The 133167-nt window shown below is 27.8% G+C and overlaps 4 protein-coding genes across 4 annotated transcripts; 2 read left to right on the top strand and 2 right to left on the bottom strand.

Moving 5' to 3' along the window:
- The first annotated feature begins 20208 nt into the window (after nt 1–20208).
- Nucleotides 20209–25356, top strand: LOC129969190 (DNA polymerase epsilon subunit 4-like). Its single transcript, XM_056083629.1, has 4 exons — nt 20209–20657; nt 21047–21131; nt 22883–22924; nt 25179–25356. Exons 1-4 carry the CDS (start codon nt 20355–20357, stop codon nt 25196–25198), a joined length of 450 nt encoding a protein of 149 aa, XP_055939604.1. The 5' UTR covers nt 20209–20354; the 3' UTR covers nt 25199–25356.
- Nucleotides 25357–27069: 1713 nt separating this feature from the next.
- On the bottom strand, nt 27070–50911 carry LOC129968867 (cell division cycle protein 16 homolog). The gene is made up of 17 exons (XM_056083176.1): nt 50775–50911; nt 48281–48335; nt 46617–46714; nt 46260–46298; nt 44558–44674; nt 43192–43348; nt 41020–41114; nt 40381–40514; nt 39619–39698; nt 38436–38485; nt 37079–37149; nt 33159–33284; nt 32530–32682; nt 31168–31293; nt 29833–29968; nt 28062–28152; nt 27070–27334 (listed from the first exon to the last, which is right to left on the bottom strand). The coding sequence occupies exons 1-17, from the start codon at nt 50898–50900 to the stop codon at nt 27156–27158; spliced, it is 1833 nt and encodes a 610-aa protein (XP_055939151.1). The 5' UTR covers nt 50901–50911; the 3' UTR covers nt 27070–27155.
- Nucleotides 50912–67417: 16506 nt separating this feature from the next.
- On the top strand, nt 67418–129736 carry LOC129968993 (uncharacterized). The gene is made up of 7 exons (XM_056083385.1): nt 67418–67705; nt 106247–106313; nt 115540–115577; nt 117589–117857; nt 118887–119126; nt 123613–124222; nt 128017–129736. Exons 2-7 carry the CDS (start codon nt 106265–106267, stop codon nt 128383–128385), a joined length of 1575 nt encoding a protein of 524 aa, XP_055939360.1. The 5' UTR covers nt 67418–67705; nt 106247–106264; the 3' UTR covers nt 128386–129736.
- LOC129968302 (TD and POZ domain-containing protein 4-like) lies at nt 103427–104014 on the bottom strand. Its single transcript, XM_056082156.1, has one exon. The coding sequence runs from the start codon at nt 104012–104014 to the stop codon at nt 103427–103429; it is 588 nt and encodes a 195-aa protein (XP_055938131.1).
- Nucleotides 129737–133167: the final 3431 nt, after the last annotated feature.

Here is a 133167-nt window from a genome sequence, read left to right as displayed (position 1 = left end):
CTAGTTTTCGAACATTATAGCATGCCCAATTTCTTCCTAGGATGTCATGACTCCATCCTGGCAACACAGCATTACATTAAGGTTTTTACACATCATAATAAAACGTTGCCACCAGATGTGTTCCTCTGAGCCTACCGGATATGAACCAAAATTCAACAGCATGACATGAGTCATTATTGACGTCATACTAGTCATTTAGGACAGGCTTTAATCTAGCATTATTTAATTACTAATCATTTTTCTCTTTGCTCTGCTTGTATGTGAAGCCTGTGTATTGAACTCTCATGCACCTTTTATTTGCTTGTAGAAATAAGAAATTTTTTGTTCTTTCTTGTATTATTAATCTATATTGTTTATTTATAGTTTATTATTTATTCACATTATTTAGTTTTTTTTATTATTATTATTTATCTTGATATTTAGAATTAGTGTTATGAACATGCCAGTTAAGGTTAACTAGGAAACAAAAAAGTATATTTGTACTTGTAGTTTATGTTTAATGTGACTATTTGTTTTTGCTTAGATTAATTAGATCTTATTACTATCTGTAAAATTAAAAATTTTCAGATTAATGCTAATTTGTGATTTTTTTTCTTCTGAATTTTGTTTGTATATTATTTTAATTTTCTTAATTTGCTCATTATTTAGTGGTATATTGACCTTGATAGTTTTTAATTTATTTATGGTATCTAATAAAAGTCTTGGAAAATTTTCTGTGCATTGAATCTTATATATATATATGTATATTTTCTGTTTTGCTTTGTGCTCTTTTGGTGCATATACTGAATTTTGGTACTATTAATAGCTTTGGAAAGAATTCCAGTTTATCTCACTATTTTACAATGAGGGCTCTCTTTATTGGTGATTCCGTGATCAAATACTTGAATAAGTATATATCTGTTGAATCATTTGACTTTCATTTAGACATTGTTTCCCATCCTGTTGCAACTATTGTAACAGGATGTATCTGCTAGTAGTATTTTTATACACAAAAATTTTGACTGAGTTTTAGTTTCTGTTGGCACAAATGATACATCTTTGGATAGTATTAAGGTAACACTTCAAAAATATAGAGCTTTGAGTTATCACTTCATAACACAGGTGCAAGGATAATTTTCTTGAATATTGTTCCAAGAGACTTTGATTACCACAAAAAGGAGTAAAAGGAAACAGAGTATCATTTTCAGGTACTAAACAACAATATCTGAGTTATAAACTGTGCATTCAGAGAACTGTGTTATTATCAAACGTTATTCTTTTGCAGTTCTTACCAGTCATCGTGGAAGAATTATCTTGCAAGAGATGGCTTGCATTTAAATAAATGGGGTGATAAGCTCCTCGTGAATTGCTTTCTTGGATATTTAACAGGATGCATTTCAGCTGATATAGCATCTATAAAGGTATGTGTGAATACATTAGACTGTGTGTCATTAGCTTTTTCTTTTTTTCCCCCCACAATGAGTATAAAAATTCATGCAAGTCAATAAATTTTAATTGCTTTTGTTTTATTTTCAGAAATTGAATGAGTCAGTGTTCCAGTACTGGTTTTTGTTTTGATGATTCTGATTTTTCTCCATTGTCATCTATCCCTGCAGACTTCTGCTTAGCTAAAGCAAGAGTCTTCAAGGCCTGTTCCTTGAGCGAAGCAAGAATCTACAAGGTCAGTTTCCATGCCAACGCAAGAATCTTCAAGGACAGTTGCTCAGCCAAAGCAAGAGTCTGCAAGGGCAGTTTCTTGGTCAAAGCAAGAATCTGTAAGGACAGTTTCCTCCGCCAAAGCAAGAGTCAGCTACTCTGCTCAAAGAAGATATTCATATTCTAAAAACTGTGTTTACTGGGGGAAAACATATTCTACACAATTCTCATTTTCAAATCACCTGAAGAAATTTAAATGCCCGCAACCTGTTAAAGACTATAATTCTAAACTTTGTGATGTATGTTTGAAGTCCTATTCTCTCTAAATCCTCTTTTTCAAATCATTTAAAACAATGCAGCAAATCTAAAACTCGTATTCTCTTATCCCCATCTGGAAAAAATTACAGTAGTTTTTTTAAAACAAGTAATGGATGTCTGAGAGAATCAATGGCAAAACCTGCAAATTGAGATATTAATATAATATCTTCAGTTTCAGATGATTGTAAAAAAATGTAAAAGTCCTTCCCAAGTTAAAAGTACATATCCTAGAGTTTGTAAATTATGTTTGAAGTCCTATTCTTCTAAATTCTCTTTTTGCAGTCATTTAAAGTGTTGCCGTAAATCAGAGATTCAGACTGTACCATGTTTACCAGTTAAAAATAACTATATTGTATTGGGCATTGTTAACTCTCACAAAGAATCAATAATAAACCCCATTCTATATATAGGAACAAATCAAGATATGTATAGTTCTCAATTTATGAGTAATAAATATGAAAAATCATCGATAAAATGTTTAAAATGTGTTAGCTTTTACAACAATAACTCTGGCTTGCAATTCTATATAATGTTACAAACTTGTAATTTGCTTCCCATCACGGCTAGTATCACCGTAAGAAAAACCCTTTGTAAGATCTGTCCTGTGCGTCAATGACCTGTGAGCTTGGCGACCATTTGGCGACTAAATGGATACTACTGGAAAGTTCGAGAACTTTCACGATCCATCCACTAAGACCCGAGATACAGCCAGGTACGCCCTGATTGGTCTGAAGACTCTAGCCCCGCCTCCCGGAACTATAAAAGACGGGCACTCAGAAGCTGCGAAGAAGTGGCCGTGAAGAGTAAGTCGTGTAGTCAGTTCAATTTGCTGTGTATTCACTTGTGTGCATAAAAGCAGGGTGTGATTTTCACTTGATTTTGTTTGAAGTCATTCTCGTGTTAGCTTCCGTCATGAACGGTAGCGTTTGCGAAGAAGGTGGAAAGCGCAGATGCGCGGAGACGAATGAAGAAATGATCATTGATGGCAATCATAGTGATCTGCCTCAAACTAAAGAGAAATACACTTGCATCCATTGCAAAGAAAGATTGATGATCCGCGATGCGGTAAAAGTCCTAAGACTTGAAATTGAAGGTATCAACCAAGCCACAAGGCATGCCAAGAGGGAGCAGATTGATTATGCTCACCCGCATCTTGCAGCCATGGAGTCTAGAAGAAAACAAGCGATTCAGGAGATGGAGACCCTTCTGGGTAAGATGAACCTTGTTAGTTCTTGTCAGGACTCGAAATGTGAACACTCTAAGGAACCCTCCCTGAACCTGAGTAATGATAATTTCGTCTCTCCAACAAAGAGGAAACTTGCCAGAAATAAACAGGAACCCCCTAAAAATGTAATTAACATAAGCAATAAATTTCAAGTCCTCAATAATATTCCAGTTGAAAATGAAACTCACAACACTGCAGAACACAAAATACCACCAATAATGTTGAAATATGCAGATAACTTTAATGAAATTTTATCCCAAATTGCCAAAACCTGCGGCAAAACTGTCAACAAACTCAATAAAGGGTTCATAAAAATATTCCCAAAATCGGCTGATCAACACAAAGCCATTCAAAATTTCTGCAGGCAGCAGGGTTATGATTATTATATCATAACCCCCCAAAACAAAAGACCATTAAAAGCAGTCATCAAAGGGCTCCCCCATGAATACGACACAAAAATAATAGTTCAAAACCTAGTTGATAGTGGTTTCCCAGTGACTAGGGTTGTTCAACTTACCCAGCTAAGAGCTAAGAGACCTCTTCCATTTTATATGGTTAAACTTAATAAAACTGAAAAAGCCGAGGAAATCTTTAAAATAGAACATCTGGATTACCTTAGTATCACAGTAGAGCCCTACAGAGGTCGCAACCTAGTCTCGCAATGTTATCGTTGCAACTTTTTTCACCATGCAGCGAATAACTGCAACATAAAGCCCAGATGTCTGAAGTGTGGCGAAAGCCACGAAACTAATGCTTGCGCGATAAAAGAAAAAATTGAAACGCCAACTTGCATCAATTGCGGCAAACAAGGGCACATAGCATCTTACCGCGGCTGCGAGGCCTTCCCAAAAATTCAGTCTGCGAGAAAAAATAGGGATAACTATTTTCACAAAAACCAAGCTCTGATCAGGCCAAATGTCAGTTTTGCAGGTCTTTTTAAAAACACAAGCCATCATGAGATAGCGCCTCCATTACACTCTTACCACACAAGCCCACCAGAGCTGGCGCCACAAACCTATGGTCACAAACAAGCCAACAACACCGTTTTATAAGGCAATGATTTCGCTGACATTATAGAAGCAATGAAAGAACTGAAAAAGCTAACGACCGAGTACCCTTTACTCTTTTCACAGCTTAAAAAACTAAAAACCGCAAACACTGTTATGGAAAAACTGGATATACTCATGAAGGCATTCGATAACCCAAGTCTACCTGTCACTATCTAGTTTTCTCCTGCAATAGCCTTCGCATAGTCTATTGGAACGCAAATGGCATTAACAATAAAATAATTGACCTTCGTTATTTTGTAAATAAGTATAACCCCGATGTAATCCTACTGCAAGAAACCCACCTTAGACCACAAAGAAAAATTTTCCTGGCAAACTATTTCTCATATTACAGTTACAGAGCTAACCAGGCTGGCGGCGGTACTGCAATTTTAATTAAAAATGGTTTACCTCACAGTGAGGTCCCCCCACCTTTACTACAACATGTAGAAGCTAGCGTGGTAAAATTAAATTTTAAAAATCAAGATCCAATAACCTTAATCTCTATTTATATCCCCCCTAGTGCAGATAATTCCAATTTTATTTTCGACATCAAAAACCTGATGCAAACAGGACCTAATCAAATAATTTGCGGAGACTTTAACGCTCACCACGTTAGCTGGGATTGTAAGCGTAACTGCACAAAAGGTAATTCCCTAAAATCATTCGCCCTTCAGGCCGGATTAGACATTATAGCACCGTCCACCCCCACTAGATTTGGGCCTCAGTCAGCCAATACAATAGACCTCACCTTAATTAAAGACTTCCTGTACCCATATGAAATTCACTCCTTACCTGAACTTAGCTCTGACCATAATCCCATCTTATTAAATTTTTTCTTTAAATATTCCCTGCCCAATAATCTTAATAAATTTAAAACAAACTGGAATAATTTTAAATTAACCTTCAGTCAATCAGAAACCCCAAACATTGATGAATTTACAAACCCAGATAAACTTGACCATTTTGTAAACATCTTCAAATCGCAAATTATTAATGCAAAAAATCTAGCCTCCACCCCCATTATAAATAGTCAAAATTTTATTGACCCTAAAATTAGAGACCTAATCAGGGACAGGAACTTTGCCAGGAAAATTTTTCAAAAAACCAGAGACCCAGTCTTCAAGAGACTAATGAACCAAATTAATAAGGAAATTGAAAAACTTAACAATAAAATCCAAAGCAATGAATTTATACACAAATTAATTAGTGTTAACACAGAAGACGGATCAATCTGGAAACTTGTCAAAACTTTTAAAAGTAAAAAACAAAAAATTCCGGCCCTTAAAGGCCCTGCTAGTATTGCAATAACTGATAAAGAAAAAGCAAACTGCCTGGCGGCTAGCCTTGAGAAACAATTTCAACTTAATGAATTGAGCAATTTCACCACAGAACATAATGTAAATAATACAGTCAAAGGCTTTCTCGACTCATTGCCACAAAAATTTATTGATATTCCCCCTCCCTCAACTGATGAATTAAAGGATCATATTAAAAAACTTAATATCAAAAAAGCCCCTGGCCTTGACAGTATTAACAACAAAATGTTAAAAACACTTCCGGACAATTACCTAAAATTTTTAATTAATATAATTCATAGCATTCTCAAATTAGGATATTTTCCCATGTCATGGAAAACAGCTGCAGTTATCCCCATATTAAAACCAGGAAAAGACCCAACTGATCCCTGCAGTTATAGACCCATATCCCTACTCTCTTCTGTCAGCAAAATTGCTGAACAGATAATTCTCAATAGATTAAATAATTACCTAGAAGAACATAATATACTAACACCTGAACAATTTGGATTTCGCCGTAACCTATCTACAACCCACCAATTAATAAGAGCAATAGAATTCATTGAGGAAGGTTTTGAAAATAAACAAAAAACTGCAGCGGTTTTCCTTGACATTCAGAAAGCTTTTGACAGAGTTTGGCAAGATGGTCTTATATACAAGCTAATTAATTACAACATACCCCCACACCTTATCAAAATTATAATTTCTTACCTCAGTTACAGATCCTTTAAAATCAAGATAAACAATGAATTTTCGGAAGTAAAACCTATTCTTGCAGGTGTACCTCAAGGATCTAAACTAGGGCCAATTTTATTTTCCTTGTTTATTAATGATATCCCCAAGCAATTTAACACTATGTTGTGCATGTACGCTGATGACACTGCAATACTAGCTAGAAACAAAAATCAAAATTTCATTACCATAGCTTTAAACCGACATATTAAATCTCTTGAGGACTGGTTCGTCGAATGGAAAATTGAAATAAATGCTAGTAAAACTGAAGCTATAGTTTTTAATAAAAATAACTGTAAAAAGAATTTCTCCCCAGTTAAAATTAAAAATCAAACTGTCCCGTGGTCTAAGGAATGCAAATATTTAGGCGTTATTCTAGATAGTAAATTAACTTGGAAACCCCACTTTATTTACACAGCTAAAAAGTTTCGAGACCTAACTCGTAAATTTTATCCCTTAATTTCTCGAAACTCCAAAATGAGTAGACAAAATAAAATGCTTATTTACTCTGCCTACTTGCGTCCAGTATTAACTTATGCCTGCCCTGTGTGGGGATATGCTGCCAAGACTAATCTTAGACTTATTGAACGCCAGCAAAATAACTTAATTAGAAATTTCTGCAATATGAAATACTACATGCCCAATACAAATATGTACTTATGCCTAGACTATCCCCCTCTTAAAAAATTCATTAAAAATCTAGCCACTAACTTCTTTAAAAACATGGATAAGAATGAAAATGAAGCAATGGCTAAAATCCCTAAATATAAACCATCTACAAACTCTAGAAGACCCCGTAATATACTACTTTAATTTATCTCAGCCCCTTAGTTTTTCTTCCTAACTTTTATTTTTTCAAACTCAAATTATACTGTATCTCAATAGCCAATTCTAGCTCACAAGCAGTAAAAACTTACTAAGCCCAACGGCAGCGTACCCCCCCCCCCCCCCAACCCTAATATCAGACAATCACAATGAGTCCTGACACTCGTCATCTCCAAATTTCGTCGAAGACGGCCACGGCAAAGTATAGACAGCAAAGCACTGTGAAGTCTCTCCTTACCGGGGATAAGCCCCTGCCGGGGCTAGGCGCCCCGTCAACCCAACCATCAAGCTGCGAAGAAGTCGTGTCGTATGTATCGGAAGAAGTTGTGTGGATCGTCAGAAATGGTGTGTGTGAGAGGAGTCGGAGTCGCCGACAAATAAGAGAAATTAGAGGATGAGACAGCAAGAAAGCTACTGAACTAATGAACTATTAGAGATTAAATGCGCTGCGTCATTACGATTTATTGGCGGTAGTTATTGAAGGAGGAAAATTTTTGTAACAATATGTATTTAAAAAAAAATGAGCTTTTTTTTGTATGCATGTAGAATCTGATTGCAATCAAATCTTTGATTATCTATGGCATTTAAATAAACATCTTGGTGCTGTGCATTACATTTAGAATGTTAAAACATTTTCTTTTGATTCTTTTAAGATTTGGCTAGATGCTGAAAGTTCTGTTACTTATACTTTTTTCGAGTAATCAACAGGTGAAAAAGTTTTTGGCAATAAAACATTTCATTATTCAGTCTGCCAATTTTTTTTTGTCCCTCATATCTATCAAGGATTAAATCAAGAGTAGATCGACATGCTGGTTGTAAAAATAGAAAAGGAGTAATGCCTTTCCATCTAAATTGCCCTGTTAGAATTTGTGTGTGTGAATGTAAAAATTTAGCTACTGTAACTTATTATCCAGTTCATAATCATTATATTGGGTTTGAGAATACAAGATACCACCCACTTAAAGAAAGTGCGCATGATTTAATTAAATTCTATTTATTTCTAACATTTCCTGTTTCAAAAATAGTTAGCTTTAATTCATGGTGATACAGGTTGTCGTGATAAAAGAAAACTCTGCCCAACAAACGATTTTTTATTTCTTGGAAGATACTATACAGGTTGTTCAAGGCATCTACATAATTCAGTAAAGCCAATTAATGATGCCATGTCTGTTTTCTGTACTGTAGAGAAATTAAAAAATGAAAAATATAATCACATAATTTTCAAATTACAAAAGTCAGATACTATGTTTGGACCTTCTTATTTAGAAAGCTTACCAAATCATGAAAATTCTTTTGCGTTAGGTTTCCAAACTGAAGCTCAAAACGACATGCTTATTAAACATTCCCATAAAATCCTTTGCGTTGATGATACCCATGATATAACCGTTATGATTTTTTTCTTCTTTCATTGCTTGTGCAAGATGAGAAGTGTTAAGGATTTCCTGTTGCACATTTTATTACGAATGATTTTGGTTTTCGTACATTTATGGCTTTATTTTTCTATTTTACATTGTCGAATTCCCAATTTGAAAGTGAATACAGTCATGACTGATGATGATGGGTTTTTTTTTTATATGATCCCGATATCAAACATCTTTTGTGTCAGTGGTATGTATCCTGGGCTTGGAAAAGGCAATTAACTGTTCTAGTCCATGATTAATGTCTCTGTATGAAAAATGCCTTATGATTTATTAAATATAATGAATGAAAAGTCTCTAGAAGATTTTGATAATAAAGTCTCAACATTCATTAGTAAATATTTAAATGAATGCCAAAATTTTATTGATTATAAAAAATTATTCCACTGGAAAAGCACTATGGCCTACCTGCTATAGACAGTTTCCACACAATAACATCAATGCAAATAATTATTGTGAATTGTTTCATAATCACTTAATAAAACAGCATATTTTGAACACAAATTCAATAGGCTCATAGATGAGCTAATTTCAACTCTTTTAAAGTATTCTTCTAATGTTACAAATAATGTTCCATTAAATTTCAATAAAATTATTAAAGAAAAGCAGGAAATGGGAATAAAAATTCCAATTAATGATATAGTTAAAAATGATGATTGGTAGTAAATTCACTGACAGGGGAATAGAGTACACATTTAAAAAAAATTACAGATATTTGTCTTTTATTAGATCATTGCTGTTTTAAATGTGCAGTATTGTGTAGCCATTTGTATATGTTCTTATGAAGATAATACTAACCTTTGCAAGCATATTCATAAAGTACATTTATTGTATTCTGAAATTAAAGCATGCATAACAGATTATTCTTATGAACTAGAACAGATTATTCTATGAATTTAAAATTAATGAACGAAGAATTGACCTTTAAATCTTAAATTTGGAATTGAAAAATAATGTTTCTTCTGAATGTTTTAATACAAAAGAAGCTGAATACAAAAAGCTATACTCCAAGATTTTGGAATTAATTAAAATTCTTCGTATTCAAGAAACTATGCTAACTGATGTAGTAAGTTGTTTAAATACTTAAGTATCTGGTATATGTGAATTGTCAGTCATAAAAATGCTCCTGCTCCTTAGGTATATGCTGCTCCTAATTAAAAAAATCCCCCACAGATTAAATTTTTAAAAACTTCTCAAAGACATAAGAGTCAAAAGTAGGAAACAGCAAAGATTAAATGAAATATATATATATATATATATATATATATATATATATATATATATATATATATATATATATATATATATATATATATATATATATATTAATGAATCAGATAATATTATAGAGCAGATTGTACCTTTACAATCTTATCCTGGGGAGAAATTTCCAAATGTTTTAGTCATAGTAAAAAAAAAGTAATGATGATCCTAGTGGTCATATAAAGGAAATTACTCCTTTAAAAACTTATTAGAAATTATTATTATTTTTCTTGAGAAAACTCCATATGTGTTAGCTTTAATATATTCAGCAAATTTAATAAAATGAATGTAGATAATTCTACTGCAAAAATAGTAACTATAAATAATATTCTTTTATATATATATATATATATATATATATATATATATATATATATATATATATATATATATATATATATATATATATATATATATGTATGTATGTATGTATGTATTGAAACCTTTAGATCCTTTTATTATTCTGAAAGAAGAGATTCATCTAAAGTTTGTGTTGTCAAACTTTAAAAAGGGTTGGCTGTATGATTCTGTTATTGATGCATTTCTTTTCCTGTTAATTCAGAAATTGTAAAGCAATAAAATCCTTGCAGTCAGTTTTAATTTTAAACCAGAAGGATATTAAATTTTCTTGGATCAAGAGTTACCAAATTTAAATTTATTAACTATCCCTGTCAATTTAAATTGTCATTGGACTTTGATTATTGTTCATATAAAATATTTTGATCCACTTGATGACAAACTAGATAATAATGCTGCAATTTTGATTAGGCAGTGGTCTAGGATTTTAAATAAATGACTTAATTCAGAAAGCCTTTGGCAGATAGTTTTTCCACCTTGTATAAAACAAACTTGTGATTTAATTTAAGTTTTTATGCACATCAAAAATTGAATAAATTTTCTTCAACTCAGAATTTCGACATACTTTCATTTAGAGCCCTAATGTTGAACAGATCTAAGAATTTACATTTTTAAGTGTTTTATTGTGAAAATTTTATTTAACATTTTGATATTAATTTAAAAATAACAAATTTGATTTTTTGTTTATCTTACTTAATGGGAATTATTCCTTTTAAATTTAAGCACCATAAACAAATAATTCTGAATGATTAATTTTTTGTGACTGTCTAGGGATTTCCATCTTTCTCTTAAGCTTAACTTTTAGGAAATTCTTTTATGATTAGTTTCACAGAAGATTCAATGCAAGTTACGATTGCTAATTTTATTGAAAATAGATAATTTTAAAAAGGGAGTGCTTTGAAGGTGTCGTGAAAAGGTAAATGTTTAAATTCAAAAACTTAAGCTAATCACATATTCAAAACAGGAAGAAACAAGCTTATGATATAAGCAATATATTAAAGACGACTTTTTATATAAATATATGAATGTGTTAATTTAAATTGATCTTGTCTCATTTTAATAAGTTTATTAAATGTAGTTTAGTGGATGTAATTTGAATTAGTATATCAATAAAAATTCATTCAGACGGAAATTGTACATATTTTTATAAGAAAAAAAATTGTTTAAACTTTTACTCTGCAGTTTATATTATATGTATTTGAATTTATTTATTTTCTCCTGTCTTAAAATAAAGGAACAAATTCCCAATGGTTTAGTAAAAAGTTTGTCCAGAAATTTCTGGTTTTCTTTTTAAGCTTATAACTTTTAGAAAGTTCCTTTATAAAAAAAAAAAAATTAGCATCAGGATAAATTTATTCAAGAATCATCAATACAACAAAGCTGTAAATGACAGTTAAGAAAGAGAACATTTTCCATGCAATAACTGCGTTGTACAGTGGTGGTCAAAATTGTAAACACTTTTGAAATCGTTATGTTTTTTAACTTTGTATGCCTATAGAAAATATTCTGACCTCAAAATTATTGAAAACTTATGTCACTGTTTGAAAACTCTTGCACATATGAAGGGTTCATCAAATAAAAGAGAATTAATTTTGGCTATAACTGTTTTCTGGCAGCATGCAATAACAAAGGAAAAGCTTAAAACTATCTTCAGCACAATGAAACATCAGTATGAAGCTGTAGTTGAAAATAAAGGCTACCCTACTAAGTACTGATAACTCACTGCAGTCATCAGCATCTAATGTATCTCGATAATTATTGCTGCTTAACTTTTTTTGTATTGTAAATATTTGAATTTTGCTTTTTGTATTGAAATCAGTATTAAATTCTCTTTAAAATAATATGTAAAAATTTACATTTTGTAAAATGTTACATTCTCTATAGGTATACAAAGTTAGAAGATATAAAATGTTTCAAAAGTGTCCACAATTTTGACCACCACTGTATATAAAAGTGAAAATGGATCACTTGGATAATATGAAAAGAATTGCATTTCATTTGTTTAGAGTACATTCTTATAGGGGGAAATTGTTTAGATGCAGATAGTTGAAATACATTATAGAAATTTATAATGTTGTTACATTATCTATTCATTGTCTACATATTTCATCAGTTTTTCATGCTTGTTAAAAAAGCTGTTAAACTTAATGCTGAGCTTGATTTTTTTCTTTCAGCTCATATAAAGATGTGTAGTTTTCTCACCCCTTTAAGTGAAGCAAAACCATAAAAACATGTTGCATTGTTACTTTTCACAGATTACAGGGTTTTAATGATCCTCTGTTATTTAATTTTTCCATTTATGCTTATTACTTCATGATCTCTCTTTGCATAGTTAATAAATATCTTAATTTTATGGTAATCAATCAATTTTATAAATGGCTTCCAGCTGTAGTTTTCTTTTCTTAATTTTGGAAATGTAACAAATTTAGTTTTTTAGTGCTTGGAGTAGTATACAAAATCAGTAAATTTCATAAAATTCATCTATTTTATGGCAAATTTATATTTAACAAAGTTATTTATAATTTTAAAGATTTGTATTTTTTTAAAAATGAATAGTGCAGTGGTACTTGAACTATCTAGCAATGTGAAAAAATACCATTTCCTGTTTTTATGCTTCATATAATTTACTGCACAGCACATTTTTGCAGTGTGTTACTTGGACTCAGTTGACAAAATATTTTTTTGGAAAATGTGACTATTTTTTGCCAGTATCCAACATAAGAGGCCAAGTCCATAAAGTTAAAAATAAATTTAAAAAAAAAAAACTTAACTTTTTGCAATCTTTTTTTCATAATATAATGAAGCTATTTGTTAAATGCTATAAAATTTCAAATTGTGAATTAATACATTTTATAAGCAAAAAAAAAAAAAAAAAAAGTAAGAGAGAGTGAAATTGTGATAAATCTCAATCTTAAAATATAGCAACAAATGGACCATTAAGAAATCAGCTCATTCTGTGTTAAAACCTTTCCTGCCAAATGCTGACATTGATTGATTATGCCTATAGGATGTGAGTGGGAAATCTCAATGGAAGAAAGAAGGGTAGAATGTGAACACTATATTTTATAATCATATTTCCTGCTTTTAAACTTCAATGTGAGAAAATAGGTTTTTCCCTGCCACGGGAAAGAGCTGATCTTTTTTTTTTTTTTCTTTTTTTTCTGTGAACTTTAGAAAGAAAAGTACCATTTTTGGAAAAAGATTAATTAAATTGTGTTAAAATTCTGAAAAAAAGAGAATTTTCTCATAATATATGAACACTATTTTTGGACTAGTTTTTCCTTACTAAATTTAATTTGGAAGCTATATTATTATATACAATTTTTTTTTGGTGAATTAAATATATTGGATTTGAAAAACTCCATAACATTAAGGTCATTCTCATTTTTTATTTAAGAAATGAGGTTACATTATAGTGTTTAAATTTTTTTAACAAATAATGAGTTGGAAGAATTAAGAATTTTATAAATTTTTTTATATAATAAATTTATATTTTCCTAATATTGAAGACAATCTATTTCTTTTTATGTAAATAATGAATGAAGCAGCTTGATCACGAAATATTAAGCAACTTCTATTTTTAAAAATTGAATCTTGTGGTTATATTTTTAAATAATTTTTCCCTTCTGATAGCTTAGCAACTTACGTTCCTTGCATTGTTTTTATTCGTGTAAAAAAAAAGTTAATTTTAATGAAAAATATCTTTAACAGAGTCGGTTAGTCTGAATACAATTCTGTAGTGCCTAAGTATGACCGGTTTATTAAATAGACAACTGCTTAGGTCTCAAGATTTTTTTTTCGATATTTCCATAATAGTTCAATTTTATACTGTTGTTTTGTTTACCAAGGCCATGCAAACTTAATTTTTTTTATAATTATTATTAGCACTTCATTATTTATATTTAGAGCATTATTTTAGCGAAAGTTTTATATGTTGTTGTTTCATAGTTTAAAAAAAACCCTGCTTCATAATTTAAAAAATATATCCAGGGGTGTTTGTGCTCCGGGGAAACCCCGGAATTCCGGGGATTTTGAACTTCGATACCCGGAAATTCCGGGGATCGTCGTTCAAAAGGAAGTAGGAATAATAATGAATTATTTATTTTGATCTGGGTAATTTTGTTTGCTTTGAAAGCAGACAACGCAAGGTCAGTGTGTGTGGTGAAAACTTTTCCTTTCTTTCTCCAAAGGCAGTGATAATGCGTGAAAAGGGGGAAAAAACTTCTTTTTTGTTCTTTCCTTATTGCGAGTTATGACTCATTCCCCCGGTTCTCGGACATTCTCTTCTGGATTCTTTCCGGCAAGTAGGCGCGGCAGAAAAAAAAGGGAGAGACTTCGTTCGACCAGATGTGCGATCACGTGACCTGGGTTCAAAGGTCTTAATTTTGCAAAAAAAGTAATTCATTGAACTTTTATAATTAGGTCATTCAATACTTCATAATCGTAATTTTTCATTTCTCCCCCCCCCCCTTCTCGAAACTCCAAAATGTCGGTAGTAAGTCCGTAAAAGTTTCAGGGGATTTTTTGGGGTCCCACAAACACCCCTGATATCAAACCTATAATTAAATATTATTTAGATTGTCTTAAAAAAGTTTCACTATTAAAACATTTTGTGTCGAATTCCTCGAAATTTTAATTTCGCAATGCGATATACCGAACTCTAGAAAGTGATCCACAATAAAAATTTGCTACTTCAGTTTGATTAGATTTGCTTCTTAAAATTACTTATATAGATATTGTTGAGGAGAGGAAAAGAGAGACGACCCCTTGAGGGTTTAATTGACATCTGAAGGCTTCGTTTTAATACGGTTCAGTATCTGACTTAGGATCTTCAATTTCTTGGAAATGTTCTTTATAAGAATTTTTATGAGGATAAATGAGTTTATGAGTTTATTTATTCATATCACTTCTTTAAAAACTGATTTTTTTCCCCCCGAGCCGGCAATATTTGAAGAGATAATCATATGTAATATTTTATTCTGCTCATAGGTGATATATAGATAAAGATGATTACAGTATTCTCAACAACAAATAAAAATCTATACAAAAAGTTCTATTTATCATTGGATGAATATGAATCATTTACTAATAAATGTTTTAAATTTCTAAAAAAATATCAACATCTTTTTTTTTTTTTTTTTTTTTTGAGTAAATGGAAGTAAAACCGTTTTTGTATCAACGCCTAAACTACAAGCATGCGCAGTCACGCAGATTTGGCTATTTTTGGCAGAAGCGGATAGCGAGAGAACGATCATGTAATGTTAACGGACTTAGAAATTTTTTTCGGGAGAAATATCCACCAGGCAGCTCTAATCAATAATATTTCGCTGAGGTGCTTAATTTTTGCATCCATTTCACACCCTGGATCAAATATAATATTATTTAAAGTTCATTATTGTATGCAAATACTTTTAGATTGTTTGTTTTATTAATTCTGTAATTTTTTTGCTTTGATTTAGATTTTTATTTAACACTTTAAATGTGTCATTATCTAGAATTATGCATATATATGTATAGATAGGCATATAAATAATTTTATTGAATTATTCTATGCAGTGATTTAAATTAAAATGTTAATCATTTGAATGATTAATTTTATCAAATTTTTGAAACTGCAATTATTAAAAATAAAAATTTACACTATTTTATTTATTATCATTTTCTCCTATTGAATCATATATATATATATATATATATATATATATATATATATATATATATATATATAAATTACGTGTCACGTTGTTTGTCCGCGATGGACTCCTAAACTACTTAACCGATTTTAATCAAATTTGCACACCGTGTGCAGTTTGATCTAACTTAAAGATAGAATAGAATATTTTTGAATTTTTAATTAGAATTTTAATTATTAATTAAAAACTAACTTTCCCGCCAAAAAAATCTTTTTATTTTCCCCACCGCCAAATGTGCACGGCTTCAGTTTTTTTCCCCAACAGTCATGAGGCTAGGCTTAAGATTTTTAGGCTGATTATTTCAAACGATTCTATTTATTTTCTTAGTGTTTGATGCATTTAAAATTAAACATTGTTAATGAATCGATCTTTCAGATTCATTCTTAAGTACTTTTGAATTAAAATAAAACAGAATAAAGGAAATTAAAAATTTCTAATCTGCATAGTGTTACCCCAACTGGCGTAGAAAAACTCATGCATTTGCGTTACCGTAACTGGCGATGAAAATTCACGCATGCGCATTGTGTTCAGATTGTTGACATGACAACCATTATCAACGGATGATTTAAATTATTTTTAGGTTAGTTGCATGTTTTTGTTATTAAATTGTATTTATGTTAGTTATATATTTTTTTGTATACACTTATAGTTTTAAGTACATCGTTTTTTAAGTAGTTTTTTTTAACCTGTTTTCAACCAATTATTTTAAACGATTCGTTTTATTTTCTTAGTGTTTGATGCATTTAAAATAAAACATTGTTCATTAATCGTTCTGTTCATGATGAATCTGAGAATATTTTGTTGACAAATTCTTGAAATATTACATAAATTAGGAAACATATTCTTTAGTGCCCATAAAGTTTAAACTCTCAGTGACTCTATTATCAGTAATCATATTATTAAAAAAAAATGCTTTGTTTCAGTAAAAAATATTATTATATTAATTGCAGATTAATCCTTTCCACTTTAATTTATAGTGTAAATTCTACGGGAACTAACAGAAAATTAGAGAGATACATATTACGTTATGACTGAAGGCGTTTATAATATTATGAGTGAATTATATGACTATCAAAATTTGAAGTTTTAAAATATTTTGATGAAGAAGCTATTAAAGTAGGAATTGCATAAAATATTTAATTATTAAAATTTTAACGAACATTAAGATTGGCGAACCGGCTGGTCGCCAAAGGCGGCTAGTATATATATATATATATATATATATATATATATATATATATATATATATATATATATATATATATATATAAAGCTTTATATTAAAACTGTTTATGTTGCTTCAGCCATATAAAATTCTTTATGGTTTTGTACTATTTATCAATATGTGCTTTATTAATCACATACTTTCACAATTACATATATCACTTTCATTGTTATTTAATTTTTGTATATTTCTGATTAGTGCATATCCAAAAGCAATATTTTTTTTTTTTTTTTTCAATTATAACACTAGGAATATGATGATAAGGTTTCATAAGGAATATAATAATCTTACATATCTGATTTTAAATTCATTTATAAATTTTACATTATTTTAGATTCTCTATCAAGTCACTCATGTATTGCTTTAACCCTCTATATTTTGCAATTATTTCAAACGTATATAACTTTAAATTTTCATTATATTGTTGTTTGAATTTTTGTATTACTGATTACTTCATGAAAAATAGCATTATTTTTCAATAATGTCACAATGTATGTTATATTTTATGTATATTTGGTTGTAAACTTTATTTTGAACTTTTTATCTTGTCAATCTAAAGTTCTATTACTATTCTGCAATTTTTTTCCTCAAAATCTCTTCAATTATATTGTTTGAGTTTTTGTATTATTAATTAGTCCAGAAGATTCAGAATTTGTTATGCTTTTTAATTTTTATAATTTGTATACAATGTCAATTATATTTATGTTGCGTGATTTTCAGATATTTTAGAGAATTAATCTTTTTTTTTTCGTTGATTTTTATCTTTTCTATCTATACATTGTAAAACTTTTGTAAATTCTCCATTAAATTATACTCATAATAATTTACTTTATAATTTCAAAATTTGTTTTGTGATTTTGATATTTTAAAAATGTTTATAACTTAGTGCAGTATTCATCTTATATTTTGTAAAGAGTAATCAGATGCATTTTTTAGTTCTGATGTCTGTAATAAAAATTTCAAAATTGTTTATAATTCTTCTAATTTATTATTCTGATTCAGTTTTACATTTCAGTACATTTTTTCTTTCATTTAGCTTAGAAAAATGTCAAGTAAAAATATCAAAATATTTATTTCTTAAAATAAATAAAATGAATATGATGATATAAGAAATCTCTTATAATTTTTCTCTAAAAACACTAACATTTTGGTATGGCAACATAATATATCTTATCAGATTTTTATAAAAATATAAAATTATTAATATTTATAATTCATAATTTCAAACAAAAATATTGACACTTTTATTTAAATTAAAATGTTCAGAAATCAAATTTTTAAAAACATATTTGTATTATTTAAATATATATGAGAGAATGAGATAGTAAATTAAATTCTCTGAATTAAAAGAAAAATGCTGAAAAATCTTGGCAGCTACACCAGTAGTCTTGGATGGACAAAAGTTGGAATCATATGAGTTATTAAGGTCTTTTTTAAAAGAAGAAATGGTTAATAGTTATTCTTGGATTATTGATTAATTTTGTTTCTGATAAATGCATATCAATCATGACAGTGAAAACATGTAGATTTTCTATTTTATCTTACTTGCCTAGCTACAGAAAACTATTTCAGCAAGACATGACCAAGATAGTTATTCCATGATTGACTCCCTTTTGAGTATACAGTCATGTTAAATTTTATCTAAATATTGTTTATTTTTAAGAATCCAAAGAATTTGGGGAGGCGATCTTATTAAATTTATTTTTGTCTCTTTTGATAAACATTTTATTATTCATTTAAACTGATGATTTTTTTTCAGGTTATCTTTCTCTGATGCTACCATAATAAAAACTTAAGTACTCATCAAACTTAAAGTATATGCAGTAACAAAAAATGTATATGTTTTAAAAGAAAGTCCTTGCGACTGAAGGGGGGGGGAAATGCAGCTGCAAAATACTTTACGTTCATCACAGTTAATTGACAAATAGCTTTTTTTCTTTGCCAGAACTGAATTTCAAAACTATAATTCATTATTATTATTTTTTCAATTATTTATTAGACTGAAATAAAATTTAAGGAATGATTGAAATCAATACAAGTATATCCCCTTAAATTCCTTGCTCCAAAAAAGGTTTTAGATCAAATTTTTGTTCCATTAATAGAATGTAGATGCTTATTATATTTGAAATTATTATGAACAAAAAGTACTTTTATTGTAAAAATAGTTAAAGTGATTATTTTCTTAAAAAATACATTGATTAAATGGAATTTGGATTGATTACATGGAATCTTTAAGTGGAAGATTTATTAAATTCTTAGAAAAATTAGGAAACATGATGTAAATAATCCTGTTTTTTATGAATTAGGATTACTATGATAGGGAATCTTTAGTATTACATATAATTATTGTGTTTTTTATTCTCACTTCAAATTACTACAAAAATAAGATCTAGAATTTGTAATTTTTTATCAGCTCATCTTTCAATTAAAAAAAAAAGAAGAAATTTTTTTAACTAAAATACTTAACAAAAGAAGATATGAAGAAAAACAGAAGCTTCAATTAATATACTGGTTGATACTTCCTTGTTGCTCAAAAGCCATTTTTAAAATGATTTCAAATGTTATTCTCAGAAATTCCTCAAAGGAAGATAAATTTCTTTAAATGTTCTAAATTATTATATTAAATTCATATATGTGGGTATTTTATTACTAACATTTTTAAATAAAGCATTTAAAAATTAAAAAAAATAAGGTTAACCTTTATTTTACTCTAAATATAAGGAAAAAAAAAAAAAACATACTTTCCTAACTTACATCCTCAATATAGTACAGAAGACACATTAATTTTACTGTGAATTTTCAGGAAGTTTTCAGGAAGTTAAGAAATCAAAAATCAACCCTATTTTTAAAGTTTGAATTATAAAACATTTTTATTTATAAAATACTTTTTTAATTAACTGTCGAAATACGTTGAAAAAAAAAACGTTACTACTTTTTTTTAATAGTTGTAAATGATAAAATATTTTTAACATTTTTGATTTTCTAAACACGAAAATATTCTTCATCTTGATGATGCTCCTGATGTAAGCGGATAGCGAGAGAACGATCATGAACCATAGTGAATATTAGTTATTTTCTCCAGTAAAATCGGAGCATGCGCAGAGACACTCATTCCTGTTCAGAAAATTTCTAAGTCCGTTAACATTGTATGATTGTTCTTTCGCTATCCACTTCTATCTTTGGCGGTTAATGTTTTGTGTACAAATTACAAATTTAATAATCGCGCTGTTTTGTGTGTACATTCATTATTCGCTTTTTGATATAGCTGTTTCTTTAATTTATTAAGTTTCAATTCAATTTTATTTAAAATTTATTTTTAATGGATGGAATTATGGATGATTTAAATGAGAACGATACATCTGAAACAATAGTTGTTGATGATATGCCTTTGGATGATTTAAATTTAGATGATAAATCTTACCTGAATGATACAGAAACTGTTGAGACAAGCATTGTACCTCATACCGATTCTTTTGATACAATTGTAGAATCTAAATGTCCAGAAAAAAAGATGGAAAAAGTTATTCAGCTTCCATTAACTCGTATAAAGAATCTAATGAAATTAGATCCCGATGTAAATATAGCTAGTCAAGATGCTGCAATAGCTATTACAAAAGCTGCTGTAAGTTTTGTAATTATGTTTTACGCATATAGATTGTGACTCAAATATTGCAAAACTAAAACATTAATGTTTTTTCATTATTATGTTTCATATCATTTAAAAATAATAACTGCATCATTAAAAAATATATGTATACTTGAGCTTTTGTTTTGTAAAATTTTTAATATTCTTTATACTTTTCTGTAAGTAATAACATTAAAGCTTTATATTAGGTTTTAGAAAATGTAAAGTTTTATATCTTTTAGATAAATTTTATAATTTCTAGATTTGTATTTTTCCCAAGCTTTCATATTCATTTTATTTTTTCCAAATGTAAACAGAGTTGTGTACTGATGATTAAAAAACTCATTACAATTATCACCTTTTTTTATTAAAATTTTTAAAAATAGGAACTCTTTATTCATATGCTTGGAAAGGAAGCTTATAAATTTACTAAACAGAACAAAAAGAAAACAATACAAAAGAAGGATATAAGTAAGCTTTTCAACATCTTATTTTATTTTGATATTATATTTGTAATGGATTATCAGGTGAATCTATAATTTTACTTTAATATGAAATCTAGAAATTTATCTTTTAACCATTTAAAACCTGATGAGCCCAGAACAACTTTTAAATATATAATACCAATTTTATTTCATTTGCATAATATGCAATGTGTTTTGATTAGATTAGGAATTTTAATAATTGTAAATAATACAAAAATTTTGCCTTTTTAACCAATGATTTTATCTATTTTTCTAACTTACTGTCTTTCTTGGAAACTGTCCTATCTTTAATTTGATGCGTAAATAATAATTTATTATGCAATTAAGTTTCATTATTAGGTATTTCATATGAATTGATATTGCCTGTTAATGAATTAAAAATAAATATTCTGTTGCCATTTTTGTCTTTAAACAGGTAATTGTTTCCCTATTTGTAGTGTATCAAAGTTAGATTATGTAATGCTGTGCCTGTTAATGTTATTAGAGACTCCCAAGTTATTAAATAGAATAATTTAGTTTTATGAAAGTGAAAATTCTTGTTAATTTTTTATTGTTTTAATTTATACTTTTGCCTCATTTATGCTTTTCTGTGTGACTTTTATTTTGGTGATTAGAAGGGGAGGGAAGTAATTGTTTCAATGGATGGATCTGAAGTGAAATCTATTTTGTTTTAATAATTCATATGGTTTATTTAATTTCTGTTTTTGCTTTGAAATGTTACATAAATTAAAAGACATTTAACATATGATGCAGAGTATTTTCTTAAAATTTGCTTCCTGTTTCTCCTCTTTCTTTCTTATTTGTCATTTGCACTTATTTTAAAAGTTTTATTAGGGGTATCAGGTATCATATTTATTATTTGATCATGATTCAAAATTAGGAAGTCAGTTCAAAGTTTGACCTTGTGTTTTATAAATCCTGTTGTATAGAAATATTATTTAGATATAATAATTGTTTTCATAATCTTGTTATTCAGTAACAAAATATGGTATTTTGTATTGTATTAACAGTAATTATCATCAAGCATATATTTTATTGCAATTTATTGATTTGAGTAAATTTTATTTACTCATTTTGCTTAACACTAATTTTTTAAACTACTTCTAAATGCAGTATCTATTCACCTTGAAAGTAAAATTTTTTCCATTTACAGTTGCTATCTTTGAAGGAATTTAATTGCTATCGATCTAACTGAAAATGATTAATTATATTTGTAATATTCTTTTTAGTTAGAATTCATAAAACATTAAAATTTTTATTTAAACAATAGATATTTTACCTAAACTAATTAGGTTTTTATTAGTAAAGTAATTGCTTGTATGGTTGTAGATTTTCTTTCCTTGCATGTTATTCATATATTCACATATTTAAAAAAATAATAAAATATATGTATTAACAGCCTAAACTACAGCATGAATTATAGTTACTATAAATCTCATTTAAAAATATCAAATATGTTTTAATAACTTTGCAAGATTTTATTAAATGAACGAATTTTGATGTAATAAATATTTATTTGTTGTTGATAGATGTATGTGTATAGATATTCCTTTAACATTAGTTTTATCCTAAACAGTAGTTTATCATACTTATGTGTAAAACTATATATCGCTGTAATTGAATTAACTTTTTAAACCTAAACTTTAGAGATTAATAATGCAAATCAAAATATATCGATGCCTATGATAGTGACTGTTGCATGAAATTGTATGTTCTAATTACATTTTGACATTTTAGACGACTGTATTGCATCATGTGAAGCTTTGGCATTTCTGGAAGGTATGCATATTAATGTATTCTTTTATTAATAGAACAAATTATTTTATATACTTAATACTTTAGATGTGAAAGATCTTTATTGCATATTGGTAACATACCATTTTATGAAATTATAAAGAATGAATTTAAGAAATCATTTTGTTTTCCTTCTGATTTTTAAATATCGATGACATTTAAGTAATCATAGGCTATTTATTCAATAATACGTGAATCTTTTCTAATTATTTGAAAAACTTTATAAACATTTTATTTAAAAATTTAGATCTGTTAGAATTACTTTGTAATTCTGCATTATTGATTTAATATACAATTTATTATAAATGCTTTTTAATGGATTTAAGAACTTTTCATAGAACTGTTAATTTACAAATATTAAAATCAAGAGAAATGTGCTATTTTATTTAACATGTCTTCTTTAAATATATGTAAATCGAGTTTGTATAAGGATTCCATATTAATTTATATTATTATTATTATTAAGTCTTAATGTTCATGAGTACAGGCCTTCATATTTATTTTCTTGCCATTACATTTTTGTATAGCAACCTTAAATTAGTCTTTAATAATTTATCATATAGGGAACCCTCGGAATGTTATATTTTATGCAGTGTATTGCAAAACAGTGTAAAATATACAAAGGGGTAATAATCTAGGGGCTATCTTAATGTATGTAAATGTAGAAAATAGATTATTTTTATTGCCTTCCTTTACATTTCGTTAATTTTTTTACTCTTTTTTAAAAAATTAGAACAAAAAGAAATATTCCGAAATTTTTTTGAAATATAAATCCAAAATTAAATATTTTTATTTTCATCTCCATTTATGACCAAAAAAATTGAAGTAAAAAAAAACAACAGCTTTTTATTTTCATTTTCTTACCCATAAATAAATTTTGAATATGCTAATTTGAAATTTTTGTTAGGTAATATAATTTTAATATATAAAACCAAATTTATGAAGAATACATGTATGAATATTTCAGTATATCATTCTTTAAATTTTTTTAAAAAAATATCAAATTTGGAAAATATAAATTTTTGATATAAAATTTTAAAAATATTTCAACAGAATTTTAGAATAGAAAATAATGTAAAATATAATAACCAAATGATCATGTAAAATTTCTTTATTGGTGTTATATAATTTCCATGATGAAGCTTACATCAGATGAAAACCAATATCATTTATAAAACCTTCTATTGCAGTTGCTTTTTAGCTGAAAGAATCATAAATAAGAAAAATGATTTATGATTACGTTTTAAATTTATTTCAACCTTAAAGATGAAGCAGAAATATATTTCATTAAGTATCAAATTATCTTTCAAATTAAAATCTGACCGTAACCTTTGTTTCATTCATAGATATATTATTTTGCTTCATTCATTTTTAGCTTTATAACTATATTCATTCATAATTTATTAAATCAAATTTTCAAAAAATACTATTTATTATTTTATATCTTAAAATATATTTCTAAACTTTTTACAATTTAATCAGTTAATTTATTAATGTTGTCATAATTATGAATACATATGTATTGAATATATTATATTATTAAATATTTTTGTTTTATAATGAGTTTGAAAAGAAAACATCAAGAAGCATTATAAATACTTAAGTATAAATTTAATGTAACATTCCAAGTTTAAATTTTATTTTTTCATTCTAAATAATTTTTTTCCCGTCAGTTGTTACAAATTGTAAATTGTTATGATCACTTTGAAAAGAATGAAAATGGCAGTTTTTCAGCATGCTTTAGAATTTCATTGTTATCTTCCAAATTACAAAGGCTGAAATTTTGCACTGCAGTATTCAATCAATGTTTTCTCAGTTGGCAACAATTTTTTTTATATATTTCAGTGTGATAATTTTTAAGATGTAAGATAAAAAATAACTTAAAATTTTAAAATACTATTTTAGATTTGATAAAATGTACTATTTCTTGTTTGTAATTTAAATTGAACTTTCATTTACAGAAAGGTTTATTTTAATAGAGTCTTCTACAATTATATTTATTTTTTTAATAAACCATTTAGGGACTTTATTAAATTTGTCATTTATAGCAGTATTAAAATATGCATACAAAGTTGTGGTAATTTCATAGTTTGACTTATTATATAGAAATAAAAAAATACTTCAAAAGATATGATCTTTATTCAAATATCTAATTATCAGCATTTATATTATCTCTTTTTAACTGTCATTTAAGTCACTTTATATATTTGGATAGAATTTAAGAAATGTTTTATTGCAGGTACGCTAAAAGATGATTGATGTGACAACTCAATGTAGCTTTCTGTTGAAAACTCATCCTTTTTCAGAAACTGAAATTTAGTTGAACTGTGTAAATATGATTTATGTGTTTGTTTTTATATAACATTTTTAAAGAAATTGTGTAAATATCAATTGAAATAAAGAAAAAATTCACTCAATTTGTACAATTTTAGTGAAAAAAAAATGACATCTTTTTAAATCATGCAAAACATATAGATTCTGATTTTTTTTTTTATTGGTAACATGATTGCTAATTTCAAAGTATTGTATTAGAAATTGGTATTCATATATCTTATTTTTAATAGTTCATAAGTATGTTGTGAGTATCTCCTAGGTAAAGAATTGACATATTTAAATGTAACTATGAAAGACTGTTGTATTTTTATTCATAAAAATAATACTTTCTTCTGTAGTAAATAATATAATATTGTTAATTGCTTCTTCACTTTTTCAAACACTTTCCGATTTAAACATTATTTTTATTTTCTTCAGACAATTTGGACAAAGTCCCTGTGAATTTCTACCATGTAAATATCTAAATTCACATTTTACAAAAAAGATTTGGTCATGAAAGGTTTTAGGAGAAACAACCAGAAATTGGTGCAGTAGAAAATGATATGGATTCACACCTTTCACAAAAAGCTGATAATATTTTGGAACTTTTCTCAGTGGTTTTGTTTGATGTGAGCATTTTCTTAAAAGTATTGTATTCAGAAAGGTAGGAAGTTTTAAGAATACCCCCCCCCCCCATAATACTCATAATTTTCAATAAATTATATGAGACACAGAAATTCTGATAGTTGGGTAGTGAAGTACCATTTTAAATTTGAAGTAAATACTTCAATTATTCAAAGGAGTATGGGAAATGGTAGTAAATAACTTTGTTTTCTATGTACAACATATAGAGGATTAAATGGGCAGGACATTTAAAAAGATTGGATGACAATCAAGTCATTTAAAAGATACTTTTAATCAACTATTTTGGTACTCTTCAAAAAAGAAAATCAAAACTTTGTTGGATTAACTAGCAGGAAAAAGAATTAAAAAGTATTAAGGAGACAAATTCAGAAATCTTAGCCAAGAACAAGACTGCATGGAATGGAAATCTAGGAAGGCCAGTGCAGAAGATGGTGTAATAAATATAGCATTTCTTCTATAATTTTAAAGCCATATTATATATATATATATAAGGCAACTTTTATAAAATTCTAGTTGAATACTGTTAAAATTCAGGAATATGTGTAACAATATGGCTTTTATTTTCACTACAAAAAATGGTTAGTGCTTTTTTCTACAAATCTATTTTTAACTTGAATCTTCAAGTAGTATAATGAATTTCATAAAGTTTACACCCTCTACATATTTATAAATTAAAAGCATCATTTAAATTTTAATTGACATTTTAAATGTAACAATAAATCTTATTATATAAACACATTAGAATTGCAACATTTAGATTTTGCATTAATAATTGGCACATTAGCAAAATTACCAAAGTATAAAGATTTCCAATTGTTCTTAATTATGTAATATATATCCAAACTTCTTTCTGATATTTCTAATTTTTGGATTTCAAAATATATAATTTCAAGGCATATAGTAAATTGCATGTTTCGATCACATAAAAATATTACCAAATCTTCTAATTTAACTATAGACGGTAAAACTGGACTTGTGTATCATACATTACAGCCAATCAGATTGTAGGAAGGTAAAAGCATGATTAGAGTAGAATAGCTTCAACTGATGTACAACCGAAAATCAAATATTTTGAGGTATAACAAAATGAAATTCATTATTTTAAAAGATATCATTTAACAAATCTATAATAAATATTTTTTATTAATAAAAGCAGTCACAAAAAAGGCAGATTAAAAAATGAAAATATTTATTTTGGCAATGAGATAAAAATGGAAACAATGAGAACAATGACATGAAAAACACACAACTAAATTTGTCATTCGCCTTCCATTTCAATGTCCATAGATATGTTCGTATGATGAGTGTGATCACTTAATGACTGAATGTCATCTGTTATTATTTCAGTCATGATGTCACTAGTCTCTTCAGTAGGATTGCATACATCAGAGGACACATCTGAAGGAAATGGGTATTCAAGAAGCTCATCTGGTGTATCTGGTAAAAAGTTATAATAAACAATTTGTAAATGCTAGATGGAAGTTGCTATGATAATAGCAGTTGATATAGTTGCTGTGATAATATAAAATACAAAAGCTATAATGGAAATGAACTTTATTTTTCTGATAAAAATAGAATTGAAACACATTTAACAGTTTAATTTATATCTGTCATGTTTCTATGGCTTTTTTTTTTTTTTAAAGTTAGACTTGATAAACAAAATAAAATTAGATTAACATATTTTGAAGAATGTAATAATCAAAATAATTGAAAGAAAAAAAAACTATTTCTGGATTGTAAAGCTCCATAAGAAATAATATGTTATGAATAGTTGAAAACTGGCTTGTCTATGTTGGTGATTAGACTGCATTTAAACAATACAAATATAGCATACAAGGAACAGACAAGTTATGCAATTTGCATTAGGTAAAAGTTCAATTTTGTTTTGAGATTTAGTTTAATACTTTTTAATCTTCAAAAATAGAAATGTTGATCTAGAATTTATGTATTTAATTAAGTCATATCAAGATATTTTTTTTTTTCACATGGCACGTGCACACACAAACATAATTAAATTTAAAAGATGGTATAGTAATTTGATGCCAATATTCCTAAAATGCCAATTAGTATTTACTATCAAAGATTAATTAAAAAATTTCTTGAAAATCTTTAAATGCTGGGTTAGTTCATTATTACAAGCTAAAATTAATTTGAACTTTATTACCTATACAAGGTGATGTTTCTTTAACTAATTGCTCTATCACAGATGTCAACATAGTATTTGAAAAAACATCATCTCTCTGGAGACCTAAAGCCTATGAAAATGGAAAATTCACATTAATTTAGAACAATAAAACTGTAAAGTATTATAATTTTACCTAAATAAACATATTTGAAGCATTTCTAGAAGCATTATTTGGCTAAAATGACTGAAATCAAATGATTTCACTTAAATTATATTTTATTTTTGTTGTTCTTACTTTTCAATCAATGATCACTGAATAAATACATTTAGAAATAATAAAATTCATAAATGCAAAGAAATTTGAATAAATTATCAAAAAAAAAAAAAAAAAAAAAAAATTAAAGAATAAAAATAAATAATATTTAAATAAAAGGAAATTTGACATATAACTTTTCATTCTTTATTATTCATAGAATTTTACTGCTGATACATAATAATTACAGACCTTTCATGCAATTCTTCTAAAAAGAAATGCATGAAAATAATGCTCAACTAAATACTATGTCCCTCCCCCCCTCCATTTTTGGTTACTCAACAATAAAAAAACATTTCATTCAGCTTAATAAAAAATAAATTTATTAAAGATAAATATTTTTATTGGTATTAAATTTTTTTTAATACAATATATGTTTTAATTGAAAAATTATCAAGAAATTTATCCACATTGTTAAAGTTTGTTTAATAAAGAAAATAAAATCATTTTATTATAGGTATGTTCTATTACTCTTTAAAGTTTGTACTAAGAATTTTAAAGTTACTTATGTCAAGAAAGCATGCTAATTACATCATGAATTTTTTCAGTTTAGTTTTTGTTATGTTTAAAAAACAATATATAGATAAATCATTACTTTTTAACTTGCAATAATAGTCTCCCCTAAATTTTATTTATGGAATATAATGTATTATCTATTATGGAATATTATAATATATATTATTAATATGGCATGAATTTAACATTTTTATTGATTCTATTATGTTATCCTTCCTGATATTTTTGGCGATTAATCCCTGACATGCAGTTAATAGTATCCAAAAATCGAATTTGTGTTTTAGATGTATTGTTTCCAACTGATTGAAACAAAAATCTGGCACTGAACTAAACTTGTCACACAATCTCATATCAAATTTGATATATTTGTCAATATGTTTTTGAGTACTGTGTTTACAAGTTACCCCTTGTTGGATTTGACTCAAATTTTGATAGGTGTCAACATTATAGATTTTAGATCTGTGCATTGAATTTTATTCCTCTAGCTCTCTTTATTTTGTAATTATTATATTAACTGACATTCAAACAGTTGGACTGACAGACTCCTTCTGAACAGATTTTACATAAAATTTGATAGAAAGCTACATATTTAATGAATAGGCTGAATAAAAATTTTATCTAGCTCAAAGCATTTTTTTAAGTTAACTTTTTACTGAGGCAGGTCTAAAATATGGAGATTCATCAAAGCGTCAAATTTTTTACAATTACAATACTTTCTCTACACTTTGCATACATGAAAGTAAAAAGTAGTTATAAATTTTCAAATCAAACTTACATATTGGAAAAAGACCCCCCCCCCCAAAAAAACCCCCCCTTTTCTATAACAAATGCAGTTTTTTTTAATGAATTAGGTTTTGTCTCCACAAAATAATCCTACAAAGAAGTTCCCCATCCTTGTTGGGTGTTGTTGAAAAGTTTCACTGTGTATAATTTAGGTAGTTTTTAACAAAATAGATGGCAGAATCTGTTAATGAAACTTACCTTATGAAAATATTCAACTGCTTTGGCCCATTTTTCTGTTAAGCTATATACAAAACCTATTGCAGCATATGTTGATGGATTTTGAGGTATGAGCATAAGGGCATGTTCATGAAAACTCAAAGCTTCATCAAATAACCTTTAAAAAATCATCCATAGTACATGATACATGCATATAAGATAATATTTTATCATTATCATAAAGCATTAGAAATAGGTCAATGTGACAATAAAAACTTCTAAATCATTAAAAATTAGTTACTGTTCTGTTTTTAAAAAGATACAAGAAATATACAATCTAATAATCATGATGAATATAGTTTTCTTTCATTACAGTTACTATCTACTAATAAAAAAGATGAATGCACCAGTGTGTTGATGTTGTACAGAACTAACCATCAGAGCTACAGCTACCAAATTTAATATACATAGATAGTACATATACTTGAGTAGATGGGACTGTATAAATCACTTCAGAGTGATTTTTTTTTTTGAAATTTTAATATAATTAAAAAAAAGTTGTAATGTTTTTACATCATAGTTTCCAATAGTATTATAACAAAAATAACTTTTTCATCATCTTAAAATTTAAAAAATTATCTTCTAAAAGGTACCAATTTATCTACTTTTAATAATTTTTTTAAAGTATTTTTGTTATTTTACAAAAATGTATTTCATTATTGATATTAAAATCAAGTCATTTTCATTGTTGTTACAAATATTTCATCCTGGATTTTTCTTCCATTGTTATTAAAGGAGATATGAGGGAAAAGTTTATTTTCTCCTGTAAGATAGGTTTCTATTGAAGGCATGTTTTAATAGATAAGGTTTAACCTCAGAAATAGATGAAGTTCCAATCAAATTCAAATTTTAGTAAAGATGACAAATAATGTAAAAATAGTAATGTTTACAAATAAAAATAATGTTCTACCATTTATTTAGCACAATGAACAGAACAATGTAAGGCTACTTAAATAATATTTCTATGTCTTGAAATTTAAAAATACTTCATCAAGATAAATTAGATAAAATATTTAATTGAAATTTTTAGCAAGCATTAATTTTGGTGAACCAGCTAGTTACCAAAGGTAGTTAGTGTGTGCAAAAATATTAAACAATTATTACTTAATTTGAATTTACTCAATTAATATTTTAAATCTTTTCTTGAATATTTAATAACATAATTAAAAGAATATTTTTTAAACAATTTATTTTTTTGGAGTGCAGGCAAAGCTATGATCAAACTCATAAGTCTTAAACAACTTATCTTATGCATGGAAATAAAATAAATAGTAGAAGTAGAATAGTAGCAAAACAATAGAGAACCAGATAACTTACTTTAATTTTCTACAGGTATGACCTAAATTATTTAACAGTCCTTCCCATTTCTCAGGAAGCGCTGCCTGTTTATTAGTTTGTATCCTTTTCAAAGACTCTTGGAAGTAATTCAGGGCATTTCCGTAACTGGAAAAAAAATATTAATTATTAGTTATTACATAATTATCATATACTCTGAATTCAAGACAATATATCAGAAAAGCTCTATGAATAATTATTCTTTCTTTTACTTGATTCTATATCTTGCAAATTCCATTATAGTTGCTTACAATATAAATATCCTTACTAATCGAATGGATAACACTAATTCAACAAGTCATGTCTATGTTAAACATTTATTCTACAAAAGTTTTATGTGATTATAGTATACAATTCATATCTACTTGTCAGTTTTATGTAATGTACAAGGTGATTCAAAATGAATGTCTTGATTATAAATAGGAATTCATTCATTCTAAAGAATAATAAGAAAATAACATACACAAAATACAGTAGGTAATGAGAAGTTTTGAACACTGCATCTGACACAATAGCATCGATTGCCAATACTAAAACAAATATGTTTTGTGGACACAAATTTTTAAAAATATTCAGTTATGGCACTCTTTCTTTGCTTACAACTTTGAGTGAATTGTAACTATGGAATGGAAACAATGAATATGAATGCACTTCTCAGCACCAAGTAAAAAATACACAACCATTTGTTGGTGTGACTTGGAGAATTCACATAGATCATTAATAAATTATACAAAAATGAAAGAAAGAAAAAAAAAAATTTCTGAATTTATTTAGGATGATAATTTTGAATTTCACAGTATTTCCAATAAGTCATTCACACATTAGAAGAATAACAACATTTCCAGCTATTTGACCTGATCTATAACAATCATCTTCATTTTATTTTTTTAAGTTTAAGATATTTAATTATAAAACAAAAATGATTTAGGTTTTTGTGTAGAAAACTGCGACAGTCAGAAATGCAGAATAGATAAAAGATTCTGATGAAAAGCACATGATCAAAATAAGTTAAATACTAAATAATTGCATAATAGTTTTTCAAAACAATTTTAATAAACTTTTCATTAAAAACAAACAAATAAAAATCTACTTTTATTTGTAATTCTACATGAATACATTACTTAATCATAATATTGATATAAATAAAGCAGTTTACCCATATGTATATTGTTAAATTTAACCAAATGTTTCTTTTTTACTTTTCGTTAAGATAATAAAATAAACAGAATAATTACAATGCAATCAAATTTAAGTGCATTCAACTTCATCACAAGTAACATTTAGGTACTCATTAAAAACTATTTTTTTTAAAAAATTATAAATATATATATAAAAAAAACTAACTCTTGATTTTGATAGGCCACAACACCTAATTCATGAAGAACAAAGGGATCTTCCGGTGCTATGCTTCGAGCTTGAGCAAAAAATCGTTCTGCCAACTTTATATTGTTTGACAATCCATATTCTAAACCTATATACAACAAAGGCAAATGACACCTAAGAAGAAAAAAAAATTATACATTATCTTAAAGCATATTTTGGTTGAATTAACAGCATAGAAAAACACAGCACAAAATTTTTGCAAATATTGCAAAATGAAAAGAGATAAAGTGATTTCATGACTTTAAAACTGAACTTTTGTTCAAAGGAAATATAGAATAAATGCTCTAAATTGATATGTTAGAGAGTCAACAATACGGGGGAAAACAATAATATTCTTTAAATTTAAAGTTTTGTCCATGATATCTGTACAAAATCTATCTGTTTTTTTATATTCTTCTATTTAATGTATCAAACATATATTTTAATTTTGATACACAAAAATGTATACTGTTTGATAAGAGTAAGAGATTTAAATATTTAGTAATTACAAAAAAGTTTCTGCTCAATAACATATTAATTATTTTAACATGAATTAGCAGAAGTACAAATAAATAATTTCAACCTTTATAATGTGATAAACAAGCAAATACCCTTTCATTAACTGAGATGCCCGACAATAAGCTGCCATTGCCTGATCGTGTTCATTTTCTACAGCAAAGGAATGTCCATACATTAACCATGCAGGACCATATACTCGATCTAATGTTGTAGCTTTACTAAAACCAAAAATATGATAAGTTAATGAAATTATGACACACAGTTATTAACAATAAATAAATAAATATTTCATACTTTTAAACAATTTGCAAAACTACACAAATCATTTCATTATTTAAAAATACAAAACACATTGAAGTAAGGAAGCCTTTTCACTACAATAAAGCTTGGCAATAAAAATATATTATGCTATTAACAATAAATATGAATAACAAACAAATTTTTAGAGTTTCTAAAAATAGGTTAGTAATAATACAATTATAAAATTATTACATATTTTATTATCAGTGAAGGTAATTCCTTTATCATACTTCATTCATGTTTATGTATATATTGACATACTCCCCAAAATTAGCTACTTAGTCATCAATAGAATTTCTTCCCAATATATTAAATATAACATAATATCAATGAATTATTGAAGAATAAACATTTTCAAAGAATTATAACTAATTAAAACAAATATTCATTATTGACTAAATATACCAGTGAATAAATATACTTTTAAAAAATCATATACCACAATTCTGTTGATCAAATAAATTAACACGATTTGATAGATATTTACAATTTTGTTTAATTAAATAGAAGCATTTTTTGCTTTTCTTAAGACAACATTCCTCAGTTCAAAATCATAACAAACCCACATATGCATTTTTGTAAGGAGGAGCAATTCCAATGTGTTTTTGTATTCATGTTAGAGCATGATTCCATTTTTTTTTTTTTTTTTTTTTTTTTTTCTAACTGTGCTAAAAATTTAGTCACTACTAGCAATGCTGTGAGTGAAGATTTGGAAAGAGGGCATTTTTCATAGTTTTTCATTATATATCTATAATCATGTAGTTTTCACCTAATTTCTATAGCAACTACAAACATTTTGTAGCTATTCAAGGGTATGTATTAAACTTTTGATGCCAATGGGTGCCTATGTGTGTCCAGTGCAAGCCATCAGTTTGATTGCTAAACTGGCCACACAATTTTCAAGCAAAATATTTTAACTTAGAGCAGTTAGCTGTTAAAGGGTTAAATATAATGAAAACAATTATGCCATTAATTTTGTATACATTAAAGTATTTTTTCAGGGTGCATAAACAAATTTTATCATAAAAAATAAGAGCCGACCTTAATGTAGTATTTTTTTTTATTATAAAACAATTTAATGAAATAAATTGGGCATTAAGTAAGTGTCCAATTTTATACAAATTCAAACATAAAATACTATCAGGAATTACTGAATATTTTTTTACCAATATTAAACTAAGTTATTTAAAATGTTTTTTTTATGCAAGTTTTGTTTGAAAAATCTTATTTAAAAACCTTCATTACATACCTTAATTTATTTAATTACATTACAATAAGTAGAATAAAAAAGATTATACTGCTACTTTAAACATTCCCATTGCTCAAAAAAAGATTAAGAACTTAAGTAAACAAATCTTGAATATAAAAAGCATGCTAATTTTATTAAACACGTAACTAAAATATTTCTTTTTGGAATTTTTTCCAAATATTTTCAATTTGTTCAAATTCTTCACTAATAACTTTTCTAACTAATTAATTTAATAATAGTGAAACATTTTGGTTAATGAAATAAGTACATTAGTTTTATATTTAATTGCAATAATTTCCCTTTCTAAGAAAAATGTATTTTTCTGTAAAGAGATAAAGAAATCAGAATCTAATTCCCTTTTTATTATAAACAACTATTTCTTTCACTATCTGTTTCTCCCAAAATAGGTGATATTTCGAATGGGACAATGTTGCTAACATTCTCAATTCTTTAATAATGTGCACTGAGGGGATTCTGCCAGACTGACATATTGTGGAACGTACCATATTTTTCACTCACATGTGTGAAAAATATGATGTGAATACCCACATCAATATTTTAATTAATGCTGAATCTTTTTTCAACAAATGCTTGTTTATGAGAAAGAATAAAAATAATTTCCAATCTCTTCTCAGTTTTTTAAATTTATGGTATTCAAATAAGGGGTTGGGAAGCCTTATCCAATCTCATTTTCCTGACATGAAAACTATCGAGATCAAGTAAAGATGATTTGGAAATCTATAAGCTCTATAAAAATAGCATCTTCATAACTTTAAAAAAAAAATCCTTTTTGATGAAAGAACAAGACAGAACATCCCCCCCCCCTCAAAAAAATAGGACTTACTTGTTCTCTGCCAAAACATTTCTTACTAATGTAAAATTTACTAAATATTTATTCATTGTGCATTCCAACATTTTTAAAACAAATTATTGAAGATAATACTTAAAAAGCATATAATTTTACAGGATATGGCTTTTGTGGAATGTAAGTCTTTCAATAATTTGCCTCTTTTTACACCTGCACTCATTTTATCAAAAAAGGAAAAAAAGAAATTTTATTGACATTAATTTATTTTTGGAATCTTTTGGCAAGAGTAACAAATGAATAATGTAACTTTGAAACATCATTTTGTTTTATTTCTATGTTTGAAAGCCTTAAAACATTTAGTACATTCACTTATGGAAGTCCACAATGAATGAGACACACATTTTCCAGTATTTTATTAAAAAGAAATAAACTTTTGCACAAAAATCAACTAGAGTAAAAACATTTAAATAATTTACTAATGAAGAGTCACTAAATGTTGTTGAACTATAACTAACAAATGCTCTACAAACAAGAAATCATATGTAGAAAAACAATGATAAAAACTAAAACTTGGGGTGTTTTTTTTTATGAATAAATACAATCAAAAAGATTTTTCTCCTATTTAAATAAGTGAAAGGAGATGAAAGAACAGACATGTAAATAAAATAAAAAATAAAAACTTTTTCCTATTTATCAGTATTTCCTAAAAACTTTTCTGCTGATTTTTGGATTTATTAAATTTATTAAACATTGAAAAATACAGCATTGTAAAAAAAATGCAGCCTATTATCAAGCAGATCTAGCACAATGAAATGACTTTTGTTCATCAGAAAGAAAATATATAAATGTAGAAAAAAAATAATAATAATAAGGCTCTTATGTAAAGACCTTAAAAAATAAGCAGTCTTTAAGAACTTTTAATGATTCTACACACCCTGGTTTTAATTCTAAGAAGGGCAATAATTACACATTCTTCAAATAATATGTTTATTTTTTTTTACAATAAAAATATCAATTTCTTTAATCCATTTAAAATTAAAGGACAGCAAAATAAATAAAGAAAACAAATTTGCTAATCATAAGGAATTTGTGGTTTCTTCAAATTGAGTAATTTTGGTCATTTGTCAAAAAAAAAAAAAAAAAAAAAAAAAAAAATCTTGTGCTTTGAAAAACTAATTTCCAGTAAATGTAGCATTGTAATTGAAATTGTAGAGGAAACATATCATTAGGGGGGAATTATTGAGTATGAAATTTTTTTCCCATGAAATGAATATTGGTGATGGTAAAGCCTATTTCCCAAGTATAATATCATACAAATGCCATGCCTCCTGTCTGACTTCTTAAATGAATAAATATTTTAAAAAGATATAAAAATACATAACAAAAAAGTAACTAAATTTAAGTAACTAACTAAACTAATAAAGTAACTAAATTTAATTACCTGAAAAACAATACATATGCAAAAATATTGTTACACTACAGAATATATATACTATTGCTGAAACATTTTGCTTTCTTTTCAAAAGTTCTTTATATAAAATCAATTTCTTTTAATATTTTTATTAAAATTCACTCAAAATATTAAACAACCAGAAATATCAAAACATATATGGGGGGGGGAACACAAACATAATCATAGAAAAAAACTAACATACCTTAAATATCTTCTGGCAGCATCTGTTTTAGTAATTTGTAAATAGTAACACCCAACTGCATACCACGCAACCTACAATTATTTAAAATAAAATTTATTATTAAAAATTTTTGAGTTAAACTTTTTAGTTAAAATAACAAATCAATTCACATCAATTGATTAATATTCAATCTGATAAGTACGGAATCAAAGAATTTTATAAATACAACTCCATAAAGTTAATTTATTGCATTTTTTAAAATTCTAAATTCGTTACTTTTCAACTTATAAGAGATTACAGTGTCATTAAAATTACTGATGCAATCAAATTTTTTTATAAATGCTTGCATATATTATTTGAAAATTAAAAGCAACTATTATTTAATCTATGATGCATTGTAATTTTTTTCCTGATATTCCTCAAATATGTAAATATATATAAAAAAAAATGCACAGAGAACAAATTAATTCAATGTGAAATTAGTACAAGAAATCATCATTTAATAACACAGAGTCTCTCACAAATATTTCTTTTTGTTAACTTAATGAAGCTGTTACAAAAACTGAAATTTTTATATATTATTGGATTATGAAAAACTTATGGCTAGTTTGATTGTTTAGGCTAAATGAAAGATAATCCAACCAAATATGCTGTTTGGTTGGATTAGCACAACAACCAGATAGCACATAAAAATAATTTTGATTTGCTGCATTTAGTTTTCAAAGCAGGATTAAAAAATAAAACAAAAATATAAGACAATTAAAAAAAATTCTTTAAGTGAATGCAAAAAGACAGATTTAGTCATTGAACATATATAATTCAGTGACAAAAGGCATATTTTTAAAATACAAAATTTTGAATGGAATCTTACCAATTGAATATAACATTAAAATATTATTTCAAAAATCTATTATATAAAATTACAGTTCATTCAAATAAATTGTAAATCCTTTCACAACTACATAACGCACTTAATCATTGCAAATATGCTCTTATGATATATCCATATTCAATAAGCAGTTGTTATGCAATTTAGGAATTATTATTTGCAGTTTAGCAATAAAAGAATAGTAGATAAAGAAGCTCACCCACATAAAAATCTATGATTTAACAAGAAATTGTTAATGAAACTGAAAAGTCAAAACTTTTCATAGATTTTAAGCAATAACTGCTAAAAAATCATTACAAATCCAAACCTCAAATAATTAAAACACTTAAAAACAAGAAAGTGTTTGTGATGCATACAGATTATAAGCTTAAAGCAATTATATTTTAAATATTGAAATCTGCCCACAACCTACTTCCAAACTTTGATTTTGATATTATCACAATACAAGAGAAAAATTTCAATTTATGAATCATTTTAAATAATACTTACTGCACTCTCAGGATATAAATCCACCAGCTTATGAGCAAGGTAAAAAAGGGCTACAAAATAAATAAATGCCCTTATATATAACAAAACAAACAGTAAACACATCATACACACACACACAAAGGCAAAATAAAAATTTCCCCATCATTGTACAATCAGTTAATAACATACAAACAAATTTATATTAAATTAAAATAAACATTATACACTGTCTTTTTCACTGCAAACAAATACCACTTTGTAGTTGCTATATTTGGTGGCTACACCATTACTCTACTTATCTGCAAAACCCCATTCCCAAACTTCAATCTTTCAAGCCCTAGTTTTGCTATCACGTTGATTTAAGCATTCTAATTAGTTTATCATTTTAAAATATAATAAAATTTTGAAATGTCATTAGTTTTGTATTAAAAAATAAATTCTCAAAGGAATATAAAGTATTTAGTCCATTTCATAAAAAACATTTAATCCAGGTACTTTTTTTTTTTTTATCAAGGATAAATGTTTTTAGAAATTGTAATACAACTAGATAAAAATAACTAAATAAATAATATCATTAAAGGAAATTCATAACTATTACCTGAAAATAAAGTTGAACGATTGCAAAAGCTTTTCAATAATTGACCTAAGCAAAATCTTATTAAAAATTTGTCAATGCAATGAACAATATGTTGTAATTTAATAATTTATTATAAATATTTAGAACTGAATGTGGTTAAAAAAAGAAGTTGCGTAATTCATACTTTATTTTAATTTGGAAGAAAAAGTATACAATTTTAAGTAAGATTAAAGCCATACAATTACTAAATGGTTAAAATATAACAACTTATTTTCCATTGGATTAAAACAAAATGAAGTTATAAATTGCATCCATCAAAAGGATAAGGTAAGGCTCATATTTTTTTCAGAAAATCTTCATCACAGGACAGTATTTCAAATTTAAATACTCAATATTTTCATTTTAAATAGAAATATATCCTTAATTAAGAATGAAAATAATTATGATTTAAAAAAAACATTTTATATAATATAAACTTTCTTTTCTTTTTTAAATCTTAGAAGTGAACATTTAGATTTTAGAATTCAAACATCTATAGATATTGCAATGTAAATTTATTAAATAAAAATGGAGGAAAGTTTTGATAATGTGATATGAAAATTCCAGTGTAAATGAAAACATTTTTACCATTGGTTTTCTCAAGTTCCATTAAGCATGAAATATGGATAGGCAAACAATTCAGATGAAATGGATCTTTATTCAAAATACTAAAAATAAAAAAAAGTTACCAGTCATTACAACATATTTAAATATTTTTCTTCTTTGAATATATCATTCAAAATGTAAATTATAAAATAGAGTAAAGCAACAAAAAAGGTATAACAACAAAATAAGATACAAAAATTATGAAAGGTGATTTGAATGATTTCAAAAACCTTTTGATTTGTCAGGCACCTCAAACCAAATCAGTCTTATATGGAAGCAAGTAGCAGAAATATCATATTTATCAACTATGCAAACATAATAATAATAATAAAAATATTTGCAAATGTGATTTAAAAACAGGTTAGCTAAACAAAGTGTGTATAATATAACATAAGGAGTTTGAAAGATATGATTGTTCAACCATACTGAATATTAAATAAGATAAGACTTCATAGAATATTTATGGCAATGCAATACCATGACAAATGCAAACTAACTGTGAGGGCATAAACCTGATTAGAAATTTTTCATGATGTAAATTCTTAGCTGCTTAATCAAAAAATGCAATATGTGCATTAGTAACAGATGCTAAAAGGATATATTACGGTAGTGCACACATTAGCAATTACTAAAATTATCACAAAAATGCATAATGTAAGCAATTACTCAAATTATCACAATAATGCAAAATGTAAATAATTACCAAAATTATAATAACTTGCTTAACTTATTAAAATAACTTACGATGTTGTAATTTGGAAACACTCTTCATATTCACAATTATAGTAGCACCTTTCAGCCATAGCTGTTCCTACATCAAGATTTTCAGCTAACATTGATATTTCTGGAGGTATGGACAAATCACTGGGTTTATCATACTAAATAAAAAAAGAACAAATTAAAAATTTTTTATATTTATTCGATAAATCTTGATGGAAACAATAAATTGAACTAAGCCAAAATTAGTCTCAAAATGACAGATTTTTTTTTTTTTTTTTTTTTTTTTTTTTTAAATTTCAAATAATTATTCTAAAGCAATTAAGTCACATTCATCTTCTCACAACAATATGGATAAAATGAACTAAATAATAAATCAGTATGGATTCTATAGATTACAAAAATTAAATTACACACAAAAAATTATTTATTTTGAATAATCAATAAGAAAAACTGAAAATTATTAGTTTAAAATAAATGCCAGAGGGTTAAGAAATTCACATTAATTTTTGTACTAATTTTATTAAAATGAATCAACTAACATAATTACAATTATTATTATTGAAATGCCAAAATGCAACAAACAGAAACAGAACATAAATAAGAATTTAGTAGAAATAAAATTTTAATAGAAAATAACAAATTAGAAACATTGATCTTCCTTACTTTCTTTAATTGTGTTTCATATAAAAATTTGACTATGTTTGGCTCATCTTCAGAACATTGTGCATCAAAAGGTAAAGATTTCATAAGATTTATTTCTAGAAAAAAAGAAAAAGCAAAAACAGTTTTCTGAATGAGAGAAAATAGTTGCTATAACAATATATATGTATATATATATTAGACAGAAATAAATAAATTAAGATAACTGGATTATAGAAGCAGTTACATACTAAATTACCTTCAGATATACATATAATATCAAAAATGCAAAACTTTAAGCTGTTGAAAGCTTCAAATAATAAATTTCACAAAGAGATATTTTGTCTTCACATTTTTATTTATATCGTGACCTTCAAATGGATTATTTGGAATAGACACTTTCAAAATTTGGTTTAGTATTCTGCACTGAATTTACTGTAGTTCAATAATTTATCCACACAAAAAAATTATTTATGAAAGACTATATCAACCATTAAAAAGATATGCAAAATAAAAAAGTTAATTTAAAAATTTAAGAAATACAATCTTGTCTTTAAACTACATAAATTGCATTTTAAAAGTGTAAATCTTAAATTTTTTAAAAAAAAAAAGAGAATTTTAAAAAATGGCACATTTTTCTGGATTAAAATATATACATATGGAAATAATTAATAAACATTTTTTTTTTCTTCACATTTTTAAAAAATTTTATTTATTGATTTTTTTTTTGTATTGAAATTTGGATTATTTATGAAAGTTATGAATGCAATCGACAATAAAGAAATATAAATGTTATCTTGTTAATAAATTTAATATGCTTTATTTTAAAACAACAAACAGAAAATGACTAATGTTATTTTTTGTACCAACCAATATAAACTTTGTCATTCTTTAAAGACATACAAAATTGTTTCAAAAAATATTTTTAGAACTTAGAATAAATGTGTTTCTTTGTGACAACTCTTGATTTCTTCAGTGATGTTTTCTTTTCTTTCTTTCTTTTTTTTCACCATTTCATATATAAAATTAAAATAGATACTTCGATAAATGTTCATGTTATCTTTGCTACTACTATTGAAATAAAAAGTTTCACAATAATCTTATTAATTTTTGCATATAACCCTTAAATAAATTTACTTTTTAAAAAAAATGAACATAATGAATAACTGGAAGAGATGTTAGAACGTCATCAATTTTCAGAAAAACCTTTTTAAAATTTTCCCAGTTTAAATCAATAAAGAATTTTTATTCCAACTCATTTTGTTTTGTGACACAATATAATAATCCTAAAACATCTTTTTCTTTTTTTTTAAACCTTCCCATTGACCATTTTCTTATTTTCATAATACTAATTTTACACAGTTTATTTAGATAATTCAGTCTCTTTCCAAAACAAGTAAAACTTTAAACAAATGATTTTCTTTGTCTTTAAATTATAAAGCATCCCTGTACATAGCAAAATGATATCCAAAAATTGTTTCTCTTTTGAATTACTAAGCAAAGATTCCAATATCAAAAAATATAGATTAAAAATATTGTTTAATAATTACACAAACCAGATGTAATAACACACAAACATCCTTTTATAGAATTATATCTATTTATCTATAATAGAATACCCGGTACTTACGTATTAACGCAACCAGGCCAAAATTCACATAAATCGCCAAATTTGGCGAACCTACTTACGGCAATCCTACGTGTTATAGGTGGTCTTTCTATTCATACTTTCTTATTCAAACTTACAAATCGCGCCAACCTGGTTGTGATAATACGTAAGTACAGAATACCCATTTCACTGAATGCACAATTTAATTACATTTTGTTCAAGTTATGCTAGGCTTACATGAGCTTATTGGTTTCTAAATTCTCGATCAGCAAATCTAACTGGAAGTATTGCCATACAATTATACAAAATAAATAACCCAATGACTTATCAAAAGAATTTATATCATTTGATTGTTAACATTACATATTTCTATTGCATCATTTATCATGATTTTAGGAATAAGAAAGTCAAAATATCATAATATAAATAAATGTTCAGTTCAGAAAATTAAAATCAGTACTGATCTGTAGAATCAATGAAATTAATCCTTCATATATTAAAAATAACTAGTTCAATATCCAAAGGAAAGATAATTGCCTAATGGCATTGCTGCAGTTAAATTATAATATAAAACTAAAAATACAAACCTTCTTCTTTTGTTAGCATCTGATGCTGTACAATAGAATCAAAGGCATCATAACAATAGACATCATGCTGAAGAGCTTCTTTGAAACAGTCTGTTGCAAGACCCCTATTATCCATTGCTTCATAAATCTGACCTTTTAAAAGAAGAATAGCACTTGCCTGAAAAGTTTAATTAAAAGAATTAAATTGATGGAAAAAATAAAGAAAGATAAAATATACATTTAAAATATATTTCCATTAACATGACAGCAATTTGATAAGCATAAAAAGCGAGTGACTTGTAGTGACTTTAGAATTCATTGAAAACTTACAAATTTTTAGTATGCATAATAATCATAATATCATCCACATAAATTTTATAAATACAAATGAATAATAACATTGCACACTCCAATTTATAAACTGCATTCTACTTAAAAGAATATACTATTAGTTGTACCAGCACACACAAATTCAACTGAACCAACTGTAAAGGCAAACTGGAAAGACGAAACAAGAAACACTTACTCCTAACAAATATAGATTTTTTTTTAAAAAAAATGTTGTAATCCAGACAGAAATACTGAAAGGATAGATGATTAGAAGACCTGTTCACCCATAATCCTTTTCTTTTGATAACTCATTCATGCAATACAAGAATTCATATACAGCAACAAAGATAAAACATTGTATTTTATCTGATTTAAAAAAAAAAAAAGAAAATTAGAATAAACAAATAGACTGTTTGTTTATTCTAATTTGAGGAAACAAACTGGTAATTGAAATAATGCTTGGCTTGCACTCATACTATTGGAAAAAATGGATTTCTGTTATCAGTAATCAAAATCTGCACTATTTTTTAAGAATAAAAACCTTGCATCTCAATTTCATAACAGTAATTTCCACTTATGGGGAAAGTGGAACGTTTGGTACATATTTGGTTGCTATGATTCTAATGAAAAGTATTCATCACTGTTCAACTGTTAATAAATTTGAAGAGATAAAATGCCAAATATGTCCAATCTTTTTTAAGATAGTTATTTCCCTACATTCAAAACAAATATATTTAAAAAAAAAATTAAAATCAAATTAGAGAATTAAAATGAGTTGTTTAAATGAAAATGTAGGAAATATATTAATAGATGCAATGCATATTTTTTTTTAAATTTCATGCTACAAAGTTATTTTCTATATCATTAAAGTAAACTTCACATCATTTAAAATAAGTAACACATTTTCATCATTAAAATTTGAAAATTTCATTTTTATAACAAACTTATAAGTTTTAAAAAAATAAGTTTATGAAACATTACGAAAAAAGTAATCTAAAAAGAGAGAGACATTTGAACATTCGAATAAAATCTGATAGTATTTTAAACAATTACTTACAACATCATCATCTGCATCAATATCTAAGCCATCAGCAGGTTTATTTGAAATAACAGAAACATTTGATTCATTAACATTTAACACATCAAGAGCTTCTTTGTATTCTTTTCCTGCAAACTGAAAAAATAAATGCATTAGATAAGTTAGCAAACAAAGAATGTTTCTATGTAAAAAGAAATGAATAATGATTGTATTAAATACTTTTGATCTCATGTTAGATAGCTTGGACATTGAGTTTAAATTCACCATTCAGAGAAACATCAAACATTATATATAAAAACTTAAACAGTTTACTTAATTTCTAAATTATTTTAACAAACTTTATATATAGCAAAATTAATAGCATTTGTTATTCATAGTTTTTACTACAGTAGAAATCTGAGTGTTAATTAAAAGGATTCTGTTACTATTACTTTAAATTTCATATTAAAGAAGCTGATTTCTTTGACTATTTTATCTCAAACTCAATATTATGCTAGATCGTAAACTTATTACTGCTAAGTGCTTATTAGCAGTTATCATTAATTTTCTTCAGTATTCTCCTTTTACATTTCTTCAATTTTTTAAAGAAAATAGTTTGACAATTAACTACCACAGTTTTTTTCAATTTTAAATTATATATAAATTTAAATTATATATAAAAAAATAAACACACAGCATATCTAGAAACTTAAATTATAAGACATATTTTAGCATATTTTATAGATATCAAAAGAGAAAAAAAATCAAATGATACCTGAAGTAATATGGATGAGATTTTGAAAGTGTGATAAATATAACTAAGATCTAATTACAAACTGACTTCCTCTCAATAATGATATAACACTGCACACGACTGATGCAAAATGCATAATTCACTCCAAAGTAAAAAATTTTATAAGCTTCAAAGTGTATATTACATTTGGATAAAAATATTTTTTAAGGCAATGACAAAATAAATACTGAGTAACAGACTGAATAAATAGAATTTATAAATAGAATAAAATCATATCAGTGCTAGGTTAAGATGAATTGATTTACAAAAGTGCAAATAGTATATTCGAAATAAATTAAATTTAAGTTTTTATAGTATCCAGTTACAAGTAAACAGTGTGATCAATTAATATGATTAAAGCTACTGAGAGTGAAAATGATTTTAATTAGACAGTTTGTTGCTAAATGTAGCAAGATATCAGCATATAAAATGCATATAAATTAATACAATTAATTTAACATAATTCTTTTTAAAAACATTTTTTAAACAAAATTTATATGTTCTTCAATTTAAAGATTATAGCATTTCTACTTTAAGTCAATAAGTGGTAGAATTGTGAATTTATTCTAAAAGAGACATTTTAATAGCCCTAAAATATTGCTGACTAATCAGGAGATGCTGGATTTTCCCGTTTTGAAATATAAAAGCTGAGACTGTTTCATAATTCCCTCTATCTAATACTTCTCATTAACTTAAAGTGCAAAAAATTTAGAATGATTATAATTTGGCTATATTTAAAATAACTTCTGAAGATTTTAAAACTAATCTATTATCATAATTAAAGAAAATAATATTGGATTTAAATTATTGTAACATCTTTAAATAATCACTACATCTCTAAGCAATATATATTTTATACGCATATATATGAAGATGATTATTATAACTGTAAGAAAACAGTTGAAAAATAGGATAGTTAATTAAAAAAAATAAATCAAATAAACTTACATGGCATTTTGCAGCTAGGTACCTACATTCCAAATCAACCTGAAAAATTAAGATTAAAATGATTGAGACAAAATGCCAATGAAGATAAATGATCATAAATTGATTATTAAAATCTTATACAATAATTGCAACACATAAAACAAGAAATATGAGAAGCAAAATTTTTTCAAGAAAGAAAAAGTATAACATACTAGATCTTATAGTTATTTATGCCAGACTTACTCGTCTATATTACAATTTAAACTTAAATTATTGTAGAAATAATGTATACAATCATTAATTGTTGATGATTTTAAATTAATAAAAAAAATCACAAATATACACAATAAATGAAATATTTTTTTCAGAAAATATTACTTTATGTAAATTTCTTGATTTTATGCATATGGCAGCTCTGTGAAATTGTCCACAATAATACAGACTTTGGGCTAACCAAAAGATATCTTGAGCCTCTTCTGAAAAAAAAAAAAAAAAAAAAAAAGTTCAATAAATTAGAAAAAAATATTATTCAACATTTCAATATCATATTAAAGAAGGTTTTTCTATAACATAAAGAGTATAGCAGTAGCCACCAAGTAAAAGTAAAGATGAAATATCTTTTTGGGATCAGGATAGTAGTCTTCATTTTGAACTCTATTAAGTCCAAAGTAATAATTTCAATAGAAGAAAAATCCCTCTCCCTGGCTTCATATGATTATTATAGGCATATTAGGTTACGTTTCATTGCTATAAAATGAATGGAGCTATATTCAGTATAACATATTTAATACATAAACATTAATGTTTGCAGGCTGCTTGTAGTAGAATTTCATTTTTTAAAATTTTATAAAATCTTAAAATAATTCACTCTCATAACAGTTTTGAAAGTAATTAAAAAAAAAAAAGTCATTGCATTATCTTCTGTAACGATATAAAACTTTCTTTCAGGAAAAAGTAAAGTATATACTAAATGTGAAGTGCATTTTTCACAGTTCATTGTTGTAAAATGAATGCAGCAAACTCTTAATATAAAAAGTTGAAATATGATGATGAGAAACACGCAATTTTGAGTATGTTCAAAAGAGAACAAGTGAAGCAAAAACAAGAGAAAATAATAAATGATGAAAGTTAATTAATAGTTATGTGAAATTTATTGCAAGTTAAGAACCCAATTTTTTATTTTTTTTTTAAATTTTCGATTCATAATATTACATCTATAATCATTATTTAAAAGATAACCATCAATAGTTTATGACCTATATGACACTGAATACATTGATAGCTGTATCATTATAATTGTTATTTGGCTATTTTAAATAAATGCGCAAATGAATTTTTCTTTTACAATTTACCTATTGATTTAATTTACAGTTGAAATCAAGAATAATTTACTATTTCTAATAACCTAATATAAAATATGTAAGAAATACTTTTAAAATAAAAGTACAATATTATCTCATATGTCTGTAAATGTTCTTAAAATAATAAATTATTATTTTTTGCACATATATTCCTTGCAAAGTAAGGCTGATGTTAACAATCAGAAGCATGAACTGGATTAATCTATTCTAGTATTTTGATTCCTATAATTCAAACAATAAATTTACCAATATAAAGTTTTAATTATAACTTACAGCAAAGAACTTCTTTTTTAATAAATCTTGCTAAATTCTCTGTATATGAGCCATATAATAATAGAAAATCAGCAGAATCTGTGCTCTGTGTTGATTAATCCTATTTTCCCAGTATTAATCACTGCATTTGTCTTTAATTCCATTTCTCCTCAAAACTAGGCAAATGTCCAATATCATTTTTACTATTGTTTTTTAGTGAAAATTTTTAATGAATATGAAAAAAAATTAAGTGGTAAAGATTAAATTAAGTAAATGTGATTTTTTAAGGGAAAAAATAAAGTTTAAGATTATGAAAAAAAGCAAAAATTATTTTGATATAACACAAAAAAGAAACTAATAGAAAAATTTATTTTGATAAATAAGAAGTGTAAATGTAATCAATTGCAAAAAATTAACATAGCTACTCACCGTTCGACAAGGAAGCAACTTTATCGGCCCAAAATATAGCAGACGGGTAGAGATGCTGAAAAAAATAACAACACTTCAGAACTACAAATAGCATATAAAAAAATAACACAATTGCTTCAGTGATATCATCTTTTTTCACATATTTTTTTCAATTTAAACACTTTTATGAAGAGAAATAACTATTCAGTTTATTAAATCATTTCAAGCAATAAAATTTTTAAAAATTAGCCTTACTAAGAAGAAAAATGTATGTTTTAACACAATTTATATTCATAAGAAATACTGTAAAGCAGTTTTATCAAGCAATAAAAAAATTCAAATAATAAAAGAAAGGTTTCGTTTTTCACAAAAAGTGTAAAAGTATTTAAAATGCAATATTCATGTCCTTTTGATATTGTGATTATTTTTTATTAAATCTATAAACTTTCAAATCTAGCTATAATACTTTAATTTCTGTCTATCTAAAAATGCAACAAATATTTCCAAAGTTAATATTTCTTTTAAAAAAAGTTAAGAAATTTTGAAACTAATGAATCTATCAATGTACAATCAAACAAAACCTTTTAGCAAACATTTCTTCTGCCTCCAAAGGAAACTATGATTTAAAATGCAATGGCTAAAAGGATTATTATTACATATGCGTAAATAACATTAACTCTTAATGTATTTTATTTTTGAAAATATTTTACACATTATTAATATTTACTTTTTTCAAAAGCTTTTTAATTTAAAATGTTAATATAAATTTCATGTTTTATAACAAGAATGAGAAATCTATATTATCCTTTGCTTTAATACAAGCAGAAAATGGGGGGGGGGGAGAATATACAGCTCACATTAAATGCCAATTTTATTAAATAATAATAAATCTTGGCATTTGGCTGGTTTACTATAGATATTGGTTAGATTTATTTTCAGTTAAATTGTTTATATATAACTTTATGCTCATGATTCCATCAAATTGTCAGACATTAATGTCATTTCAGCTATCTCATTTATGTTCCATTCATGGTGTACATGTGCACTCTATTTTAATGGAAACCAGTCTATGATAGCATAATGTTATTAAAAACATAAATGTTCAGTTTATCTGGCTTCTAACTTTCATGGTATAGTAGCTTCAGATTTTTTTATCGACTTTGTAAACTACACAGATATTAAATAAATCCAACTTTCATTTTCATCATATGAAAAAAAATTACATGATTAAATATTGATATTAATGAAAATAATTGGAATCTCAGTGCAAAATAAAATAAATTGTCAAAATTAGGCAAAATAGTATTTTTAAAAATTGCCAAAATTCAGAAAAAAGTTACATGGATATTAGATTGGTTCCATTCTTGTGTACATGTGTATGTTCCATTCATGGTGTACATGTGCATTCTATTTTAATGGAAACCAGTCCATGATAGCATAATGTTATTAAAAACATAAATGTTCAGTTTATCTGGCTTCTAACTTTCATGGTATAGTAGCTTCAGATTTTTTTTTATCGACTTTGTAAACTACACAGATATTAAATAAATCCAACTTTCATTTTCATCATATGAAAAAAAATTATATGATTAAATATTGATATTAATGAAAATAATTGGAATCTCAGTGCAAAATAAAATAAATTGTCGAAATTAGGCAAAAAAGTATTTTTAAAAATTGCCAAAATTCAGAAAAAAGTTACATGGATATTAGATTGGTATTACTATAAGGATAATGTTTTGAGTATTAAGTTGACATAAAACTCATTTTTGTGTTGCAATATTTTTGGAAGTTCTGGTAAGACGACATCAAAATATAGCTTAATTTTTTAATTAATTAAAGTTATAATTCATTTTTTAAAAAAACCATTAAAAAACATTTCTATCCTTTAGCGTATATAAGTGCCAAGTTTGATAGATCTAGGGCATATGGTTTATTACGTAGAGCACCAACACACACATAAACATTCATTTTTATTATTAGTAAAGATTAAATAGAACTAATTTACGTTATCATTTTAAAAAATCAGTTACCTTAATTTTTTCTTTAGTAATGTGTTTTATTTTATGTACTTGTCCAACCGATAGCCTAATTAAAATAGATAATTGCACCTTTATCCCAAATTACTTATAAATTTAATAATTTTTTTTTAAACCTTTCAACATCTTTTTTATAATCAAACAGCAACATACACTTGAAACAAACATTCAGCATATTTTATAAAATGTTCAACAGTAGAAATTTAAATTATTTTAAAACTTACATATTTTGTTTAAAGAAATAAATCTAAAAATCACAATAGAGAATGTATGATTACAAACTGAATACAATAATAATTTAAAAATGAAACCAAAGATTATTTTTATCAGCTGCCTTTATATAAAATTATTAGCGTATAAAAACTAAGCTGAAAAGTTTCAATTTCGCATTGCAATTTCATGATTTCGGTTAAAGGAGTTTAAGCCGGTGATGAAAATCTAGAAAATTAAATAACAAAAAAATTAATAATTTATACCATTTCGATATATTTTCGCACTCTTCTTCGGAGCGTTTCCAAATTGACATCGTTTGTTGTGTTACTCTCATTTTTAGGAGAAAACGACTGCAAACTATTTCCCTCGCTTTCACCTGCCATTCGCATTCGAACTCAAAACAAAGTGTAAACATATGAGTTGAGATGTTCTTCATTTGATTCTTAAGTTCAAATTTTATTTCATTATTGAATTTATATCGCACTATAAAATATTATTTTAAAGCTTAAAAATTATAATTATAATTCAAGAACCGTATGAATAAACTATCTGCCTTTTAAAAATTAAATTACAACTTAAGTTTTAACAGAAAATATATTTATTTTTCGATACAAAAATGAGTATCATATTAATTGAAATCATCTTTAAATTATTAATTTAATTTAAACAATTTTGAGCATTTAAAAACCGCATTCATATTTATAAATATTTTTCTTCTAAAAATTAAATTATAACTAAGAATTAGGAGAATAAATATTAATTTCTGCATCAAAATGGAAAACTGTTGTAAATTGAAACTGATTGTAAATTGTTAAATTAATTATAAATAATTTATAAAGAAAGAAAAAATTGCCAGTGCATGACCGAATTTTAGTCTCGTGAATGCTAAACCAACGTCTTATTCCCTATACTGCATGAGCGCTCAGCAATGTCGGCAAGTTATTAGTATATTAGTTATGCCGAAAGATTGAGAGAAATTTTCTTGAAATTGGCTGGCTACTGCATTTTAATATTTTAATGAATGAACACCTTATAGCAGGGATGGGCAAATTTTTTTCGATCGCGGGCCAAAAATCGAAAAAAAAAAAAAAAAAGTTTGGCGGGCCAAGATAAATTTTTCAAAAATTTTAAAAACAATTTAAAAGTATTACAGTTTAAATATATGTTAATGAGATGAATGAAATTGCGATTTTAAAAGTTACTTACATTGAGGTTCGAAGTGAGATGCACTTATTCTAAGGAACGAGGCTAAATGCTCATCTGTCAGTCTACTTCGGAAATAATTCTTTCTAAGGCTCATAGTTGAAAACACTTGTTCACATATATAAGAAGAAGCAAACATAGCACTGATTTCTTGGCTTGAGATATTAAATTTGGGAAACTTACTTTCGATAATGATTTCTAAAACTCTAAGTTTTGTAAATCTAGAAACAACTGTTTGAGATGATTGTTAGATAGCAATTCAAGATGCAAATCGACCTCACTGCTTCACAATTTACGTTGAATCCAATTTTGTTTGAATGGCACTGAAATCTTGAAATCTGTCTTCAACTCAAAATGCAATTTTTTCAATCCATCTTCATAATTCTTAAGCTACTCTTCATTAACTGAGTGTATTGAATTTAACCTCGGGAAATGAGACAAATCATTCTTAGCTAGCTGCCCAGCAAACAGATTAAGTTTCAGTTTATAAAGCTTTGAGATGGGCCCAGATGTCGTCGATAAATTGATTTTTCTCTTGCATCTTGACATTCAAGTTGCTCATATGACAAAGAAGATTTATGAAAAATGCAAAGTACGAAAGTCATTCTGAATCTTCTAACAATTCGCACTCCTCAGAACACTGTTTCTCATAGAAGAACGACACAATGTCGTCTTTCAGCTGCCAAAATCGCTCGAAAACACGTCCTGCACTAAGCCACCTTACTTTCGTGTAATACAGTACATCAGAATATTAAGATTGCACGTACTGAAGAAAATCTCAAAATTTCCTATGAGTAAGCCCACGAGATTGAATAATATTGACAAGCTTCATAACTGCATCAAGCACGGGTTTCATATTCAGTGCAGATTTACATAAAGAATCTTGATGTATAATACAATGTAGAAAAACAAAATTGCTCCCGGGAAAGTTTTGATTAAAGAGTCCAAGAAATCCAAATTTTTTTTCCTGTCATATTTGGTACTCCATCGGTCGTAATATTACATATATTTGTTATAGACACTTTCAAAGTTAAAAGCCCTTCCAGAAATTCATGAAACAAATGACATCCCTTTGTAGTTCCCTTTTAAGAACGCATGCACGCCAGTTCCTCGGTAATTTCAAAGTTCTCATCAACACCTCTTATAAATAAAACTAATTGAGCAGTATCATTTATATCTGTGCTTTCATCCATTGCTATAGAGCAAAATTTAAATTGGCCAATCTTTGACTTTAATTGTGATGTCAAATTTTTATCGATGACTTCGATTCTAGAAGTCACCGTTTTTCGATATAAGCTTACAGTCTCAGAATTATTTTTCTTGTCTGGACATAGAACATCACAAACTTGGAGCATGCATTGTTTAACAAACTCCCCATCACTGAGAGCTTTATTATTTTTAGCAATATTGTTTGCTACAATATAACTTGCATGTGTAGCTGCTTCTTGGATATTGCTGCTTCCCTTATTGAAAAAATTTTGTCGGCCTGATAATTTTTTACAAAGACTTTCTGCATTTTGTTTTCTTTCATATTCGGACATTGCTTCGTAATTTAAATTCTTATGCTTAGATGTAAACTGATGGGAAATGTTATATTCTTTGAAGACTGCTACAGCTTCATTGCAGATGAGACACACATGTTTATCTTTTACAACTGTAAAAAATATTTCGAGGTCCATTTATATTAAAAGCATGGCATTCTGAATCAACTTTACATTTTTAGTAGCCATTTTGGGTTTGAAATATTTTACGAATAACCCAAACAAGCACTAGCTACGCTATACTTTTAATAATTTCACCACTATTTAGAGATGTATAATCCACGATTTTTTGAATAACAAATAATTTTGCTATTGTTATTTTTAAATATTTGTTCCAAATATCTGTTATTTCAATCATATTATTAATTTAGAATTATTATTTAATATTAAATATAAAATTTATTAATTGTAATCAATACTTAATTTACTAATTTAAGTAACGTGTGATTGAATTAATTTATCTATTTCAGCTTACTTCTTAAATTTGATTTTTTTTCAAAACTATTTATTTAATTTCTGTATTGGAGTAAACCATTTTCTGAAAAATTTGAATTAAATATAAATGTCATTTCTTTAAATTGTTTACTTTAGTTCTATATTCTACTAATAGATGGCGCCAGCAGTAAATGGAATATATGCAAAGTCAAATCACAAGCAGTTAAGAACGATTTGTATGGAACAGTGCATCAACACATACGAATACCAGTAAGACCGGTTACTCCCATGAAGTGGAGCGGCGACTTCACACTTTCCAGTAAAGTCACCTCACCGATAAATTTCAGTGATATGCAATTCAGTGATACGATGATTCCAATAACCGGTCCGTTCACTTTTCAATCCGTTCACAGATTTCTCCTTTTCTGTTATGTTCGAGAGCTTCCATTGGACAGATCGTATCGATTGTTACTTTCCAGTGAAGTCACCGCTCCAGTAAATTTCAGTGATATCGTATCGATTGTTAGTTTCTATCGTGATCCAAAACCTGTAATCGAAATATCATCAGTAAGATCGTATCAAGGATTTGAATCACACCCCTCTTTGAAAAGTATTGATCACTTGTATTTGTGACTTTTTGATATTTGTTACATAATAACAGCTCGTAAAATATTCGTCATCTCTACCAATATTCACAATGATGCTGTATGTCCGCAATCTTTCCATACGCAATCAATAATATTAGAACTCGGGCCAAAAGAACAAGCTGCTGGCTGGAGCTTAAAATGCGCATATTTGAGGTCTAATTCACCTATACTGGATTCCCATATGTATGATCCCCGAGAAAGAGATAGTGCTTGTTGGCACCAATCTACAGCTATAACTAACAAAGAATTTCCTCTTTTAACACTTTACCGATTGAAAGATGCCTGTGCTTGCTATTTCCGTCGATTTATGTTTTGTAGAACAAAAGTAGGGAAAGTAAAAAGATCATCAGTCCTTTGAAAAAAAGGAATAAAAAAAAACTGATATTTAATCAAAGTAGAAAAGGATATCAATATATAATATATAAATATATATTTCTTTTAATTTGCTTCGAACCGGTAAAATTAAAATTATATCCATGGACCGGATAGCACCTTCCGGCGGGCCGTAGTTTACCCTATAGGCATACTACCATTATATTAAATCTAATCCCGAAATCGATTTTCCACCCTTGTAAGTCGAACATTATTGTAGAAACTATATTATAAATTATAGGTTTATCAACATTGTAATGATACTATTGCAAATTCCGAATTTAACATTCCTATATAATGATTAATTATTCATTTTTATTTGGCTTTTCAAAAAGGATCAAGCAATCTGGGCACATTTATAAATACTACTTTGATTTTTATTCTATTTTTACTAAAATGCTCTAGGTCTCTCTTTATTTAGTTAAAGTACAATAAATTAATGTAATAAAAGAAAAGTAAATAAAAAAAAATTAAAGAAGTCTAATAAAAAAACAAATAGCGTTCAGACTCGTTCAAATTTAATAGCATATTACAGTGTTATCCTACTTCTTTTTCCGTCTTTAAAATTTTCTCACCATTTTATTGGTTCCTTCAGGAGAATTAATAAAAATTGCGGTAAGGTTTAGAAAGGATTATATACCCCCCCCCCCCTCAAACAAACTATAGACCCTATTTTGTAGTCAGAAAGAAATGGTTGTTTGATAATAATGTCATGGATTTGTAATGTTGATTCCCAGCACAGTTAGTGTTCCATTATAGGAAAGATAGTTCTATGGGCAATTTTATTGGATGCTGATAGGATGCCGGATTAATCATTCCTGGGCTTGGTAAATAACATGGTACCCATTATGCGACTTGGCGACAAATTTGGGTACCTTGACGATAAAATGGATGATACTGGAGTTTTCGGGGATTTTGGTGATAGGGCCATTAGGGGACGAATTATGTTGATTATTCAAGAGCCTTCTGTGCCCTGCACCGGAAGCTAAAAAAGACTATCAGTCCAAGCCGAACTCAGTTTTATAACAAGTGACTGTTGAGACAACGATGAATTAATTAGATAAATCCAGTGAAGTTCAAGCGTTGAGTTGAGCTCAAAAGACTGGATTGAGAATTGAGCCGTGCTTCAAGTTTTGAAGCACCATCCAGTTATGTATTGAGTAACCAGTCGTGTAGTAGTGAATCGGCAGTTGGATGCAGCTAAAGCTAAAAGACAGTGGAGTATAGCAGGCGTTTGGAGAAACTTTAATGAATAGCTATATAGATTCTTCCTGCTGAGTTCTGACTGGCCATTTTGTGTGCTACTATGACTTACTACCGATTACTACTTGTGGGCTGATGTGTATTGTTTGTGTACGTCTTTTGATTTGATGTGTATTCGTGGTAATAAACGTCGTTATCTGTTATTGAGGCCTGTAGTGTTACTATATATCCACAGTACTGGTCCCGTTCAAATTTATGGAATTTTCATAACAATATATAAAATATAAAAATATGATTATTTGATAAAAAAAATTTTGGTCGAATTAAATAAATTGTTTTAATTTTATAATCCATCTTTTCGTAGCCTTACATGCCTAATCTTGTTAAAAAAATTAAAACAAAACATTGATGACCAGTGAAATTGCCCTAGAGGACACTCGTGCAAAATGAATGTTATGAACATTAGCGTAATTCATTCTATACAGTTGAATGAATATTCCCTTTTATATAAAAGAGAATTATATGTTTATACTATCAAAGAAGTTATAGTATACTCTATACATTATATAGGCCGGCATCTTGGCAGAGGGGTAGCGCGTCTTTCCCGTGCAATGGGCGTCCTGGGTTCGAATTCCGGTTCGGGCATGGTTGTTCTTCCTGTTCTATCTGTGAGAGGTGTGAATGTGCCTCCCTGTAAAAAAAGGTTGTGCAAGCGAATGTGGTGCGTGAATAGCTAAGACGTACTCTTGGCCCTAGTTGGCGCTACTAAAACAAGAGACGCTCCCTTGGTTTAAAATCACTGACTTCGTCAGCGAGCGTGTCCATGGCAAGTTGCCATTATAAACAACAACAACAACAATATATTATATATATAAAGCATTATTACAGCCGAATCTTGGTGTAAATTTAATGTCGATGATTGGCATTCATGGAAGTTTTAAGTAAAGATGTCCATTTATTTCCTTTTCTTTTTAAAGAAATTAACTAATAAAAATTTGAAAATATCATCCTTAAATTTGCATTAAAAATAAAGTCCTAGACATATAACGACAATTTCGTTCCAAATGCCTTATTCCTGACTGATTTGGAGCTTTTAATTGATTTTCGAACTCAATTTATGAAAATTTACGTAGCCAAGACTAAATTGTTGAGTATAACCTTCCCACCCCCCAAAAAAAGAAATGTTAATTTGTAATTGTCCATGTCCCTTAGATCTTTTACGCTCACAGTGTATTAATATCTTCATATTAACATTTATGGAATCTTATGCTTTTCTCAGCTTATATCATAGCAGGCAGCTAAAATGAAAAAATACAGCAAAATTATAGCTAACCAGAAACGCTTTAAATAACCATAGTTTCCTCTACGAAGGAAAGTGATAGTAATTTCGAAAATATTTATGACCTTGGAAGACAACTAAAAGTGGTATAAGAGATATTTACAGAAATCTGTTTTGGATGCATTTTGATAGAAGGCAGAAATTCTGTTTTTCATGAGGAATAAATTTATGTTAATATCGTAAACACGAAATTAATTATTGAGAATTTAATGTTTTAAACAGAGAAATAATATTTTTGACAGATAATTCCATCCCCCTCTATGAAAAACAAGCTATATTTTATGTATCTTTCTCCTTATCAGGGGATAGGTAAAAGTTCAAAAACAAAGTAATATCATCAATTAATTTGCACTGGAGATTCATTTGAAGTAATACTAGGAATATGAAAGAGATACCTTATGATATTAAAAGTCGGCATTTGTGAAATGCTTACCCTTTTTACTTTCTCGTATACGCATATAGAGAATGCATTGTAATCATCAAAAAATTCGAACTGGACATTTTGACGAATCTCCATGTTTTAGACCCTGTTTGAAAAACACACTTTGGCATTATATTTCTGTGTTTGGTTCTTAATTTGCTTACTTGTGAACAAGACAACTAAAAAATACTTTGAGCTAGACGTGCGAAATTTGGTATATAGACTATCGACCAAAATTTTGAATTTTTTTTAAAACAGCTTTCTTTTGAATAGAAATCAATCATAGGAAGTCTGGATAGCTGTTCAAATACGAGTGAACTCAGTAACTATAAAACGCAAAGAGCTAGACCAATAAAATTTGAATACACAATTAAGTATCGAAGATATAGATACTTACCAAATTTTGAATCAAATCCATCCGACAGTTGAAAATTTGTCAGTCTGTACTTTCACATGCAAGTAAATTCTGTAACTAATAAAAGCAATAAACTAAATCAATGAATTTCAGTAAGTTATCTTGAAACTGCAATTGCAGTTTCTTTTTTTTTTTTTTTTTTTTTTTTTTTTTTTTGTCAGTTTTTCTTACAATTGGCAAAAAGACGTTCAAAACAGAAAATCTCTCGATAAATTCAGTAAAAATGCTAGATTCAACACAAAGATCTATTAAATATTGTTCGCCAATATTATACAATATATTTATACCTAAGGTCCACAATTTTATGCTGCCGGTAGGGGAAGAGGACATCTTTATTAGAGAATGGTGCAGAAAGTTTCAGAGAGACCGCTACAGTTGGTTTTTACTAAATCTTTACACCAATGCATTACCTATGTATACTATTTCTCTTATCTTTTAAAAAGTGTAAAAGATGAGTATTATTTATATTCAATGCCTTTTGTTGAAGAATTTTATGATTTAGTTTCTGTCTCTCGTGTGATGCTATTGAATATCCAGGTCAGGATATTCAGGTATCTTATGGCTGTCAGCAGTGAACATTATGAGGTTCTTCTTTCAATAAACAGCCTAATTTAGTTTAAAATCGCAACACATTTTTAATATGTTAATGGTTTATTTTTGATTAATATTTTTTACCATATTAACTTCGCAAAAATGTATTTGTCTTTTTACTGTCATGTCTACAAATGAAAAATTCACATTTGCACGCAACCCATTGAAAAGACGTTCAGAATTTTAAGTATTTTGGTAACAAAGTGAAAGTAATGGAATGTATAGGAACTTGACAAATTATACTTGATAAATGATAATATACAATGTATTAATATTATTGAAATATTTTATAATCAATTGAATTTGTATAATTCACAAATTTATTAATTGACAACTAGGAAAATAAAATTTTAAAAATTTATCTATTTGTAGCTCTCCCTCCCTCTCTCTCTGCTTAGCATTCCTAAGTAGTTGTCTAGTTTATCTAGGAAAAAATCAGCTACCTTGTCTAGAGATTGATGACTAGTTATCAATTCTTAAAATTCATTTAATGGCCTAACTACTCAGTATTCCATTCAGTGAGTTCGTCATACTACATTAGAAAATAACGAAAAGCATTTGAAAATGCATAGCCGCATGCATAATACATAGTATTTTGCATTTCAAAATGCATATATTTTGAATATACATCGTACAAATCAATTATCTATAAATATAAAATAATAACACTTTCTTTTCCACTAACGTGACGATGACAATTCTTGTGAGAAGGCTCGATGTGAGATCTAGATTTCGAACAGGAGATTGTGCAATGAGGCACACTAGCTTGTACTGAAAAATAAGAGATGCTATAAATCTTTAAAGTGACCTGAAAAGCTTTCGAAATAGGAAAGTGCACAGCCTCAGCTGCAGTATATCACATTTACTGCTTTAGCCGCAGTTCTGAGATTCCGTATACATCTAATTTTTATTACGACCAGGAAGTGTAATCTGATAATAAAACTCTAATCTGTATATTAATTCATTAAATCAGTAGTAATTGTTGACTAATACTATTTGTTAAATTATTTGCAAATATTTTAAACCTAATAATCGTTATAGGAGGGCATACTATCAATAAACTGTATCACTCAAGAATCTTTAATCACTTTATAGGGCAGACTGTTGGATATGGAGGCATGTAATTTCTTTTTCGATTAGGTACTAATTAAGGGAAAGTTTCTTAAAATTCTAGAGTTTTTATTAAAATTATTCAAAATTTTAGTACTGTTTTACAATGACTTTAAATCATTTTATTTTTACATCAACCCAATTTTTTTTTAAATGAGTTTTAAGGTGATGTTAATTTTTTCTTCGTAAAATTCTTGCCAAATTTTAGTTTTTTTTTAAGACATTTTTAAGCAAATTTTACATCAGCACTTCCATTATTTTAATTACTAGATTAATACACACTCACATTTCACGAATATTAATATATATTTTACGTGCGTGCTATCTTCGTTATATAATTAAGAGCAAACTTAAAACGAAAATAGTGATAGACGATTCAAGATTAAAATCTTTCCATAATATTTGCTAAAACATTGCATACTTCAGACTTAAGGTTAGAATCTAACTTCTTTTAACCGTTTTATAAAATTTTAACAATTTGATTTTTGATTACAGCATAATTATATATTTATATATTTCACTACAATAAAGTCACTATCTCTACTTTTGTCGCTTTTTATAATAAAGATGCATATGTGCATGTGTGTTTTGATTCTCCTAAAGGATAGGCCTTTTCGTTTTACTAGAACACTAGATTTGGTAAACTCGGGAATGTGGCCATCTGGAGAAATCTTGGCATCTTATTCATAATGGAGCTTGGTAATCTTGGCGCCAAGTAAAACCAAAAAAAAAAAAAAAAAAAAAAAAAGCAGGTACTGTTGTCTACAAAAATATTAGGACATCTTTGTAATTTGCGTTTTATTATTGCATTTGCACCAAACTGAAGCTGACGGAAATAGCTTAAAGGGACAGGTTTGATTAGACAGACACACTGATTAATTGTGATAGTTACATTGCTAATTAATTAGTACCTCGAAATTTACCCATTTCTCCTACCAATTTTTTTTCACTCAATCCATTACTTGTAATGAGATTAACCACCAAAAATTTTTTTTTTGGGAACTTCTGGGGAAAATTTCGAGAGTTATAAAGTTTTGAAAACTGCACGTCAAAATCAATCGCAAAAACTCTTGCCGATATCTCTGAAATTCTAATATATTTTAGAGTTTTTTGGGGCTCATTGAAAGAACATAATTTTAATACACAAATGGAGAATATATATATATATATATATATATATATATATATATATATATATATATATATATATATATATATATATATGTAATATTATTTTTGTGAAGTAGAATGCAATTGTGACCAGCAGTGAAGAGACTTTTTACATTTTAAATTCTTTTTAATCCCTCGGAAAAGCATAATTATTTACAAGCAGAGACGCGGACAAGACATCCGCCGCAGCGCAGACAAAAGCCGAAGTGGGGAAGAAGGGCCGAAATAAATTATCCCTCGCCTTATATAACCTTAGATTTTGATAGGGAAAACATTTCTTCACAGTGCTAATGTATTATGAGATTTCGATAGGGATTTTCATTACAGGCGCCGAGAAGGTAGGGGAAACACAGGGAGATTTTAAAAAAGAATTTGCATTATCAGCGGTATTTTATCTCTTTACGCGTAGTGTGGGAAAGTATCTCGGTGTTTAGCTGACTAAGCAATTTTATGAAGCTTCTCTTGAATTAATTAAGTAGAAAAGTGGAATTGGATCACGAAATAAGAGAATATTTTTAGAATGAAGTTACTATGGGCTAAATTAAGATAAATTCTTGGAAATTAATTAAATTGAAATTGAGAGTTTAAAATATCATTACATATATATATATATATATATATATATATATATATATATATATATATATATATCGGGTGTCCCATAAATTTGTAAATACTTTAAAAATTCATAAAAATTGAAGGACTGGTTATATTTAAATGCGGTTTGCGAAACTATTATTATCATGAAGGGGAATTTTTTTTTTGATACAGAAAAAAAAATTCAAAAATTTGTCAATAGAGGGCGCTGCACACAAGCAAATCAGTGGAAATATGCAAATTAAAGTCTTATGAAAGGCAGAGTGAGCGATTGACACATCATTTCTAAAGGTTTGCATAAGGTTTGTATTAAGATGTTGACACTGGTGGATAAAGCACTATTGGTAAAGTTGTTTTATGTCAGCAACGAATCGGCGGCTGAAGCTTTACGAAAGTTTAGGACCCAGAAAAGATTGAAGAAAGGTTCAGGTCCGATCACTCCTGCTGGACTTGTTTCCCTTGTAAGCAGTTTCGAAGAAACTGGAAGTTTGGTTCATCGGCCACGCAGTGGTGCACTTCGTTTAACAACAATCCGTACCCCCTATGTCTCTTCGCAAATGGACACGCTAAGGGAACAGTCTACAAGTGCAGTCAGTAGCGCACGAGAAGTGGCATGAATAACTGGTATACCAAAGACTTCGGTGTACCGTATCCTTCATGGTGTATTGCAATTGTACCCATACAAATTGCAATTGCTACATCAGCTCTTACCAAATGTTACAGCTAAGAGATTGGAATTCTCAAATTGGGCTTTGGCGAAAATTGAAGATGATGAAGACGATGGCTGCTGAAAATATTGTGGACAGATGAGGCTCATTTTGCTTTGAATGGAGCAGTTAATACCCATAACTGTAGAATATGGACACATGAGAATCCACATGCTTACACTGAGAAGCGCCTGCATTCACCATGGGTTACTGTTTGGTGTGGTTTCACTGCATCCATTATTGTAGGCCCTTTTTTCTTTGAAAAGCCCTGTAAAAAAGCAGGATGGAAGACATGTTCAGTTAATGGAACAAGTTACTTGGAAATGTTACAGAAGGAAGTGATACCGTCCTTATTGGAACACGATGTCCTTGACACAGTGACATTCATGCAAGACGGGGCACCTCCTCACATCGACACCGAGGTGAAGGCATTTTTGAGAAGAACTTTTACTGAAGAACGGATAATCAGCCGTCACTTTCCACATGAATGGTCCCCACGCTCACCAGATTTAACACCCCATGATTTTTGGCTATGGAGTTACCTTAAGTCTCGGGTGTACCGCCATAGGTCAACTTCGTTAGTGCAGCTAAAGGAAGCCATTCGCCACGAATTCTCATGCATTCATCCGGATATTTGTTTGTTTGTTTCTTATGGCACTTGCCACTGACAAGCCCGCTGTTACGAAGACAGCGATTTAAGCCTGAGGGGGAACGTCTCTTATTTTTTATAGCAGCGCCAACTAGGGCCAAGAGTACGACTTTGCCACTCACGCATCATTCATTCGCTTGCACAACCCCTTTTTACAGGAGGGCACATTCACACATCTCACAGATAGAACAACAGAAGAACAACCATGCCCAAACCGGGACTCGAACCCGGGACGCCCAGATCACGGGGAAGACGCGCTACCCCTATGCCAGGACGCCGGCTCATCCGGATATGCTGTATGATGCAGTTACCAGTGCTGTCTCCCGCTTTCAAACTGTTATTTGTGGTGATGGAGGACACATAGAACAAGTACTGTAGTACTGGTGTGATACGCATGTAAACAATTGCTTGCATGCAAATAAAAGTATTTTTCCCGTAGAATTGTATGTTTTGCTGTGTTTAGCGCCCTCTATCGACAAATTTTTGAACTATTTCTCTTTTTTTTTTGTATGAAAAAAAATCCCCCTTCATGAGAATAATAGTTTCTCAAACCGCATTAAAATATACTTATTCCTTCAATTTTTATGAATTTTTAAAGTATTTACAAATTTATGGGACACCCGGTATATATAATGTAAGCATAATAATTTTCTAATAGCAGATGGAAGTTTCGAAGACAGTGAAGAGATTTTGCATTTTTAAATTCGCTTTAATCCATCCCAGGAAGGCACAATTTATTTATAAGAAGGCGCGGACAAAATATGTCTGCTCCTAGCAACAGATTAGGCAAGAAGAAGCAAGGAATTAACTATCCCTAGTCTTATATAACATGAGATTTCGGACACGTGTCGGTTTGATTGGAATTTCTCACACGTGTCGACCTTGACAACAGAGGGAACAGTTAGAAGAATTTGTTTACATCAGCGATTCTTTATGTCTTCACTGGGCACGTGGGAACAGCTGACGCAATATTTTTACAAAGCTTCAGTTGAATTAATTAAATAGAAAAAGTGGAATTGGATCAGGAAATAAGAGAATATTTTAGAATGACTTTGACATGGGCTGAATTAGGCTAAAAATTTAGGAAATTAATTAGGATTAAATTAAATTTTAAAATATCATTACATATATTACAAATTTTTAAACACAACCGTTAAAAAAAGATGAGTTTTAACATAATAAAATTTTTACATAATAGGGAGTTTCTAAACAATCGGAATACTAAAAATTACTTGCATACAGTTTTGAAATATTTACAGAAAAATTACAAAACTCTCACTGTCGATTGGTAATGGCTTGATGCGCGTACTCATTTCATTTTAATAATAATGATATCGTTCTTAATATCAATCCGGTGCAGTAAAGCTTTTGCACGAATAAATTACAATCAACCAAACTGACCAACAGTTGAGCACATTCATTACATAGGATTTAGTAACCTAGATTATGATTCATCTATTGATAAAACGAAATCAATTTTTTGCAACCAAAATTTATATAAAAGAGAATATTTTGAGACTCAGAAAAGTTTTTAATGATAATATAATTGAAAGACGTCAGATTCGTACGATATATTCTAATTTATAATTAAATTTTTCAATCATGTTTATAAAGTCCACACCATAATTTTTGCCCTCGTGGAAGCCTTATTGATTGTTATGAATAGCATTAGACGTCGACATTGAACCTCTTGATAATATGGACCAATTGAACCACTTGACCAATTCGATGGACCATTTTTGAGCGAAACGAATTCACTGACATTTTTTTGAGCAGCCCGCGAAATAATTGAATTTGAAGCAACAGTTTAAAAGGTTAATTAAAAATAGTTTGCAAAAATTAAAAAAAATTGGGTCCATATTTTGAAAACAGTTCAATTTAGTGCAAGTATTCTTCTTCCTTTAAAATAAAAAAAAAATCCTCCTTCTTTTAAAATAGTGATCTACGCAACTGTGATTAATAAATAATCTCGATCTCAATTTAGTAATAAATAATCTTGACTCCCCAATTTACCTTGTCATTAGGGAAATCAACTGAAAAGAACCGACCCATTAAAATTTTTATTTTGTCTTCAACTGAATTGTTGTCTTTATTGTTTAATCATTTCAATAGAGTTCTTTTATCAGTTTATTGAATACCAATTTAAAAATGAAGCCGAAATTATCTTTGCAATCTTTGTTTTGTATCTAAAGGCAATTTATTTAAAAAAATAAATAAGATTTCTTTATTTTCTATGGGTGCAACTTGTGGTCTGGATTTTATCTTATGATGAGTTCGCCTTTTTCTGATTGTTATATATCACGTACAACTTATTGACCCTGTTTTGCAGCATTTAGAGTTCAAAATTTAGTTTAGAAATTAGTTTTTATGAATATTTTAGACATTTTTTTGGCATAAATGTCTAAACATAAATGTGGCATCTAAACAGTCGGAAATAGCATCTAAATTTCCTTACAATTAAATACATTAAAAAATATTGCAGTAAAAACATTAATATTACTGAAAATATAATTTTTTGATTTTGCAAAGATCCTTTTAATACTTAAAATTTTTCGGTTGTGGAAAAACAACAAAATGTTATGCAATTTTTAATTTAAATTAAAAAAAAAAACTCCGAAGTACACATTTCTATCTTTTAAAACACATATGTAAACAAGTTTGGTTGCTCTAAGTCAAACGATATAGCTTGTACAGCACCAAGACACACGTACATACATTAATCTTAATTTTAAATACTAATCGCCTATGGAGACCAGCTGGTTCCCCGAAGATATTGCTTATATTTAATTTCATAATATTATTTGTATATAACATCTCATCCGTGATTACGTGAAAGGGTCAGACATTTAACCCGTACTATTTTAATTATCTTATAGATGTTCTGTACATGAAACTTTCTAATGGAAACAATGGTATCAAAGCGATATTAAAACGTAAATGTGTGGTTCATCTATTTTCTAAACTTTTCGATATTGTAATTTCACTTTTTTATTTGTCTTGTAAACTATACAAATGTTAAACAAAATCGTGCCAAAATTTAGAAACATTTTGCATGACATTTAAATCGGTATCTTTAAACATAAATTTTTTAAAAATATTAAAATGGAGTAAAATTCATATTTGCACAGTAATAGTTTTGGAAATTAGCACCAAAGTATGCCAAAACTGAGCTTATTTTTAATACCGTGGTGCACATTCCCGCGTTTCAAGGTATATATGTATCAAATTTGATAGCTGTAGTTCTGGCCTGTAGAATGACAACACACACACATCTTTATTATTAGTAGACATATTTGCAATTATAAGCCTCTGTGCTTTAACCAAACAAGGTTTGAATGCGGATTGTTATTTCAAATACTAGTGCTAATATTATTTTATTATTTTCTCACATACGAAGAATACAAAGAGAAAATATATTAATAGACAAAAAGTTTGAACGCAAGCTCTTCCCTGACCTCCCTAAGTCCAAAGAATAAACTTTTAGGTTTGTGTCTGTCTCCATCCATCTGCTTATCGTTGACCATTTAAAAAGTTTTGAGCAAGAGAAAGAAATTTGGTGTATGGTCTTTGCACCAAGGTTATAGATTTCTTTCAAAATAAGTCTATCTAAAGGAAGTCTGTCAGGCCAATATAAGTTAACGCGATAAATATAAAATGGAGAGAGCAAGAAGGATACAATTAGTTACACAGATTTGATATCTAAAATATAGATATGCATCAAATTTGGAACGCAATCGACAAGGTGTTGACTATTTGTCGGTCTATGCTTTTACTCATATAAAAACGCGACATTTCTAAAGTGTTATATTTTAGGTAAGTGAAATTTGGCTTACAGTTTCATTTTTGAAGTAAAGATCTTTATTAATTTTTAACCCACACCTGACCAAAAAAGTTTATCGTTTGCATGTCTGTACTTTCACACGCATTTAACCACAATAATTAAAAAGAGATCTTGAGACTTTGATTTTTGTTTCTGTATCAAATTCTGATTTCAATCGGTCGCAAAAAAAGACATCCAAAATACACATTCGGTTTTCTAGTATTTATGCATTAATCGCTTCCCAGAGATTAACAAAATCGCCAAAAATTCCACGCTATTAGGCTTTTCCGTAACTGTTATTCGTCATTGGCATGTGATTAATAACACACTAATATATTTAAGTAAGATAAGTAATAAGATCATTTTCCGCTTGTTTTTTTCTTCTTTTACAAGAATTCTCATAAATGACAAAAAATGTTAACAATTATAAACATATATTCAAAAGCCAAATAGAGATTGAATGCGAATTACTGTGAAGAATAAAGATGCCGGTTAACTTTCTTTTCCTCCCACACCCATTCTTATTGATTCCCAAGCAAACTGACCCTGAATACCTAGAACTTTCCTCGAACGAGGCAAATTTATTTTCTGTATTCATCGATGAAACAACATTTTAATGGTTCCTTTCATACACCGTGCACACATGGGTCCTAACAACGCCTGGAATCTATCCAGCCACATAGCGACCCGATCAAACACCAAGTCGCTGCTTTTGTGCATGCTCATCCACTGCGACCACGGGTCTCATTCTTCAAATCGGCTTCTTGGGTAGCCCGCGATCGAAGGTCGACGGCCACACCATAAAGACGGCCCGAACCCCAAATCCTTTCCTTATTGGCCGAAGCCGAAACCAGCTAACCCAGTTTCTGCACGCTCCTTCTCGCTTTCTGTGGCGGGCAGCACTCGGTGACGGAGACCCTTTTTCAGAGCAAGTGGATACACAAGAAAGGATTCTGACAAGATTTCTCGGACAGGTGAGTGCCTTGTTTTTCTCCACTCGCGATGTCTCTTCGAGATCATAAATATTTAGGCATATGATATCGAAAATTTGTTGCCCAATGATTTGTATTAGTATTAAAATATTGGAATGTTTGTATATTGAAACACATTTTTTGTTGCTTATTAAGAACTGTTTCCAAGTTTTTAACAAATCTCTTGTCTAACAAACAAAATGCAAGTTTTTATTTTTTACTGTGTACTAAGTTCATTTTATTAAATTACTACAAATTATTGCAATATTAGATTACACCAATAGTAGATAGTGCATAACTAAAGGTATCACAGCTCTGTTGGTGTGAACATAGCTTATACTTAAATATAGTTGATGTTACAGTTGAAAGATATGATCTGACGCTGTTCGCTGTCTGTTATCAGACATATGAGCTGGTAGTGTATATAAATAATATATATAGATATTAAAATATAGTGCTGCAATATTACCACTAATAAATTATTTACGCTCAGTCAAACTAGTTACAGTGAATATGACTTAAAACGATTGCCCGAATGGAAAGTATCAAACATGTTTTTCAATCGTGCAGTCTCCAGCAATTTCCATGAGCTTGTATAACTTCGAATAATTAATTATAAGCTAACGTATACTTTATGTTCTTTTAAACAGTATTATAAAGAATCTGGTTTAAGATTAATGCCCAGATGTAGAGATCGAAATATATTTTTCGAGCAGTTAGTTGCACATACTGTTTTTGTGATGTTTTCAGATATCGGAAAAAACATTATTTAATGTAATTTTTGTCAGTTAGGAACACCTCAATACGTGATTTGTTTTTTCAGTGAAGAAATAAGTATGAAATCCAAGAACTATAATTTTTCATGCATACTTATTATTTAGATTGTAACACATCTGAAAGTGCGGAATTTGACATGATGAACATTGATGATTTTTCTTCACTTCAAAATATTTTTTAAATATTTTCTTTTTACCTTATTAAGAGACAGATTAGGATCTCTTTCATTCATATACAGATCGTTAGGCCACAGAATAATATCTTTGGGTTGTTTGTGTTCCATTTAACTGCAACATCAGCTGCTGTGCGCAGCATTTTAAGTAGGTGAAGTTTTAATCGTTTTATGATTTACGTGGATAAGGCAGTAATTCATAATCATAAATGCAGTAAATACTTTTATTATGTTTCGCTTTGTTTCATTTAAGTTAATTTATTATTTTCAATTTATGAGCGAAGGAAACGTGGCGCTGTCAGTCACACAGAATAATTGTGCAAATTAGTTTAATAACATTTGTTAAAAATTGAATACAAATTAAAAAATTCTTGCATAATAATTGCATAACTTAAACTAGATAATTACACTTTTAGAAAGTTGTTTTTGCATTGATATCATAAAAATATATAAGAAAATTATTAAGGAGGGAATTAAATTAACTAAAGAGTATAACGATATGTAAATGATTTTTGAGAAATTCAAATATAGGCCATTACGTGGAATATTCGCTTACGTTTAAATAAATTCGTTGGAAAATAATTGGATTTTTTTATATTTTTTCACATAAAAATAATTTTCGAAGGCTTTAAAACTATTTTAAATTATGGTTATAATAATAAATAAAAAATTGTGATTATTTAAATGCTATTTTAGATTTATAAAAAATGGGAAGTAATAGCCTTAGTTTTCTGGAAATTTTCAACTTTCAAATTTTTTGCAAAGAAAATTCTATAATTTCAGAAATTCTAAATGAACATTGATATTTTTCAATAAAAACAAATGAGCTCGTAAAATTCTTATTTTGTAGTGCAATATCAAATCTCAGCAGTATGAAGTATTAAGGAAATTCAAATTTATGCATAATAATTATACTTTTGTACATCAATTTTTTTCAGAGGATTTCAACTTACGTTTTAAAATTCGGAAAATGTAATGCAAAATAATTTTTAAAAAAATTTATTAAAATGTTGCTAGATTGTGAGATTTTTACATCATTTTATGTTCCATTTTTAAATATTTACTTATAATTTGATGTTATATATTTTTTAATTTATTCGACAATAAATTTTAATCAGCAGTCCTCATGATATCACATCCTCATATCGTATCCTCACTCCATTAAATATCTGACTTTTATAATATCAAAGTCAGTCAGAAGACAATAAATGCACATTCCAAAGTACCATTTTTTCCATTTTGTACCAGGAAGTAACCGAAATAAATTATTTATCAAATAAATTATTTCTGCAATTATAATCCCCAAAAATTAAATAAATTATTATTATTGTTTTGTTAAACCAATGTCTTGATAACAGTTATCGTTTGGCATTTGAAATACTTTGAAGAAAGGGAACTTCATAATCATTTAAACAATAAAAAATTAAGCAGGAATAAAATTTTCTGCTTAAAAACTGCCAGTGGAATTCACAAATTTCACTTAATCTAAATATGAGATGTTTTTTTTATTTGATAAAGGTTGAATTTATTCCCATAGTAAAAAATTGAATCATAAATCCGTCTTCTTTATTCATTTTCCAATCAAATTCATTTATCGTTATTCTGCATGAGCTATAGAGAGTAGCGAATTTCTAACGGGACCCGTTGGAAAGAACGAGATCTCACGTTCATCCTTTAAAAAAGGTTAGCCTAGTTTCCAAATAAATAAACAAAAATTTCATTATATGAATTATAAAATAGTAAGATAATATGAGAATTTTATTAGCATAAGTAGTCATATTTCTGACTGTTTCATCGTGTTGGCTCAATTATTACAGTATTCATAAATAGTAAGTATCTGCTGAAATATAATTGTGTACAAGCGTAGATGTCGTGCAGTAGGCAAGTCATAAATAAATAAAAATGGTTATATTTTCATCGATCTGATAAAATAACTAACCGAATAAATAATTTCGATTAAATAAAAAAAGCGTGGAATTGTCAACTTTAGCATTAAAAAAAAAAAGAGAGAATCCGTTTATATAAAAGTAATTAAACTGGCTGTTTTTTTTTTTAAAGGAACCTTGTAATAGGCACAACTTAGTCTCACAAAAAGACTAAACCTTGTTTTAGCTAAATATAATTTAAACATGATATTAAATATTTTAGATTAAAATTAGAATTTTTAAAAAATAACATAGAATTACTGATTTAATTAACCTGTCTGTTATGAATTAGAGAAATTACAGGAGATACTTTTTCATTCGATTTCTTTTATGACTTTCATGCTTAAATATTCTGCTTTTTAAATTTATTCGTATTGTTTCTTTCTAATATAACTTTAAGCCTATCACTTAAGATCAAAATGCATTTTTTTCGAATAAAAATGGAATCAGGTCCATTTCTTAACTGAGACAAGAGAGATATGATTTAGGCTGGAAGTCTGAGCTCTTAATATGAGAAGTATTGGTTTGAGTATTAGATTAGAATCAAAGTATTAGAAGAATTGATATAGATCTTTGAAAGTGAACTATGATTCATTGATACAAGTTTTTTAAATATCTACTTAATTAGGTTAATTAGATTTTCTATCAAAATTTATGATTGAGAAAAGTTAATTCTCATTTCCTTTGAAATTTAAGCTCCATCGAATTTTCATTCCTGTGTTTGTAATATCTTAAAACGAAAAATGATATCAAAAGTCATTAGGAAATACATTTTAGTGAGAAAGTTGAAAATTTTTATAATGCATTTGCTGTCTGAACTAGATTATAACAATTAACATTTTCAACTTTTTATAAATATTACTAAAGGAATCATTCTTAATTTTCCATAAAAAGTAGCAATCAATTTTTCATTTGATTATAATTTAGCATCAGTTTTATTTACATCTGAATCAAAGAGCTAGAGGGAAAATATTTGTAATTAATAAGCAGCATCGATTTCAAAACATGCAAAATTCCAAACAAATCGGATTTAAACCTATTCAGATATGGATCTATTCTGTTTTTGAATATTTGATTTTGTTATCATACTTCCAGAATGATTACCACAAAATTCAGATTTTTGAAAGATATATGATGATGTCATAGGAATTATATGATAACTGATTCTTATTTCATAATCTCCAAATTTTAATTATGAAAAAAAAACTTCCAAAAGGAAATTATTAAAATGTTTTTTTATCTAATTCAAAATGATTATATTATTTTCTATATCTTTAGATGAAATTCATACTGAATGCAATAATTTAAATTTTACTTCCTTTAGTTGCAGATAATAAATATTCTTAAAAAATAAAATTGTCCTTATTTAGCAAAGTTAATTTCATTAATTAAATACCCTAGTGAAAATGCATTTAATTTTTATAACCAATGATTTCTTGCGTGTATCTAATTATTTTAGAACTTAGCCTTATTTTGAAGAGCTAATTGTATTAAAAGTAGCATTAATTAGAAGATATTTTTTTTTTGCAATATTTTCAAGATTTTGTTCATACTACTATTCGATGTATACTAATATTTAAAATTGTAATTCGATGGCTTAGTTTAACATTGATTTCATGAGATCCACAGATATAAATATGAACTCTGTATATTTGACATCTTTATTAAGACAGGTTTAGAGAAAATTAGTGGCGCTTTTTATTAAACAAAAAAAATCAGCAGCCTTGCACAAAATAAACTTATCGAATATGTCGATCATTATTGTTTGAGTACACACTTCCCTGCTGTTGAGTGAATAACAATCTCATGAAGTTTATTCTGAAATATAACAGTCGATAAATATCCGCAAAGCCTGGTTTATTGTTCTTCAAAGCTGAACGCGTGATCGGTTTCTGACGTTCTAATTCACTGCTTTGAAATGGAACGCTGTTATACTTCCTTCAGTGGTGGCACGTTCTTCGTTATGTTATTCTTCTTTCTTTCACTTGCAACTTGTTCTGAATGCACTGTCAGCTGCTAGAAAAAGAAAATGAAAAATAATTTCGAATTCTTCTAAAAATCTAGAAAGTTCGTGATCTAGGGCAAAATTAAAACAGATATTAACAATATAAAAATATGGTTGAGTATGTCTACTGAAACATATTTACTATTTTACTAGTTGGTTTGCAACAGTCTAGGGCATTTAGTTTTGGCAAAGCTCGATACCCATCAGGACCAAAAGTGGCTTCATATTTGGGGTTGCACATTTTAAGTGAATACCGAATTTATAAGCTCAAAACTTGTAGTTAAGAACTAACATTAATTTAAATAATGAATGAAGCCTACAAATATTTATTATAAATCAAATATTTGAAAAAGGGATCAATGTTTGATTTCATTGATTTATTAGTCCAGAAAAATATTAAAAAGAAAAAAAAAAGTTTTTCTTTTATATATATGAAAGGACTGCTCAATTTTTGCTTTTATTATTTTCTTTTACAGCAATTGATTACAATTTTTAACATCTTTGAAGGATATTTACTTCAGTTTAAAATATTTATAAATGATGAAGAATTTCAGAAGTCCCCAAAAGTATTCAGAAGCGTTTTGCTGAATAGTGCCTGTTTGGTAATTAAGATTTAATTGCCATGTTGGGAATTTTATTATATCTGTATTCTATTCTTAATAATTGAAACAAACTATTTTGAACACGTGTTAAGACTTTTAGCAATAAAAAAGTATTCAAATTGTTAATTCAGAAAATTGTTCAGATACTTTGGCAAAATTAGACACAAACCTGTGTGGCTATCCTTAATAGTCTTTAAACCTCTGCACTCAAAATTCATTTATTTCTTTATAAATTAATCTTGACAGTTCTTGATAGTTCTTGGACTAGTGATTTTAGAACTGCCGGACACTACAGATAAGGACGTTATTAAAAGGAATTTATTCCATATGGATAGTTTATAAACTTAGAAAAATTTCAATCTAGTTAACAATTTTTATGAAAAATAACTATCTTCTAATATCATTCTCTGTTTTTTGCTAATGTACTGTCCAAAAATGAAAATAGCGGTAGATGAGAACATGATAATGAATTCATCAAAAAATATTTAAATATTTGAACACTTTTGTGAAGCATTCTTTCTCTACGGTCAATATTTTAAAAACAAATCAATGGGGTTTTATCAAGAAGGAAATTTGAATTTTCTAAAGATTATTTTCAGCAACAGAACATAGTTTCTAAAGTGTTCGAATACTTTTACAAGGCTCTGTAAATCTGATTTGAGAAAATATGGCTGCCGAATGAAATTGATATATTTTTTTAGCAAAAGAATGCAGAGAAATAAAATGTGTTTATAGAGTTACAGTTCAATGATCATGAAAATGTAAAATAAGTAAAATTAACTTCATAATTTAAATTTAATCCCCAATGAATGGGTTCTACGCATCAATGAATATTATTTGCTAGAACAACAGATATTCGTTTACGTAAGGCCTTAATTCCTCGAGGGTCATTCACTGTAATGAATAATGAAGTCATCGAATCAAATATTTATTATGATATTATAGCATCAATATTTTTTATTATAAATCACACTTAAGAAATTATATATATATATATATATATATATATATATATATATATATATATATATATATATATATATATATATATATATATATATATATATATATATATATATATATATATATATATATATCTTATTTTTAATAAACAGTAAAAGTTTTCATTTCATTTTTACCATACACGTGATTGTAATAATATATCTAATCTTTTAAATTGATTCCTGTAATATTTTTTCTTAACTTAATTTCATTCAAGTCTAAAAGGAATCTTTGTTCATTTCTCGCTAATTTAATTTAATTAATTGCCGTACATTCCTGATGTATATAAATTTTTCGATATTTCTTGAAAGAATTATGACAATTCATATCGAACATATAATGAATGACTTGAATCAAGCAATCTTTATTATTTTATATTTATAATAAAAATTAACGTGTGTTTATATTTGTATGTGTGTGTTGGTGTTATACAGGCTAGATCATTTGACCCAGATATATCACACTCGACACGTGCATATTTTGGAGAGGGGAAAAATGTACCTTGGAGCGATTTTTTAAAATTTTTAATTGCAATTCTAATTAAAAATTAAGCAAACTTTTGGTGTTTTTTACGATAACTTTCCAAAATATTATAGCACAAAAATGATCTTTAAATCAAAACTTTAAAAAATTATCGTTTTAATGATATTTATTTTTTGATATATAATTTAGTTTTTTAGTTTTTAATCAATTTATAAAAAATATTTTTAGTATATTTTCCAAAAATATATGTCACATAAAATAAAAAATAAAATTCAATTAGAACGAGTGCGGTTCGCATGCATTGGAAAAATTAAATTTTATCAATGCTGTCATCATGTTAACATCATGCCATCATCTTAATTAAAATTTAAGGTTAATTCCTACCTGCAGACTAAATCTAGAAAAGTGTAATTTTCAACACATGTCTGTAAAAAATAAACTACATGAAACATGATATTTTTTTAGAAAAACAAATGGAAGAAAAATTTACTGCAAACTTTTAAATTGTCTATATTATAAATTCCATAATTCTGTAATGTTTAAGGCAAAATTAGTTTATGTAAAAAGATAGCCACTCTAATAAATTCCCAACAGATAATTCTTAAACTATATGGCTTATGCATTTAACAGAAAAAATTATCTAAATGAAAAAAGAAATATATTTTATGTTGTTTGAGTCAAAATATGTTCTGATAAATTAGGAATTTAAAATTTTTATACAGTCTCTTGATACTATTAGCTACTATTTCTAATAAAATCCTTAATAAATAAATATTTTTAATAAATTCTTTCTAAATGTAGTAAATTTAAATTTATGTAGAATCAGAAATTTTTTATTGAATAATCATCTGAAGCATTGCACACATCATAAAATATATTCTGTAGTGCACACAAGACTTCAATGTTGAATGATTCCACCTTTTGCACTGACATTTTTAAAATTATGCATCGTTTCAGCAAAAACATTTTCGCACTAATATTGAAATTTAATCACTTCCTCTTCAAATTAAAAATTAAATTTTGGGACATTGACAAAAAATAAGAGAAATATACGATATCAATCAAAATTTCAAGAGTAAAAACATTTTGCTAAAGAAGCCATTATGACCAAGTTGAATAAAATATTTAACAGAAAATTTTAGTCATCCTTAATCTTGGAGAACTAACTGGTCGCCAAAGACAGTGAATATAAAAATAAAGTTAAATTATTATGATTCCTGTAAAAAAAATTATTTAGGATAAATATTGTTATATCAGTTCGAGTTCCATTTTTCAGCTTTTCAGAGACAGATGTCTTTCGATCAATTTAAAAAAAATATTTGTTGAATATATTTTGCTTTACTTTCCAAATGTCAGACGATATCGCATTTATTGTTTTTATTGATCTGTATATTACTGTTAAAATAAGCAGATCTGTGCCACCTGCTTTCAATTCTTTTGAAAACGATTATGTATGAACTAACACACATAGCGAAGTAATTTAACGCACTATTTCGATTTCCTCGGGCCGCATAAAGACTCATAGAAAGTATTCAACTTTTTTCACGCTCTTTGATTTCAATGTCGAGTCAAATCAACCTTGTCCTTCAAGAGACAAAAGACACTCTGAAATTTGCGAAAGTTGTCGAATTTAATATTATGTTTAATCCAGCGATAAAAACTTAAGCCGTTAATAAAATACATTCTTTTTGCTTGTGCACAACTCTATTTATTTACTCTGTCATAAAATAATCTTTCCTGTCTTCTATCCAACAACCTATGCTTTGTTATCTTTTTCATTTAAATAAATAAAACAGAAAAAAGAGATAAAGAAATCAATTTCTTTTAATTGTTAAATTCTAACTTTTTTTAACATACTCTAATATATTTATTTGTTGCTCTTCTTTTGTAGTTTATGAGAATATACAGGTACCGACGAAATTCCTATACAAAAGGGAAAACAAAACATTAAAAAAATTTAAAAAATAGAAGCTAATACTTAAAATAGATTATTAAAATAGAAGATTTAAAAGAGAGACAATTTATGTTGATCTTACGTAAGAATTATTCTTTCTAAAAGATATTCTGACAATTTTTTAAAATCCCTTATTGGCTTTTAATATTAATAGTTTTTAAATTTCTACTAATCAAACATTCCTATTCCTTACTTAAAGAAAGAAGTTAAATAATTTATTCGGTGAAATGGAAAATGTAAGTAATCAAAATTATAAGGTTAATTTAATAATATATAGTATTATAGTTAAGTTAGTAGTATAGTTAATATATAGTATCGTTTGTAATTAAAAATATTTACTCTTATAATATTTTTATGTAAAATGTAATTTTTTACACATTATTATAAAATAAACAATCTTTTTATTACACCAAAACACTTTATTAACTGCCTTTTGTCATTTGTAATCACTTGAAAATGAAGGAAGATTTTCAATTATTTTAGGCACAATTAAGTAATCACTTTAAACCAATAAAATAATTTCCAAAAGATATAAAAAAGAAATTAAATTAAAAAAATAGCGATAGAGAAGATCTGAACCTTACTGTTACCTAATTTCAAAATCATTTGTGTTAATTTTTGAGACAATTAATAAAATTTGTAGGGCAGATGTATATAAAAGAATTTGATAATACTGAAAATCAAAATTTTGGATTTGAAAGTGCATTAAAATATTTTTTAAGATAGTTTGTTCCGAGCTTACAATAGAAAAATGGTAAATTTTCGGTTAATTTATAATTAATTAAATATTTAGTTAACTTTTGTACTTTGAAAAATCGACAGTATTATTTCTCTTGTCGTAAAGAATAAATTTGCAAAGTTTGGCTAAAATCGGCCCAGTCGTTTAGAGGGAAATGTGGAGCATACATACATGCATACAAACCACAATAACTTTTATTTATAGTTGCTATAGGAAAAAAAATTGCCAAGGAATAAAATGGGGAAATTTTAAATTCATTAAATTGTAAAAAGTTTAATTACATAAAGAATAAGACACAAAAAGAAACAATTTACAATTATGACTAAGTATTAGATTGATAATAAATAACATTACAATTGAATGAAAATAAGCATTTGCGGTACTTTGAAATCAAATGAATATTGGCATTTTAGAGTATAAAACGCTGCACTAAAACAATGAAATAATAACAGTAAACAATTTAAAAATGTATAAAAGGTATAAAAATAATGGAATGAAGAAAGAAATACATCTCTCCATGATTTTCAAAAATATTTTTTCAAATTCCAAAATAATAGGTCAACTTTGTTAACTTTAATGGAAAAAAATAGGGCATTTAGAATAAATTTTGAAAAGAAAATTACTCGATTAAACATGTAGAACAATTTTTATCTTTTTATAGGTTGGAGAATATTTTTTGCCCTGAATAACAATTACGTGCTTAAAAATTAAGTAAATGCAATTAAACAAAATCTTTCTAATGCAGTTAATTTGTATTCTCATATAATAACAGTTTACTCAAGTAACTGTCGAAATGCACTCTAGTAAATTATGTATATACGAATTGCAAATAATTCGCAAGGCAAATTTTAAAATTCTGTTCATGCAGCGTTTAAATCTTTTTGATGTTTTATGAGTTTGTTTGTCTATTTTTCATTGATTTTCTCTGCAGGCGTCAAAATCTATGCTTGCAACTTATGAGAAATTTTCTATTTGTAGTTGCTTAACTTCTTTTATAAAAAATTTTTATATTCCGAATGAATTTTTCAAAATAATTATTATTCCTACTTATAGTTTTTTTTTCTTCATAATTCTTGATTCGATTTTTTCAAATGCATTCTTCAAGAACGATATTTTCGTAATACGTTGCCTCTTGGGTTTTTTAATCTTTATTTTGTTACATTGTTCATTGTTTTTGCATATATTTTGAGTGAACTTTTTAGCCACTTTATAATTAATACCGTATTAACATTTCGCTCTGGAAAAGTTAGCGAAAACACATTCCTACTCATCTAACCGTATTAACCACACCCAAAAGTGTGGCTCCATGCAAGGCTCTTCCTTTTTATCCACCTATATCAGCACAGTAACCACACCCACAACTGACATGTAATATTAGCAAATAAATAAAATAAAATGTAATGTACGCAATGTTGCAATATTTTTTTTTCCACTGGATATCAAGCAATGATTTTAAAAAGGCCTGGAGATAATTGCCTATTTTATAATGATTAGGTTCTAAGAAAAAGGAAGCTTTATTTTCTGCTTTTTTAAGTAAGAATTTATAAACCTGAATCATTTTGAAATAAAACATCAAATTTCCCAAAATAATATAAAGAATAATGGGAAAAAAACTCAAAATTTAGTGTTTATTGCTTTCTACTAGAACTTCTAAAACTATGTGTCTTGAATATGCTACGCGTGTGCATATATTAAAATCCTTTGTATAGATCAACACTAGGATAGACTAAATAATGAAAAGTTGAAAAATTACAGACCTGATATAATATGACACTTCTATTGTACATCAAATGTTACAAGTTAGTTTCGAGTGGATAGTTTTCTGAATTAGTCTTCGAATTATTATTTTTTTGTTTTACCAATTTTTACGGCTGTTAAGTAGTTCGCTTGATTTGTAACAATGGGCAAGGGAAAAGAAAAAAAAAGAATTATTTGAAATTATTCTTTTAAAAATAGTCATAACCGAAACGAAAAAAAAGAACATGAATAGAAAAAGAAAACAACAAACTTTAAAAGTATTTATAATTACTACTAAAACAAAAATGTATCTACTTCTTAAGCAATAAAATATTCGTTGATTCTATAATATCTCTGTTTTTTGGAGTCGGAAAGATTATGGCACAGAAGTGAGAGAAATAACAACTCTTTAAAATTAGATGAAAAGGATCAATTTTTTTAAAACTTATGATTGAAAAAAAGGGAAAAGAAATCTATACACAACACAAAGGAACATACTGTAATCTTTGTCATACATTCTTTTCATTTAAGAGCAAAAGAAATTCTTGTTAAAAAATTATAGGATAAATGCTTTAACACAAATTAGAAAATATAATACGTAGAAATTCTGTTCGAAAAAATATTTCATGAAGGCTTCTAAAATTCCTTTCGAAGCTTTGGATGCCGTCTTTAAAAGGATAATAAATGAAACTGTGCATGAAAAGTTTATAAAGTGAAAAATGAAGAAACACTACGGCAATAAGCAAAATGAGACAATTTCTATTCACTGAAAAAAGAAAAGCTTGAATGTTCTAGAAAAGAATGTTCAAGTGAAACATTTTCATCTATTAAAAGAACTAAGAGCAATATAAATTCAGTATTAGTTTGAAGCTGCTCAAGAAACTGATTCTGAAAAAAAAATGAAACAAAACATTCAATCTAACTTCTCGGATGATAACGGACAATTTAAAATTAAATAGCTTGTTACTTGTTTTTATAATAAATGCAACAACTCAGACATTCTAGTTGTATTCATTCTCTTGATAATATATTCTTCATTATAACGTTTAAGAATTCAATTTTGACCTCAAATTCTGGCTAATGGACTCCATTCTTTGGAAGTCTCTATCGTTTGTTAAAGGCAAGTAATGCCATCTTATATCAAACTGCACTTTCTCTAAAGTTGTGTTTTGGCGTTAATTCCTTTTTTCCTGCTGTAAGATGCACAATGAATTCCAAAATTAAATATGTGTGACGTGTTTGATGGCTATTATGTGAGAGTGAATTGCCTTCATTGTGAAGAACACTGAATTTACTGAAGAAAAAAAATCATTCTTAAAAAAAAAAAAAGGAACGTCTTTTATTGTTAAGTAAATAATAAAAAGATTGAATTATTAATCTTAATCTTAGTCCTATATAGCAATTTTGTTCTAGAACACTGCTCGTTTAAAAAAATTTTTATTCTGTTTTTAAATACCTTAAATTTAAAATATCATTTTATTGAAATTTCTTTAAATGATCCAAATAAAATGGCCTTTCTGTTCTGAAGAATTTAAAAATATTGACGAACGCTAAAAGAAATGAAATAAAATAAAAGTAAAAATTCAAGAAAAATAACAAATATTTCTGTTTAATTCCAGTCGATACTTTCCTTAATTTGTGCTACATTTTATTTTTATGTTGTATCAATCAACATTCATAAGATACTTTTATTCAGGAAACTAATATTTTAAGCTGAATTTCTTTGAATTTATTTCGAAATTTCATTCCAATATAAATTGATGAGTCTTAATTTAGTTGAGCTAATTAATTTTGATTGAGAATTGAAGCAGACTGTTCGACACAATTTTGGTACATGTTGCCTCTTTAACTGACATAGGAGAAAATCTTCCCTCAGGGTTTTTTGCGCTCTTACATAAGAAGAAGTAATAAACTTCTTTTTCTGTAGATATTGATTAATCATTTATTTTCTGTGACTATTTACTTTCTCTGACCTAGTTTCAGGCATAGTTTAAATGCTTGTATAAAAAGGTTAGAAAATGCTATATCATTAATTAATTTAGCTACCTTAGAATCAAATGCCTATTATTAATCTATCTATTATTATTATTATTTACATAAAGATAAGACAAGTGATTATTCTTATAAAGATCTTAAAAGAAATTTATTATAATTTACATTATGATAAGAAGTTATTTCAATGAATTTAATAATAGATTCATTTCCTGTGTACATGATAAGCGTCGTTTGCGCTCCATGATTTTATTTTTCCAAACCCATTTTGATCTCGAAATTGGAAAAAAAAAGCTGTGATGTAACATAACAATAAAGGACAATATGTAAATGGAAATTAAATGGCAAGTGCATTTCTGATGTCATGTCAGTTGACTCAGTAGATGTCATTTATTTCAATATGTTTGTATTCATAATGTATACTGATAACTTATAATTTTGTGATTTATTAAAACTGAAGTAAAAAAAGAACCCTTAAATTGCAGAAATTAAACATATTTCAATTATTTGAAAGGATATGTTTTTAAATCAATCGATTAATTTTTTAAAGCAATTTTAATTTTCAGAGAGCTTATCAAATTATAATACAATGATAAAAAAATATTTCCATCATTCTTCCAGCTATTAATTCATATAAAGTCATAATTATGAACGAATGTTACCAGAAAATACAAAAATTGATACTTTTCCAAGAACATTATAAAATGAGCAAATTTAAGCTATTTTTGCTCTCATTTCTTTATTCCATTTTTAATAAATTAACTCGAAAGTGTTGACAGTTTACAAACGCATGGTCAATTATTTACGAAGTAGAGCAGTGCTGATAAAGATGCTTAAAGGACAGATTTAGAAACAAATATATTGTAATAAATCCGATTAGTAAAAGTTCTTTTTCCCCCTTTCTCTTAAAGAAAATAATATTGCATGTTATTGCTCTTCTTTCCATTTTTGACATTGCTTTAATGATTTCTTAAATAGATTAATTAACTTGAAATTTTAAAACAAAATTTCTCGTTCCGGCTTAAATATATTCATCTAATAACAATTAAAGAATTCAAAAACAATTAAAGAATGTTATCCATTACTTAGCTGAATTTTATATTTATTAAAATGAAAAACAGATTAAAAAGATGGTGAAGAAGTATTAAATTGATTTTGAAAGTTCTTCTTCTTCTTATTTTTAATTAGTATTGAAAGTTAAAATTGTATTAGAATTGTGATAATATTATTTTTATTTTCAATCGCATTAATTTGTCATTTTCTTGCACTTTTTTCATTGTTCATATATTTCTGTGATTAATTGCGTTGAACTTGGATCTGGAAATATTCATGCTTCAATTAAGACTAATGAAGGACCTGAGATATGTTTTTTAAAAAAAGAACCAAGACAATATCAATAAGTATTTGAGAAGAATTTCTTATTGTTGTAAATGGAAATTTACGAAAATTAATTAACTATCTTTTAATAGATTAACATATATTAGAATAAATGAATTCATAGATTTTTTTCGCCTATACTTTTTACTTTGAAAGTACATTTAGCAAACACAAATTAAGAGAACATTCGCGATTCTAGGCTTTGTACTAGTAAATAAATCTGTAGATGAATTCAGAAAGGCATAGATCTAAAAAACTGATTACATAAAAAGGTTAATTTATTATGATAATTTCTAAATTGATTCTTTCAGTTCTGTTATATTTTGCAATTATAATTAAAAGTGATAGTTCCAAGAAATGACTTTCTGAATTTGGTAGTTATCGTAAAACATCGAAATGCAATAGGAATTTGGCACAGCGAATTGAATTTTTAATTAAATTTTTTTCTTATTCGTTGCTTGGGAGTTTACAAAATGAAATGGAAAATTTATTTAAATTCGTTTCTCTCTTGTTAATCTATATAATCAAGAAAACGTATATGTTTAAAGTACTTAAATCAGAGTAAACAACACATATATAATAACCTAGATTCTAGTAGTTTAAAAAATGAACTGATGATACACTTTAAGAGAATATTTAAGGTCATACCAATAAAATGTTTTGAAAATATTTTTAATTCCATCTAAATATACTTCCAAAATTACAATTAATCAATATTTCAAAGTTATATCATGGTTCCTACGCATTTTCTGAGCATTCAATAAAGAATATAGGATAACAAATATCAAATCTTTTAAACTATTCTTTAACATTTTATTTCCAAAGATAATTAGATCCACGTGATATCTATATAATCCAATGCAATTTGCAACGATAATTCTTGTTCTATATTTTCGCCAACATATATTGATAGAAAAGGAAATAAAAAGGAAAATTTTTGTATTTTCTTTTGTTATTGGAACATTTTAAACAATTTAAAATTCTAATCCTTACCATTAAGTAACAATTTATTTCAAACCGGTAGTGATATATCTTATAAAACCTTTCTGACCTAGAAATTGGGGTTGGAATGTTAAATGAAAAGATTAAAACAATTTTGACGCGAACACGTTTCCGCACATAAATTCTTAATCAGATTTCTAATCACGAAAAACTCTTTTTTTTTTAATCCAGTGAATGTCAACTCAAAAAAAGTTCAGAATTGTATTTTTATTAGGTCAAACTTACACTTTTACACCGGAAAAAGTTCCGGTGTAAAAGTGGAATTCTGGAATTTTTGAAGTCATGCAACAGTGCAGAAGTTCTTAAATGTTCTTATTTAAAATAAAATATATTATGATATTTTTTTAATTTTTGAAGTTGATTGTCATACAGACTTAGTAAGAGATGGAGTGGAAAGATTTCTGTTTTATTAACTAAAATTAATTTACAAAAATATATTAATACTCCTGAATTCTAAATGGATGTAATTATACCATATGGAACCAATGTCAAAATTATAATTTTGAGATACAGCTGTTCTCATGATATTTCAGAAAAAAAATTATACGGCTATATATTTCTAAAATTAATTATTTTGTTATTAAATAATCAATTGCGTAACGGATTGGTAATCATATTCTACAATACTATTTTCATTACAGAGAGATCTTCACAAAATGGCATTTAGTTGCAAAACTTTTTATAAATTATCTAAATCTTTACATAAAGCACACATTTTTTTCCATTAATGTTTACCCAAGAGATTTATTTATTTAAATAAACTACGTATGAATTATCGTTGTCCAAAGTTAGAACGAGCAGGTGTATTAAGAAAGCAGCAGGTGCGAAATTCAATATCAATCCACTTCTAGTCGAGTTGTTGATGAGAATTCTTTATTATGTATTAACAACTGAACCTTTTGCATACTTGAAAACACAGTGCGCGAAATTTTGAAAGGAAATACTATCTTCCTTGCGATATCGTTGGAATACACGAGCAGTCAAGTGAATGCGGGCAACTTTTGTGCTTAAAAATTGAATAATATCAATGAGAAAATAAAACGCGGTGCATCAGTCAGTAACAATAAAAAAAACATTCATTGTTTTACTGGACCAATTAGAAACCAAATGCAGATTCTAACAATAACTTCGCTTTCCGGGCTATTTTGGGCAATATTCGACTAATTTCATGCTTATTGATTTTCCAATCTGAAAAAAAAATGGATAAAGTAAAAAAATATTATTTTGTTTTTTGATGGATTAAAGAAACGAAAATAAGGGCAAAACTCAGAATTTGAGTCACAAGATTTCGTGTTTAGACTGTCTACCAAAATGTATTTGGTTAAATTTAACTTCTTCTGAAATATGTAATTTTCCCTTTAAGTAGACTTTCGGGCAATAATCGATTTTAAATTTTAAACTTTTTACATGATTAGTAATCAAAAAGTAAATCAATTATAACAAGACTGATTAAATTCGATTTTTACCAAAAACAACAATTCCATTAACAAAGAACTAAAAATTAACATTTGTGTAGTCATAAATGATATATTTTCTACTTCATATTTGCCTTATATCGCGTTTAAATATAAGTTGCTTTTTTACTTCTCGTATACGAAGTGTAAAGAAAATATAGTAATTGTCAAAAAAATTCCAATTCCAGATTTTGACGAATCTCCACGTTTCAAACTTCTCTCAATTGAAAACACATTTTTGTTATTATGTATGTCTATCTGCGAGCAAGATAATTCTAAAAAGCTTTGAAATGGACAATTGAAATTTCATATACGAAATTACGATCAAAATTGTCGATTTCTATTAAATTTTGTGCTAAATCCATTCAGAAGAAGTTTCTCTGTCTAGCTGTTCGAATACAAGTGAACTTAATTCCTACTAAATTCAATGAGTTAGATGGATAAAATTTGATACATATGTTTATCATCTAAATTATAGATACTTATCAAATTTTGAATCGAATCCGTCAAACAGTTAATCGTCTATCTATCGTATTTTCGCTTGTATGTAAACGCAATGACTTACATGAATGAAGCTTGGTATGCTGTCTTATGACTACAACTGTAGTTTTTTGTCAATGTTTTGCATTGGCCTGTGAAAACACGTCTAAAATACATATTCATTCGATTGAATTTTTGCAAAAAATGCTAGATTCTTCTCAAATATCTATATTCCGTATTTGTCATTCACTAATACCATGCAAGGTATTCGCGAGCCTTACTCAGAATCTATATTTGCATGCGTAAGAAAGGATTTGAGACCCTTATTGGAGAGCATACTTATAAGTCTCAAAGCGACCGCTCCCTCAGGTTATTTTTCGTGTTCTTTCGCATTAATGGCAATCAAAATCTTTCTTTTTTACCGTATTTAGACCATACACCTGTTTTTCTTCCTTTTTAGAAGAGATTTTTCAACAGCATCATTAAAATTCATGCGAAGCTACACATTCTGAGAATCGCATTTCTCTTCATGCTGGCATTGCTGCTTTTAATTAACGAGTTTTATTAAACCTTTCCACAATTAGACCAGATTACAGTACCGAAATAAATTGAGAGTAAAGTGTGGAATATCAAATTAATATTTAACATTAAATTTTAATAAATTTAATTTTATACAGCTCAAACAATGGGATGTGACAGACCTATTAATAAGCAACGAATAATAGTAATTAAAAGAAATTACGATAACAAATACGATAACGTTTATATGATGTCATGTAGCCATGAATTTATGCCATTTTGGTATAAGAATTCTTTAGATAGTCTTCAAATATACTGTTTTGTACTTCAAAACTTTTAAAAGCATTTACCATTTCCCAAATATTTTAAAACCTTTAAAAAATTATTTTAACAAAATAAATAGCATTTGGGAGATAGAGTAAGAATGCGCCAAAGCCTCTATATTTTTTTGCTGCATTTGTAAGATAAACTAATTTAATGCTTTTTCCATGCTCCAAAGACCACACTCTCGAATATATTCAAATTAAAATTTAGAAATGTTCAAAATTCAGATCATTATTTTAAAGATTTTTTTTTCATGCTTTCAAACTCGCTTGCACATCAGTGTAGTCCAGCTCCAGTATTAATACATGAATGGCGAACTTTGTATCTAAAAACTTAAATGTTAAAAAGGTTTTGCATTTTTTTTAAGATTTGCATTTAAAATTAAAATTTAATTATTTTGCACGATAAAATCAGAATTCTTGAAGGTGAACTAAAACACATATTTAATTATTGTGGTTTATCATATCATTTGTCACTTAAAAGTTGTTTGTATAGGGTGTCCCAAATAACTAGACAAGCATTTATTCTTTTAAATATTGTGCTTAGAAATGCTTCCTCTTGCAAAGTTTCATTAAATTAGGAGGTGTATGAATATACTTCTGTGGATACTGTTAATAATATAAATAAATTTTTATGTACCCCATAGTTTAGAAGTGTCAGTTAATAAAATGCTTCAGTTACAATTATCTATGAGCATGCAACGTTTCAGGTTTCTATTTACAAAATTTTCAGAGACTTTAAAATACAAACTTGATAGTGTTAATATCACTTTTTCATATTCCAGATTGGTGTTTAATTTAGTATTTCTTTTCACATTTCAGGGATAATGTAACTACCACAATATCTTATTAAAAGGATGAAATCAAAAAAAAAAAAATGATAATATACATATTAATCTTTCATAAATTTTAAGAAATGGTCGCATAATTCATTAAATGAAGTGTTTACATTAAGTATTCAAAATGAATATATTTAACACCTATACAAAATTACATTCTTCTAACAGTACTTGCATAATGTATGGTTACATTATGATTATACACTGCGTAAAGCGCAATTCAAAACGTTTCTCTTACTGAAATATATTGTTTTTTTAGAAGAACTTGATACCATGCACACAACTGCGAGCAAAGAATTTTATTTTCTTGTTCAGTATACACTTTTTCTCTGAGGTATTTTAAATATTCAATTATTCAAGTTTCTCTTACCTTTTTAATAAATTTGAAACTGTAATTACCGACAAATAAATTGAACCCGAGTATATGTGATTAGCATATTTATTTCAATTCATAATGATTGAATGATACACTAATAGACAAATATTTGCATATGACAGTTTTTTTTTGTATTAAATAAATTAACAATTCTAAAATAAATGTATCCATCTATATTTATTATTAGCCTTGCTAAATTTGGAAATAAAAATATCCCTTCAAGTGTATAAGACTTTGTGCGAGAATAGATTAATGTAAGAAGAACATTTTATTAACTGATACTTTTGTGACATGCGGCCTTCTAAGAATTTAATTTTTTAAATTTTTGTATTAGAATCCTACAGATGGATCAAAGCATTGTCGTACTACTGTCCACTTTATTTAATGAAACCTTCTAATTTTAAATAAATGTCTAAGTGCAATATTTAAGGAAATAAACTCTTTTTCTATTTTTTAGGTCACGCTATATAGATATTATTTCAAAATCAACCAAAAAAATATCATTTCCCCCCCCCCTTTTTTTTTTGGAGAAGAAAAGATAAATTCGAAATTTTTATTACCTACGATCCTTTATTGAGCTTAATTCGGTTTTAGGAAAAAACCACAGGAACGTTCACCAAATCCACGGATATTTCATATTAATAAGCAAATTTGCTTTCATTGAAATTGTGTCAAATTCCGTTTTGTTTTTGTGGTTTGCTAAAATTTGGGGTCTAAAGATCTCGCTAAGCATAACGTTTGCATAGAAGAAAAACCGGATATTTCTCCCCCTTCCTTTGACATCTGCAGTTGTTACTCCGAAAGTGAGAAAAAATATCAACAAATAAAATAAAATATGCCACGCGAAAAGAAATTTCGAATTTCAAAGAAGTTGTAAAACTTGTTATAGCGGCAGAGAATGATGTTCGGTGACCTAATTCGAAAGTTCTTTTTTTTCTTTCGCATCAGACGACATTTCTGGCCGCAGGCACAAGAAGCGAGAGTCCGTGCACTAATTATCAAATCAGGGCGAGTATTTTTTTTTCTTCTTCTCAGGGTTGCACAGAATTGTATTTTCATGTATTCTACGAAATACACAGCTACTTTTCATGACAATAATAATAATAATAAATAATAATGTGATTTATTTTCATTTCGCAACCTCGGGTGTTTTTTTTTCCCGAGTGAGATTTTCGAATTTTATTCATCCGAACATATGCTGACGATAAATAACTAAACATAATTGATGTATTAGTTTCCTGTACATACATTATCTTCAATGCTGTTCGAAATTCAAATAAAATCATAGCATGCGACTGTAGGAGGAAATGTTGTCAGTTAATGTTAATAATTTTTTTTTATTAAGGTAAAAATATGTTAAATATATAATTCGACAAAAAAAAATTTCACCGAAAGAAATGATTATCCATAACATGATCTATGTGTGTCGATTAAACAAAAATTATTCTTTTACCTCTTAAAAATGGTTCAAATGTGACTTCATGGTGCTTTACCCTTTAAAGATAATCATATTAAGTCGGTATTTTTGTCCCACATTGAGAAGTATATCGAATTATGAAAAAAATATACACAATAAGAAAGCAGATGAATTATGATAATTAATAAACTAAGGTAAACAATAAAATGTAATAAAAAGCTTAATAAACCACAATTTAATATTGAGTTATATTCATTAAAATAGAGAAAATATATACAATAATTTGTAAATGAAAGGAAATGAAATATTTATTAGTAAAAGGTAGTTAAATAAAGCACATTTATCTGAGTTTTAAAGGACAGAGGATTTCATTGGTTTTTTTACTTATAATTAATACTGTATCTTTATTTGATTATAGCCAACCATTGTTATAATTTAACTTCTCCCTTTTAAAATTTCTTTGAGTAAAAATTTCCATTTGTCATTTCTAAACTTGCATTTTCCATACCACTGCATTGAATTTATGTATTATTCTAACTTAATATCAGCTGAACATCGATTACTATTATTATAGATTTACAAATATTATAGATTTTGTAATGTTACACTTTTTTTGTTTAACCTTTCAGTCGAAGCGTTACATTCATGTGAATATATCTTTATTAGCTATTCCAAGGAACATTCGTCATTCAGTGATTATACTCAAATAAATGATTACTGCCAAGTCAAATTTGTCTTTAAATCATACCAAATAAATCCAGTGAAAATTCAAATATGCACGAAGTTTTGCATCTTGTCTTCCAAATTAAATTCGAAGTAATTGTTTCCTTTGTTAGATATATTATTTCGTAAACATGTTAGAGAATGTGCATGTCATCAACAAATATATTAAAACAATTTTGACTGACGTAATATTTCGAATTTGGTCAAATGTAACGAAATTTCGTATTTCTAACTACAAAAAAGAAATTTACTTTGGCAAAAATTATTTTGTCAGCATTTGTTACATAGCTTTTCTATGAGATATTCATCATACAACATTATGGTAGATAATTTCTTCATGAATCATCACATGAATTGAATTTTATCCACGGTATGACATGGTACCTCTATGTGTTTGCAATTTTTTTAAGTGCTTAAAATATTTGTTCAGAACAGAAAAAGTATTTTTAGGCGTTAGATCCATAGAAATGAAGTTATTAATTACAAATCATTCCCAAAAATTTTCATATTTGCTACGGTTTTAACAAATTGTTTAGCATTGTTATTGAGAATTTTAAAAAATAGCTATTTTATTAAATGGAATAAGATGTGATGTAAAAATCAAATAAGAATTTGTCAACCAATGTCCTCCGGAAAAGAATTTTTATAGCATTCAGTATTTTACAAAACATAAAAAAAAATTCTTAATTTATTAATATATATGCATTTCTATAAAACATTATCTTATAATTCTACTTTAAGCTGAACGTATTTTTTATTTTATAGGGTTAACATATTATTCACAATTCTCATTCAATCTTATTCATTTACTTCCGTGAGAGAGTTGAGAGGTATCACCTAACAGAAAAATGAAGAATAATTTTTCTTTCAGTGGAATGGTAGCGTAATGTGAACAATGAGGTTATTGTAAATCATATTTTTGTTCGTAATTTATCAATCAGTTACACAGTTTCTGCACCCTAAATCATTTTGTTAGCATATCAGAACAGAAACACCAAACTTGTTCTTATCAAGTTTCAGAAGCTTTGTTACAAATCTGGAGAATGTGAGAAGTTAATGAAGTGGAATATTTCCGTGTTTTAAAGCTATAATTCGATTAAAGCAAGGTCATAAATGTTACGTGACAGGTTGCATTTGCGGAAGAAAAATTGTTGGCAATTTTGTTCTTTTGACTTTACCTAAGAGGCGGATGTTATTCGCTTACTAAACAAAAGAAAAAGAGGGAAAACGAAACAACAGGACTTCACTGAGGCCATCAACATCGAAATGGTTTCGCAATGGCGGTCAAGCACAAACATGTGCTCATGTACGCTCAGAAGAGGCCATAATCAGTCAACCATGCGAATACATCAATTTCTTTTCTTAAAGAATTCGACTCCACTGCTTATACAAATAAAGAACAAAATGCTATTTCTTCTCTCTATTTGAAAATAGTCTAACGATACTTGGAGGTTCTTTGAGAAGCTGAAAGGTATATTGTTTGATAAGATTGAAAAAGAACAAAAGAATGCCTTGTCAAATATTTAGAATGTATAGACAAAAAAAAAAAAAGAGAGAGAGAGAGAGAGAGACGATGTTTACATATCGTTGGACGTTGAACCTTGGGAGGAGATGAATTTAACTAAAAGATAACAACGCCCAGACAATTCTCCTAATGGTCTTTTTCATATTTAAATTTTCTTATGTCAAAATGTAATTAGACAAAATATGCAAGATACGCTGATAAGTTCTTAGCTATTTCTGTATATATCCATTCAACAATAGCAATAATTGACTGCCAATGAATTTACTGTTTGTTTAAATATCTAAAAGTATTAGATCCGACTATTTTTAATGTTTAGGTAATTATGAAGGTTAATCAATCATACAAAAGGTTTTATTGATGAGCTCATGAAAGAATGATTTTCTCATGTATATTCATGTGAAATTACTTTGAAGATTAGACTTTCTGCTTCATTTGTATGTATAAGAAGGAATTAGCTGTAAAGGCAAATATGTGCAAAATATTGTTATAAGAATGGTTTTCCAGTGTACTATTAGAATATTGTGCATATTGCTCTAGTAAAATATGATGACAGAAGAATGAAACGAATTTCATTATTGAATACAAAAATCTTTTATTTCTAAAAAAACGAATCTTTTATTAAATTAAAAACTGTTAAATTTCTAACTGAAATTGTAGATTTTAGTAAATAACAGATACAGATGAATGAACACAATGAGGAACTTCTGACCAGCTTAAGCATGAGGGGTGATTGAATGATCAGGCAAGAGATGTTTTACAAGCGATGCATTTGACACATGCAGATTTTACAAGTGAATTAACCATGAAGAAAATTTTTGCTGAATATGTTTATCATTTATTCAAAGATTCTCTTACATCCAGATCCCTCAGTATGAAACTGTTTTCTTCATTTTTTTACTAACGAAATTTATTTAATTATGTACTCAAGATCTTCATTAAAATCTCACTTATACTTCAGTATTTGTGAGTAACATTTGAAATACTTGTAACATCACAAGTATTTATAGTGAAGTTTAAAGTTATCACATATCAGATCAACTTTTCTTGATGCTTTCTGTATTGCCTTTTTTATAATTTTAAATTCAAAAATTTAAAAAAAAGTGCCCATTTGTCGAGAAAACATCATGATTGTATATTTAGCCATACGTAGAAAAAATGTTTGTATTTATATCAATTTTTGATGTTTTTTAAAATATTTTTATATGCATGCATTCATAAACTGTAATTGCATTTCTTTCTAATTGCCATTTTTATTTTATATTTTTTAGTATTCTTTTACCACTTTTTTCCTTTTGGGTGGAATTATGCTAAGTAACAATATATTCTCATTGCTCTGATATCTTTTTGAAAAACCTCTTTTGAACATTATAAAACGATATTGCAGTGACCTTTTTTTTTAATATTTGAGAGAAAACTGCATGAGTTCCATAAATCAGTTTAAATACACTAAAGCAGAGCTTAGGTCCCGTTTGCGGAAAAAAAACCCTTAATTATTATCAAAGTCCTCTTTTTGAGAATCTAAATAAACAAAATAAGTAAAAAAGCATATCGATTTAAAATATTTCATTAAAATATTACAAACATAGTTTAATTTAGTTTTTTACACATTTTAATCCAATTTATCTTGTTACATATATGAAAGTAAAGAATTTTGTTATCAATTTTTGAACCGTTTTTTGTGTTCAAAGTTTCTAAAATTTCAAAGTCTGTATGCCATAATAATACACTATTTTTAATATTTTTAGAATTTTTTCACCATTAAATCAATTGAGTTAGTTGAATTTTGATTCTCAACGTGTGTTCACATCTAGGAATGAATTTAAGAAAAATTTATTCCTGGCTTCTATGATATTTATAATAAGAGATTAGAAATTAAAGTTTAAAAGTAAGAAATAATTACAATAAAAAATTAATTTTTAGTAAACTCATAAAAGTGTTTTTAAAAGCTGTTTTCATTAAGTTTATTTATAATGAATTAATATTTCATTTTCCTATTTTGTGTTACTTATAATTGAAATAATTAGTTAAACTTTCATTCACATTTGAGTTGTGAAGCATTTTTGAAATCCAAAACCCCATCCTAAACTTTTCCCAAGGGCGAAAATTTTAAGAAGCATTGTGCTAAAATATTAATATATTATAAAAAAATACATATATGACTACCTTAAAATTTTTTTGTCTACTTGAAGTTGATCAAAATTTGAATATTCCATGTGGAATAAATGTCATGTAAGAACTAACAAAATCCCCCAAAACAACTACTATAACAAATTCTGGTTATTTGCGAAATCATAGGCGATCTTCTAGGAACAATAATTAATGCAAACAGTAATAGATATCTAAGTTTGCCCTCAAGGCGTTTCTTGTGGAAGTTTTTTTTTTTTTTTTTTTTGTCCCTTTGTCATTGTGGCCCGGTCGCAAGAAGTACACCTTACAGCGAAGGCCAATCAGTCGACGCCCTTAATTATTCTTGTTTTCGACTCACAATCAAAACAAGTGGGTGTTCCCAAGAATGCTCGATTTTCTTTTCGTCAGCGAAAGCATTTCACACGTCATTAAGGTCATGCAGGTTTTCGAATTCGTGTGACATTTACTGGAATGGTATTTTTCCCGATCGCAATACGTTTAATGATGCCTTTGGTTTAAATATTTTATATTTCCACTTTCAAAATATGAAGAACTCCCATATATCTAATTTCCACGTGTGGAAAAAATTTATCTATTTGCAGGACTTACTTAGGAATCTTGAATTTTCAAGAGAGAAAGATTCTGTATACCGTATAAAATTTCTATATATGGAACAGAAATTATTTAATTAAAATATTGTTTGTATTTACTGCTATCAAAGAGCAACCAATAATTTTACTAATTAGAAAAAATATAAATTTAACAAGGAAAAATGCTTTCCTGGTACTTACTGGATCAGTGGTTTTAAGCTCCCTTGCCACGCGGGCGGTCCAGGTTCGTTTCAAGCTAATGCACCAAAAAACGATGTCTATAACTCCAAAGCCTTCAACAACTAATTCTAAGTGCAATCGCGCCATTCTAAATCTATTATGTGGTTCACTGGTTTTAATTATCTAAGATCTACAATCTATTTTCTAACTCTCAGCAATCATGTATATCAGAATGGCATTTATTGACACATACGAACACAAAGATATTCAAAGTTACATCTCTAATTAGACATCACAAATCTGAATGGCTAAGCATAAAAAATGAATCAAAATTCTAGAAAAACTGCGCATGCGCCTGTTTCCATGGCAACCACAGCTGGAAAGGAAAAGAGGCGCCTCTAAGATAAAACAATTACTGTAATAAAAATTTTCGGAAAATTGGAAATTATTTACAATAAAGGAATAAATATTCACAAATTCAAATATTATTTGTTTCTAATCTATGGATTCCTTTCCTAACTTGGAGAGAGAATTTTACTTTAAATTTAGCCTAACTTTAGATTTTTAAAAATAATGAATATGTTTCTTAAACGGAAATCCTTAAGTTTGAAGGAGAAAGCTCAGCTTAGTACAAGACGTCCAGACAGGATGAAAAATATAAACTCCATAAAAAAGGTACAGTGAAGACAAAAAGTCCATAAAAATTTTAAAAATTCATAAATACCAGAAAAATAATCGAATGAAAAAGGGTTTACAGGATTCGTGAACCTAAGCCAGGAGATTTTTTTTAGATAGAAAATAATAAGAATAAATAAAAAAAAATATCCAATAAGCAGTGGTAACGAAACACAAGTCAAAGGAAAGGTACGGAAATAACGGATAGAATACTTTCCATTCTTTTACTATAGTAATATGCATTCCACATGACCACCACCACAGGGGAGGGGGTAATATATTACCGAATCGTTAATAAGTCGAGCAACGGTAAAGTACGGCAGTTCCGGATGTATGCATGACATATCTTTCAGTTTCAATAGATTGAACGACCAGATTTATATACATAGAATATCAAATAACTAGAAATCTTCCTGCGTTTTATCTCGAGGCATGAACCTAGAATGCCCGCTAATAATTTTGTCTTCCCTGAACTTTTGTATCAGAAATGCTTTGACCGGAGTAGCATTGTTCCACCTTGCATAACTCATTTCTTTCACTCAAAATGCCCCGTTCTTTTCACACAGAAGTGTTAAATTTGGTATGGTGACCTGTGATGATCACCATATGGAATATATTCTGCCTTGGGGGCATTCTGTTCGATATTTGCATATCTTTGGCTCATGTATGTCACCTATCAATTATTACTTAGAGATACTAACCCGACACAACATTTTTTATGTCGATAATTTTATTTTTTTTATGAATTTTTAAAGTTATTGTGGACTTTTTGCCTATCTTGTGTAAAATTTCGACACTTAATGGCATCAACAATTTTAAGAAATTTTAATTATTTTTAGATCTTTTAAAATAAATTTCTTTGATATTTTAATTCTTTTAAATTTTCCTTAATCCTAAAATAATAACTATGTACAGTTGCTTTTAATAAAAACAGGATGTAGAACTTGCAATATATTTAATAAATTTTCTATGCATCACTTTTCCCAGTATTTATCATAGTATCAGTATCAGACGTAGATGCTCGACTGTAATAATATAATAATTTAAAATAATAGTAAAATCAGTGTATCCCTGTTTGAATCAGATTATAAGGAACTTTTAGATATGCAATTGCAATTTTATTCATTGCATTAAATTTTTTAAAAAATAATTACTATTTTTTTTTTTAGTTTTTATTTAATAAAAATTTATATTAGTCCGCCGAATCTTTTTGTGTCAGCCAGCCTTTCTTTCCATCTTTCTTTTTGGTTTTCTCCTAAAAAGTTTAGAATTTAATTGGTGAAGATAGTAAAAAGATTTGCAAAATTATTTCAGGGTTATCTGCTGCAACAAAAAGCATTGAGTATTCATTATATGAAATTCTTTTTTAAATGTAAATGTTCACAATGTATACCGGCTCGAGTGTCTTCCTTTGACTTTCTTGTACTCACAATATGGTTTAACTTCGTAAAATAAAATAAAAGAACATGTATTTTGGACCTCTTCCTCTTGATCGATTGCGCCCAAAATTTAACATATGCACAACTTTAACGTAAGACTGTATGTTAAAATTCCTTCATATACCTTATTGCATTTTTCATATATACGCAAACAGACACACAGTTAGTGAATCCTTTTATGGATTTAGTTCAAAATTTGTTGCATAAATATTATTCTGATCATGTAAAAAATGTCATTCATCTAGCTCATTGTAAGTGTTAATTGCCATCTTCACAAGTATAAGAAAGTAGAGTCAGCAAGATTTCTCGTTTCTTCATACTTCTCTACAGTCTTATGCAAAATTCCTTTCAAAGAAAAGAATTATAAGTATGTAACAAATTGACTCTCCTGGAAACATAAAAATACTCCCCTCCCCTCCCATTCAAAGATAATTATTAAGCAAACAGGAAATTACTGATATTAAAATTAATGTATTTGACATAGATTCTTCCTTTTTTTATTGATTAAACTTCGTATATTAACAAATTTAATAAAAATATTTTTTACAAATACATTTTAATTAATTTTATTTAAAAAGTAAAAATGATCGTTAATTATTTTCAACATTTTAGATTATAATTAATTATTATAAGTATTATGGGATCTGGAAATAATTTTTCTCGTATTCACTACTAGATCGTATCACTAGTATGGAATCAAAATTTAATTATCTTAAATATATTATTAAAAATAACCAAATGCAAAAAATAAAAAAGAGGAATTAATGTATTCTTTTTTTTAATGGCATCTATGTGAGAAAAAATTACGTATATCAGTGCAAATTACACACACATACATATGTATTTAATTTTTGGTTGTTTCAATAGAATTTCGGCTTTATTATTATAATTGAAAATAAAGTCCCCCCCCCGAAATAATAATAAATTATATATTAACTTCTAGAATAATAAAAATAAAAGCTAATTTCTATGATTATTATTATAATGAGGACTATTACTTTATAATTATATTATAGTGATGAATATTGTATTACAACTTTTTAAGATGACTACACAATAAGTTTTTTCATTTTGTTTTCCAACAAAAAATAAAAATAAAGTATTTTTACTTTTAACTTCATTTTTAAAACCATTTCTTGAATTTAGATGTTGAATAGTAAATTGACACATTTATAATCAAAGAACAGAAAGTAAGTGTTAATCTTTTCTTTGACATGATCACCATCACTGATCGCATTTTTTCACTGGCGTCCGTCCGTCTATACCTCGTGACCCACTGCTGCGGGCCACTGAAAGTGAGAACGAATTGAAGTCGGAAGGTTTTATTTTTACACGAAATTCCCCTAACCAGATATGTACACGGAAAAAGAATCGAGAAATAAACTCACTCTACAAGTCTGTCACAAAAACATTTTCATACCTATCATAAAAAAGGAGATAAATTTCTAAACTTTCAGGTTTTTAGAATAGAGACGTGATGAAGCTAAAATTACGTTCAGCTTTGTTGAATCATCTTGTGTAATTCTACGGATGAAATAGAACAAATTTCAAAAATTGTGAAAGATTAACCGAATGATTAATTCCTTATTCTTTCATATAAACCGGAAGTGTTAAGGAAAATTTTTTATTTTCTTCCAAAAGCGACAAGTTCTCTTTCGACATTTTGCCTTGAAGAAAAATTTTCTTTTAAAACTTAAAGCTGTTACACTGTTCCAAGACAGGAAATGTTAGAGACATTTCCACTTCAAGGTTAAAGAAAAGGTTATTTGAGGTTGTAAACTCTGTGAAATTTCGCCAGTAAATTAAAAATATTTAGTGCAGAACACTTAAAATTGTTCTGTTCCCCTGCTGTTTGTTTGTAAAATAAATTTCTAAATTCTACATAAATTAAACATTTGATGTACAATATTGACCTCAATTAATAATAAAAAAGAGATATTTTTTTATGTCAAGTAAAACAAACATTAATCAATTTTGAGAAAGAACATTCGTCAGTTTTAAGCATGTGAATCAGAAATTTTACGTAAACAGTTCGTGTTTGCATTTAAAAAAAAAGAAAGAAAAACATCTTTTTGGTTAAAGTCGTCTGCGAAATGTTTGCAACTTCACAATTCAGATGATAATAGGTAAAATGTTTATGATTTGAATTATTAGCTTGATTTCATAGGGATATTGATATAAAATTATCAGTGGGCAAGACATTTCTTCTTTTTACTTTTTCATTCACTAAATTGTAGTTAGATTTCTAAGAATCTCTGTTTTTAATAATTTTTCAGCCGAAGAAATTAGTAAAAGTCGTTTTTATAATTATATGCATCACAGATTTGGAATTTCTTTTAAATATGCAATTAACCAGTCTTTTAGTTTGCTGTGTTTAAAACAGATTAAATAAAGTTAAACAGTTCTATCAATCGATTTCAATAAATTGGATTTTATTACAGATTATTCCAAGTTTTATCAAAATCTTCGATACACATTTTTTCAAGACTAGATTTTTTTAATTTTTAAATTTTATTTTAACAATAATTAGACAATGAGTGCAGTAATTAATGATAAAATTATTTATTATCTTATCAAATTCTGCAGATAGTGATGCCGAATATTACTCTTTTTCGTATAGATATTATGAAAAGAACTGATGGCTTTGGATTCAATCATCAAAATAATCTGTTTCAATATTGGTTCGAAAATCAGTTTTCATGCTTTAAGTATGAAGATAATACCATATTTTAAATATAAGATAATTTCATAACTAAATATGAAGTTTTTGGTAAAATCGGACTTTATAGCAGTTAAATGTGGCAAATCATAAGCATTGAGCGTTACTAAAAAACAAAAAACAAATGTGATTTTAATTAAATGTTACTATTTTTTTAAATCATTTTTGGAAGAATTATATTTTAATTGCATCGAGAATAATTGATTTATTTGTAAAAAATCTAATAATTATCTAAGTAAATAACGCCTCTAAATAATACAATTTTCAATAATTTTCAAAATTTTAAATGAGTATAATTATCGCCTAAAAAGAAAAGTAGATGAAATTCAGGGCCAAAATAAATAAATACTCTTCATGGTTAAAATTTACAAAAAACAAAACAAACAAACAAACAAACAAAAAAAAACTGAAAAAATCGTTTGCATTCTAAATAACACTCGATTTATATTATGTGACGTGATTAAAAAGAAAGAATACTTTCACACGCTTAAAATATTTCAAGACTAAAAATGTTTATTTTCGTTCAAAAAAATGCTTCTTTTCTTCAATTCTAAAACAAGAATTGTTCCTATTTCTTAGCCAATGTAATCACGTCTACTGCATTTATACATTTAAATGAAATGTATTTTCTCCTATGTTCATGATTTCCTTTTGGAATTTTCTTATTATGCCTAGAAGATTCCATAATTTTTAACGCTAATGTTTTCTAATGATCTTATTAAAGTAAAAATCACATTCCCTTTCAAATACTGAAACTAATTATTAAATCAGCATTGGATGAAAAAACTGTTATGCTGTCTATTATAGTAGTCGTTTGCCGACTTACCGGCTACCAGAATGACTCAACTTCATTAATGTTGTATTCAAACAGTGTAAAAATTATTGCTTTTTCAATTTGGGTGTATGAGTGATTTAAAGGATTAGCAATTTTTTTTTTAATATTCAATTTCAAAAAGGGCATTTTAGGTTATTTATTTTAGTGTGAAAAAGAGAAAAAAATTTTGGAAATGGCAAAAAAGTACCACCACTCGATTATATAATTCAATTAATGACTTTGTCCTGCCATTATTCAGTAAAATGTAAATGCATAAAGATATTTCTCCAGACATATTTTGTTAGAGTGACAATTTGCCTGTGCTTTTGCTAGTAAAAAATGTATCTCTTGAATGAAATAACGTTCTTTATTAATAATCGTATTTGCAAGGAGCCAAGGGGTAGATTTTCTCAAAATAAAATTTTCTAAGAATAATCTCCTAAGCTTTATCTAAAAATTATAACATTCTTTTCGTTACTTGGCTTTTTTATTCTTGCTTTAAAATGAGAGAAAGATTTTATTGTTAAAAAATGGATTGGAGTAGTTTCTTTCCAACTTTTATTTTTTTACTAAGGATATTAATATATTTAAAATAATTGAACACTGCTAACATTAAAAAAAACATTCATAATCTTTAAGGAATATGAATGTTTTGTGCTTCAAGAATGTTTTTAAAAACATTTTGGAAGTAGTAGAAATTACTCAAATGCGTAAACAAGGAATTAGGCCTTTTATAGTTTCCTACTGCTTTCAGAAAGTGAAACAAGGAATCAGAATAGTTTTAAGATCGAAAGAATGCTTTTTTTACAGCCTTTCTTTGCTCGGTGGAACAATATTGTTTGTCCATCCTCCATGGACAAACTTCTCGTGGTACGATGATAAGGAAAGAAAGAAGATAGACATTAGAATTTTTTGCGTGTCACTCGCACACTTACAGCGTAAATCGTATGATGATCTTCGTGCGTTTTTGGTAAGGAAATAACTACTACAACCATTTCCTCGTGACTCAAATGCCTCATTGATTTTCGATGATGAAGACTCACAATTTGAATACTTTATATAGTGAAATTATCGTAGAAGTTGGCGGGATGTTAAATTTATTCAATACTGAGACACGAAACAATGAATGCAGCATTGTTAAGTAGTAATAATCACTAATTCATATAAATTAATTCTAATTTATGTATTCTATGGTCTAATATTTTGCTAGAAGAATCTATGACAATGTTATATGCGCAATACGATGCTGCATGTGTCAAAATAAAAGAAATATTAAAGAATATTTATAAGTGTAATGCATTTTTACTAAAAATATGAGAATAATTCTTTCTTAAATTAATCTTTGCAATATTTTTAAATTTACATTTTTTTTATTTCTTTATTGAATGACAACTATTTTAGAGAATGTAGGTGAAAAAAATGTCTGCTGGGGCATTAGCTTTATTAGAATAATTTTACCACTCAAATAATTGTTTTTATTGTCTCTTTTTAAAATTAGCTTTATTAAAAAAGCAATACGTTTAAGAATATTGATGAAAAATATCGTCTTCTAAAACGTCTACTTGAAGTATATTTAAATTCTCTAGCCAAAAGATGTAAACTTTGCATTAATAAAAAAAAAGAAAAGAAATCGAGCAAACTTTATACTTAATATACTTTACTTTAAAAGAGTATTTTATACTTTAAACTTTATTCTTTATTTTATACATTAAAAAAATAGACAGATCTTAGTATTATATTTCATCTAAGTAAAAATGGACATCTGAATGTAATTTAATGATTGAAAACAGTAGCAGATAGATATTTTTAAACAATGGTAGTAAGCAATAAAAGTTGCTATTTCTTTAGCTGATAAATAAGCTATTTTTTCGGCCGACTGAGTTCAGTGTCAGATACCTCATGAGTAAATTTATGAATACGAGAGTTCTTTACAATAAAATATAAAGAACTAATTGTAAACATTCTTTGATTCGCTATCCCAAATATTTCCAGAAATTTTTTCAGCAACCAAAATTGAATAATCAATTAAAAAATGGGACATCATTAATTATGGATTAGAATAAATTCAACATAAAGTGGAAATGCTTTTTTATATTATTCAATTTTTTTATATAAAATAGTGGTTTTCTTAATTAAATTTATTAAATAATCTTAAAGAAAGTAAGCAAAATTTTTCGCAGGCACAATTATTATACTGCAAAATCCTATTTGGGTTCCAAATCAATAGATAGGCCATTTTTATAGAACAGGTAGTTTATATTGTGATAGCACTTAGTATGAATTTTAATTTTTTAAAACTTAGTTCACCAGAAATTATCATTTCAATTGATTAGAAATTTTTTAATAAATACTAATTTGTTCCCGTTAACACTTAAATTAATCCCGTTATACGTTATACTTATCCCGTTAATATTTTCCATTTATCATCCAACCATCATTTCATTTATTAAATATTGGAGAATAATATTTATGCCAAGCAATGAATTCAAGTGTACAGATAATTTGCATCACTTTCCCCCACTTATTCTTTGTTACTTAGTTTATGAAATGAAAGAAAAGCAAAGAACATTTTCTTCTCGTATGAAATATATATGTATTTGATTACATACTGTTTTAAATAATTCTTTGATTAAGTTTACAAAAAATTTAATAATGTGTTTACCTAATAACTATAAATACTCATGAGAAACATCAATTTAAACTATCCAACTTTAAGAAATTGAAATTTTAGAAACGTCAGTTTAAAAAATAAATAAAAAAAGTGAACAAAAACATTTCATGATTGTTTTACTCTTACCTAATATTTTCTTTGCTATTCATAACAAATATTAGCTTTTACAAAAAACAACTTTTTATGGGCCGAAAGGACATATTAAAAATGAAAGAAAAAATTTTCTCATAGTTTATATATATCATTGTACATGCGGAAATAATTTTAAAACATAATTTCAAAATACTTCTTAAGTATAATAATATTTTCTAATAAGTACTGGAATCTTAAAAAATACCATTTACTCATATATGAGTTGAAATTTGTTGTACACACAAGCGCAAATATTAAAGATTCCTTTCGTAAAAAAATAAACAAACTTATGTAAAATATTGAAATTTCATCTTACAGAATGGGTTTTGCATGTAAATTAAAATTTAGCAAAAAAATTCAAATAAAACATTAAATTTTGATAAAATTTTCAAAAATTTTGTATATATCAGATTAATATCCTTCTGAAAACTATGATATTTAGATCCATAATTGAAATTTGTTATTTGAAAAATAAGCTGTTTGTATTGTAGAAAGCATAAATATTATTTCAATATCAGAATAAAAAAAGGATAAAATATCCTCTCTCCCTCATATACGAATGCAGTTTAAGGTATTGAGAAAATTCAATAAGTCAGATTTTTAAAATTTTGTCATAACTTAAATATTTAAAACAAAATTTCTTTTAAATAGAATAATCTGTAGAATAATTTAATTTTTAGGCAATTTAATATAATTCTAATTTATTTTCATACAGAATTTTATTAAAGACAAATGATTATTGCAAACTTTAAATAATAGAAAATACAAAGAAAGATTTACAATTTGGGTAATAAAGAAATGGGCCAATAGTTCTCAACATGGCCCAGCATCTAATTATAAGCAGGGAAATAGCATAAAAAAGTTCAAATTACCGAAAAATTTTTCAAATTCCATGGTATCAAACACAAGAACCTTATAAACATCGAATAAAAACAGTCTGATAATCTTCTGAGTTCATTTCTTTTCTCTAACAGTATTCAACAGTTTTGAAGCAAAATCAGGATATCTGCTTACAAATGTTTGCCAGTTGCTTAATGGTCTGATAGTTGGCCAAAATCCTTTAAATATTTTGCACAAAGAGTTTTTCAGAAATTCAGAGTCGCGCTCTACAGCGATAGTGGCGAGCTTAATAAATCGCACTCCATTTTGATTCCAAAGTTCCTTGATACAAAACTCGGAGAGATTTTTCAGCTCAAATAATTTGGCAGCCCTGTAAAGATCTCTCAGATGTTTACCATCGTACCACTGCGGAATCTTGAGACTATAAATGTAAAATAGGACTTGATGAAAAATAATAAGTTCGGAGGTATCATGAATTCTGATAAATGCACACTTCTGTCCTTTTTCCGTCTGCAACAGTCGAGCAAAGAATGGGCTTCTGGCACTTAGTATTAATTTATGGAGGAAGAATTTTTGATTTCTGTAACAAACTATAACGTCGCTGTATAAAGGTAAGTTGAAAAGTTCTCGGAAATCAATATCCTTTAGGTGAAGACTTAGCTGATTTATAACATTAACAGCGAAGTGTTCTGGAAATGGCATTTTGTGATTAGACGTTCACTTTCAATTGACTGTTTGCTACCGAAATTTTAAAACTGCGTTATGATTCAAAAATCAAATTTCAATCTTAAAATTAGTTTATCTAGGAAAGCCAGCTATACTTATATGTCTTTCGAACGAGCTGCTTTGTACCCATAAGTATTCGATGCATTTGAATCTTTTTTTTCTCTGAAAATGATCACATTTCATACCTTGAAACCTTTCTATAAATTATGATTTCTAATAATACGACCTGATCATTTGATCATTCATATTTTTTTTGTGTGTTTTTAAACAATATGTGATACGTAACTAAACCGCAAATATAACATGTTTGAGGATGTGCACGTTGTGAAGAGTAATAACACCTGAGTAAATTCTCTGGGTTACTCATGGTTCCAAGAAATTCTTTATGTTGAGCACTATCACTCTCTATCATACACATAAATTATACGCAACTGATGGATGTATATTGAACTGGGAACTTCAGTATTTAAGTACAGTGAATACAAATACACATGAATAAAACAGAATTAAATTTAGGTATCGATAAATTTATTTGCTTCACAGTTTTATTGCAGTTGTAATTTACATATTGAATCACAACTCACAGGAACATACTTTTAAAGTTTAAAATTATACTGAATTCTTAGCACGTGTTTTTAATAATTTTAGCTAAATAATATGAAATTAACTGGGGTAAAAATTTTTCCTTCCACCTAGATGTTTATTCAATTATCGACAAAAATATTTTTATGCGTTAAATTGTAAGTGATATGAATAAAATTTAATGCTGAATCATATTTTGTAACGATATTAATTGCACAATTCTTCATAATAATTGCATTACAGAAAGTTACGTATTTAGTTGATTCATTCTCATTATTTTTTCCCCCTTCATCAAAGTTAAAAAACAAATTTGAAAGAAATCATTATGCTAAATCTAATCCCGATCTCAGATTTCAACCCTGTGCCCTCCCCTTGTGAATCGATATTCCAACATTAATTAAGTGGCGTTAATTAATTAATTAAACGAAAATTAATTAATTAATTAACGCCAGTTAATCATTTTAATTAATTAATTAATTCCAACGATATTAACGTTAATTAAGTCAAGTGTTAATTAAATAATTTCATCTGAAGTAATAAATAGAACCGGGTATACCAGCTAGTTGAATAATATATTTAAAATATGTCTTTACTACTAATAAAAGAGAATATTGTATATGTATGTGCGTCCATTTTTGTATCCAAGCATCTGTCGGCTCTCTACAGGCCAGGCCGTTTTATTTAGATCAACTAAATTTAGAACAAATATATTTTGTATTGTGATAATATGCACTGCTCACATTTTTACTTTTGCGTAAATTAGAATTTTAACGAATCAAAAATTAAGCTAAACTATCGTGCTTATTCGTGATAATTTTAGAAAATAATATTATGCGGAAATATTTCTTACTCTGTTTAAACTTTAAAAAACTTTTTTTTAATTAAAAATTAAATTGTCATGCATGTTTTTAATAAATTTTGACAAAAAATATATTTTTTGCATAATTTTTAATAAAAACTATCATTGGCATATCGAAATTCAGATCGTTCATCAAATATTTAATTTATTTAACGCGATTCTTTTTTTCTGTTTTGAAAGCTAAGAAAAAACTATTCTACTTTTTATCAACAAAGTTTAAATAAGGAATAAGAAAGTGAAATTACACCTTGAAAAACAACATGCAATTGAAAAAACAAATGATTCAGACAATTATGCATTTAATGATGCTTTGAGATCATGGGACTTAATTCTATTCTAAAGGTTTTTGTACATAATAAAAAAAAAGAGCAAGATTATTAAAATTACATTAATGTCTTTCATAATTTGATGCTTAAAAATACGTAATTGAGAGAATTATGAATATATTATATATGAGAGATTTAATTGAAATAAACATTACTAATACTTTTGACGATCAAGTTGGTCACTAACTCACTAGTTGGTTAATAACATTAATGTACAGAGGATTGTTTCGTAAGATTATTATTTACAGTTGGTCATTATGTATAAGTGTAGCTTCTAATATTTCACGCTATTCTTTTCCTAAAATTGATTTTTTAAATCGATAATTGGAAAAATTGTATCATAATTATAGAATAATGCTTTACTTGTTTTTAATACGTAAATAATAACTGACTTAAGAAATCAAGATGCCATTTTATATTAAAATTATTATTTTTTTGCAGGGTTGTATTAAAAACGTTATGAAAGGCAGATGCTTCCTTGCAATAATATGGACTATTTTACTCATAGGTAAGAAGTTTGAAATTTTTTTATCCAAAACTTATTTAAATTAATCAAGTATGTCTGTAAATATGTCACGCAATGGTAAACAACACTATAGAATTTCTCAAGAATCATTCAGACACAAATTGTTAATATTTATTTAAATATATTTATATTGTTATTATTACAATAAGATGTTTTTACTATACATATTTTTTGCAAACTTATCGATAATCAGTTAAAATTTGAAATAGCAGTTATTTTAAAAAATTTCGCTCACAACTCGATTTTTCACATGCATGCATTTTCCAGTAAATCTTCTGAGCTGTTGAATATTTTTGTAAAACCTTATTGGGTTAAAAGTCATAAGCTGATTGAAAGAAAACGAAATTGATCATTTCGATCATAAATAGAGAAAGAACGAAGGCGTAAAATATAACAGAAAAGAGGTAAAACAATATAGATATACTAAAAAGTGAAATTTAATATAGAATATTTAAAATTTATCTGCTGCCTGAACCAATGAACGTTATCTAATACTAACAGACACTAATGTACATTATATGCATCATACTTTTATAAGATATCTACACTTGTAATCTTTATACTTTAGAAAAAATTTTTAGAAATAAAATCTTCTAACTGATATACTTTTTACCAATATCAATGAATGTAATTAAAATAAATTTTGAATCTAAAATTTTTTAATGGAAAATAGATTTTTCAGTTTTTCTAGTTTATTATTATGTAAACAGTGCTTAGTACTTATCGTAAATTTATATACAAATAAACTGATAACCTCAATCATAGCAATTCTAGCATCATAATTTTGGAACGTACATTTACACTTCCAATTTCTACGCTCAGAAATGAAATTTTGAGTCAGTATGTAGAACCGAAAGAAAGTTATAGGGAAAAATAATTGAAAGATAAACAGCTTATAGGAAAAATATTTTCATTTTAAAATTCTAATTTCCTCTAGGAAAATTGATATATTTAGAATATTTTATTATATAATTCAATGACGCATAATGAGGTGAATTACCATGATGTCAATTAAGACATCTAGTTCATCAACTTGGCGCAGTTTTGAAATCGAAATTAGTTAGTAACTTAGTTCTTCCTTTAATTAATGTTGATTCAGTACTTCATTATTTAATCTTATTTTGTGATAATCACCATAAAATTATATTCAAAGTCAGTATAAGAATGCAAATACTGTACGATCAGTAGCTTATAACAGAAAAAAAAATAATTCAGTGAATCAAAATCGAATAACAATATTTGGAAAAAATATCTTTACATATTAATTATTTCAAATATTTAAAAGTATGTGCAAAACTTTGTTCTAGAAAACAAATTAATTTTGTTCTAGAAAACAAAAATAATTCTCCTCCATTTCTGAAAAAAAAAATATTTTTGTTATTGTGAAAGCTGGAGTTGACAGAACAAATAAATTATTTATATTTGTAACAAATTCTAATACAAATCTAATATTACGTTCTGGCACAGTTTTGTACAGATATGATATAAAAAGTAATGTTTACAAATGCGATTAATTACGACGTTTTCTGGCTAAAATTCCCAATTAGCTTTAGAATTTCTCTTTTGACGTCATGACTTCATTTTAACTGATACAGGCAATTGTTGAAGGTACATTTTTAGTCATTATTTGATGTAAATATTTCTTATTACTCAAAGAATGATATATTGATATTTATCTAATTAAAATACATAAAATTAAATAAAAATATGTTAATATATATATTATTTATATTATATGACCATATATATGTGTAATATATTGTATGAAAAAAAATTGTCAGTATTAATTTAAGACCTATAAAGGCATTTCTTATGAGTCTCCAATTGTGTTTTAAATCAGAACTGAATTTAATTTTAAAAAAATTCCGAAATGAAATGAGTATATAATGCTTCCTGCTTACAGAATTTTATAAAGCCCTTTTTAAATTAATACTGAAGGATCTTCAATCGATTAACGGAACTTTCTGAAACAGATAAACATAAAAGAAATTTCTCGAAATCTAGCTTCATATTGACATAGTACCTTGTATATAAAGACTACTTCAGCCGGTAGCATTAACCTGTTTTTAAGTTTTGCAACTGTTACGCACGGAGTGGTTGCGTAAACACATATTGAGGTTAAACCTGTGGAATAGCGGCCGCCCTACAGAAAGCGGAAGGAATTGTCAAAAAATAACTTCGTTTCTTGGAAAAAAAAACACATTCCAAGTTGTTTTGATGAAATACAAGGTCTGGAAGCTCACATCCTATATCTTAAAGTTCAAAAGGTGGAATAATTCACAATGTAAATTTCATCTAAAAGTTAAAGTTCAAATTTGAAGAAACCTGTCTAGATGTAAAATTAACTAATCATGATGAAAGAAAGCTTTAATAAAACCAGTTATATAACTGCCACGCTTTAGAAAGTTAAGTATCCCTGAGGGGTAAGCAAATAATAAATATGAAGAAATCAATAAAACTGAAAGAGGTGTTTATAATAACTTGTATTTTAAAACTTGTTCATGTAATTGAAGAGGATGATTTTGAGGATGTGCTATAGTGAAATTGATTATACTTTTCCCAGAATACATTTAGAAATAAATAGAACTCGAACGTTTACCAAAGTAGATGTAAAAATAATTCCATGAATATGGCATAGTTTTACCACAGTTTATAGTTAACATATTGCCTTTGAAAGTAAATAAGATCCTTTCAGTGTTTTTGCTGATTGTTTTTCCAAAATATTTATCTGTTACTTTTTCTTCTTACTTTCCGTACATTATTTTCAAATTATTTTCATTTTAACTTTTTTATTAAAAAAAAAACTTATCAAAGAGTTATTTATTCTAGCATTTGAAAAATTCATTTAAAGCAACAAAATTTTTTTCTTCTTTTAAAATCATCCTTTCATTCTAGTGGAAGAATAATTCACATGATTAAACAGACTTTCTGAATTGCAATAAAACAGGCATATTAAATAAAAATTGCAATGTATTTAAGTACAAATATCCAGAATACAATTGAAATAGTCACACTTTATTAAAAATTCAGTACATTGCTGAGTATTAACAATTAAGTACTCATTCAGTAAACATTTTTCATAGTCTTCAAATGCGAATGGTAATTTCTTTATTTAATTCTATGATTATTAGACATGCTGTTTAATCTCAATTTTAAAAACTACCGCGATTTACCATATCTAATGAATAAAACGAGCATCGGCATTATACAACCTGGGAATCGATTGTTTTCATGTTTGTGAAGGAAAAAATAAAGTTGCATGACAAAATAAAAATCGAACAAACGAACTTGTTTTCATGCGAAATTTTTCTGAATGATATTTTAAGTACACGTGCAATTTCACGTGAGGAAGAAATATAAAACTTCCGATAAAATATTTTTTAAAATTAAAGCGCTTTGTTCACAAATTTTCATATTAAATAAATTTGAAAAATATCATATGAATCGAAGACATTATTTCTCTCCTGTTTTCTGAAAAACATCCATAGTGCCGAATTTAATAAAGATAAAATGCTAAATTTGTATTCGATTTGCCTATAAAAAATGCTAGGTTTCCTTTGGATATAAAAGAAGTTTTTAAAAATATAGAAATTTCACTTCCTAGATTTATTTTACGAATAAATAAATGACAATTATTCGATATCATTTTCAGTATCATTACTTTTCTGCTCTTTCTCAATGCACAAATCTGAACTGATACATGCTCTGATCCTTTCTTACGATTTGTTAAGAACATCATCTTCTTAAATTCTTCTTCAAGTACATTTTAAAGAAAAACATTCTAACATTCGTTTATCATCTGCTGTAATTTGACAATTACATAAATTTTTTAGCATTAAAACAAAACTAGGAATAACATTGGATGGCATTCTTAGATGGATTCTTAATATGGGCTTTGTGTGGATTTTAATGCAATCCTTTTTTCTTTCATAATTTATATTCTGAACTCTGAAAGTTCTGGATTGTAAAAATCAGCTTCCATTATTTGCGTGACTATACTAACGTAAAATAATGGACGAAATAATCCTGTGCTACAACGATCCGGATACGCATTATAACGACCCGGATACACATCGTTGTTGTTTTCCCAGATTGTTTTCGCTAAAATACATGCGCTATTAACTGCTGTTTTCGACTAGCTTGCATATATTTTGAAATCAAAGACGATTGTGAGGTGTGGCATAAATCTGATTTCAATCACATTTACCTCTATCAATTTATTTAATTTTTAATTTTTTTAATAGAAAACACTTAAATAAAACTAGTAACATTTACTGAAAATAATGTTACACTTCTCTTAATACAAAGTATGCTGGACATCTAACCGATTTCAGCCAGAATAAATATTGCAAACAAACACTTTATATCAGTTAAAAAAATGAATAAAGTAATACTGATGGTTTAACAGGATTCACTTAATTTACTCTTCAGAATGTACAGTAAGAACAGAAGAAAAAAAATTAATTGCCAATTTCAATAAATTGCTTTATGATTGTGTTTCTATCTTAAGCTCATAAATGGGATTTTAAATAAGTTATTTAAGAAAACTTTATTTTAATACTTTAATAAATTTCTTTACATATTTATGTCAAAGAGATTTTGTGCAGGCATTATCTTTAATATTAAAAAAACTATTTTTAAAATATTAAAATAGTTTCTAAACGCAACGTGTCTCCACTGAATCTAAGAAAATAATTTTTGAATTCTGTAGAATCGATGATTAATAGACCATGTCTAATTTCTGGTTTAGCGTTATGAAGTTTTGCATTTGACAGGAAAAGTTTCAATTACTTATTTTTGATATTGATTACTTATTTTTGATCTGAACTTTTTTTTTCATTACAAAAATTAAAGAAAATTACTTATTTTGCTTTTAATGAAAAAAATTCAATTACATATTCAATAAAATTCTGAAGTTTAAAAAAAAAATATTTTCTAAGAGATAAAAATTTGAATTTTTTTCCAAGTTAGCATTTAATTTTAATGAAATTTCAAAAAAAAATATATATTTTATTAAAAAATTTTCCATTGGATTCTTTTTATTTTCAAGAAAAATCTATCGTGATTCATTTATCTTTACTTATTTACATCTATTCTTTCTAATAAAACTCATTTTATTAGTTCTTCGTCAAACATCACTGGAATAAAAATCGTTTTCTAGAACATGATAGAATAATACAAAGTATGAAAAACAAAACAAAACTGACGGGGAAAACTTTGACTAACGTTTCTTTTGTATAAACACAACGCTAGATAATGCTCACGGATCTAGAACAGCCAAAAATATTGCTATTCAGATCGTTTACGAAAGGATCAGAAGGTTAAGAACCATTCTACAGTCTTGTGAGGAATAACAAAAAGAAATATAAAGTAGTGGTATTCTTTTGTCTAGTCTGTTCTTGCCGAGATGTTTCTTCTGCTGCACTCGAAAGACACATTTAAATATATGGGGAATCAGAAAAACGTGGACGAACATAATAAAAAGGAAGTTGACGTCCAGTTGTCACGTTGCATTCTGTCTCGAAACCAGGTCATGGCGAACGATATCTCTCGAGCAGCAAAACATTTCAAATTGCCACTAGCGGAGCCGAAACTGAAATTTATGGCTTTAGTTCAAGGTTCCGTACCCTTCGTTTGAAAGTTTTAGCCATTGTTCTGTTTGGTTATGGATATGCATAGAGAAAACAGTTAAAATGATTTAAATTTTGTGATTTTAACACAATATTGAAGAGTGAAAAGAATGGGTTTATTCCTACTGCGTTCTTTTTTCTTGGTTGAAAGTTCTTGAATTGAAGTGGGAAGTATAGCTGCGATAGAGCTTTTATAAATCGTAATTTGGTTGCTTAAGTATCATGTTTTGAAAGAGATAGTCGAAATGATTTTAAATAAATAAAAGAGATAATCAAAAGAATACGGCTTTTTGATTTTATTTCTGGTGTTCTGAAATGTACAGCAGAACAAAAACTCTTTTAACAATAATGATTCAAATTTCCATAACTGCTGTTTTTATTTTTTAAAAATGAAGCTTGAATAATTAAAAAGTAATTAAATGTACCTCTGAACACAAATTCTTATAACAGTAGTAATTCATATTTGCATAAATGCCACTTTTTACTTTAAAAAATAAATTTTGAATAATTAAAAAGTTATTAATAAAATGAGTAACTTTCTACATTTTTAATTTGAGGTTGAAAAGCTTTTAATAAGGAAATTTTGATTATTCAATTAATATTTTTACAAACCAAATTTAATTAAAATTATATCTGAATACATAATTTCGGAGTTAAAATTTTAACTATTTTAATTAATTAATTAAATTTTGAACTACACTTAATGATAGAAATTGCCGAAAGTTTTGTTGAAAAAGGGAAATCACATAATGACTAGTTTATTCTTGTTATGCAATCCTATATAAAATGTTGATTATACTTTTCAATTGATAAAGAATTTAAAGCATCAATAATTTGACTGTTGTTAAATTATTGCAATATTTTGTGACAGCTTGTAATACAAATAAGTTAATCTGACTTTGAATTAATATAAGAGTTTTAAAAGCTTATTCTGCGCCAATTATTTTAATTTTATATTAATAGTTCTTAAAATTATGCTAAAAATGAATTTCAAATACATCTTTTTTTATTAAACCAGTGCCAGGCGTTTAAAAAATAAAAAAATTTGTAAGGTCTATAAAACTTTTGAATCATGTTAACAAGTTGACCATTCTATGAAGACAGCAAATCTCTATCACTCAGAGATTTCTCCAGGAAAAAAATAGTAATATAATAAAAATGTGTGATCTTTTTATGAGAAATTTGTTTTAGACTTCAGTTTTTGTTACGTTAATAAAAATTTAAAAAAACTTGTTTATATAACTGAAGAATCAATTCTCATAAGTCTATGAGGGAAACACCAGATGTATTCATCCTTCGAATTTTAACCGGTTCAAAGGACATAAAAGAATTTCAGGAAATAAATACAAGGCTCTTCAGTCAAGAATTTAAAAAAAAATCCAAAACCAAACTTTGTATCTAATTTATTTATGATTTGAAAGGTGAGTTTTTTCGGTCATAAGTTTCAATTAATTTCTGGAGGTTAGCCAGTTCTGATAAAAGAAAAAAAAAAAGATGCATTCTAATTATTCCTAATTAGAAAGAAGCAAACTGATAAAATCAGAATTTAAATGCCACCTCTCTTTTGACCTCAATAATCTTTGAAATTAGGATAAAAATCTTACCTTTAATAACAGTAATATTTGAATTGTCAAATGTTTTATTCATTTATTTCTTGTTTGAATGCTGAAGGATATACCGGAAATTCGGCGTATAGAATAATTAATATTTTTGTTTACTATAGCAACAATATAACCACTTCTCTTTACTTTAAATCGATTAGACAGAAGGGAAAGGATTAATTTATTATTTAAATCCGGCTGTCGTCAATAAGCGAGTTAGTATATTCCTGTATCCTGACAATCATAAACAATTAAGACAATCAACAGAAAATTTAAGTTTTTGACATTATTATGTAGGTGGTCATTAATAGATGCATTATTATCCGCTAGTGCACTTTTATATTTTTAAATCAACATTTTTGTACTTTTCGACTTTATACTTTTTATGCTTTTAATTTGCCTCTTTTATACTTATAATTTATTTTAGATAGATTCCTATTAGAAGACTACCTATTACAACGGTTCTATTTCATAAATGGCCCCGTCCAGCTGAAAGGGAATGGAAACGGACCTGGGTTGAAATTTTCATTTCGCTATAACTTCTTAATATTGAAGATAAAGAAATAAATTCAATTAGTCAAATGAGCGCCTTCCTAAGGCGAACAACTTTTGCATTTGAAGTTTTTCAATAACTGCAATATTTAGAAATTAGGGGCAGAAAAGTGATTTTCAAGCCCTAATATTGGTGGTTTCTAACATCGAAGTTTTTTTTTTTTTTTTTTTTTTTTTTCCAGATAGAAAGAAATTTAGAATTTAGACGTAAAGGAATGTACATTTGCCTTCCAGCTTGTCAAGAGGGGTTTTTTTTTCGCTTTGGACAGTGTAATTATACATAGTTTTACCCGTAATTAAAGGGTTAAATGATGAATTATCATAATGTAATACGCATTTGCTTTTTGATTTACTTTTAAAGCTACTCAAAAAGAATTTAAAAAAACTTTAGATCTACTTGTCACTTGGCATATTATTATAGTTATAAGAATTTTTATTCCACTCTTATTTTTTATAGCGTAAGTTATTCGTAAATGAAATATATATATATATATATACATATATAGGGTGTTCATTAATTATTGTCGGGGTTTCCGTACCTCATAACTTTCAAATAAAAAATATTACACAAAAACCGATTACGTATTCGTAAATTACAACTCAAAGAGTTTTACGTGGCAACAATGCGATCTTAGCGCATTTGCAGTCTGGGTAGTTATGACGTCATAAATAAAAATGGCGACCGTGCAAGAAAAAGCAATGTGTGTATTGTGGTTTTTCGAAACTAAATCAGTCATAACTACTCAACGTCGCTTCAGGACCACATACAAGAAAGATCCTCCTTCGGATAATTCTATCAGACGCTGGTTAACACAATTTCAGGAAACTGGTAGCGTTCTACACCGAAAGGGAGCGGGAAGACCGAGCGCATACGACGATATGGAACGTTCTCCATAACCGCCTTCAACTGAATGCCTACAAAGTGCAAATTGTGCAAGCTATACATTTTAATATCATTAATAAAATTCTTTCAGTTGTAATTTACAAATATGTAATCGGTTTTTGCGTAATATTTTTTATTCGAAAGTTATGAGGTACGGAAACCCCGACAAAAATTAATGAACACCCTATATATATATATATATATATACTTATAAAGGTTAAACTCATATTTTTATAATCAAATTCAATTGATTTATCCATTTGAATTTATTGGAAAAAACATCTGGGATATTTTTCTAGAGACATCTAACTATTTTTCTAGAAATGCTGTAATTTGGGTATTAATTATTTACTTATTTTCTTTTTCCAATTTTATTGATTCATGCATTTTTTTAGATTTTCATTTTCACTTGATTTGACTTGATTGAACAATGTAAATTCGATTTTTATATATTCGATTGTATATTCGTGATATTTATTAACTCTCTTCTAAATACTTTATTTCTGCTTACACATGTTGATGAAAATATATTTCTTTTTCAGGATGTTCATTAGTTAAAGCAGAAGAATCTCATAAACTGGTAAAAAAAACTTTTTTATACATCTCTTTTTTATTTATTTGTGCTATGAACTGTTTTTATTACACAGTTAAAATTAGACTTTCAGTAATACTGAGTTGTTTTTTTTTAACGATATACATTCTATGAAATTCTAAAACGTGTTTGAGTACATAAATGTGTACAAACATGTGAATTTTTTTAAAGTATATCTCATTTTCTATACTCCCAGATGACCAGGATTTAAGTCTTCTTGAAATGATTTAGTTTCGAAATTTACTCCTAATATATGAAAGAATGGTGAATAATGAAAAATAAAAACATGTTGAAGACATAAAAAAAAACAGCCCTAGTAGCAAAAGAAAGAAATGACAGAGGGATATTTTACTCTTTGTTCACTATTAAACCTTTATTTAAGATTTTAATGACTAAATTCGAAACAGAAATCTGTATATTTAAAATGATTAGAAAAATCAAAGGACCAATCGTCCAGCCACCAACCCCAGCACCGATTTCGCCAATTTATATTTCATATGAAATCTCAGAGGTCCTAGATATTTCATCAGAGATTACACACTTTAACACTTGCATTTTGGTGATTAATTTAAAAAAAATTACGTCACTGTATGTTCTCTACAAGAAAAAGAACATAACAACCTGCAACCCCAATCACTGTATCAATTTCATCGATTTTCATTCTTTAAAAAAAAATCTCGTGGACCCTTAAATACGTTATCCGTTGTCACCTGTTCTCATCCACTCACCATTTTGTAAAGACGTCGCAAAATAAAATTTTGACACAGACAATTCACCAGCCTCAGCAATTAAATCGATTTCTTCACTTGAGAGCATAGCTAACCAATAAAATAACTTCATATTATTGCACAAATATAATATAAAATAGTACTTTCACTAGGTATGATAAAATGTAATTCATTTAAATTGTTTGACATCGCTAAAATAATGCTTTTATTACGGTCTTTGAATGGCTGACAGAGCTAGCTTTAAAAAAACATAAAGATAAAGCAAAATTTACTTCCAAAATAATTTATTAATCTAATCCATATATAGTATATATAATAGCATTATTTTATGTGAAGCGGAATGCAGGTGCGACAAGCAGTGAAGAGACATTTTGCCTTTTTAAATTCGCTTTATTCCATCCTGTGAAGACAATGTATTTACAAGAAGGCGCGGACAAGGACGTCCGCCACAGCTCGTTACAAGAACAGAAGTGAGGAAGAATGAAATAAACTATCCCTGGTCTTATTAACATGAGATTTCTAACACGTGTCGATTATTATTGGAATTTCTCACACGCGGCGACCTTGACCAGAGGGATCCGTTAGAAGAATGTGTTTACATCAGCGCTTCTCTATGCTTTCACTCGGCACGTGGGAACCGCTGGTGCAATAATTTTTTCAAAGCTTCAATTGAATTAATTAAATAGAAAAAGTGGAATTGGATCAGGAAATAAGAGAATATTTTAGAATGACTTTATTATGAGAATTTAGAATGACTCTATGAATATTTTAGAATTAAAATTAGAGTTTAAAATATCATTATATATATATATATATATATATATATATATATATATATATATAATGTGTATATATATATATATATATATATATATATATATATATATATATATATATATATATATATATATATATATATATATATATATATATATATATATGTGTGTGTGTGTGTGTTCATTAATTCTATTGTATTGCCTGGTCAATAATTTCATTAGAATATATATTTTCTCCAGATCTGCTTAAAATTCGGACCTTAACTTGCGGCAATATGCTAAATTCAGATCGAGTGCCCTTTTAAAACATCTTAATTGATTATTTGCCTTCACATTATGTCGAGTCCCCTAAGTTTCTAAAAGGTTCGAAAGGACATTTAAACATTTGAAAAGTGCTTGTGCAAATTCCACACTATATGTATATATAAAAAGATACACATGTAATTTAAAATGCCTTTCAGTCTTTTTAAACAAATTTTCTTGTTATACATTCAGGTGAAACGCCAGTTCCCAGCCAGACCAGGGGGAGGAGGATTCCCGTTGTCCAGGAGACGACAATTCCCGCCTCCCGAAGAACTGGAAGAATCTGAATATGAGGATAGCGATGAGGACGTCAAAAATGCCGCTCCAGCTTTCAGGGGCCGACAACCACCAATATCACCCGAAGAAGATTATCCAGACGACCAGTCATACACAGAAGCACCCAAAGTGACCACACCATCTCCTCCAAAACCAACTTCTCGGATAGCAGTTTTCAACAACAGGTAATATAGAAATAAGTCAGCTGCTTCAAATTTTTTCAAGGTTTAATTTTCTGGTTGTGAAGGTTCTGTTTCCACCAGTTTCTTAAAGCAAAGTAATTTTGCATATCTTTTATTTGCTATGTAACTAATTCTTATCATCAATGTTTAAATGTATAAAGGAACGTTCAGCGAAATCTCTTTATGCATCTTTTTACCTTGATCTCCATTCATTTTGTATATAGTAAAGGAAAAGAATCGTTGTTGTCGTTACTTATTGCACTTGTCATAAACAAGCCCTTTAGCGACGTATGCAAAAAATTTCTTTGTAAAGTGTCATGAGATTAAGAAAAAAATATTTTAAAAATTTTAGATCACAGTTTAATCAGAATCCAAAACTAAATGGATCGACAACTATGGTTCTCTCAATAAATAAACAAATAAAATGTGATTATTTCTACATTTGTTTGCAAATTTCCTTTTAACATCCCTAAGAAAGATTATTAATTTCAATTTATTATAATAAATTGATCTAAAATATCATAGCATATCCAATAATTAGATTTACATTTTTCTTAATGCCAGATGTTTTGATAATAAAAATTGAAGGAAAAAGATATATTTATATATAATTATTCAAAAATGGTTATTTCAGAATAGATGTAGTAATTATGATTAATTATTGTTTAATTATTTAACAATTAGAATTTTTAAAAATTCAAAATTTTGTTTGATATAAGCACATTACGACGATAAGAGAATATTGATAAAATGTAAAACTATATCTTTGCACAATGCAGCTCTTTTCCTTCTTTTTTGAACCTAGATTTGATAATATATAATGTTGGAACTGTTTATTGGATAAATTTTTGAGAAAGTTTTAGAGTAGATTCAATATCCGATAGAAATTTAAATTTTCTTTATGTTACCTTTGTTGCAAACTGAACATGTGAGTTATCAAACAATAATTCAAGTCATATATTTCATCCAAGTAATTAAATCTTTTGCATTTTATAAATCTACCAATTATCACCAATTTCATCCGATGTTCAGGTTCAATTCAAGACCAAGGTTTGGAGCTCAGACCACGGCCAAAACCACTCCATCAACGAAAGCTCCTGCTCCTTCTTCAAGTGGCCGTGCCACTCCGGCACAGAGTCAACGTTTGGACGTGGTAGCCAACATCTTGAATAAACCACCTCCACCAAGACCGATTGCTAGAGCTGTCCCGCCTGCAAGGGATGCGAGTGCAAATGTAGTGAAAACACCCGCACCAGAGGTCTCCACCCGAAGGTAAATAACCGAATTTGTTTATTTATTAATTATTATTATTGAAATATAGGAAGGAATCTGAAAATGAGAAACAAAATTTAAAAGAAAAATTCATATAGGTGATAAAATATTTCGTAAAAAGCAAGCAAGCAACATTTTGAAATTCTATTTAGTTTCACTTTATAGAAGTTAACAAATTAATCAGAAACTAATCATAGTAAATCTTATCTATTCAAATATATTTTTTGGATGGGCAAGACGTAAATTTTGATTCTCTTTTCTGTTCTGATCATCTTTTTGAAATTTATTATTTATAAAGTATACTAACAAAAAATTCTTCAACCGACATATATTTTGACTTCGAGATTTTGGTAAGTATCTAAGCTTTCAGGCCTTCCTAAATCTATAATACACATTTTTTGAATCTGTTTGTCTGGATATGAGTGAACATGGTATTTACAAATTGCAAATGGCTAAATGGATAAAATTTGATGCAAAATTTAATATCTAAAGTGTTGATATGTATCAAATTCTGAAATAAATTCATCCAGGTGGACAACCGCGTACTGGTATGCATACTTGTATGAATGCAAACTACATAACTGTAAAATGCAACAGCCGGGATAGCCTGCTTGGTAGGGCGTTGGATTCGCGTCTCTTCGGTTGCGAGTTCGAACCTCGCCGGCCGAAGACTCCCCGCGTGCTTGGTGGCTGACGTGTGTATAAATCTGTCGTGGTCACAAAGTCCTCCATGTCGAGAGTAATGCCACTGGGGGTACTGGATCAGGGGTGATCGTTCTTTGATTCTGGTCTAAATTACGCTCTGTGGATGAGTGAATGAAATGCATGAATGAAGTCCGCCCTGTAAAAAGGGTTGCGCCGTGAGTGTAGCAAAGTTGTTTTTTTGGCCTTAGATGGCGATACTGAAAAAACAAGAGGCGTTCCCTTGGCTTAAACCACAAATGACTTCTTAAAGTAAGTGGGCTTGTTTAGACAAGAGCCATTAGAAACAATAAAATGCAGCAATCAATCTCCCAGGTGGGAAGAAAAATATCCAAAATGTATTACAGGTATTCTTTACTCTACTATAAATATAAAGTACAAAACCCCCATATGACTCTGGAAATAAAAATCGGGGACTCACGGCGTTCATGTCCTCTATGAAGGTCCTCAATTTCTTTGCAGGAGGAAGGAAGAGCAACACCCTTATTAGAGAATATGCGAGAAAATTTCGGGGAAAGGACTCTAGTTGATTTGAATTTATGTCGATTCAGCAAATTAATTTCGCAATATACATTTCATCTAGATTTCCTCAAATAAATAGTTCCAAGTGAACGGTTTAACTTCTCTCTTTTATTTTCTCTTATAAGAAATATACAAAAGGAAAAATATTATAATTATCAAAAATTCAATGTCTAGATTTTGATGAATTTCTACTTCTCAATGTCCCAGAATTCAATTTTTTAAAATTTTGTTTATGTATGAATACGACAATTCAGTAATGCATATAGCTAAGCTTAATAAATTTGGTATGTGATCTTTATTCCATACTTTCTGTCTATGCATGGATTTGTCTGTCGGTCTGAAGCGGCGGTCCAACGACCTGCCACCTCACGGATTTGGTCATAAATCTGACATCCGACCCACTGGGGGACCACACTCCCCCGCCGCCCGTGGTATGCCTGTAGACGTCGGTGAGCTTCCCGCAAAATGTCGGTAAATGGACAAACATCAAAGAGCCGGAAAATCTGTTTGGGCTAGGGGGGGGGGTGTCAAAGAAACTGAGGGTCAGTTTGTTTTGAATGGTCGAAAGGGGAACGCGTGCCGTCTGAAGATTTCTCCGGTCGTGGGTCCGCCGCCACAGACGGGGGTGGCACCACGAAGGAAGGGTGACAGTTTTATGACCACATCCGTGAAGATCCTCCGGTCGTGGGACCGCGGCTTGATATTCGTATGTATATGAATGTGATAAATTAGAAATATAATGACTTAAAAGATAAAATTTAATGTATAATGAAATTCGATTGATTGTGGAATGAAATTTAGTTTATGATCTGGTAAACATAATCGTATATTTGTATAAACTTTAATTTCAGTTAATCGAAAAAAGTTGTTCAAATTGTAAACTCAGCTTTCTGCATTCTGAGCAAAAAATGCGTCATATTGCATCAATATCGTTGAATATTCTGGGGAAAGAGACATTGACGCTTTATCCTAATCTCTGATTCTAAATGTAATAAAAGTCTGAGTATCAGTGAACCGACCTTGTCCGAGACCAGCAATATTCATGTAAGAAATGGGAATCTGGGAAAAACTCGCCCCCACTGTGTTTTTTTTTTTTTTTTTTTTTTTGGTCGTAGCAAGACAAAAGTTTTTACACTGCATCTAAAATGGTAATGGACGGATCTTCAAAGAAAATTTAATTGATAAAATAGAAATACAGACAATTTTTGATTGAATGTATTGAAATGGGGGAAAAAACCAATTCAATTTAAAATTTTGAATTCATCTTTTCGATTAGAAGCCTTTATCTTATATATGTGCATTTTTTTACTGTCCACAATTTTCCATGTTAAATTAATAAATGGATTTTTTTTTCTATTTCACTTTAGATTTTGAAAAAAAAAAAAAAAAAAAAAAATGGAAATGTAACGTAAACGAAAACCATGTTAATAGTAATATACTAAAGATAAATAATATTTTACGGGTATTTATTATTTAAAGGTTACGTTTTAAAATAAAGTTACAAATAACGTTTGCAAATTAGCATCTTTCTTTCATTTAACTTGATTTCTTAATCAAAATACTAAATATTCCATAATTTTCTACATTTAATCAGTGAGGATGTGTTTACACCTTCTGTATTACCTGTAATTTCGAAGAATTATTTATATTTCATTCTTTTGAAATGCTATTTTCTTTGTTTCTAATGTAACTGTTTTTCGCCATGATTTTTTACACTGAACAAATGAATTTTACAAGTTCAACGAAAGGCTTACGTTAAAGATTTCATTCCTGGAATCCAGAAATTTGCATCAAGAAGTTCATAAATGTCACGTCTTTATTAATTAAGATTTTAAATAAAAATTATGCTTACAAATATTAAAAATTATAAGGTCTTATATTTGAGAAATGTTAAAACAAATACAATGAAATAAGAGACATTTTAAGCATTTATAAATAATTTCATTTTTTGAAATTTTATACAAATGTAATACTACAAATTTATACAGAATATAATGTTTGTTATTTTTTATTAAACAAAAAATATGTAATATTTTATCGTTCTTTGAATTTCGAAGATCTTTTAGCATAAAAGAAGAATCTGATTTAAATCAATTTTAAAAAGCATTAGCTTTTAATTGGTCCGTAATAGAAATAAAATATTCATATTTTACTGCTTCTGCTTTAATGTAATTATTAATGCTCGATTTTTAATTTCTTCTTAACGATATATAGAGAAAGTACTATAATCTTCAAAAAATTCGAACTCGAAATTTTGAAAAAATATAATTTTGCTATTATTTCTCTCTTTGTAAATGTGATACTCATAGTGAGCTAGACAAATTTTTGTTCTATCAAATTTTTAATGAAATCCATTCAAAAGAAGTCTTATCTGGCTGGTTGTTCAAGTACAAGCGAACTCAATAACTACAAAATGTGAACTAGATAAATAAAATTTAGTATACCGGTTTAGCATATAAAATAAAGATTCCTTTTAAATTTTGTACTAAATCTGACAAAGGGTTGACCGTTTGTCAATTCTACTTCCTCGTACATGTAAACGTATTAACTCATAAAAGAAATGACTAAAATCAAAGGAATTCAGTATGTGATCACGCAATTACAACTGTAGTTATATATCAAATTTTGGTTACAATCGGTCTAAATAGAGGAGTTCAAAATACATATTCGCATGATAGATATAATAAAAATCCAAATTCGCGCAAAAGATTATTGTTTTATACTGCATATCGTAGCTATTGTTCGCCAACGCCATGCAAGGTATTCGAGACCTTGCGCAACATACACATTTTAAGCGAGGGAAGAGGGATAAGAGCTTTACTGGAGAATGCAAAAAAAAAAAAAAATTCGGGGTGACCATCTTTGCAAGTTTAAAAGAATTATTTGATATGGTTTTAAAAGCTTGTGTAGCAGTTAAAATTTAAATTAATATCCTACTTTTATGGTTTGCCAATTTTAAATATGATTAAAGATTATATAAATGATCAGACTTATAATTTCTAATACACTCACACATAAACTCTTTCTTCATTATGAATTCTAAAGTTAATGCCCATCACAATAGAAAAATTATGATTGTTTTACTTTCAATAACGGTTTACATCTGAAGTTGAATTCATTTAACGGTTTGATAAACTAGAATTTTAGGTAACTTCAAATTTCTATCGTTATTTTTGAACAGAAAATCAATTTCATTTTCAACAGAAGTTGGAAATTTCTCATTTCTGTTGTACATGCCTGTAATGTCCAAAATTTGTTTCAGAAGTTCCAACAGCCAACGCCCACGAGGACGAGCCAGACTAAGGACGAGAACTAGTTCCACAAGTACTACTACTACCACCACAACAACCCCGGCACCCCCACCTCCTGAGGAATATTATTATTACTATGAAGATGAAGACGAGAGCCAAAAGAACCAACCCATCGCCACTACCACAAGCACCACTACAACCACAACTACACCAAGACCACGCCCTTCCATCAGCAGACCCCGTCCAGTGAGCTCCAGAACACGAACCTCATCAGCTCGACCTCCCGTCAAGTTCGATCCAGAATCTCAGTTTGTCCCTCCTCCAGAAGAACCTGAAGAGATTAAGGTAGAAACGACGCGAGCACCCAAGCGATTCACTACAAGCTCGACAACAAAGCCAGACGAAACTATTGGTGGCATTCCAGCTCATTTGAGGCATAAATACAGACCAAGAGCTGATGGAAGATTTATCGATTTTCTGAGGGATCCGAATCGACCCAGAGAGCTGAAAGGATTCGATTTGACTGACTATCCCTTTTATATAGTTGTGCCTGATGATATTGACTTTGACTGTGATGATAAGAAGGATGGATACTATGCTAGTGTACCACATAAGTGCCAAGTAAGTCTCAGGTGTAATTTTCCGTTTTCTGCATTGAATTTTTTTTTTTTTTATCTTCATTCTTTTTAATCCGATCTTCATTTGTAGGAACAAGAACAGGCATTTCTTTGGAAGGTCGCAAAAAAAATTCTATAAAGGATTTTTGCACTTTCTAACTACTAGAAAAGCTAATTCTCGATTATCAGAACGAGTTTTTTTTTAAAAAAATCAAGGGAAGGTAATATTGATTCGCATGTTGATATCTTGAAAAGATGGGTTTAAATTCTATTATTTTTTAAAACTCTATGAAGTATGATGACATATTAGAATTCTAAAAAATGTCTTGTAGTATCTATCCAAGTCTAATGTCCATGAAAAAAAAATTCAAATTATACTTGATGAATTTGCAATGATTTTTCAGCACTAGTACGAACAAAATTTTTCATAAAAACTTATTAAAAATTTAAAAAACATATTAATAATAAAAATTTCTCTTCAGATTGAAAAATCTAAATTACGGTTATATCTGAGACATAGAAAACGATATCCTAAAATACTAAATTTTAATCGTTGTATGAAAATGAATCAATGTGCATTTCTCATTATTATGCATTCTTTTAAAAAATCCCTGTCATTATAAAGTTAAAATTTCAAAAAATTATGTATGATACTCTTTTACTTAAAATGCTCTATTTATTTGCTACGAAGTTCCAGTAGTAGAAATTATTCGCAAAGTCGTGAAAAAAATTATATCGTAATATGACGAAAGAAATTACTTTTTTTGAGAGAAAGTTCATTACAAATGAGAGAAATAAAAGAACAAACCGTTATGAAGGATATTATGAATTTTTCTTGTCCTTGAAGTACGAGGTCTAAAAGAGAGTTTAAACAATTGCCTTCATTGGGTTGCAATTATGCAACAAAGAAACAAACTTCAAAAACAATATGTTGAGATATCTGGGGGCACGGCAGTGCCCCCACCAAGTCGAGCAAAAACAAGCTGCACGCCGTACCATCCTTTTCTCGAAGCAGTTCAGGCCATTTTAGACCCCCTATAACTTCGTTGTGAATAAAATTAGAAGCCTGAATTTTCAGTAACCAAGCAGGTATTATATAAACACGGTATATTTCAAATTTCATTAAATTTGAACCAGTAGTTTAAGAATTATAACTAGTCAAAGTATGTGAATTTTGTCACTGACTGACTGACCGATCATCAAAACTCTAAGACACTTCTAGTAGACATAGAAGCTTTAAATTTAGAATACAATTAGTGTTTAGTGTATAAATCAAGGAAAAACTAAAATATGCGTGTAATAATGGACGAATCAATAAATTTCTCGAAGTTTCGAGCATTATCTATTTTGTCGACAAATTCGTCGCCAAGTCACCAAACGGTCGCCAAGTTTGTCACCAAGCTCTGGGATCACTGGCTCGGCATCCGACAGCATCCAATACAGATTAATGTAAAACGGTCTTTCTTATGATGACACTATTCTTGCTGGGAAGCTAAATTACAGGTTTGTAACAATATCGAATTTGAAATAATTCAGTTTGAAGCTGTCGAAGCTGCAAACGCAATGGGTGACTTTCAGAGAATGAATCTGGTAGAAGAAGAGCAAACTGATCTTCAAAGTATGATCGCAAAACTTTATGCCGATCAAAAAAGAGTCTTCGATATGATCACAAATAAAATGGACACAACTGATAATAACGCTGACGTTTTACGCTGTTTTGTGAGTGGAACTGGTGGCACTGAAAAAAGCTTTTTAATAAAAACTCTGAAAGTTTGGGTTAAGACGTATAGAAGCTTCAAATTTAGAATACAATTAGTGTTTAATGTATACATCAAGGAAAAACTAAATTATTTTGCAATTTCAATCTAGTTTTCTAGATACACCAACTGCATAAATAACTTTGCAATCCCATATAAATATATATAATATATAGGATGCTGTGCCCCCAGATTACAAAGTGACATTTGCAGTGAATGACTCAGTGTACTAGTATATGCATAAATAATAATAATGAATAATAAGTGTATATATATATATATATATATATATATATATATATATATATATATATATATATATATCATCAAAGCCTATGAGAAAAACCCATTGAGACAGGGAGTAGGCTTTAAGAAAAAATGTAGCTGAAGCTCAAGAAGTAGTACCGGAAAAGAAAAAGAGGAAGACTACATACAAAAAGAAATGAGATGCCATCAAAAACATAACTTGTAAAAAAAACCAAGTCTCGCAACTCAGTTCTTCTATCGTAAAAAGTTGTGAGATCCGTGTAATACCTAGTCGGTCAATTTATTCAGTCCCTATTTAAGGGTCCTTCTGTCTTAAGTTATTACGTAATTAGTTAACTTAACAACATCTTATAGTGACCATATCAATACCAAAAATCTTTTATGTTTTAAATAAATAGACTGACTTGGCAATCGCACTAAACAATCTAATTTAATATAATATGTTAATGTAATCTAATTTAATGTAAAGATACATTGTGTTTTCATGCGATGGCCAAGTCAATCTATTTATTTAAACCATAAAAGATTATGATATGGTCATATTGATATGGTCACTATAAGATGTTGTTAGGTTAGCTAATTACGTAATAACTTAAGATAGAAGGACCCTTAAGTAGAGACTGAATAAATGGACCGACTTGGTATTACATGGATCTCACAACTTTTTACGATAGAAGAACTGAGTTGCGAGACTTGGGTTTTTTTTACAAGTTATGTTTTTGATGGCATAGCTATTTTTCACGATTATAGAAAAATGTTACATTTTTCCAGAACTCACCCTCTGCATGACAATCAATCTAATGACACATCGCAATTTATTCGATTTTGTAAGAGAAAAATCCACATCATTGATTGCAGTATTGAATACTGAATCAGAAATCCTTAGAATGTGGTTTCTTTCTAACATCTAAACTATTTCCATTTAGTTTCTTCATGAGGACTTGATTATTTGATATATAATTGGCAAAAATTTAGAAAAATATCACAAATTCTTTATTCAACTACGAATCTTAAAAATTTCATCAATATTCAGTAATATGCTACGTCAGATTTGTTTTTCCAAAATGAAGAATGACTTACAGAATTTGAGTTTCTTCCATTGAAAATAACTAAGAAAGAAATATTCTATATACTATCTACACATGAAAAATATGAAAGTGAAATTACAGTACCATGAAAAACAATTATATTTAGAAGATAAATTACAAAGGTAATTACTTTTTTGATGACACGTTGATGTCATGGGTCTAGCTGCCATTAGGAATGTCTATGTACACAATAATAGAACGGGTGTGCTGTGGTTAAGAGAACATAGTTTTAATATCTATCACAATATGAGGCTAAAAATGTTTTGATAAGAGAATTATAGACATATCAAGTTATGCATGAAAAGACTGAATTGAAATTAAATACAGCCATTATTTCCGGCGAGCACTTGGTCGTTAAAGGCGGTACTAAATAAAATTATTAAAAGTACTAAATAAATATAAAAATTTCAAAAATTAAACTACAAAATATCTCTCAATTATTTAAGAATACATAGTAATTCATTCTGTATTTCTTTTATGCATATTGCCCTTGCTAATTTTAAAAATTAGTTTTAATTCTTCTAACAAAGAAAACCATAATCATCCTTTGTTTGCAAATTTTGTCATGTTTTCTTTTGCATGTCCTTTAAGACTGTTATGTATAACACAACTTATTTAAGATTATTATTTACAATTACAATTCAGTTTTACTTATAATTATTTATCTTCTTTTTGCTTCATCCTAGCTATTCCACTACTGCTTCGCTGGAGCTCGATACGACTTCTTGTGCGCCAACTACACCCTCTATGATCAAACAACTTTCACCTGCAGATTCGCCAATAACGTGGATTGCGAGAGCTCCGCCAAGTACTACTACAGGAACGATGACCTGTGGAAGGAGACGACCACCACAGAGGCTCCCACCAAACCGCCCAAGAGGAAGAGCAGGCCCAGACCTCGTGACGAGGATTATGAGGATGATGAATATGATTACGAAGACGAAGAGGAAGAAGAAAGGAGGAGGAGACCCTTAAAGAGGAGGCGCAATAGGAGGAAGAACAGGAGGAGGCCTTCTGAGGAGGAGGAAGACGAGGAGAAGAAGAAGAAGAAATAAATGGAACTCTCGTTGAAATAGCATTTCCTTCAATAGCGTGTTATTTAAGAAGATTCGGAAAGTAATTTTGCAGCATTTCATCGAAACCCTGTTCTAACCAGAATTTTCTTTGGAATGCAGCGAATGAGGGACTCTTGTTTTTTTTTAAAAAAAAGGACAGGATATTGTTGTGTTTGTGCTTCGTGGTATGACACTTGTTGCCAAATGAAACGGCCTTGCTCTGAAGAAGCGATGTCGATACTTATGTTAGCTTGTAAATAAATTTCACTATATTTCTTTCTTTTCTATTCTAAAGTGGAGAAACTTCTCACTTAAAAGAATGCAAGTAAAAGTGAGGTCATTTATAATTTTAAAACATTGGATATTCTTCTTTAGTTTTGTTAGTTTTTAAAAAAATTTTATATATTATATCAGAAAATAAAATCTCCCGCTTTATTTTCACTGTAGTGGTATGCATAAATTTATTAGTTTAAAAAAATTTAGCATAATTATAATTTTTTAATTGGCAAGATTTCTAAATAACAGATGTTTTTCAAACTAAGCTATTGCTCTTTTATTATTAAAATATATCAATTTTTCTTTCAATAAAGCGCCACCACCTTAAGAATTTTCATCAGTCTGCAGAAGACGAATGAATAATCATATATTATGATACGAAGAATTTTCTCCTAACGCCAAAAATCAGTAAAATACTATTTGAAAATATCAACAAGTAACGCAAAATTGTTGTACACTGAAATCTATAAAATGATAATTTACTATTATATGTATATTTTGATCTTACTGAATCAACGACTGTATAAGAAATTATACAGTATAAACCAATATAAGGCCTTTTTATAGTTAAAATAACCGAACGTAAAATAAATCTAAATACAAGAAAATTTAAATTGCATGTAGAAACAACTTTTATTTTTGTTTAGATAATTTATAATAAGTATTGTAAAACATCACATTTATAATTTACTTTGTTGCCAAAATACAGAAAAATTTTCGAATGAGATTTAGGAATAAATTAAGGCTAGATGAATTCAAAATAATTAGTAAATTAAAATGTAAAAAATCATCTAAAAATTCAAAATGAAAATGATAAAAATAAGAGTTAAATCTCGATGCATTTTTATAATTCTAATACGAAATAATTTCTTTGAAACTTGATGGGTTTTGGATACAATTATTAAACATATTTTCTTAATAATGTGTTTGTTTGATTCAGATATTAAAGACTGAATTGTTCCTATTTTGATTCTCATTCAATCATGTTGGATTTATGTAAGTAATAAAAAATCGCACTGCTTTCAATGAAAGCATTTCTTGCATCAAATTACTAATAAAATTTTGTTCAATTCGATTTGATTTAATTATTTTCGTTGCATAAAGTTCATTGTTAAATTCAAAGGAACATTCATACAAAAATCATCCATTAGACGTACTCTGAATGAAGCTCAACAACCTGGATAATGGAAAACAACGAACTTTTTTCTAAGAATATTTCAAAAAACAGGAAGTACAAATTAAAAAAAATAGACAAGTTGCGTGTAAAGAGCAACTCTGGTTTAAATTAACAACAAAAGTAGTGTGCAAATCATTAATTGAGCAACTCATTTGAGCATCCCGAATATTTATAGTTTTTTTTAAACGAAACGTAACAATTTATGAAGTTCTGCGGGAGAATCCCCGAATCTCGGTTCTTAAGAGAGATAGGATCATAATTCTTGTATTTTCCAGAATATTCATTATTGTTGTCACATAGCCGTCAGATTCGATGAAGATATCCTAACTACTAAGGAATATTTCTGTTCCTCCCAGAGGCTTTGGGTCACCAAGAGCAGCTCAAACAAAAGTAAGGCCTGAAACAAAGTTGATTTACAGAAGCCGTCAAATAAATTTCATTCAACAGAATAACAATTTATCTTACTGATAAGACTTCTTCGTAACAATTTACTATTAACTTTATAACTTATAAATAGATGCAAAAAGACTTCAGGAGACTTCAGGAGAAATAAAAAATAATTGAACCTTTTTTATGATAAAAATTTAATCACAGAAATAATTGCAAATAAATCAAATAATGAACATTTAAACCAACCAATAACATACTAATAACTAACAAATAATAAACATACCAATAAAATATAATTTGGTATGCAAATTACTAAAGTAAACTCTTGCGATATAGTATTTTTGTTTTATTTTCACATACTCGCAAATTCATTGTTAACATCATTATAAATGTATAAAGAAGTAAATTAATTAATGCTAAAATGCAAGCATTTTTTTAAAAAATTATCTTTTCGTTGTCTGTGTGTGTATATTCTGTGTTCACGAAAATTATGATTTTAAATCATTTAAATCACAATGTTATTCTAGCAAGAAAAATATCTCCAGTTTTTCTCGTTTACTATTGCGTTTGCGTGTGTATGTCTTTAAACAAGAGAATTCGATGGAAGAAATACAGGATCTAACCTATGGGTTTTTTTTCTGGCCTTAAAATATGTTTAAACATTCATTAACAGAAAAACTTAAATTGCAACATTTAAAATTTTTTAGAAAAGATTCTACCATATCCTAAAGCACTAAACACCCAACAATATTGTAATGAAATCTTTCAGTTGTTATATAGTATTCAGAAAAATGAACATCGTGATGATAAATGTATGTACAATACTGCTAACAGGGGTAAAATAAAAAATAAGACATGAACCTTTGTATTCCTATTTTCATTCCGATTCATACTTAAGAATAGTATTAAAGTTGCATTTTGAACATATAATTTGGAAAATATTCTACAATATCCACAACTTTACTGTTCACTCCACTCATTTCGCGGAAGAATACACGATGAATTCTAACTCTACCTTTGACCGTAGTGACAACTACAGTGTGGTATTCGCTACTTTGTAAGGTCCAATAGCAACTTCAGAATTCTTTTTTGTTTGTTTGTTTGTTTTGTAACCCAGTTATGATCTTCTGAACACTCAAAATTCACATTTGATTTCTCTGAATGTTTCCCCACCAGAAAAAATAAGCTTTGTTCCAGATTTCAGTTCCTCCAGATGGCGCTATTGAGCGTCCGCTTACAGTTGATATCGTAAGTCTCGTTTTACTTGTGTGGCAGGCAACAGAACATACGGATGGAAGGTATCAAATAATTTACTCCCAAAATAAAAGTACCATACATAATGTAAATAATTTAAAGTAACTTTTAATAATAAGTAATTGAAAAGACTATTTGAAATTCATGATCCACTGGACCATGCATGCAAAAAGCCTTGTTCATCACTGATTCTTCTAGTTATTTCTATGCACTCTTGAGCGTAATTCATTACCCTCCCCCCTTTTTAATTGTCGAGAAGAAAATTTCGCTTTCTATTTTTAAAATCGCTTTCATACTTTTAAAATCGTTTCTATAGAAGTCCCCTTCTTAGATATTTTACAAAATTTGTCATTATACATTTTATTTTATTTATTTAATGCAATTTAAGAAAACAGTCAGTTAACGAGCTGCTCTCATATTAAGTAATTCGCATAACCAGCGAAATAAAATTAGAAAAAATGACTATCTTAACAAGTGATGTTTCGCAGAACGAATGATGAAGAGAGGTGATGCCACATGCAGGATTGGCCTGTATCTAAGGATCAGTCTGTGTTGAACATTTGTTTGTAGAGAATTTTTATTCCTGTACGGAAGAAGTTTTAGCTGAATAGCATTGCTGAACATGATTACAGAGAATTTGAGAGACGAAGTTATGTTTTTGGATAAGGTTAAGGTGCTTCTGGTCTAGGTTAGGTTATAATTTTTCTTCTAGAAATCATTACAAAAGAAACACAAAGAGAAATTAAGAATTGCTCTTTATAATGCCTAAAAGTAAAAAAATACAGTTTATACAATTAATTCCAACTTGATTAATGAATAAATTATTAGTACGGAATGCTCGTCGGTGGATGTGTGGTAATGTTATGGTCTAGTGAGAATCAGAGAGGTTCATTATTATGGATAACGTATAACATTACTTTATTCTACAAGAAAATACAAAACACGTGTAATAAAATACAGTATAAACGTATATAAAGACAGCACTGGCAGAAATTAACTACGTGTGCGACAATAAAACGATACTTAAATAACATAAGCATAAAAGTGTTCAGTGAATTAACATTCCAAAAAGGAATTAATTTATCAGGCTCATTTTAGCTTTCTCGGATTTTTATAATTTCCGTGAAAGTTCATAGAAACTTCTAGAATTACGGATTTCGCATTCCAATAGAAATTGGGAGATGTTCGTATCCCATCATCTTAAAACTCATACTTTCGAAATTTTCATTTTTGCAGCGAAATTCATCGCCAAATTGTCAAATTGTCGCCGTAGCCGAGTATAAATAGTAAAAACAAAATCCCATTTGTAACTAACCATTGCAACAGTTAAATATGCAAATATAACTTAACTGTCTTTCTACTTATATATGTCAAAAATAAATATGTTCATCTGACAAGCTGTACTATGCTGTGCATTCTCTGAATTGGTATTCATCTTAATGACTTCATAAATAATTTTAATAATTAATAATCGAATAAAAATAATTTCCTTTTTTACAATATCGAATTTAATAACTTCAAAATAAACTAATTCGTTATAGTTGATGATCAAATAAACATTTTTGTACATCATAGCATCTTGGATGAAAAAAAATTGTATTCGATTCTTGAAAAAGGATTCATTATACACTTATGATAAACTGTTATTTAAATTAACTTCGTCGGCGCTAAAAGAGTCTTACTCA

The sequence above is a fragment of the Argiope bruennichi genome, chromosome 5 (assembly GCF_947563725.1).
Source record: "Argiope bruennichi chromosome 5, qqArgBrue1.1, whole genome shotgun sequence".
NCBI classification, from domain to species: Eukaryota; Metazoa; Arthropoda; class Arachnida; order Araneae; family Araneidae; genus Argiope; species Argiope bruennichi.
The sequence above is the reverse complement of the archived record's forward strand: the minus strand, read 5'-3'. Positions and strand labels throughout refer to the sequence as shown.

What these genes read in the sequence shown, in the direction of transcription:
- LOC129969190 (XM_056083629.1), top strand. Translation starts at nt 20,355, where the DNA reads ATGGATGGAATTATGGATGATTTAAATGAGAACGATACATCTGAAACA. An exon ending in TAGCTATTACAAAAGCTGCT is followed by an intron (nt 20,658 to 21,046) that starts GTAAGTTTTGTA and finishes TTTTAAAAATAG; the next exon opens with GAACTCTTTATTCATATGCT. An exon ending in AGCTTTGGCATTTCTGGAAG is followed by an intron (nt 22,925 to 25,178) that starts GTATGCATATTA and finishes GTTTTATTGCAG; the next exon opens with GTACGCTAAAAGATGATTGA.
- LOC129968993 (XM_056083385.1), top strand. Translation starts at nt 106,265, where the DNA reads ATGAAAGGCAGATGCTTCCTTGCAATAATATGGACTATTTTACTCATA. An exon ending in CCAGAGGTCTCCACCCGAAG is followed by an intron (nt 119,127 to 123,612) that starts GTAAATAACCGA and finishes AATTTGTTTCAG; the next exon opens with AAGTTCCAACAGCCAACGCC. An exon ending in GTGTACCACATAAGTGCCAA is followed by an intron (nt 124,223 to 128,016) that starts GTAAGTCTCAGG and finishes GCTTCATCCTAG; the next exon opens with CTATTCCACTACTGCTTCGC.
- LOC129968867 (XM_056083176.1), bottom strand. Translation starts at nt 50,900, where the DNA reads ATGCGAATGGCAGGTGAAAGCGAGGGAAATAGTTTGCAGTCGTTTTCT. An exon ending in AGTTGCTTCCTTGTCGAACG is followed by an intron (nt 46,715 to 48,280) that starts GTGAGTAGCTAT and finishes TTTTTTTTTCAG; the next exon opens with AAGAGGCTCAAGATATCTTT. An exon ending in ATTTATATCCTGAGAGTGCA is followed by an intron (nt 37,150 to 38,435) that starts GTAAGTATTATT and finishes AAATAATTGTAG; the next exon opens with GTTGCGTGGTATGCAGTTGG.
- LOC129968302 (XM_056082156.1), bottom strand. Translation starts at nt 104,014, where the DNA reads ATGCCATTTCCAGAACACTTCGCTGTTAATGTTATAAATCAGCTAAGT.